The 133,753-nt window shown below is 32.5% G+C and overlaps 2 long non-coding RNA genes across 7 annotated transcripts; one reads left to right on the forward strand and one right to left on the reverse strand.

Annotated features, from left to right (window-relative positions):
- Positions 1–40,728: 40,728 nt before the first annotated feature.
- Positions 40,729–121,605, reverse strand: LOC127718372 (uncharacterized). 6 transcript variants are annotated; one of them, XR_007989795.1, is made up of 8 exons: positions 121,530–121,605; positions 80,783–80,893; positions 64,284–64,455; positions 63,199–63,405; positions 57,775–57,887; positions 49,752–51,579; positions 42,258–42,417; positions 40,729–41,392 (listed from the first exon to the last, which is right to left on the reverse strand). It is a non-coding gene; the product is annotated as an uncharacterized LOC127718372 (long non-coding RNA). The 6 variants fall into 6 exon arrangements; XR_007989799.1 differs by lacking the exon at positions 121,530–121,605 and adding an exon at positions 117,559–117,693 and having other exon boundaries at positions 49,752–51,406; positions 57,779–57,887; XR_007989797.1 differs by lacking the exon at positions 121,530–121,605 and adding an exon at positions 117,559–117,693 and having other exon boundaries at positions 57,779–57,887.
- On the forward strand, positions 86,575–90,784 carry LOC127718376 (uncharacterized). Its single transcript, XR_007989803.1, has 2 exons — positions 86,575–87,632; positions 90,666–90,784. It is a non-coding gene; the product is annotated as an uncharacterized LOC127718376 (long non-coding RNA).
- Positions 121,606–133,753: the final 12,148 nt, after the last annotated feature.

A 133,753-nucleotide genomic window follows, 5' to 3' on the forward strand; every position in this document is an offset into this window, starting at 1 on the left:
TGATTAATTGTGATTTATAAAATGAATTTATAAATGTGTTCATATTTTTAAAATTGGATTGTCTTTTAAAGTCAGTTGAAGTTGGATTGGATTAAAAAAATGAAATGGGGTAGTGAACATGCGATAAAAGAAATGCTATTGGATGGTATACATGAGATAAAAGAAATTGTAAGGGGTTGTGTACATGGTATAAAAGATATGCTATTGGATGGTGTACATGATATAGAAGGAATTGCAAAGAGTTGTGAACATGAAATAACAGAAATGCCATGGGATGGTATACATAAGATAGAAGAAATTGTAAGGAGTTGTGTACATGAGATACAAAAAATGCTATGGGATGGTGTACATGATATAGAAGAAATTGTAAGGGATTGTGTACATGAGATAAAAGAAATGCTATTGGATGGTGTACATGAGATAGAAGAAATTGCAGGGGGTTGTGTAAATGAGATAAGAGAATTGCTATTGGATGGTATACATGAGATAGAAGAAATTGTAAGGGGTTGAGTACATGAGATAAATGAAATGCTATGGGATAGTGTACATGAGATGGAAGAAATTGTAAGGGGTTGTGAACATGAGATAAAATTCTCGAATAATAATCAGTTTGTTTAAGGAACATAGGAACATGCGTTTATAATTGCTGGTTTTCATCTTGACAGTGTCTTAAAGACTTTTAACTTGATGAAAAGCTAACAAATCTAATAATTGTCGACGGCTCGCATTAAAATGTTACTACACAATGATTTATATCGAATTCACTAGTCTAGAACAATAGGCAAGGTTACTTAAACAAAGAAGAACAATGCGAATCTCCCATGAATAGAGGACTGAGGTTGAGTTATAAAAAAAAATTCAACGAAGGTACAATGTATGCAACTTAACTTTTTAACAAATGTTACAGTAAACAACTTTTAATTTTCATTATTCCCAGTTTGAACTGCCTAATATTCAAAATTGGCTTGCATCTTATAATATTGATGAACACATAAATGCATTCTATTAATAAGTACAGTTCCCGATATTAGAGTTTAAAATTCACGAGGGAATATTTAAATTGGGATAGCTTTCAGACCAAGCGATAATTGACTTTCTTTTATACGATATCATATGACACCAGTGTTGTTTTTCATGTTATTGAGTTTTTTCCTCTGCACTGCCAACATTTTTTTAATTATGACCTTTACTAATTTGCTTTTAAAGACACCGTTTGTTCCTCCAAGGATGAATATAATAACATAAATGTAGCTTAATTAGTACCGCTGAATAAAACATGAACTGGGAAAAACGTTATTATGATGATAGTCTAAGGTCGACCAACACCACCACTATGTCACAGACCAAGGTCAACAACGACATTGTATAACAACCCAAGGTCAACAAACGTTATTATGAGGAAGACAAAGGTCAACAACACCAATACTTTGTCACAATGAAAATAACAACATTGTCAGTAAATAAAACATTTGAACACTGCAGTATAAGGAACCAATCAAATCGTCAGAAAAGCACTCTTTCATGGTCGTAAATAATGAGGGGCCTGATGGGTTATTTTCGTTCTTCGTGATCGGCGCATTTTCGCTATCGTGATCCTTTTTTCTACAGATTTTTTTTTTTTATATTTTCGTGATCCGTGATCATGGAAATTTATTTTCTGTGAATCGTGATTGACCAAAAAATCAACTCGTGAATCGTGATGAGACCCCCCCCCCTCATCAGGCCCCTCAATAATAATTATAATTCTCAAAGCATAGTGTTAGAATAGCAAATACAGAGAGTTTTGAAGTAAGCTTGTAAAATATGTATTTTGAAGTTAATTCCTCAAAATAGAAAAAGAGAAAAATGTTGTAAACAAGTTTTCATCATTAGTTTTTTTTCTTGTAAATTAAGAACATGTGCATAGCCATTACGTATCGGCATTTGTAATTAGTCTTAATCAGGCTGCTTCATTAGAATGTTTTTGTATCATTCCGGTTCATTAACAAGCTCTAAAACATCGCACCCATAACATAGCTTAGATTATTAGAAAAGTATAAAATGTTACTTATGTCAAACGCGCTACACTACTACAAACAAAAATCCGTTTTACATTTTCCAAACTTGAGCACAACAAGAATTCATACAATAAGGAGTCTGTAATTAAGAGGCTGTCGTTAATCATATTTTGTTTTTTCGTTTTTTTTTTGTATAGTTTGTTCTTGAATAACTGTCCCGGTTTGGGGGAAGCGGGGGAGGGGGGAGGGGAAGCGCCCGCAAACACGTTTAACCCCGTCTGCGTCTGTGTCTGTCCCAAGTCAGGAACCAGCAATTCAGTTGTTGTCGTTTGTTGCTGTATATTATATTTGTTTTTTGTTTATTGTTTTGTACATAATTCAGGCCGTTAGTTTTCTCGTTTGAATTTATTTTTTCATTTGTCATTTCGGGTCCTTTTAAAGCTTACCATGCAGTATGGGTTTTCTCATTGTTGGATGCCGTACTATGCCCTATAGTTGTTAACTTCTATGTTATTTGGTCTCTGGTTGAGAGTTGTCTCATTGGCAATCATGCCACATCTTGTTATGTTTAAATAGCTATAATGTATCAGCTGATGAAACCTATCATGAAAACGCATGTTGAGTACAGTTGCACTAAAATTGCTATCATTGATTTCTTCTTTATCTGCAAATAACTTTGACTACTAGTAAACCATGTATACGTTTTTGAACATTTCAATTCCAGCATTTTCAATATTTACGTATGTATCACGTCTGACTGGTTCAAGTAAAAATAATCTTGAAGAAAAAACAAACAATGATAATTAATAAAAATGATGTTAAATCAATATTTTTTTTAATTTTGCCCTGTCTTTTACGTTCGCTGATGGGCTGATAAAGTTGAAAAAGAAGTCGATTTAAGTAAAATTAATAGTTTGATTAAGTCTACATATATTCATCTATCATTGACAAAACTTCGCTGTTTTGATTCAGAAAAACATAGGGAAAGATGTATTAAAAAGATTATAACCATACAACTTTTCATAGTATACATGTATACGGTGTGAGCCAAGGCTCCGTGTTGAAGACCGTATTTTGACCTATTATGGTTTACTTTTATAAATTTTGACTTGGATGGAGAGTTGTCTCATTGGCACTCATACCACATCTTCTTATATCTATGTAACAATGATTTGTTCATCCTATATCTTGTGAAGTTTCAATATTTTTTTATTATATCATATACGGTAGATTTATAACTGTTCTGTTTTGAAATGAATCGTATACACAGATATATAATACAAAGATAAGATAATTTATTAACCAATCATGGTGCCCACAATTTGAGCGATACAATCAAATGAATTACAAAATAAAGCACACTAAATGATTAGAATGATTTGAGTGATTAAAGTACATTTTAACAAAAACATATATACACATTTAAACAAAGTAACATATGAGCAATATCATTGACAAAACATTAAGTCGATATATGCAACACGTGTTATATGTAGATCTCCGCTGTACAATTGGAAAAATGGAATACATTTGTAATTATGCACATAGATCTTGGAAATTATGATTCAATATTGTTTTGCTGGAGGATATTAGACGGATTGTGTGTGGTAGTTTTGATTTTCAACATATAATTCACAGAAATTGCAGCCATAAAATATAATTTGATACGTCATTTTACCTGAGGTTACGTAATCAGGAAATGCACTGACATTCAAGGAGACATTATAAGTAATACCAGAGACATTATACAATTATAGCCTTTGTATGAGGTCGATACGAGGATATATTGAGAGACATTAAGGTGGATCATCGGTATATATGTCCCCAGATAGAATTTTCTCATACTTTGCCAAAATGTAGATTTCGCCATGCCATTTCAAAAATATAATAAAAAGTATGGGTGCTATTTTTCATGTTACTAATCATGCACATAGATTGTTCATCAGAATACGCTTTTATGTGAATAAAAAGAAATCTTTAAAGATAGAATTTTAAATAAGATATGAGAAGATAGATTTTATATTATGATTTAAGAAAATAAAAAGAAAAAAATGGTGTCTCCGAACTTGTTTATTGAAAACTGAAGAAAACGAAAATTTCATTAACATTCCAGTATAAAAAATTTACCATAAGAATCATCTCCCCTTATTATGCTACATGTATGTTGAAAAAATTAATCGAACAAAAACAAATATTTGGTATTTGTCATAACAGTCTAAATAATGAAATAAATCCTTTATTTCTATTTTTTAAATAAGCCGTATTACACATTTATTGCCAATCTGTCTCAAAATTTGCAGATTTAAGAACTAGACCGATTATGTACTGCTATTTCACAATCCAAGATGGCAGAACAAAGGTAATCTACCTTAAGTAATACCAGAGACATTATACAATTATGGTCTTTGTATGAGGTCGATACGAGGATTTATTAACCGTCCTTAGTCGATATACTTCTTTAGATCGATTTTCCTCACATCGACCTCATGTAAAGGCTGCAATTCGTATACTATTATTGTCAATACGCTGGAAATCGAGCTGAAATTCATTTGATTGGTTATTTCTTATGCATCACAAGTAAAATTGAGGTTTTTAGATATCTGATTTATATAGGAACAGGTGAGGATATTTATCGGAACGGTAGGCAAAAAAATGAAAACAACACGCCACAAACTTCACGCACCCAAAGCGCCCCTCCGGACCCACCCTCACCAGGAACGCCCAAAGCCGAATATCCGAAAGCCAAGGATGTACAATGACCAAAAACATTGAAGAGCTATAAACCAAATATTACCGAAAAAAAAAATTGCCAAATAAGAAGAGGGGCGTTAAATCCTGAATTTTTACCAGCCAAGAATTATCTTGACTTAAATACATGTACAAGTAAACATGTTGAACTGATCTGTAAACATGTAATTTAAGAGAACTAGGCCCTACCTTTTTGTTCCCGTGTTCCTAGGAACCCGCACCCGTGTTTGTTTTAATCGAAGAAATTGTTCCCGGCTTACCCTTTTACTTGGAGGACGGTGCAATCAGTACTGTATTTTATTACTCAATTCTTTTATTTTCGACAGCAATCCTTATTCTTTTGCATCCAATTTTTCTCTATTCTTTATATGCTTTGCTCATTTTATTCTATTCCTTTTTTTTTTTTGCCATTATTCTCTAATTTTGTAAACACCATTCAGACCCTAATTGGTGTGCTGAGTAAAATACAAAAAAAAATAGATTAATAGTTTTTAGACGATCCGTTATCTTAATATCTCAACTGTAGACCCTCGACTCTCAATTGTCAATTGTAAACAATTATCTAACATGTCTTATAGAGCGTAAGTTTTTGAATTATAATCAAAGAGAGATAAGTCACTTTGAAAAAAAAAAAATCAGAACTACAGTGTTGTAAATTAGTATATTGTTGAAACTCTGCATTTTTTTCTCATAACGAGAATATGGTACCTGACAAAAAAAGAGGCATCAGATACCAAAAAGCATCTTCACTAGCCAAGGGTTACGATCCAGTCCCCTCTTCTCCACGTGGAGATCGTAACCCTTGCCTAGCGAAGATGGCCTAAAAGTGACAGTCAAAATTGACAGGTCGAAGAGAAACTGACAACACCATGGCACGAAAAAAATGGAAAACGATTAAAAGACACAGAATAGTCTACATTACACTACATAGAAAACTACACAAAAAACTGGGAATGACATTCACCTGGTTGGCCTTGCTTAAATCAATCAATTACTTATTGAACCGAAACCACAGTTAACCCATTTGCGCCACAATATATATATACTATTGCGCAAATTTTTTGATATTTCTATTATGAAAACAATATGCTCTTCTTTTACCTTGTATGTTTTTAGCTTATCCTGTGCTTTACACCAGCGAAATGTTTAAGTTATTTAATAGCAAATTTAAATGGGTGCTTATAAATCATTTTTTGTTAGAGAATATATTACTTAGATTATAGATAGAAATTTGTGCTTAACACAAAACATGGTCTTTCCGTTTTTGTTCTCTTGTATGCATACTTTTTTTTTGCGACAAATGTTTCTTTAATTCTTTATGTCTAATTCTAACTGATGTTCTATTTGTACTCCGTTTGATAAATGTCTACTCGATTGTAGTAATTAGATATGAAAAGATGTGGTATGAGTGCCAATGAGACAACTGTCCATTCAAGTCAAAATTTATTAAAGTTAACCATTATAGGTCAACGTACGGTCTTCAACACGGAGCCTTGGCTCACACCGAACAGCAAGCTATAATGGGCCCCAAAAATTACTAGTGTAAAACCATTCAAACGGGAAAACCAACGGTCTAATCTATATAAAAAACGAGAAACGAGAAACACTTATGAACCACAACAACAAACGACAACTACTGAACATCAGATTCCTGACTTAGGACAGGTGCAAACAAATGCAGCGGGTTTAAACGTTTTAATGGTACCAAACCTTCACCCTTTTTCTGAAACAATAGTGTAACATGACAACATAGAAAGACACACTATAAAATATCAACTGAAATAGCTTAACTCAATCAAAGGACATATTAACACCAGTGAACATACACTGAACAAATAAATTTGACCTATGATACAATGTAAATACAAAATAAATAAACTAAGGGTGCACTGTTCATACCATGTTTTTTTATGAAACAATAGTCTCGTTTGTTCCATGAGTTGTTGTTTTAAGATATCATAAAATTGAGAATAGAAACGGGGAATGTGTCAAAGAGACAACAACCCGACCAAAGTGCAGAAAACAGCTCAAGGCCACCAATGGGTCTTCAACACAGCGAGAAAATCCCGCAACTGGAGACGGGCTTCAGCTGGCCCCTAAACAATAATGTATACTAGTTCAATGAAAATGAAAAATAAAAAAACATACTAGACTAACAAAGGCTAGAAGTTCCTCACTTGGAACAGGCACGAAAATGCAGCGGGGTTAAACATGTTTTGTGAGATCTCAACCCTCCCTTTTACTTAAGACTGAACGACCTATCAGGTAAACATAAAGATCGTTTAATAAATATGCACAAATGCAGGTATTTGGCGCAAATTAATTTCGTATTCTGGTGCAATTGATAGCCCATTTAATTATACTGCCGTTAAGCACACGCCCATCTAGTACATGTACATGTTAGTATATTACTGCATATTCAAAAGAAATAATAAACTGAAATTACTTCCTTTTTAATAATCCCAAAAAGAACAATTGAAAGAAGTCCAAAAGGGCTAATTCTGACAGCAAACCCCCCTTCTAAGATTTTCTAAATTATGGATTACATTGTAACAGGTTATAACAACTGACCTTTGACATATGGGTTGTATATTTCCAAACATGCAAGGTATTTATCTTTATTATGATTGTACCGGATATCGTCCGAATTGGCTATTTTGTTCTATAATGATGTTTTACATGAAGCGATAATGTTATCTGACCGTTACACATGTGCCGGACATTACAATAGGCGCCAGACGTACTGTTATTTTCACAGAAAACATAAAATTATGGTCACTTAAGTGGTCAGTCACGTAAACTGAACATAATCACATCATTAAAAGATTACAAGCTTTTAATTTTATTACCGTTTATCACAAGTAATTCTAAATCATTGTCTTTTTTTATTTTAAACACAAAACTGATTTATTTAATACTTATATTCAAATTATTTTCATGCTTCGGTTTGATAATGTTATCTCTTTTTTGACGGCAAAGAAGTCTGCACGTGCCTGACACCATTACTGGTAGTGAATATGTTTCTTTTCGCCGTTGTTCATAAATTGAATCTCCGCTTAGCAGTCAGCAATTCGAAGCAAGAGCAAAGACTTCGGATCACTGTTAAGATTTTGAATACCAAAAAAATGATACTTGTTACATTTAATAGAAATTTAGTTATTTTCAAGCAAAATTCCTACACGTTTTTCTTTTGTTTAGCGGCAGTATTTAACCAACAGCTACGTTTACTTAAGCTGCACGAACACATTTTAAGCTTGTTTTGATAATTATGCCTTTTATGTCCTCGATCAAGAATATGTAAAAACGGATTACAAAAATACCGAATTCCAAGGTAAATTCAAAAAGCGGCAATTCCATAAAAAACTGACAAAATCAAACGTTTGACTATATCAACCAACGGAACGAATGGAAAACAGCTGTCATATTCATGACTTGGTATTTGCATTTTCCGAAAAAAAATGGTCATTCTATTTAGGTTTTTGTACTCTGCAAGTTTTTTTCCCTTTTTGTTTTTTTTGCGACCGAATGTGTGAATGTAAGTAAAGGAAGATATTTTATTCGCGTAAAACTTGTTTAACTCCACCGCAATTAGTGTCCGCACTAAGTCAGATTATTTAGACCATATTACGTTCGTTGTTGTTTGTCTTTGTTACACTACGAGTTGGTAGTTGGTGTGATCTGTTGAGCTGTTTGATATTTTTGATAATTCATGATATATCCATTTCGTAGCTTTAATCCAATGCCAAAAAACCTGATACTGTTGCAAGATTGTCTGAATTCTCTCTTTACAAGGATGATAGATAGTAATTTTACTAAGAAATCTAAAAAATGTATACTTTTAAATGACTGAATTTCCCCAAACAAAAAATAAACGTTTATATACTGTATGTTATGTAACAAAAATTGAAAATTCTTAATAATGTTACTGACAATCCCATCCTTGTCATACGTCCGTAACACATTTCCCCATCTTCTCTAAATCGAATATAATTTGCTTATTCCAAGTCTTTTTACATTTCCTAAGTGTTGTCAAAGAGCTCCCTCAAGAAAATATAAGAGCTGCATCACCCAATTATATTTTACAATTAAACTTAATATTCTCTCAAAAGTACAATTTAAAGACTGTTTAACAACATTTATTAAGTATCAATTATGTTAAATTGCCGTAACGCATTTCCTCTCATCCTCGTATATCAAATGCATTTTGACGCAACAGAGTCGTCTGCACTTGATAACTGCTGCATGTATGAGGGTCTGGAAGGGGGGGAGGGGGTCCTTCATTTCTTTATTCTTAGATTTTAGATTATTTTTCTCTTTTCTTTATATTTTTGTCCATTATTATCTACATGTATTCCTTGTACTTTAGCAACCCATTATTCAATATTTTTTGTTTTATTGGTCCATTTTTCTCTATTTGGTATATGTTTGGCCCTTTATTCTGCACGTTTTGCCCATTATTCTCTATTCTGTAAACCCCATTCAGACCCTCATGTATGGACGAATTTTTGTACACACTTGAGAATTTGCAATTAAAATTTGTTCAAAAGTCATGTAAAATCTTTATCTTTTTTTAGTAATAACTTGATGCTTATTCTTAAACAACCCCTTCCCTGATTAGCGTCAGTGACTGCCTGCATACACCTGTGGGTTTATAGTACTAGTTTATCCTTTTGACAGGCCAAAATGGCGTAGAAGTTAGCAACTAGTTCTACATAGGCCTTCAACAATGAGAAACCCCGTACCGTATAACAAGCTTTAAACGGCCCCGACATGACGAAAGTAAAACAATTCAAACGAGAAATATAACGGCCTGATTAATGTACAAAAAATAAACGAAAAAACAAATATTGTATACAGCAACAAACGACAACAACTGAATTAAGGCTCTTTCCTAACTTGGGACAGGCACACTCAGACTGAATATGGCAGGGTTAAACAAGTTTGTTGGTGCCCAACCTCCCCCGACCCTGACAGTTGGTTAATAGCACAAAATAATTACAGACTATACAATATATTCTGATTGCTGAGTTTATCTTGGAATTCCCAACTTTGATAATCTTTATGTTATCATATTGAAATTATCGACTTCACTTTAATCGACTTTGATCTGAGATTTATCGACTTTAATCTCAGAATTATCGACTGTAATCTTAGAATTATCGACTTGACTTAAATTTCGGAACTATTGACATTAATCTCGGAATTGTCGAATTTAATCTTGATATTTTGTTTGCTTTAGAAAATACTTTTGTATTCATTTATTTTCGTGCTTACCAATGTAAATGGATTGAGGGAGAATCGTATTTTCGTGCATATTTGATTTCGTGGTTTTGCCTAAGTCGGCATGCAAGCCTATAGAAAATTTGTACTGCTTTGAAAATTTCAATTCTTGGTTCACCTGTATCAAAGCAATCCACTTAAACTAGTATCCCACGGATAAAACTGAGTCCAAGATAATGAAGTTGACAATTCCGAAATCTTAGTTTAAAATATCAAGTTTAAATTTGATAATTCCAAAATTTAGTTTATAATATCAAGTTTAAAGTTGATAATTGAAAGTTTTTGGTTTAGAACATCAAGTTTAAAGTTGATAATTCAAAATTTTTTTTTTTTAAATATCAAGTTTAAAGTTGATGATTCCGAAATTTTAGTTTAAAATATCAAGTTTAAAGATGATCATTCCGACATTTTAGTTTAAAATTGATAATTCCGAAATTTTAGTTTATAACATCAAGATTTAAGTTGGTGATATCAAGATTGAAGTTAGAACTTTCAAAATCAATGTCAACTTAAAAAAATCAAAATAATACCGTATCCGTTGTACACTTCATTATTTATATAAGAAACTTAGCAGCTACTACAAATTTTGATAATTTAACCATGCATAAAGATATTGCTATGTGCACTAAATTAACCTAAATGTTTGTATACGAAAACAAGGCGCCGGTACGCATGTCTAATTTTTAAGCTGAACAAGACAGGAAACTTTGGAATGCAATACACATTTTCTTTGTTGAATATGATTATTTAATGCAACATTAGATATGCATTGCCCTACAGACCTTGTTTTGTGAAATACATCCATTACAAACCTACATTTCGTACAATAAAAATCAATCAAAACTGAGGGGCTAAAAGATGTCATTTACAAATTATTTTTAACTTTTTTTCTTCGTTATGGTTTAACACTTAAGAGGCAAAATACATAACTGTCTTTTGAACTTATAATTTATTCATACCGATTCGATATCCAATTATGATTTGAGTCAAATATTAGTTTACAAATATCGATTTGAGTTCAAGAAATGTATGGCGTAGTTGACATGTTTGAAACTTATAATGTGAACTAAGACGAGATTTTAAAAATCCTATGCTGAATGCCCATTACAATAATAAAAACACCTCTTAGTGGGCCTCACACATTTTAGTATTTATTATGTTTATATATAAACAACCAAATATAGTGTTATTCCGATTATTAATTGTTTATTTGTCATAAGTTGTACTATAAGATATTTTTCCATTAAAAAAAATCCGACATGAGATTTCTATTTCAACTATACGGCCCAACTGAGTTAAAGATCTTTACAATGATCATACAGAACTAAGGGAGCTACCATTTGATTTTTATGGGGGGGGGGGGGGGGGGGGGGGGCTAGGATTAAATTTGAAAAAAAGGCAGGACAGGAGTTTTGCGTAAAAAAAAAGGCAGGATGCGCAACTTGGCAAAAAAAAAAAAGGCAGGATGACAATTTATGTAAAAAAAGTCAGGATAAACTAATAAAAAAAAATGCAGGACCGAATAGAGTGAAAAATAAGAAGGCAGGACAGAGATTACAACTAAAAATCAAATGGTAGCTCCCTAACGAAATGATAAAACAGAAGGATTTTTGTCATTTTTTTTTTATATTTAATTATAAGTTAAATAACATGTATCCTCAATGACCATTAACTCGCCTGTATATCTATTTCCGAGTGGATTACTTCGACATTTGCGAATGGATTATCCACGCTTGAGCGGGAAAAAATAATAGATTGAAAAAGAGAGGCGAAAGATACCAAAGGGTTATTCAAACTCACTAAAATCACCAAGTCGAAAACAAACTGACAGTGCCAGGGCAAACAACTATAAACGACGAAAAGATAAACATCAGTGCATAAAACGCAACACTGAGCAACACGAACCCTACTAAATCAAGGGTGATAGAAAGGAGAACTTTTACAATATTATCAACGAACTGTTCATTCGATTTACTAAAACTATGTCCCTTGTGGGTAAGATCATCGACAGGGTCAAATGATTGATTTAAAATCAGTGTTTGGTGCGTCTCTGATCAGTATGTGTTAGGAGTAAGAGTAAAAACTAACTTGTATTCTCTGCATCAGAATTAGTGTGTCCGCGCACGGGTAGGGTGACATATCCTTTTGTGGACTACTGGTATTACCCTGTAAACTAGCACGTGAAAATCAGACTCAGCTTGTAGGTCTTGTACAACGCACGTTCTTATTTAGATCAGATTAACCTATTCTCGTCCTGATATGCATGTAATATTTGTCACTGGACGATAAACACCAATCGCCATTATCATAATTTGTTTTTACTGAATTAACTGGTTTCAACATCACGGAAAATATTTCTCCGATTGGGATGATGTGACCGACATCTTTCGTACTTCTTTTTTTGTTTTGCGCCTGCCGTTGCCCTAACAGTAAACTGTCGCAATTATGCTGTATAACAAGCCTATTAACACTGCATGAGGTTGTGAGTTCGAACCCCGCACGGGGGCTGGTGCGTTCAACTTCAATATTAATTGACAAGATTATCAGTTTTTCTGCCGAATGCTGGTGGTTTTCTCCTGTCACTCCAGCTTCATCTGCCAATAAAAACTGACCGCCACGATATAGACAATAGTGCTGAAAGTGGCGTTCAACACCATCAATCAATCAATCAATCAATCAATCAAATACACTGCGTTATACATGTATGTAGTTTAAAATTTCATAGTTTTAAAGTAGAATCATAATATTAAATTTCAACCTTAATAATTGAGTATAAATATCAATAATAATTAGTTCAAATGTCATGTAATTTCATAACTTGTGGTTAAGCAATAAAGATGCTAACAACAATTCATTTCACGCGTTTGAAAATAAAGTTCAATGCACTTACATTATAATACAAACGTAATCAGCATGGCGGTTCAACGACACGTTCAGCTTACTTTAATAACTGTCAGATATTTATTGTGTTAATTAAATAGATTATAATAAATGTTATTTACACGCTTTGTTGATGTCAATCACGCAGTTTTAAGTGACAGCTCCTTAAACGCACGTGGTACTAGGGGTGCAAAATGAAATTACCGAAAATTTCAAAAGTACTATCTTAGACAACAACTAATTTCTTGACGCCAAATTCTACTGCAAAATGTTTTTCTATTTCACTCCACGCTATCAAAATTCATGACATATTTGCCACTGGACTGACGCCAAATTCTACTGCAAAAGGGTTTTCTATTTCACTCCACGTTATCAAAATGCATGACATATTTGCCACTGGACGTAAAGCAAACAACAAGCAATCAATCTATTATACACATCACAATCAATCAATCAATCTCTTTTAGCAATCAATCAATCTATTTTTAACAATCAATCAATCTATTATATACAGTTAATGTTAAATTGTTTTCAAATATCTTGTAATTATTAAGATAAGATATAGCCAATCAAATATTTGCATATTGCATGCTGAAATGCTTGTTTTAGTTGTAACCATATAATTATGTTTTATATGCGGATAAAAAGCTCACCAGAGCTTATGTTTGAAACGTTACCGAATATGCCAAATGCCAAAAAAATGTGGACTCTTACTTACTTATGCACTAACAAATGAAAACATACTATTTGTCGGTGGTTTTCTCCGAGCACTCCAGGTTTCTCCACCAATAAAATCTGACCGCCACGAAATAGCGAAAAGTGCTGAAAGTGGCGTTAAACACCAATCAATCAACCAACATTGTTTGTGCCCTTTGTTACCTGGCTTTGATCTTAGGTGTTTATTGTTTATTCAGGAAAAGCAAATTAAACCACTGAAATTAGTCATTACAGAAAGAAAAAAATCCCGAAAACTTAAGCAGATGGCAGTCACGACTCACAAAATATTTGATGACACACTTTCTGGCAATTAGGTAATAATTCATATATTTCATGTCACAAGGAAATATACCTGCACAATTGACAAATATGTACATGCTCCCAAAGGCAATTGTTTTATATTATATTTTCTTTCGCAGATGACATATCATTTGAGGTGCATATTGTGAAAGTGACCCATGGAAGTTCTCATCAAAGTTTTATAATATCACTAACAATTGATTATTTGATTGATTGATTGTTGATTAATGCCACTTTCAGCACACTTGTGGTATTTCGTGGCGGTCAGTTTTAATTGGTGGAGGGAGCCGGAGTGCCCGGAGAGAAGAGAACCACCGACCTTCGGTAGGAACACTGATAATCGTAGTCAATTCAGAATGGAGTCAAACGCATCTACCACGTACGGAATTCGAACTCACAACCTCGGTGTGACAGGCTAGTGATACAGTAGTTGGGCTACTTTTTTTCTTCTCTTGGACTACTTAGATCACTCGGCCACCGACACCCCTTGATAATTTGATAACATACATATATGATAAGATCTGATTTATGGTTTTCCCTTATGAATTCTTTTCTTTTCGTCATGCAGTGACCTATTAAGGACTACTATACTGTATGGGTTTTGCTCATTGTTGAAGGCTGTGCGGTCACCTATAGTTATTTACGTGCTTGTCCTACACATAATCATAGTTTTAATAAATGTACATTGTAGGAAAATACATAATTTATATGTACGAGCTTTTAAACAGGAATGCAAGCATGCTCGTTAAGCTGTTTCGTAGCGATTACAAATAACGCTTTATATATTTTTTTTTCATTTCAAATCCAAACCGTTGTCCTTGAGTTATATAGAAATCAAGGCTTTATAGAGGACCGCGAGGAGGATCCAAACATTAACTGTGACATTAACAGTAATTTAAACTTATAATCTACCGTGGTTCACTTATCATAAAAGTATTTTCCGTCCATGATATATTATACGTGATCTTGTGTCATTGTTTGATATTACGGCGTATGTTTTTTTGTGTCAAGTATTTGTTTGTATAAATGAAGGTCTGGGTTGGGTCCTTCATTTCTGTATTTTTTAATTTTTTTTACCAGTATTCTCTATTCTTTATATTTTAGCACCCCATTGTGCTCTATCCTTGTTTTTTTTTTGCCGATTTTCTCTTAGACTATTCTTTTTTTGGGGCCCTTTATTCTGTACTTTTGTCCATTATTATCGATTATGTAAACCCCATCCTGACCCTCCTATATGCGGACGGTTGTTGGAGCTCCTTAGAACTCAATTTACTCTATGTTATCAATAACATATGTTCCGACTCTAAACAAAATTTACTTACTAACTTACTTATAGTGTTATGTAATGAACTATTACAGTTTCTGCCCTGTTCATGTACTTTTAACATATATGTCCATCACTGTCAAATGATAATAAAAACATACACAACAGGTGGCGTGGGCTTTGTTCAACACAAAGTACATAACTTCACAATGCGTTCATACAGAGTTTACTTTATGATGCTTTTGAAAATAGCCGCATTCCTTATTAGTGCTAAAACTCTAACTTCTGGTTTTACAAACCAAACAAAATAATAACCCGTATGTTTCAGGTCCTATCAGTAATAGATCTCTTTAATCGCAAGTCCATCGTACAGGAAGTAGCGGTATATTGTAAAACGACTTAACTATCAAGGTTAACATGAGGACTGTACGTCATTATTTTAACGGTTATTCAAGCAGTCTTGTATACGAGATAGTTATCTGTTATCCATTGTTTGTTTAGGTTTTAACCCATTCATATTGTTTCAAACAGAAACCAGTTTCTAGGAATCGGAATAATAATAGGAAAAGAGAAATATAACACTACTTTCATTGTGTTTGCTAAGGACATATCTTGAGTTCGAGATAACGTTTTTAAGCATACATTAGCTGATCCAATTAAAGACAAGCAGATCCACAAACTAGATTAACAATACAAATAACGCTTTCCTCTTCAAATGCATTAAACACTCGACCATATAAATAGTTCTTCTAATAATAGATTTCCTATGATTGTGGCTTCTTAAACGAGGAATATAGTCGTTGAGATGCCTGTCGTGTCCGATACAACATTGTTATTTAGTTTTGAAAAGATTATCTTCCGGTTGCTATTAGCTATCTTTATAAATATAAGGCAATAAAGTGTACACGTCAATGATACAGCAATCCAGCAACAACAAAACATGATACTTCAGGATGTTCGCTACTCTGTTCCAAAATAACAAGCTTTTAAAACGACTGTTATAAATTGATCGTATATAAATAAAGGAACTTAGAAAGAAGAAAAAAATGGAGGATCCGTGTGCTTGTTTTCCAGATATAACCCATTGAAATTTGGCGGGAAATGATTCTCTCTATATTTTTCATACATTTAACATTGGCACCTTTTTTCTTTCAAAAACTATGAAAAAATAACAAAGATTTTATAAGATTTTCAAAGACTGCATTTCAAACTAAAAGTAGTCAAATTATGGAAAGGAAAGTGGGGGTTAGCGAGCAAAATTTTTAATGGCACTACATTGATAAAACCAGAGGATTCCAAATATCTGGCAAAAATTTAAAAACAAGAGGAGCGAACATCCTTAAAAATCACTAAACGGTGTTACTGTAAATCGCTTTGCTTCATACTTTCAACCTTCCGACATTTATAAGGAGAACATGCAAAGGTAGCCACAACTTATATCAGTCAATTATTATTTGAATATGAGCATTTTCCTCGTTTTGAGATCTTTCAATTGTTATTTGAATATGAGCATTTTCCTCGTTTTGAGATCTTTCAATTTTAACTTAAATATGATCATTTGCTTCTTTTGAGATCTTTCAATTTTAACTTAAATATGAGCATTTGCTTCTTTTGAGATCTTTCAATTTTAACTTAAATATGAGCATTTGCTTCTTTTGAGATCTTTCAATTTTAACTTAAATATGAGCATTTGCTTCTTTTGAGATCTTTCAATTTTAACTTAAATATGAGCATTTGCTTCTTTTGAGATCTTTCAAATATTACTTAAATATTAACATTTACCTCATTTTGAGATCCTTCATATATTACTTTAATATGGGAATTTGGTCGGTGTGCGCCAAGGCTCCGTGTTGAAGGCCGTACTTTACCTATTATTGTTAACTTTTTATACATTGTGACTTGGATGGAGGGCTGTCTCATTGGCACTCATACCACATCTTATCTATATTTGTCTCATTTTGAAATCTTTCAATTATTTAAATGGAAGTAACAGCTTTACCAAAGAGATATATTACCACAAGATGTCTCTTTGAAAATGTCAGATAACGATTTTTGAGTACGTCTGTTGATGATTTTTTAATGCCAAATTTGTTGGTCATCTTTTAAATTAAGACGTACGTCACAACGCCATCACAAATGAAATGTCAATACTAAAGTAACTTTCGTCGTATCTCCAATCCCAAGAGAAGAAACCAAAAAGCAAACTTGTCTTTTAAAAGATCGACGTTTTGTTATATCAATAATAACTGTGATTATCTTTTTTTTTTAAACATAAAAATAAAAAAAAATAAATAAAAAAACACACACACGTTTTAACACATTTTCAAAATCAAAATATTCCATAGCAGATGTTTTAGTGCTACTACTAACAAAACTTCAGTCTCTAAATCACGTTTTCAAATCTTAAGCATGTCGCAAAGATAAGTGAAGAACAGATAGTGGACATTAATGCATTAATGCAATGACGGGAATATTGGTATCTTTAGATATGAGTTTTCAATAAAATAAGCATGTGTTATTTGTTTCAACTGAATCAGGTAATATAGTCTGGATGTGGTTTACAGAATAGAAAATATAGGAACAACACTACAGAAAAATGGGCCGGAAGCATAAAAAAATGAGAGAAAAAGGCACAACAAAAATATAGAATAAAGAATAACGGGAAGCTAAAATGTAAAGATTAAGGAATAAAAAGAAAAAATATAAAGAGCAAAGAAATATTACCAAAAATTTAAATAATGCCGAAAAGGAAGACAACCCATCAAGATCCGCATTTATGCACTTATCTTAGGCTTTGAATTAAAACAAATGTTTATTTTTGTGTTCATTCATTCGCCTTTTCTTGGGATACTATTATAAATGGCTTTCCAAGTAAGGGAAAATGCAACAGCCCTACGTAAGGGTGTGGTAGATTGTTCCCGTCCTGAACTTGCATGGACTATTTGCCACTGGACGTTAAGTAAGCATCAATCAATCATAGATCTTTCCGTCAAAGTGTTTGGTTTTAGGTGAGGTTATTTGACGTCATTTGTGAGTTTGTTGGGAATAAAATCTACGTCAGTAGTACGTTGAGCTAAGGAATGAACATTCTGATGGGGACAATTTCCATATGACTGCTTTGATAACTGTTTTTAAAAGATAAAATTGATATATTTCTTTAGGCAGGGTTGGATTAAATACATACGAATAGAGACGGGTGTTTGAAAAATTTCAAGCAGTCACAATTACTTTATCAGGTCAAAGACACAAGGATCCAGTTAGTCCATAAAACGTTTAAATGACGTGAATAAAAGCGTATAGTAAAAGTATTTCTGGTAATGAAAATGATATGGATCAAACGTAAGGAAGTCGGAGCGCCCAGAGAGAACCACCGACCTTTGGCAGGAAATTGACAATTGCAGTCAATTAAGATTGGTGTCGAACGCACCTGCCACATGTTGACAGGCTAGCGATACAGTAGTTGGACTACTTTGGACCATTTAGACCACTCAGCCATCGACGCCACTTAACAATTTGTAGTCTTCATTTATATGTGTGTCATACAGACCAAAGATTGTGTATTCATCATTTATATGTGTGTCATACAGACCAAAGTTTGTGTATTCATTATTTACACGTGTGTCTTACAGACCAAAGTTTGTGTATTCATCATTCATATGTGTGTCATACAGACCAAAGATTGTTATTCACTATGTAACAAATTGCAATAATTATCAACGGGAAAATGTATGTAGGTCAAGATTCTGGGTCGTTTTATCCATAGATAATAGTTAAAACAGTATATGCAAGTTGTCTTGTCGTAATAAATGATTGAGCGAATTAAACATGGCCATAAAATATGAATGCATGTATACTTTATGTTTTTTATATGGTAATTTCGAATCAAAGGAATTTTTATCAGTAAAAAATGATAACATATTCACATAAGAATGTCTTTGTGTTTTATATATTTTATAAGTATATTTAGATATTGAATTTCTGCAATATTTCTATTTCGATATTATAAGAGTAAATGTCTCTACAAGGTTCTATAAGGTTTTTTTCATAAAATTTAAAAAATGGCTTGCCACCAATTACTATCTCTTAGTCCATTTTTTAAACGCTTATTGCGTGATTTTAAATGCCTGTATAAATTCACAAGATTGCACTACTTGGATAGTTTTACTGAATGGTCTTTACGGTTGAGTTCGGACTCAAGAATTAATTAAAGGAATCACTTCGCAGCCTCCATTTAAAAAAAACACAGAAACAACAAAAAACAAATTAAAAAACGAAACGAAACTAAATTAAAACAAAACTAAGTTTTTCAGTTGTCTAATTTGTCACCTAACGTGTTATATGTTGAAAGTGTTTAAAGAAATCTGCTCTTTTTGATGAATCTATTTTGTTTAGTAGTTGAGTGTTACTAATTTTGTCTTTACAGATGATGCAACTCTTTTACAATTGTCCCATAAGAATATCACTGGTCAAATCGTCGCAATAATTTAAAAAAACATATTTTACTGAACTGTTTTTCGTATCTAGTATAGAATAATTCAGAATTCTGGTACTTGAGTTGCTTGATTAAATTTCATAAATTAGTATTATTGTGCCAGTCTTTGTAAGAATCAGGCGATTAAGAAGAATTTCAAAACATGGCCGAAAAGAACTCACCGACCTAACCATCATATTTTGAAGTTACCCTCATCCTGAGTTAGAAATGGTAGGTCTTTCGTTTCTGTGTGTCTAGCAATTCTCTTACTAGATAACATTTGGTTAAAATGATAGCAAATCAAGGAGTTACCTCCCCTTAATTGTTAATTTTAAGTGCATTTCAACCAAATTTTATCTTGAAATATCAAAACAGGAAAAGGAAACGAATATTTTATTCGTGAACCATTATACATTTTGAACATACATTGAATGTAAAGTTGAGTGGGTTTTTGTTTGTCATGTTTTCACCACTGTCTTATTCTTAGACAGATTGGCGCTTAATGAAACTCGCAGTAAATGAAAGTCATAGCTTGTAAGGCTAAAAGGAGAAAATTTCTTTCGAAGAAGGAAATTTCTGCATCAAAGCCCAAGTTTCTGTCTCTATCTTTTCAAATCCTCAAAAGATTAAACTTTAATTTTATAGCTGACATAATAATTACATGTATATTAAATACAATAATCCTCTTCATGATTTTGCTCAGTTCCAATATCGGTACCTCGACAATGGCTTTGCATTTGAGGTTTGGTTGTATCGAATATTATTATAATTCATTATATAAAAATAACAAGATTTTGTATGATTGCCAATGAGACAACTTTTAACCATTTACAGACCAAAAAAGCGTAGAAGGTAAGCAACTACAGGACACCGTACGGTCTTCAACAATAAACAAAACCCACAGCGCATAGCAGACTAGAAATGGCCCCGACATGACAAATGTTAAACAATTCAAACGAGAAAAGTAACGGCCTGATTTATATACAAAACAATTAACGAAATATGAATAAGATAAACAGCAAAAAACGACAACCACTGAATTACAGGCTACTGACATGGGACAAGCACATGCAGCTAGTGGCGGGGTTAAACATATTTTCGAACGCCTAGCTCTCTCAATAACATGGGACAGTAGGGTAACTGCATATAATAAGAACAATTTTTTTTTTGCATATTTCTTAATTCGCCATCAGATTGGAACATCCTTCACTTTTTAAACATGCTGTAAGCTTAATGCTCGCCTATTGTTTGAAATTTTAATTTTTCCTCCAGATGTCTTGAGGTTTTTGTGTTGTTGGGTTGCTGTTGTATTCAGTATACTAGTATCCGTTCTAAACCATGTCATAAGTATGTATTTTAAATTTCAATTCTTTGACGCTCTGACGTTTCTACCTTCCAAGGCATTCATTCAATGGTTTTTACCTTCATAATTTCAAGAAAAGAGAAACTTTATTTCTTTTGGTGGCAATCCCGTTAGAACACAATCAGACGATAAGACAACATTTAAACACTGCATGGCAGCAAGACGATGTGAATAGTTTTTGGAAAGAACTAGAATCAAGACACATTTTTAACTATATATGACGACAACCTTCTGGGGCCCTTCGTACCCTTCTGTTAAAAGAGGATCTGGAAGGTGGGTCTTCATCTCTATTTTTAGGTCGTTTTATGTTTGTCCATTATACTGTAAACCAACTTTTTTTCGCGAGCGATTTTTTCGCGAGTAGAAAAATAACGCGAAGATAAATCGTCGCGAATATGTAATACTTAGATCGTTCCTTATTCAACTAGTTCCAGTAAATTTGAAAATCGCGAAATTAAATCGCCGCGAAAATGGACAGAAAGGGTTCAACGCAAAATAAAGTATCCGCGAAAATAAGTTGGTTTACAGTATCTTATTATTCTGTTAGTTCTGTTTTTTTTTATCCGTTCCCCCCACCCCCCCCCCCCCCCCATAAAAATCAAATGGTAGCTCCCTTATGTCTATGGTCTAACTATATTAGTTCGGGACTGTGTTATTAAGTTCCATCAATGTGTATTCTAATTATTATTAGTATTAAAAACAAGTGCGTGTTCAAAATGATCCAGACTGATGAGAACGGTCCCCAAATTATTTTATGATTACTTTAGACGCGTCCTAAAGTTATTCAACTTCATGTTAGCCAAGAAATAGTTTACATGGTTTAAAAAAAAAATAAATAAACGCACGTAATTAATTATACCTTAATGAAATGAATCATGGTAAAAATATAAGATTCAATGAGAATACAAAGAACTGATGCGATCTGGGTAGGCGATATGATTATGAATATTGACATTGAATAATAGGTAACTATTCTACGGAGCACCGTTGGTCTCCTACATATAAAGAGTTGGGGCTTTTCAAGTCAAGCGCTGGACTTCTGATCTACAGCACTGGGCTGTATATCTCCAGCGCTTGACTTTCTACTTAACATCTGAATCACTGGACTTTACATCTCCAGCGCAAGACTTGAAAAAAATCTACAGGGCTATACTTGACATGTGCAGCGCTTGACTTTATATTGACAGCGCTAGACTTTTAAATTACATCTTTAGATCTGTACTTAATATTTTCAGCGCTAGACATCAAATCTTCAGCGCTAGAGTATTCATTTTCAGCGCTAGACTTTTTTTTACATTTCTAGACTTTACATTTCTGGCGCTAGACTTTAAAAACCACAAATGCATATCTGTATAAGACCAACAGGACTCCGTACTATTTAAACTTTTTTATTCGCATGAATTGTATTAATCATTTATGATGCGTTTTTTTTTAAATATTTATTTGGAAATTTAATTAATGATTTGTTGCTTAAGTTCAACGAAAAATATTGCAGCTATACGTTCTTTCTGTAAAAGGTTGTTTAAAACTTAATTTTCCAGTTTAATTTTATTAAACAAGCTTAATATGTTACAAATGTACTTATATTTCGTATTGGTAAATAGCTTTATAATCATAAGCGTGTATGAAAAAACATTACATTAATAATAAATTTTAAAGTACATCAATCTCAGTCATATTAGTTTTTGTGCCGCGTCTGTAAGCCGAAGTAAATTAAAAAAAGATAAAAAAAAAATAACGTACCAGATTTTGGCATCCTCTGTTAATCCTTTAACTCTTTATCTTAATGAAAAAACAATGTAAAGAATGTTTTCCTTATCAATTGTTACGTCACAGTTTAAGAGACAATAATCCGCAAATCCCAAACAAGAGAAGTTACGAAAGATTACTAAAGTGTACTCCAAACGGACAAAAACCAATCAGCGTAACATTGGTAAAACAATAAGAGGACGGTGTGTTATTTATTACCGTTAATCACAGGTAAATGTAGTCATATTTTTATCCTATCATATTTCATGTATTTAGGCCAGACTGAACGAATTGTTGTTTTTTCTGTTAGCCTGTTCATTTTGATCCTGCTGCTCTCTATTACACCACACCGAGTTTTTATAGCCGATTTCCCGGTTTTTGGTGGGGTTCGTGTTGTTCAATCCTAGTTTTCTATGTTGTGTTTTGTAAACTGTTTGTCTCGTTTTACATGCAAAATGCATCCAATGACTAACAATTGTATATTTGTGTACATGTATAACATACCGAGTGGAAACTAAAATACTAAAACTAAACACAGAAACGTCGTTGTTAGACAAAGTGTATTTGCAATCTATTTATACATTTTTTTTGTTTGTTGTTGCCTTTTTTTTTGGAAACGGGGGAGGGGGCCGGGGGGGGGGGGGGGGGGGGTACTTTAAAATAACAACGTTGACATTATGTCATTTAGTGTAATTATCAAGATACAACGATGCTTCTATGGGAATAGATTATATAACCCCGCACTTGTGAAGTCATGCATGCAACAGTTGTTGATAGAGTTTATGAATTGTTTCTTTCAAATTTCCAAAACTTCATCAAATTTCTTATCCCTTCCAGAACACCTGAGGTAACACCAAGTTTCAAGTATAGTGTTCACGATGCTCAATCTTAGCTGTTTACAGTGTAGTATTTGTAGAGTGTTATTTGTTTTGTTTCCGTCCGTTTGCCATTTTTCTTTGCATTCTTCGATTTTCGTCCTCCTTGTCACCTTTTTACTCTCTGCTTCATTAAAAATTTGTAACGCCATCCCATTTTATTTTATTAAAATGTTTCCTGCTATATTTGTAAGAAAGTGAATGAGTGCGAGAAAGGAACGTACATAATGGGGTGGATAAGTTCTTTTTTGATAAATTATGAAATTACTAAAAAACTAAGGACCCAACTAACTCAGGCAACTGAAAGTTTACCTTAGAGGAATTTGGCTATTCTTTTTAGATTCCTTTTGTTCATAAATCTCCTTACGTTTCTACGCCTCTTTATATCTATATAACTTTCAAATATTTGGGTTCGGGCGTTCCTGATTAAAGAAAATCCAGAAAAACGATTCGTACGCACGGAATTTAATATATATTATTTTCATTTACTAAATGTAGCACTGGGTCGATTCCACTGCTAGTAAACTGTTAGTCCACGAGGGTATCATCAGCTAAGTAGTAACTGCTTTGCTACTGACATGATTCATACATGTAACATAAATTTCTAAAATTTACCGTTGATAAATTAAGAAATTACTAATAAACTAAGGTTCCAAGTCCGTCAGGCCAAGTTGACCTTAGCTGAATTTGACTATTCTTTTTAAGAGCTCCTAATGTTTCTACGTATTTATTCATCCCCGTCGTTCAAATATTTTGGTTTGAGCGCGTTCCATCATTTCTGTATCCTTAATTTTTTGAGCATTTTTCTTCAAAAGTATGTATTCTGTAAAAATCTCATGAAAATTATTTCACTTTTATATGTATCTGCAATGAAATAATTTCTTTTTTCTGTACAAGGCTCATATCTGTGATTATTGTTGTATTACCTAATTCTTTTATTGTCCACAGTTTGTCGTCATATTTTTGCACCCTATCATTCTTTATCCTTTATTTTTTTGCTCCTTTTCTCTATTCGATCTCCTATTACTAGTACACAGTTATTTTTTCATTTGTCTTAGACTCAAAAGAACATAAAGTATTCATTAACTTAACCCGAACCTGTTAGCGCATGAGTTTTCGTATGAAAACAACACATATATTAAGGAACAGCTCGCCAAGAGGTTTGCAAATTTATTTTGTTTTAATACAAATGACACCATTTTAATGTAAATAAATGTCCTTGAGCCGCTGCAATATCTATAGTCCATCAAAATATGGAAAATTAAAAAAATCATTACGAAAGAATCTTTATACTGACAGTGTTTAAAAAGTTTAACATTCTATTCCAAGTGGGTGGGAGATTGGGAAACCTTAATGAACTTTGCTGCACGACTGCAGATCTTCGAATAACTAATTTCAGAAATAACATTAAAAAAAATGTTTTCGCACGAATACAATTTCGTGCTATCAATATAATCATAATATATTATTTTCATTACACTGCAATGCAGACATAATTAATCTAATCAACGGGCAATTTATATCTCATATCATTTAGATTCTCCTTACTTCACCAGCCAATCAAAACACATTACCATACACACCTCCAAATATTGGTACATATAATTATTACTTGTTGTAAACAGAAACACGTGTTCGGATAACTTTAATTAACTCATATTTGAACTGAACCTGTCATTTTCATCTGAACCTATTTTTAAGTACCGAACAGAACTGATGTTTATTTGTAGTCAGTCTCTAGCCATATCTAATGCGGTAAATTCAGAGCTGGAGCCAGTGGCGGATTCAGAGGGGTTGGAGTTGAGGGAGGCGTAGAGGGCGCCTTTTTAATTGGAAAATATATCAATTTTTAGCATAAAAGCATCCAAAAAACATTGTTCCGTTTTATGGAATTACGCCCTTCCTTTCAAATATCCTGGATCCGCAGACACTTCGCCTTCAATCAATTACGATATGTTCAGTGTATGTGACACAACATATTTTCGAGTGTTCTTTATTGGGAACAGTATAAAGAGAAATGTACCAAAACATAAGTGTCATGAATTACTCTATTTTCCAGCATGTCGATCAATTCATTTGCATTTTGTTAAAGATTCACGAATAATTGTACAATACAAATATTATGCACTATTTTGGTGCTCATGTCATTTAATCTGCATGGCTAGGGTGTCAGCTTGGGTCATCCGGACCGTGCAGATTAAATGACATATAACCGGTTTGATTGGGCAATGACTGCTTTAACACATGACGCCCAATTTACATGAACGTTTTGAAAATATTTGAACGACATTGTTACAGTATTTCGAGAATTGTGTTTAAATGGCAGATCTTTGATTGTTTCTGTTGAAATTATTTCACAATATTTATATACATTCGTGACGATTAAATAAAATTAAATAAGTTTTCGTTTAAGTAGGCAAGATAAATAGCAATACAACATAAGCTATGGGTAAGCCTTTGAACCGACATAAATGATTTAGAACTTGACATATTGTTTAGACACCTGTCTTTTGATGAACACTATATGTGCCTTCTCGATGTGCCTATAAGGTGTATTTTTGTCGTTTGATTGATGTCTTATTGGCGTATAACGCACAACCTTTTAGTTCCGTTTGACGCATTTTTAAATCGGCGTATGACAAATCATAAATGAAAGGGTTATTGAGTATAGTTTGATTGTTTTTCTTTCCCTGAAGAATATGCCAGGGGAAGATATATCGAAGATATGTACTTAAATTCATAGTGCAAAGTAAACAAAACAATTTTTAACACACATTTTTCGATCGGCGTGAGAAAACTATTTCTCATCTCTAGAGAAAACTTTGTTCTCAGCAAATGATTGGTTGAAATTTGATTATGACGTCAATTTCTTAATTTCCTATTGTGACGTCATGAAAAAAGGCGACCATGCCTGATGACGGCACATATAAAGAATACAACTTTTTGCAAAACTTTGAAAAGAAGGATAAACTTTGTTTAGATATCGCCTAAAAATCACCTGAGAAACAGATTCAACCATTATAACTCGTGTATAACGATACTTCTCCACTCTCAACAATTAAATTTTAATTATAATTCAAAAATATTAAAATTTAACAGTCTCGAATGGAGAAATATGTAACACACTTGATGCTGTGGTGGGATCTATATATATACTTATATAATATCTGAATGTTATCGTTCTGATATGCCTGTCATATTTGCCACTGGACGTATTACACCAATCCATCATCCTCAAAATCACCATTTATAACATGATTTTGTTAAGCTTCGAATTGTCTCATCTTAAATTTGTAGCAGGACTTCGGTAAACTTCAGATATTCTCGACAAAATTAAATTTGAATATGAAATATGAAGATTTTTTAAAATGTGTATTCTGCTCTTTGGTCGGGTTGTTGTCTCTTTGACACATTCCCCGTTTCCATTCTCAATTTTATTCATCTAACCTGTCATTCTGTAGTGATGTCAGACACTACGGATGTATTCTTTTATATCATAATAATTTCCAATATGGTACGGACCCCTCAGGTCTAAAGCCAATTTCTTAAAAGTGTATTTTCAAGAACAGAAATACAGAAATAAAAGGATATGCAACACCATGACAAGATGATGACGATGGATGGCTGTTAAACTCCAGCGGTAAATTAAATGCATTCTCAGGATGGGAACATGTTAATGTTAATATGAATGTGAACCCTGTTTTGTACTAGACCGACACGCTGAGTCGAATTTTTAGCATGCTAGTTCACAATATAACAGTCCGCAGGAAGATATGTCACCCTAACTGGAATCATTATTCTGACTCCGAGCCGATCACTTTTTGTTCTTACTCATTAATGTCATGTGCTTAGCGGAGAAGCAACAAATACTAATTTTAAAGTCTTTAGCTGACCCGATCGGAGTTTGAACCAACGACCTCTCACAATCGAGGCGAACACGATACCATCGAGGCAGTATCACCACCAAGAAGAAACAAGACAAAACGACAGGCTTTAGTCAACAAACGATTACAAAATCAAAATTAAGAAAGAGCAACATAAACATGTCGCTCATGACAAAGAAGATTACGTTTTAAATCAAACATACAAAAAAAGACATAGGTATAAATCTACGATTGCAAAGCTCGCTTTTTGCACAATGGACTTTAGTTAACTAATCTAAACATTAAGAAATAATGATAAAAACTTTTAACTTTATTACGAAAAAAAAATAGATAAAAAAAGTATGCCATAATGACTTCAATTTATTTGATATACTAGTAAACCAATGTTAGTCAATATTGTATCTACATGCGATTAATTATAAAGAAAAGAAATAGTATAAGAAAAACAAACCAACACACACATAAAATATAACGAAAAACACTAAATCTAGAAATATAAGACAGGTGGAGTGGCTATTTATTTTTGAAAAGAATCATCCAGACTTAGATAGACAAATACATGTGTTATAATATACATTTTCTTCAATGAATCAATTAGTCTGTAGGAAGTGAACCCAAACGTAAATCTGAAATTAAGTCAATAATTCATTAAAATAGGACAGAATGACCTACTTATGGTGGAAAGTTTTAAAGATAAACAAGTGAGCAGTGTAGTAGAGTTTCTAACTGACAGCATCACATCAATTTGGTTGTAGACTTTTTCAACATGTAAGTAATGTTCATGCGTTAACACATTGCGCCCCTTTGTTGACAGGCATGCTTTTCTTTGGACTCTAATGAATTAAAATTTATTCAAACAGCTAGTTAAGAAAGAATAAAAACAAAGAACCTTAAGCATTTTATCTCGCATTAGATATATTGATACCGTCGCTATCAATACCTTTTACAACAAGCATTATAAAATGAAGACTTGTGATATTTAAATGAAACAACTTTCCACAAGAGTCCAAATAACATGGATTTAAGCAATTATAGGTCACCGTATGGCCTTCAACAAGAAGCAAACACCTGACCCGTATAGTCAGCTATCACAGGCAATCATTGAAGGCTAGTGCAAAGCCAATAACAACCACGAAACACAAAAGCATTTTAAATGGTATTTAAACAAAGTGTTTTGCAGTTAGCATATTAGATTGATATATTCATGAGTATCTGAAGTAATGTATCGAACACTTAAAATTGAGAATGGAAATGGGGAATATTATCGCGAAAGAGAGGAACTTAATATAACTTTATAGTATTTTCTGTGTTTTTACCGGTTATATTTATTGTTTTTTTTTTAATTTTTATTCGTATATGACTGAGTCTGTTTAGTTTTAGTTTCAATCCGGTTTAAACTTTCTCCCCTTTAAGAGAACCCACAAGTATAATACTTCATATTCACGGTGTATATTCGGAACGCTTGCTTTCCGATTCAATCTGCGGTAACGCTTGCTTTCCTGTACGCGTAACGCTTGCTTTCAGATTTTTGTTGATGAAGTAGCAGGAGACACGAAATGAGGACGGACGATACTTAAATCGGATGGTAAATGGTGTTCTCTCTTGTATGAGATATTTTTCTTGATAAAGATGTAATGCAAGTCATCATAAAAATTTGTAATCAGGTAGTAAACGGTCCCACAAATGCAAAACTGTAAACGATTGTTCTTTCGTATAAATGGTTTAAAACATTTAAAATTAACCCGGGTTTCAAATCCTCTATTGACTTTCTTTTCATAAATACTCTTCCGTTTCTTGAAATTCATTTAATCTAATCATATATGCCCTTTGAAAAATTATAGGAAACGCTGTCTTTTAGATTTTTACCTTCAGTCATTCTTAGAAACGATTTATTCCGATTTTCAGGAAGCGACTTCTTTCAGATGGAACTATGTGCTAATCATTGGATCACATGCAGACTATATTTATATAAAATGTAAAACGCCCTGAACATGCATGAAATATTTGCCACTAGACGTTAAGCAACCAACAATCAATCAATCAATCGATGCAAAATTTGAAAGAAAAAAAAACATGTAAAGCTTGCAATTTCGTTTCGAAATGCTCGCAAAGGCAACATGTAGTGCTGAATAACATGTTGATTTTATGGAAATATGTTAAACTGTTGAAAAAATATTTAAAATATATTATATAGACTATATGGATAAAAAGTTCCTTACATCTTGGGGAGGGGGAACTTACTATTATCGAGTGGTAGGGATGAGCCGTTGAAATTGGTTACTAATTCAAGCTTCCTGATATATATATATATATATATATATATATTCAGCCTTGTATCACCATCACTGCTGGTGATCCGATGGATACAATCTGTTGTAGAGTCGTCACTGGTTCAGACGTACTTATAATATAATTATTTCTGTGATTGCATCTTGCATTAATTTGTAGGATCCTTTACAATAGATAATTCAGCTGATCTGTAACAATTCCATCTTCATGCCTTATATATCATGTACTGTGTTACGACGCTAGATAAAAACTGACAGGGAAGGGTAACACCCAGCCACCTAAAGCTTTATTATATAGAGCCTAGGTGGTCGAGTGGTCTAGAGCGTCGGGCATAGTGCAAGGCGATTTGGTGCAACGATATCTCAGTAGCATGAGTTCGAATCCCGGCCAGGGAAGAACAAAAAATTTGCTTCCGCAAATTTACAGATCTAACATTGTTGGGCTGTTGTTTAGACGAATTATATATATACATATAAATAAAATTATTGATTGCCTAACAATTATATTATTATATATATATATGTTAAGGTCGAAAAATTTATATGAGAAATATGACATCCCTACCAAAAAGGATTTAAGCTCTCCCCCGCCTTAAATGTTACAGATATATATATGTCGGTAGTCTTGAAACATTACGTAATGAAAAGATTTTCTACAATGAAATATGTTTGAACATGCTGCTCTTTGGTCGGGTTGTTGTCTCTTTGACACATTCCCCATTTCCATTCTCAATTTTATTAATCACTAGTACCATATTTGACTTAACTTGCACCATTAAATATCTAAGTAAGCGTTTCTTGAATCTCAAAGTAAGAGTTACACATCGATTTACGGAAAAAAAATACAGCAAACAAACGCAATAACATCATTTGTGAATTTATAGTTTGTATCAAAATGATATATCAACCCTATTTTGATAAAACTGCGTTGAGAAAGTTTAGTAAATGTGGATGAGAGTTTTAAAATTTGAATATGTTTGGCTGTAAAGTTTATTTTACAAGACAACGCAGTTCAGTTGTAAACGAAATCGCATTCATTTATCTTTGTAAGAAACAATAAATTATAAAACTGAATACCTCTGTATTTGTTTTGTTCCGTCAACTTCAGTTTCATACAAGAAAATTGATATTTTATTATTTTTTTTAATATTGTAGCAACCTACCTTTCTACCCTCTCTGCATTTTTCTTGTACAACATCGAAAAGTAAGCGTTTCCGGCATCGTAAAGCAAGCGTTACCGTCGATTTAATCGGAAAGGAAGCGTTCTGAATATACACTGTGATAACGGAACATCGCGGGATGTCGCTTTTCATTAAAATGTTGAGACAATCGTACTAGTTCACACCGTCTGGCCTGATTTAGATAACTGCAGTTGGATTGAATATCTATATTGAACAATGTGTAGATCACAAAATAAAGTAAACTACAACAGGTGCATGTTTTGATTCTCATAAACGCAAATGTGTCACGTGTGACCGAATTACATATAATTTGATTCCCATATTTACAACTGGGGAATAGAAATATGGTCACTACTGGTCTTCTTCCGACCGGCAGTAGAACCCTTGCCGAAGTGGGGCGTCCGTTTGGCTGTGCGGGATGTACAAGTTCGAAGCCACGTCCGGTCAGAATGGGACGTTAAATTCGATGCCTCGTGTAGAGAGAGTGCCACGCTCTCTGCACGCTAAGAACCCTTGCAACAACTCTTCGAGGGGTCCGTAGGTGGTCTGTTGCAAGGCAAAAATTCTGTCACTATCCAATTTACCCTCATTTTCCAGTGACAGTCTAAATTTCCTCGACCTTCATCCCGGACAGCCTATATTACAGTACCTACCTATTGAATTTATTGTTAATTTGTTCTCGTCCTGAACATGCAATGAAATATTTGCCAAAGGAGTAGGGTCAATTTTCATTGTATTTGTTTCTCTCACAGAATCATATCTGAAAATCGTTTAAACCTTCTAAAATGTCAGTAACTGCGGGTTCTCTCAGATCTGTACCTGGTGTCTTTTTTGTTGTGGGGATGTATTAATACCCTGCCACGTCCGGTCTGTGTTTTTGTTAGATGTTTTCTTCTTTGTGTTGATCTGATTAGTTAAGCCCTCTCCAACTTGACTGTATAATAAGTGTTTTTAGATTATCATTATTTCATACTACTCAAAAGGCCTTTATCTATCATCCACTTGACTGTATAATAAGTGTTTTAGATTATATTTTTTCATACTAACCAGAAGGCCTTTATCTATCATCCACTTGACTGTATAATAATTGTTTTTAGATTATCGTTATTTCATACTACTCAAAAGGCCTTTATCTATCATCCACTTGACTGTATGATAAGTGATTTAGATTATCTTTTTTAATACTAGCCAGAAGGCCTTTATGTATCATCCACTTGCCTGTATAATAAGTGTTTTTAGATTATCGTTATTTCATACTACTCAAAAGGCCTTTATCTATCATCAATTGTTTATCAGAAACATATCAAATGAGAATAGTTTTATTAAAGTATTTAATGTACATTAAATAGTAACTTTCATCAACGATCATCGTTCTAAGCTCACTTAAGCGCGAAACCCGGACATATGAGCTATTGATATCAATTGGGGTTTGTTGTTGTCGTCTTCGACTTAAACTTAAAAAAATCTTTCTGTGAAACTATATGTTCAAAATACTACCAAGCAAATTTTTCCAAATAAAGTTAGGTAAAAGTAATTAATAATAAAAAAAAACCAATTGTCTCACATGTTGAAAAAAAAACTGTGTCAGAACATAACATGATATCTTGCACAGATTCCAAAAATATATAGTTGAAAAATGGAAAACGATAAGCTACTTCTGGTTTCAAAAAGTCACTTCCAGTGTTAACTGATACATGTATTGTGTATGTTACTTTACACTGATTACAAAAATAAATGATTTGTATGTATATCCCTTTCAAATAAATGAGATTCGAAAAAATATATGGTTTATATGTATTTCCCTTTGAAATAAGGGAGATAATTGGCTACTTACGAACTACAAAAAGCTAGTTTAGGTGTCAAACGAAAGCTTAGACCATAATATAAAAAGTGGTATAATTGCCAAGGAGACAACTCTCCACAACAGAACAAATGACACAGAAATTATCAACTATAGGTCACTGTACGGCCTTCAACAATGACCAAAGCCCATACCGCAAAGTCAGCTATAAAAGCTATATATTACACTGATTTGAAAAAAAATATATTGCTTATTAATACTTGTGCAATAAGGAAGATAATGTGCCACTTCCGGTTTATGTGATAGTTAACTTTATGCTGAATCTAAAAATACATGGTTTCTATGTACTTTGTCATGAAACTAGTGCAAAAATGGCTACTCTCGGTTCACATAAAATCACTTCCAAGTGCCTCTTTCAAGGTCATATGTCGTCCAACCTATTTCAAAACACTGTCTGGCTTTATCAATGTACAAGTATGAATTTAAAGCAAAGGTAAAAATTTAGAACGCCAAATTGACATGTGACATTGACCTCAATTTTAAGGTCAAAGATAAAGGATCTCAACCCAAAAGATCCCACGTCTGGTATATATACAACATTTCAAAAAGACCTCACATCAAAAGTATCGGGGTCGCTATGTCTTACGTTTTATAAAAGAGAGGCGAAAGATACCAAAGGGACATTCAAACTCACAAGTCGAAAACAAACTGACAACGCTATGGCCAAAAGAGAAAGAGACCAACAGACAAACAACAGCACACAAAACACAACATAGAAAAATAAAGACTGAGAAACACGAACCCCACCAAAAACTGGGGTGATCTCATGTGCTCCGGAAGGGTAAGCAGATCCTGCTTCATATGTGGCACCCGTCGTGTTGCTCATGTTAGTACAAACCCGGTAAAGAACACTTACATACCGTGTTTGTCAAACACAAAAAGGGAAATAATATAATAACACTCAACTGTATCGCTTTGATCAAAATTTAACAGATAATCCTGAGGAAATAATGAACACTTTGGAAAAGAAATATGAGCAACAACTTTTACGGTGTAGGTAACTGCCATATGGAAAAGTGGTCGGTTGAAGAGGGGGAGTTTCGAAAGCGCAATTACTGTTCGATATCATATACCAAATATCTTATTGATATGTTGCGAAGCAAGAGCGACTCATATGGCAAATGTATGAATATTTTGCTAATTTGCATAGTGGCCATATTGCCTTATCATGACGAATGCCATTTCAATAGGATTATACATGCCCCAAAACTAAATATACCAGTTCCTAAGTCCCATCAACAATTCGTCCGCATAGACGTGAATTTTTCATGATTTTTGCCTTTTGTTCATGTACAAATGAACAAAGTCTACTTTAAAACCCTCGGCATTTTAAGTATGAAAATTGGAAGCGTAACCGTAGTATAACTGCTTTATGAAATAACAAAAATTCTTTAAAAAGCAAGACTTAAAATAGAAATTAAGATACAAGGATAGATGAGGGTTTCTTATCGTCGAGTTGCGAGTTGAAAAGGCCGAGTTGCGAGTTACAAAAAACGAGTTGCGAGTTAAGAAAGTCGAGTTGCGAGTTAAGAAAGTCGAGTTGCGAGTTACAAAAGTCGAGTTGCGAATTACGAAAGTCGAGTTGCGAGTTACGTAGGTCGAGTTGCGAGTTACGAAGGTTGAGTTGCGAGTTACGAAGGTCGAGTTGCGAGTTACGAAAGTCGAGTTGCGAGTTACGAAGGTCGAGTTTCGAGTTACAAAAATATTATGTTTCTCTAATTTCTTAAGAATTATATATATAAACGGTCGTGTCGTCTGATTTTTGAAACCGAATTTTCAAGTTTACATCGCATTTAATAAACAAAGAATACATGTACACGAACTTAGTTATACACTGAATGAGGAAAGGTCCCGATATTTTGATTGCAGGATTTGAAAGAGTTATGTGATACTTATTTATAAGAGTGAAAATGGATGCAATGCTATGCTCCTAAACATATAGATGAACCAAAATTAAAAAATATACAAGACCAACAAAGGCTTGAGGTTCCTGACTTAGGACAGACGCAAAAATGCGGGGGGTTAAACAGGTTTTATGAGCGATCAACCTCCCCCCTTCACCTCTAGCCAATATAGACATATCTATAATACTAAAATAACGAGGTCTAATTTGTTAGCCGGCATGATGTAAAAACGACGAATCAAAGAATTCAACTTTATATATAACTAATATAGGACAATGATGTTGATTGAAAATTACACCATTCCAGGCCCTTTTGTTTTCCACATAATTAATATTAGCAATGATTAACAAGTTCCGGGTCGAATCCGATACCAATACCAATAGTATATGTCACATGTAGTTTCCGGTTGTAACTGTAACAATACTGTAAAACGAATCTTCCTCCAATGAAGGAGCACCTCATATGATAAGTAATCCTCCACCAAAATAAAAGTTAATTTATCCTAACGCTTAAGATGTTACATTTACAAGTGATGAGTAGTCCTCCACCAATAATAAAAGTTAATTTATTCTAACATTAAAAGTAATGTATATACATCAAAGTAAAACACTGACCAGCTTTACATCTTGAAATATAAAACACTTCTTCACTAATCACAGTTTATTAGTACGTTAATATACACCAAAAGAAATTATGATGTTGCAAGCTCAATGGTTTGACTTGGTAGGTTGACTATCATCTTCATAACACAGTATAATGTGGCAATATATCAACGCTCACTGTCACACAAGTTGAAAGTGGGTTATGTATTAAACGTCAGATTTAACAGCCAATTAGTATAGTGTGGTTGAAGTAAGAAAACCAGGCTGGGTTTAAACAGAAATATTTTGAAAGCAGAGGAAAACTGTGCACCTCATAATCAGCATGATTTTATCAGATGACAATACGAATACTAAAAATCCAGGCTAAAAATAAGGCGTAGGTACTTTCCCATTTGTTAGGCGGCATGACGTTAAAACGACAAATCAAAGAATTCAACTTTATATATAACTTGTATACGAAAATGGTGCTGATTAAAATTGCACCATTCCAGGCCCTTTAATTTGTTTTCCACATAATTAATATTACCAATAATTAGCCAGTTCCAGGTCGACGGGTTCAAACAAAGATTTTAAAAGCAGAGAAAACTGTGCACCTTATAATCAGCATGACTTTATCAGAAGACAATACGAATACTAAAAATCCAGGCTAAAAATAAGGCTTAGGTACTTTAATACAGTCACGGACACGCGATGTCGTGGGTGTGTTCTAGTATAACTTAAACGTCCACAATTTTGAGTGTCACTACCAAAGAATAAATTTTGGGGTCCCTAACAAATATTGCCTCTGCAGCTGCCCCAAAGAGCCCACTCTTCGAAATCTGCAGAAGGGGTCTTTTACATATATGTACTATAGTTTAGATGCTATCTCCCTTTACGTTTAATATGACGGTGCTAGCTATAAAATTTAATAATAATTAAACTACAAGCCATCCGCTGTATTTCAAAAGGCTATCTGTTTCTTCAGAAAATAGCCATACTTTGCGTAGTGATTATGTAAACAATCCATTCATTTTTTTTTTACACGAAACTCAGATGAAGTCCAAACAACAAAAAGAATCAACAATACTGTATACAATTCTATAATCAATCATCATTCAAAAATGTTATAGAGGTACACCAAAAAATTCAAATAGTTTTGCCCATTTTCACGTAACTCGACTTTTGTAACTCGCAACTCTACTTTTGTAACTCGCAACTCGTATTTCGTAACTCGCAATTCGACTTTCGTAACTCGAAACTCGACTTTCGTAACTTTTGTTACTCGCAACTCGATACTCGACAACAAGTGAATCTCAGGATAGATTCTGTTTGATTTGTCCGCATATAGGCTAGAACCTTGCAGGTCGATTTTTCAAGGTAAACTTTGATCTCACATTTTTACTTGAGTTTTCGGCCAAACTTTTTTAGAAACATGATGATTTCATCCTTGCCATTTCGTGAATAATCAAATTTTAAGCATTTTTCTTAGACTCACACAACAATTTTGTAAATATCTTCCAAAAGAAGTTTTCAAAGGCACGTTAGATTTAGATCCAAGACGAAAACAGACTTGATTATCCGCAAATTTGATATGAAATGTTACTTTTAATCTACAACTAAGAGAAGCAATTATAATCAAAAGGGTAGAAATCAGGTGGTGCAAATCCCACGAAAAAAGTACCTAGGATTAAGCCATATATAATTTTCAGAAACAAAGTGGCGGAAGAAAAAAAACTAATCGGAACCAATTCAAAACGTTTTTTCACGGAAAGGGGGAAAGCCCTAACTAGAGTAAACCAAGAAAAAAACGAGATCCAGGATACTAAAGCAAGATCTATTTCTTTTGCTTAAATGTTTTGTGTTAAAATATTGCTTGTATTTTGTACATATAAAATATTTTGTTTCCTGCATATTGTTAATTTTTTTATATGTTTCTGGGACCCCCATATTGGAAAACGTTTTCAGAGCTAAAATATACTTTATCAATATTGTTTAGAATCATCTGCATCAAATAATTTACTAAAAAAAAAAACCCAGAATATAAAACGTTTCTAAGCTAACCAACTTTCCCCACAACACCTCCCTTTTGCACAGACACATAATATATTTTATTTTGTTATATTAATAGAAAAAAATCAAAAAAATTGTCACAGAAACGATGTAAATACCTAGGCCCTACTTACTTTGTTATCTAAAACTTAGAGTGTTAAATAATTGTTTGTAATGTGTGCATCTGAAAACATATTCTCTGCATAGGGTAAGACATTTTTTTCAAATATGTACCGTTCCCTCCCTTTTAGCATCACGTTCTCAAGTATATTCATTACTTCCTTTTTTAAGCTCGTCATTTTTATGTTAAACCTTCTACATATTTAAAATTTTTAGATTCATTTATTATATCAATATAAGACAAACAGATCGAAGGATTTATATAAACTAGAGCCTTTAAGAAGCATGAGTCTCTCACCTAAGTCTATGTGCATCTTCAACAATAGAAACTGTCCAACATTGTGACTAGATTATAATTCATGATTTAAATCTAATTTTTGTTGATTTTGAATAGCTGGTAATTTTTTTTCTGTCTACGTTTTCTATCTTCTATAGTTTTTGCACACAACCAAAAAGAGGTGAAAATAAATCGTCATTTAATTGCAATAACTCTTGTAAGGTGTACACTGGAGACTTTACATTATTTAGTTTATTTGTAGATCTTGTCTTGCTGATCATTTTTTGCTTTAAATGTTTTTTGTTATAGTTTGTCAGAGAAAAGGCAAATAAGTAAAAAAACATTATTAAAGGACAATACTACAATAAGGAATCGACTTAGGATTTCGGTCACTTGCCTTATTTGTAGATCTTGTCTTGCTGATAATGATTGCGTTTTTAAATTTTGTATCCATCTATTATAGCTTTCAAGATAATAGGCAAAATCACAAAAAAAAAATGGTAACAATCGTCACTTAATAGTTGATACTGATAACAAAATGGTTATGAAGTTTGATATTGACGATTTTCATTTTTGCCGTTCATGAGTTATGGTCTTGATAAATAAGAAAACGGGCATAGAATGTGGCATGTGAAAACAGCCCGAAAGCAATTTTTGAAATAAAGAAAACCGAGTTTGCTGTCATCTTGACAGCTCGTTACTTGCTTTAATGTTTTAGTAATATGTCTACTTTGCTTACTAGACTTTCATTAGTTGCTGCATAATGATATTTTAATACTTTGCTGTGTTTTTTGCTTCATTGACTAATATTAATGATTACATGTAAATGTGTATTTTTGCATTAATTACAATATTTATTTTAACTAGAGTGCAAATGTAATTGTTTCATAGACACGACAGAGTTATCTTTCTTTGTACTAGTATTTATAGTATTTTATTAGTGTTTATTAGGGTCTTTATGTTTGTCTACGTTGGTATAGATGATTGTCATCTGAGACCCTTAACTGAAGAACCTATATTCAACCGAGGTCCAAGATATACTCATAATAATTGAATACAGAATAAGTTTTTTTGTCGTGTCTTTACTGTTACTCAGAATATTACGTCTCATATCGATTTATGTGTTGGATTTATTTTAAACCAGTCTTGTTAAGGAAGTCACAAAAATACGTGTAATATTACATGATTAATCATTTGAACTACAAGAGCTAATAAAACTATTTTCTTCATTCTTTTAAAGTTTTATTTTGCAGTGGAAACATAATTGTAATAAAAACAATGAAACAGTAAACGGTAATTCAAGAACCTTACAATTACAAGTCGTGGTATGTTAACATCAGTATCATGTTATATGAACATACTGGGACTTTTATATTGTACTATAAATTATCAAATATTCATAATAATATATTTTTATAAAAAATGTCACATTCCAAAACAGACTAGAAAGTGATATTTTGTGATGGTAAGTTAAAAATGAAGTCAATGTACAGAAATCATAAAGAATTCCAGTTAAAACAGCTAAACATTGAGGCAACAATAAACTGTACAATGAACCAACGTGCAAACAAAGTAAGCAATCTAATACAATATTTTCTTTCGTGTAATATGCACATCTTAGCACGACAGGTGCCACATGTGGAGCAGGATCTCCTCACCCTTCCGGAGCACCATTTTTTGATGGGGTTCGTGTTGTTTATTAGTCGTTAGTTTTCTATGTTGTGTTTTGTGTACTTTTGTTTGTCTGTTTGTCTATTTTTTTTAAGGATGTTTGCTACTCTGTTTCAAAATAACAAGCTTTTTAAAAGACTGTTATAAATTGATAGTATATAAATAACAGAACTAAAAAAGCATAAAAAAATTATAGGTCCGTGTCCTTGTTTTTGAGATATGAGCCATTGAAAATTTGGCGGGAAATGATTCTCTCTAGATTTTTCATACATTAAGCGTTGACATCTTTTTTCTTTCAAAAACTATGAAAAAATAACAAGGATTTTATAAGATTTTCAAATATGGCCTTTTGAACTATATGTTATAAAATTATGAAAAGAAAAGTAGAGGTTAGCGGGCATAATTTTTTAATTTCACTACATAGATAAAACCAGAGGAATCCGTATACCTGACAAAAATTCAAAAACAAGAGGAGCAAACATGCTTAAGCCATGGCGTTGTCAGTTTATTTTTGACTTATCAGTTTGAATGTCATTTTGGTATCTGCCGCCTTTAGATAAGACTTTTTAAGGTGGTAACTAACACTACAGGGAGATAACTCTGTAAAAATCAGCTAAACGTTTTAATCATATTGTATTGTTATGGAAATATTAAGCTTCTCAATGATCAAAATTAGTGTTTGTCAAACTGCTATATAACCAATGAAATTTTTCTGATAAAGTGTTTGGTTCAAATATTTTGAAATTTTTATATTTTTGTCAAAGGGTCAAAGTAAACATTTTGTCAAAATTTTATGAAAATTAAACGAGCCAAATTAATATTAGTCAAGGTGTTGGGTACCACCTTAAGAATAATATATAACAAAGGTCATTTTAAAAATAACATCAAACAAGCTTTGATTAGATAGGTCCTGCCAAATTTACGTGATGCCTATGACATTGATATTTCTACAATGTGATCATTGATATTTCTATTCCTATATAGTTACTGTTCTCAACAATGATGCATGTTTGAATATAGTTCAGATCAGTAAACAATCAAAGGAAACTGATCATTTACACAATTATGTTTAAATATCATGTTTGCACATGTATATATCATGTTTCACAAATTATGAATGCGTCTCATGTTAAGTTAATTTAATAACAATTTCGTTTAATTTTGTTATAATTTTCAATAGTTTTGTATGGAAAAGGATAAACTTTCTTCTCTTATTGTCATTAAAAACAGATAACTATAATAATTGCAAATGAAGACATAAATCCAACAACTGACTATATTTTTAATATCAACCGCAACACAGTACCTTGTCCATAATACAAAAATTGAATATTATTTTATACATTAATTGGTATCTTTTCTTATTTAAGTGTTTTATTTGCAGATCTCACCAATTTTGTACTTGACTTGGTATTTCAACTATCTAAAGCGGAAGTGTTTATGCTTCTGTTGACAAATTGCGCATTTACCGTTGTACAGTATGTGTGGTATCGTGGAAAAAGGTAAATGTTTTATTCCAAAATTTAAAGGATAATAGTTGTCATTGGCATACAAAATGAGTTGCTACCGCTAATTCGGCCATTTCTTATTCATACAACAGGACATCTAAAGATGCTAAAATTTTAGCATTCAAGTACGAGTTACGATATTTCTTCGGAGGAACCATATAGATTACATGGTGTACTTATTAAGTTCAAAGAGCTATTTTGTCGAAATCGTAATTAGAACCTGGTATGCAAATCTAAAAGATTTTGAAGACAAAAGATACATTTAAAAATACATAAAACATAGTTTGCCGTAGTTGACATCACTGGTGACTAAAACAACATTTGCACCAGGAGAATATCGTTAAAATTAAACAATTCTAATATCCAGCAGTTCGGTTAGTTCTTTTAAGATGTTTGATTTATGTTGTAGTTAGTAGTTTGTATTCTGAAAGAAAGATATTCGAATGATAAAAATACGCATGCTTTTTCCTTTGATAAAATTACTGATAGTGTTAACCATACAACTAAAACATTAGTTTCCTTCTGCATGTTTAACATTTTAAAATAGTAGACTAAATTCACAAATATTATCTGGGGAATTATCGACTGAACTATACAAACGTGTGAGGCAAACAGAAGTAACGAAAACGCTTTGCAGGCATTAGTGTCTTTAGTCTTTCGTATTTTAATTTCTGAATGTTTTTATTAGATCTGATGAGTCAAGCAGATTTTTACAGTTTGTTCTTATGCTGTGCTGTTATGCTAAGCCACTCTGCCATTTTACTAGAGGGTTGCGCGTTGGCAAACATTTCAAATCCCGCCATATTCTGTAAGTGCATGTCCCAAGTCAGAAGCATTTGGTCAGTGATTGTCGTTTGTTTCTGTCTGTTATATTTGATTTTCTGATATTGTTTTGTTTATAAATCAGACTCTGGATTTTCTTAATGGAATTGTTTTTCATTTTGTTATAGCTTGCTTTACGGTATGGGGTTTGCTCAGTGTTTTAGACCTTACGGTTATCTATAAGGGTTTACATTCACGACATTTAGTCTCTGGTGGATAGTTGTCTCATTGACAATCATACCGCATGTTTTTATTTTCATAAAGCTATAATATATACACATTATAATTTTAATGAACATAATCATTTAAATTATTAAGGAAATTAACATATTCAAAAGCAAAATTCACCATGATCAAAATGAATATAAGCATCAGTAGTTTACCGATTGTTCAGATCATATAATGAAAAATAATATAAAACAAATCATTTTTTATTTGAAATGTGTAACTTTCAATAGTTAACATACCTATACTCCTATGTTGTCGGTTTCTTTGTTATTACTGTTAATTCATTTCCGGCAAATGGGTACCAGTAGTCTGTATATCTGTTCGTTAGATAAATCTTTTCCAATTTGAAAGTATATCCCTTTAACAGTGCATGCAAGAATGATTAAGTTGTTTGGAACACTACATTGAAAAACAAACAAACACAACATAAATAATAGATAAAAATTATATCAATATACAAAATAGACTACCTGAATAATTTTTGCTTTAAACATTTATATTTTTATAATTATTTTATTCTGAAATTTATTTAACACACCATTTGTATTGCATATATTGTTTGCTGTAAATTCCAAGGTTACAATCATGTTGTGCTTAAGATTTCAAAAAACAAATGATTTCCAAAAATGCGACACAAGTAGCCTTTTTCGAGATACATACTTTAGAAAGTTGATTTTTTAGGACAGTATGTTTAAGTCCAAAAAATATAGGTTCCCGTGGCTTTTCTTAACGTAATTTGTACTTATCTGTCTTGCCTATCAATATGCACTTAAAACACATGTCTCATCACAGCGTAGACATTATTACTCAATTCCGTTAGGGCTAAAGGAAATATATTATTTTGCTTTTGGTATAATGATATAATTCAGAGTGCACCAAGTGTCTAGTAATACAAATACCGGCTGCACACATAGACCAATCAGAATTAGTCATTATCTTAATTCTGATTACTATGTTACCTTCATAAATGGCTGCGCCCATATTGTCTAATGGTTGATTGTAACCTATACCGGTATTTACAATTTTCTAAAATCTTGCAATTTATGGTGCATTAGATGCACAAACGCGTTACTGTTAAAAATAGTCAGAATATAATGTTTATTTACTGCAATGATTCTTTATAGGTCATCAAGTACTGATTATATTGATCCCAAAAACTGATCCATTATGTTACTGCTACGGTGAATTTTGAACAACAATTTTAAATGAAACCATTTTCGTATAAAAGTACATTTTTGAAACAGACTATAGCATTTTAAAATATCAAAAATGTGTAAATATTTGTACCCACTCCATTTTGGACTCTATTGGATAGTTTCCATGTGTGCAGTAAAAGATGTTTAAATAGCATGAAATTCGACTGAAGATATAAAAACAGGCATAGGGGAGGGTTGCGATCTCACAAAACATGTTTAACCCCGCCGCATGTTTGCGTCTGTCCAAAGCCAGGAACCTCTGGCCTTTGCTAGTCTTGTATGATTTTTTGAAAATTTTGGTTCATCTATATATTTTCGGAGTTTAATGTGACGTCCATTTTCGCTGAACTAGTATACATTATTGTTCAGTGGCCAGCTGAAGCCCGCCTCCGGATGTTGGATGTTCTCGCTGTGTTGAAGACCAATTGGTGGCCTTGTGCTGTTTTCTATTCCTTGGTCGGGTTGTTGTCTCTTTGACGCATTCCCCGTTTTTATTTTCAATTTTATTACGTAAAAGATGCACATGTCAAATGTCTTTAATTTGTTTGTATACCTAAAAGATATTTAAAATGTGATAAGAGGTTGGTATTTATAAATGTTATAACAAAATAACGTTCATGCAATGTAATTATCATTCCTATACATCAAGAACATGACATTTTACCAAAACAGTCGAAGGAAAAATATAATTTTGGAGCAAACCTACTAAATATGTAAGTGTAAGGGCAGATTGATAGCTTGGAGTTGCATTAAAAAAAGTATTTTATTAGATCATCTGAAGAACATCTCATTGCCTGTTTTTAAGGATTCTCTTCAGTCCAATAAAGATGACTGTATTGAATCAAATGATATTCTCAGCGGTTCATTCGTTAGGACAACACGTTTAAACGTTACATTTTGATTATTCGAATATTGAAACCTGGAAAAGACGAAGCAATACTCTTTCTTCTCGTTATGCTCGATTAATATAACATAAAATATGTGTATAATCTCGTTTAAAACTAGTCAGGAATATGACGGTTGTTTTCTATTCGTTTGGTGTGTTTGAGCTTTTGATTCTGCCATTTGTTAAGGGACTTTCCGTTTTTAATTTTCCTTGGAGTTCGGTATTTTTGTTATTTTACTTTTGATCAAATACTCAAATCATGTACCCATTATCGTTTCGTTGTACTTTATCGTGAGTTCAATTTCCCATCTAATGATTCGAAGGAAAATAAAATAGTAATTATTTTCAAACTGCCAGGATCACCTTTGCTCGTTAAGATGAAGTTTATGATTTTTTGCCTTATGCGTGTTACCTTTCCAGTTATTTGTCGGACAATACCTCTTTTCCGTCTTTTCAGAGGGTGTAGCTATCTTATATCTGAACGAAAATCCAAAATCTCTAGATATATGAAAAAAGGAGATGTGTGATTTCCGCTGAGAAAACTATCCAATAGAGTCCAAAATGGAGCGGATGTAAGTAACGTTATGTCCCAGTACGACCTTCAACAATGAGCAAAACCAATACCCTTTACTTAGCCATTAAAACTGCTACATGAAAGCGACAGTACTTTACAGATGTTAAAATCGTGTAAACTGAAAAAAAAAGAGAACAATCAATTTGAACGTAACGAACAAATGTAAATCACATGAACTCCAGAAGGCGCAAGTCAGGATGAGCCGACAGGGTTTAGATCTCCATCTATGTATGCATCACCTTGCCAATTCACACTCAGTCAATGAGAAGCGAAAGATGATATCAAAGGGACATTCAAAGAAAATCTAAAATAAACTGACAACGCCGTGAAAGAAAGCATGAGCCCGGAGGGCGAATGGTTTTTTTTTTTTTATGAATCAACGCTGATTCATTGTATCTCTAACTTAACTTAAACTTTTGTGTTAATGTTTTTTTTTCAAAATTAAAGCCTTTTCTTAATTAGAAGGTATTATAAGTGAGTTCAAATAACCATGTTATCATGTACAACGATGCATTAATAAATCTATGTTCACAATTTATTGATTAGAGAAATACAAATATAACATAACACGTCTGTCTTTAAATTATCAGGCATCTGAATATCATCCGTTATTTACAAAATAAGACATATTCTAACTTATTTCTATGTACATATAATAAGTATGCTACCGAAAATTCTATCAAGTAGCCTAATTCTAGACACATCACGGTTTACTCGCATAGGAATTTGCGGATAAACATTTGTAAAGATATGTAGTAAGTAAAACTGATGAAAGCATACTATATTTATAAAACAAAAATGGACACATTGAATGTAATCATTTTCTTTTCAATTATGTGAAATAGCCAATAATAATCAAAACATTATTACAAAAATATTCACAGTAGCATACAAAATAAGAAAAACGGGAAAAACTAAAGAATAGACACAACAAAGAGAATACAGGGATTCGAACCTAAACCGACAAGTCTCTTATTTCAACATGACTCTTTAACTCATTGATATTAACCATGTTAACCTTGCGGCTACCAACTTATACTATACGATTGTCTATTATGTATACATAAAGGTACAAGCCCTGTGCGTCCGTTGTACCAATGTCTAGCATATGTTCATTTATATATATATAAACTAGACATTAAAATTGCAACACATTAGTAGCCGAGAGGTTTCGTCGATGTGTTGATGTCAGTCACACACAACAGATTCCAAGGAGGGGTTCGATTCCCAGTGAAGACATATAAAAATTACAAAAATTAAAGGTAAGTTTTTAAATTAATTCCATTAGTGAACAGAAATCAGTAAATTGGCCAATTCAAACTTAATGAAATTAGGCACACAAAGGAAACAATTGAATATAATTTGGTGAGTCCATTTAAGCGACAGATTTAGGAAGCGTTGATTCTAGAAAAAGAATCCACGGTAAATGAATAGGCTGACGTCACGACGATGGTTTAAATATGAACAGTCAATATGTCACAATGGGAAATTGGAATCGGACACTATCAGTCAAATTATCAATCAGACGACTGATATCTGAATATCTGAGACTGCAAAACATGTCGGCACTGATTGAAAGTAAAATCACAATAATACCGAACTCAAAGGAAAAATCAAAACGGAAAGTCCCTAATCAAATGGCAAAATCAAAAGTTCAAACACATCAAACGAACGGATAACAACTGCTATATTCCTAATTTGGTTCAGGCATCTTCTTATGTAGGAAATGGTGGATTAAACTTGGTTTTATAGGTAATCTCTCACTTGTATGACAGTCGCATACAATTCCATTATATTGACAACGATGTGTGAACAGAACAAACAGACATAATAGGTAAACATGTCAAAATAGGGGTACAACAGTCAACATTGTGTTAAAATCTTAATCACTAAACAAACAAACAAATATGTAACAAAGAAACACAAAAAGATTGAAAGACAGACACATCATATCGGAGAAACAATACGTGTTGGTGACAGTACAACTTGTGTAGTGTCGATTTAAGTTGTTCTTTCTCATAACTCTGCTGAAGCCGTTTTTTGTTTTGTTTTAGGAGTACATCCTGTAAAGTCTGTTTAGTATGAACATGCACGAGCATAATGCATAAACTGAGATAGGTATTACACCATAAGATGGAGAAGATGTATGTTACTGTTGAAAAATATAAAGTTGATATGTGGAAGTATATCAGCTAAAAAGCGGATGTGTTTTGTGAAACCTCTATTTTTTTCTTATATTTGTTTTACAATAAAATATGAATGTTCTATCTAAATTGATTTTTATTTGTATAAAGCAAAAAATGTGCGTGGAAGAACCGGTAATATCGTTATTGGTCATCTCATCCCTCATAAATACGCCGATTCTATGTTCAAAAAGGCTATAAATTTAGAAAGACATGTATTCCTCAAAAAAGATATGGCTTTGATTTTACAAGGGATGTCAGTATTGTCATTTCACAAGCATGTTATAAATCTGCCAGTAACTATTACTGTCGATAAATTAATGCAAAATAACCCTCAAGATGTTTTCCAACTAGCATTGTAGGAATTATTTCCAAATAAGTTGATAATATAACTCTTAAACAAGCTTGTTATCATTAGATGTGTTATAAAGTTTGCATGCGTAAATGGTTTTAGTCGGATCCTTGACTATCATTCCGGAAATGCCAACCTCGTCCTCTATTAAGATATTGACATTTAGAAATGATATTTTTGATCTTCAGGCCTTTTATTATAGTTGAAATTTTTATGGTAACAAAATGCTCTGCAAAGTATTTGTTTCGTAAAGGGGATAACATAAGATATATTAATTACAGAAACATGAAATCAAATTGAACAATGTTTTTATGTACAATAAATTAACTAAACTATTAGAGTATAGTATGCCTTTACTTATTTTATAGACATATGCTAGTAGGTTACTTTGAGAATACAAGAAAAATGATGATGTCTACCTCTTATACAGTTTATAATTAAACCGTTTCAGACCAGGTGCATAATATCCATATTTATGATGTGTAACTGTACATGTATTTTCAAAATCCTAAAATGTCACTATTTAGACATATTCAAGTCGGACTAGTTGATTAAGGAACGTTCACATTTCAAATTGTTCATTTTTTATATTTTCCCTATTAACACAAAGGAATGTTGACATTTTTATGTTTACACAGTTATTTTTTAACAGTTTAAAAAATAAGAAGAGGTGGTATGAGTGGAAATCAGACAACTATCCCTCAAAGTTCAAATTAATTGGATGTAAGCAATTATAGGCAACCTTACGGCCTTCGACAACGAGAAATACCCATACGGTATAGTTGGCTAAAAAAGGCCCCGACTTAAAATATAAAACCATTCAATGTAGAAAACTAACGTCATAATCTATGACAAATTTACGAAAAACAAATATGACAGACACAAACCAACGACAACAACTGAACTACAGGCTCCTTACTTGGGACAGGTACATTAAGAATGTGGCGGGGTTCCTGTGCCTGTCGTTATCACATATAAATAAACAATATAAAAATAAGGAGATGTGGTATGATTGCCAATGAGATAACTATGAACCAAAGTTCAAATGAAGTGGATGTAAGCAACTATAGGCAACCGTATGGCCTTCAACAATGAGAAAAACCCATACTGTGTCATCGGCTATAAAAGGCCCTGACATGAAAAATATGAAACAATTCAATTGAGAAAACTAATGGCCTAATTTATAACAAAACAGTTTACGAAAAACAAAAAATGACAGACATGAACCAACGACAACCACTGAACTACAGGCTCCTGACTATGGTCAGGCACATAAAGAATGTGGCGGGGTTAAACATGTTTGTGAGTTCTCAACCCTCCCCTAACCTTGGACATTGGTGTAACAGTATAACATAAGAACAAACTATAAAAATCAGTTGAAAAAAGCTTAACTCATCAGATGGATACGAATAGAATTACATCTAACAAAAACACAAAATGGACGTGAACGGGTACTTGTACATCCCAAAAACAAATAGACACTAAGTACAGATCTGATTGTACTCACAGTTACTGACAGCTAGTTCAAAGCAAATACCGACTAATGAAAAAAATCATGTATCTAAGACTAAAATCTCAATCAGTACACATCCGACATCCAATGGATTTACTGTAAAGAAATCATTAACAGTCAGAGAAAAACATGACCTTTTGCAAGAGAGACGAAAGATACCAGAGGGATAAGTATCCACAGATTGTTGTACCCTGAAAGTACCTATGTGTAATATATAGTATGGTGTTAATTTACTGATAACAAAATCAATATTTACACCAATAAAAACAGTATTCAAAGATTTAATTAAAGTGTTGAATAGGTAACCCTTTAGAATAAGTTTATTTAAAGGATTGATAAGTTTACCCGGATCGTTTCTAAATTGTCGGGCTCGGTTTACAACATCACCTTAAAATTTAGGATGTGTTATTTCGTTTGAAATCAGTTTTTACAGGTACAGCCAAACTTGTAGACCAAATCTTTGTATCTATGAAAGAATTAAGTAAATGTTTTAAGTAATTTGTGGTAACGAAATCCCTGATTTAATAATAATTACTAGGGACAGAAAAATCATCCCTTTTGTCGTAAATTTGGTGTTTGAGTGGTAGGTTGTATGTTACATCATTTTCACCTAACATCGTACTTCTGGAGTATATGCTATTCCATATATAAGAATTTTACAAAGCTTTACTATGTTTAGATATTGAGTGTACATCTAAGAAAGTGTTTGTATAATACCCACAGAAGTTATCATTCTATTTTCGTAACCATTTTATAAAATCATTTTTTCGATAAAGATTCGAATGGATAGTGAGATAAACTGCTTCATTGGCTAATACATGTAACTGCAAAAGACATGCTGAAATAATGAACACAATTTTCAAATATATCAACCAGTTGATAGAGTCGATGTCCAAGTCAAAATTGAGGAAAAGGGTTTGCAAATTTAAAAAAAAAAATGCCTTTGTACGTCTAGTTCAAATCTTTAAAAAATACTTGAAATACTCGTACTATAAAACAAAAGTGGTTTGCCTAGATCATTATACTTACTATGCTCATTATTGTAATTTGATCGTCTCTTCCCTGTCTTCTAGTCGTAGATTTATTGACACCAAACAGAATTTCCCAACATATTTCTCTAAATTCGTTTTGCTCCATTTGCGGTTCAATATATGCAGTAAAATAAAAAAAATAAAGTATGTTAAAGCGAAAAATCGCTAAATTTTATATCAAATGGGCATGCTTCACATTTTAACATTAAACATAGAACAATGATCAACAAATTCCATACAGTTTTCTTACAAAAAAAAAATATATGTGTACGCAGGTTATGCGACGATTTTTAATGGATCACGGGTTTCGTACATATAAGTGTGGAGTTAATGTATTTATATCAAGTGATACTCATTTACAAATCTGAATAAAAAAGAATGCGAACGATAATAAAATCGTTTTACTTTATTTGATAACTAAAATGTTTTTTGTTGATAAAAACATGAAGAACATTTTACTCAATATATGACAGTGGTTGGACATGTCCATACATTTAATTTGGTGACACATGATGTAGTTGGGATGCTGTCTTTTTAATTTATATCAGTCATTTCAATATTACAAACCTTTGATTGTACGAATATGGTCGCTCATTTAATGCATGTACCCGGACATTCGTCATAAAACAAAATAAATAAAAACATATTTAAGATATATTGCAAACATTGTTCAGCTCTCAATAAAAAGTATATAAAATTATATAAGTACCACGTCTACAAGCGTGGGAAAATCAGAAACTTAAACGAATTTTCTTACTTATTGATTATAGCCTTTTTTTGTTTAATGTAACTGTGTACAATTTGACAAACACATTAAATTAACAGATGTAGTTGGTTGGCACAATCATGCATGTATTTATTTAGTCATTATATCAATTAATTCAAGAGGAATTGCAAACATGCAATCACTTGTATTTAGATCATTTGAAATCATTGGAAATGCATTTGTTGAAAATTAAAAAAAAACGTTCATAATTCATGACCATACATCGCTAGAATAAGTAAAGCATTCTAATACATATAAAGTTTGAAAGCGTCGGTTAGTACAAATTGTTATTAAAAAAATCATGTAAAATATCCAGTAATCAATATGATAAATAGATACACAAATCGATCGCTAAAACTTTTATATGTTCTTGAACTATTTATACAATTATATATCAATTTATGGTTTTCATGAACATTGTTAACATTTAAAAAATTAAGTATGCATTTCATCTTTTAACAACATCCATTGATGCTACTGCAATATCACTATTACAACAAATTCTGTTATTACATGATAATTGGACCGGTACCAATCTAAATGCATAATATTGAAACAGGAAAAACAGTTTAAGAAGGGCTATATTTCTACAATGTATAATTTGTCGGTGTCTGTATTTTCTCAATTTCGTGTTTATTTAACAGGCTGAGTTTGGTAAATTGTAAAGTTATGCCTCGGTCGATGATAATTATTTACTGTAAAACATTATTAATACATGTAATTTTAATTGTTTCAGGTAAATAATGTTATTCATTGAAATGAATAATAAAGTTTATTGGCTTGATTACTGATATATTCTTACCTTCTTGTTTATAAAATAAAAGTCCATATATCTTTATTGTTTCTGTATGAACAACAGCTGGGATTTGTCCTGAAGATTTGTGTACCTTTAAAATGTTATAAGAACTTGCGTAGAAGACGTAATCACCCCCAATATCAATTTCCCGGTTATAGTTTACATTTGTGCTAACCACTGTTTTAACATCAGACCCATTACACAAAGCAGATTTCAAGTCACCCGTTAGATATTCCATCCAATAAACTCGCTTGTCAACAAAATCTGAAATAACAACCAGATAACAAATATAAACGGTCTAAGAAGTAATCTACATTGAACACAATCACATTTACTTCATTCGAGCCAAATTGTACAATTATGTTAATATAAGGATGTGTCGCTATGATAAACGAATAACGGTTTGCTTGAAAGAGGATCTGAATAGTCTTTTACCTTTTCAACAGATCATTTTCAGTGACTATCATTGCATTCTTACTTTGTTATATATATATTTAAGATCTTTCCCAAACCTCCTGTCTTAGCTTTTCGGAGACCAGCAAGTCTAAAAGACGTATTTGTGAGAGCTGACGTCTCCTCTAATGAAAGCGGTTCAACTGCAGGATGGTGCAAATCGTGTGGTAACAGACGATGTCTAACTTGCCGATAAATACTGAATACTCAAACATTTACTTGCCACTCCACTGGGTCTGTGTACACTATATTTTGCAATGTAACTTGAAAAACCCAGAATGTTGTATACCTTCTTCAGTGTCGATGTGGCTTGCAGTACGTTGGCGAGACTGAGCAGCCATTCAACAAACGTATGAATGGCTATCGAAGTGACTACACCTGCAAACTCAAACTCCCCGTAAGTCGTCATTTGAGATCACCTGGGCTCGCCCAAGCTGATCTCAAAAACCTTACCATCACAATCATAGACCACAACGAGGGCTGGTCAAGGGCCGACAGACTTGCTCGGGAAAGGTTTTGGATAAGAAAGATAAGGACAGTTTCACCAGAGGGCATAAATGAAAAAAAATTAAATGAGTCACTCATTTTCCTACCATCACTTGTTTCCAGTAACTCAGGCTTCCGTACTTGACTCTTACCGTTTTAAGGAATTTTTTAATTATACCAGTTTAAATTACAGGGTTCTATTCATTTGGGAGGGATGTATAAGTACGCAGTCACGTTCAAATATTTAACCTTAGTCAAAATTTATTATTATTTTTTTAATCATTATCAAACTGTTATCTATTTGGGATGTTTAAATACACAGTCTCTGTTTTAATCACTCTACCGTTGTCAAATTTGAAATATTATACTAGCTTGGATCGGTCAGTGCTGTTTATTGGGAATGTATTTCCACGCAATCGTTGTTTTAACATCTTAACTGTCGTCACCTTTGAAATTTTAGAGTTGTACCAGTTCATATCTCACATTACTATTTTTATTTGAAGCATATCTTTGCAGTCTCTGTTGTAAATAGCTACATAACCTACGTTATGTTTAAAAATTTTAGAATTGTACAAGCGTTTCTATGATGTTCAGTCTTGACTGTTTTATTGTATAAATTTCAAGATTGTTATAGTTTTATAATCATACTAGATTGATATGATTCATTTTACATCGTGATCATACTGATGAAGGATATCTGTTTTCCGAAATGTTTAACATTTGTTCATTTTATTATTATTATTTTTTGGTGTTGTACCCTTTTAGACTTGTTATATATTATATTTTGTAATGTATTGTATCATATTCATATGATCCATCGCCCCGTAAGATTGATCGTTGGTTATTATTCAGTCATTTCATATATATAAATATATATATTAAAACATTATTTGGCCTTCCAAATACTGTTTCGATTCCTAACATCACTGAAGAGACATTAATTGTCGAAATCCGGATATGGTGTACTAATTTTTGCACCTTTTGTTTGCGGTATACAATCTTTTCCGCAAGTTAATTGTTTTCTGTTTGGTATAAATTAATATCTAAGATCCATTTTGTTACATCTGGTGATCCGTTTATTTGACAATCGCCAGTCAGCAGGGTTTAAGAACATCCGTTGTTCGACCTGCTAGTCAAATACGTTTTGTTAAAATATACTTTTTCACTTTTTTGGTCTTTTGGAAAATGTTGTTTGTGCTGTATTTGAACCCCTCTACCAAGATATTTGTTTTGCATGCAGACGTATTAAAATTGCGGTTTTTATCCAACGCAATCATAGGTTTGAACGTTGTATTCAATTTAGATTTGTTTATATTAAAAAATATACACTAAAAGGGTTTTAAAAGCAGCATTGTCTAGCGCTTTCATCCATCTTGGGACTTTTCAAGACTATAAACGTCGTTATGGGGAACACATTAATATTATGACGCAACGTCATTGTATATGTAACTGTTGTGCATTTAGCTTGGCGACAAACACTTTTATGAACTTTCTTTCTAGTTCTTTACGGTATTCCTCTGTTGGTATCGTACATTTGAAGAACGGGAAAAAATATAAAACAACGTTCAAACCTATGATTGCGTTAGATAAAAACCGCAGTTTTTATACGTGTGTATGCAAAACAAATTTCTTGGTTAGAGGGGTCTAAATACAGCGCAAACAACATTTTCCAAAAGACCAAAAAAGTAAAAAAGTATATTTTAACAAAACACATTTGACTAGCAGGTCGAACAACGGATGTTCTTAAACCCTGCTGACTGCCATTGGCGATTGCCAAATAAACGGATCAGCAGATGTAACAAAATGGATATTAACTATTAATTTAATACCAAACAGAAAACAATAAACTTGCGGAAAAGATCGTATACCGCAAACAAAAGGTGCAAAAATTAGTACACCATATCCGGATTTCGACAATTAATGTCTCTTCATTGATGTTAGGAATCGAAACGGTATTTGGAAGGCCATATAATTTACCTCAATTTAGGATAGACTCTTGAATAATTTTTAAGAATCGAAATCTGATGAACGGATCATATAAACCCAAAGGCAAATATAATACAAGCCCAAACGAAAAAATATAAACATGTCTAAATTAAAAACAATGCTCAACCCTATGATTGCGTTGGATAAAAACCGCAATTTTTATACGTGTGCATGCAAAACAGATTTCTTGGTAGAGGGCAGTAAATACAGCACAAACAACATTTTCCAAAAGACAAAAAAAGGGAAAAAGTATAGTTTAACAAAACGCATTTGACTAGCAGGTCGAACAACGGATGTTCTTAAACTCTGCTGGCTGCCATTGGCGATTGCCAAATAAACGGATCACCAGATGTAACAAAATGGATCTTAACTATTAATTTAATACCAAACAGAAAACAATAAACTTGCGGAAAAGATTGTATACCGCAAACAAAAGGTGCAAAAATTAGTACACCATATCCGGATTTCGACAATTAATGTCTCTTCATTGATGTTAGGAATCGAAACGGTATTTGGAAGGCCATATAATTTACCTCAATTTAGGATAGACTCTTGAATAATTTTTAAGAGTCGAAATCTGATGAACGGATCATATAAACCCAAAGGCAAATATAATACAAGTCCAAACGAAAAAATATAAACATGTCTAAATTAAAAACAATGCTCAACCCTATGATTGCGTTGGATAAAAACCGCAATTTTTATACGTGTGCATGCAAAACAGATTTCTTGGTAGAGGGCAGTAAATACAGCACAAACAACATTTTCCAAAAGACAAAAAAAGGGAAAAAGTATAGTTTAACAAAACGCATTTGACTAGCAGGTCGAACAACGGATGTTCTTAAACTCTGCTGGCTGCCATTGGCGATTGCCAAATAAACGGATCACCAGATGTAACAAAATGGATCTTAACTATTAATTTAATACCAAACAGAAAACAATAAACTTGCGGAAAAGATTGTATACCGCAAACAAAAGGTGCAAAAACTAGTACACCATATCCGGATTTCGACAATTAATGTCTGTTCAGTGATGTTAGGAATCGAAACGGTATTTGGAAGGCCATATAATTTACCTCAATTTAGGATAGACTCTTGAATTTTGAAGAGTCGAAATAAGATAAACAGATCATATAAACCCGAAGGCAAATATAATACAAGCCCAAACGAAAAAATATAAACAAGTCTAAATTGAAAACAACGTTCAAACCTATGATTGCGTTGGATGAAAATATATATATATATATATAACTTATAATTAATCTTCGATGGCTGTGAGCTGTATATATCTTCCATTATCCAACATAGTAAATAGTTATCAAATAAGGAACAGTTTAAACTTAACAAAACAAAATGACACATATCCATCGTGATATTACGGAAGACGGCTAGCGTCAGAGTGTAGTTTTATTTTTCAGGTCTTATAACGATTGAGCTGACTTGTTATAATGACCTAGCTTATCCTACTCGTTATACCACTTTAGCTTACTCTTTATACCGACTAAACTAACTCGTTATAACAACTTAGCTTACTAGTTATAATGGCTAAGCTAACTTGTGATAACGACTTAGCTAATTTAACTTGTTATAACGAATAAGTAACTCGTTATAATGACTTATATAACTCGTTACAACAACTTAGCTAACTCGTTATTACGACTTAGTAACTAGTTATAACGACTTAGTAACTCGTTATAACAACTTAGCTAACTTGTTATAAGATGTAAAACCACTAATCCATAGCCCCATTGCTTTATATGTTAAATTCTGCATTTTGAAGCATAAATGGCTACTTTGTCTTAAGTTCAAATAAAGTGTCAGTTATATCATGTCAAAACTATACCTTATCCTGACTTGTGCTGAAAAACTCAGCTTATATTTTTTTGCATATTAGAGCGTACTTGTTCCCAGAAGTTTGACAATACAAAAACAGGTACTTCTGATCCGAGCAACAGGGCAAATGTGCCTTCCTATTAAATTTTATATACTACTTTATTATTCAAAAGAAACTTTCAACACAAGGGTTCTACAGTGATCCTAAGTCCCAAAGCTTTCATTTGATACCAAAACTACCCAAATATTTCACCTATTGACAAAGACACAGCTATTCGTAGGAACTATTTTAAAGTATGTACTACTTTCTTGTATGTTCTTTCCGACCGGGCATAAATAAGTGGTTCTATACAATAACAACTTAATGACTTTCTTAATTCCAGCACTAAAATATACCCCTCTAATATCTTTGAATTATTTTCTATTGTCTTTTTATTTACACAGTTTTCTAAATTTCGACTTTGTGCGCATTAGTTAGAAACAGTTATAAGATGTACAATTGCCAAAATGAAATCATATGTCCTACATACATCGATAAGCGCAATCAGTAGTGGATCAATGAACTTTTAAAAAGTTGAGTGGTTAAATAATTAAAAGAGGAGGAGGAAGGAGCCAAATCTTATATCATACTATTTTTTTTAAGGATAAGGAGATAATCATTAATAGTCAACGGGTCAGCGAAAAAACACAAAAGATTAACATGCATAGGCATCTATTGACTATTTACGATACTGCATACTGAAAATTCAAAGACAAGTCTATCGGAACATTGTATGGTATGCTTAAATTCAGACATTGGAATATAGTGCTAAAATTGAGGGCATAGGAGCAAGGGCAAATTTAACAAACTTCTAGACTTTTTGCTTATCATTTTTTAAATTTGACTAAAGAAAAGGTTTTGCTTTGCTTTTCACTATCAGAAATTTCATCTTTAATTTCCCTTTTGCAACTGTACATCTTTCAACTTCTATTTCTAATTACTAGTAATTTGCACTTAGATGAAATCTATCAATAAGAAGACAATCGAAAATAAATTTAGACCAAGATATTCGGGGCATAGTTAAGTCCTGTGATTGAGAAAGTAGCTAAGTTGTTATAACAAGTTAGCTAAGTTGTTATAACGAGTTGGTTAAGTTGTCATAACAAGTTAGCTAAGTCGTTATAACGAGTTATAATTAGCTAAGTCGTTTAAACGAGTTAACTAAGCCGTTATAATGAGTAGGCAATGTTGTTATAACGAGTAAGCTATGTTGTTATAATGAGTAACTAAGTCGTTATAACGAGCTAGATAATCTTAGTCGTTAAACGAAATAGCTAGGTCGTTTTAACGAGTTGGCTAAGTCGTTATAACGAGTAAGATAAGCTTGGTTTTTATAACAAGTTAGCAAAGTCATTATAACGACTTAAAAATAAAACAACACCCTGACACTTACAAGTTTCCGTATAATATTCTTATTCTACTAGCATATACTATTTCTAACTAGTAGTCTAAATATGTGGCTAAACAATAGGAGTAACTGCCACACAGCAAATTCCTGGTAATTACTTTATGAATTGTTAAGTCATATTCACTGTATACTTTCAGTCGTTGTTTATTTCTAAATATAATTTGTTATGTTTTATAAAAATGCATTTCATTACACAGATACAATACGGTATCAATAATATTTCTACTTTATTAACCTATCTATGGATGACATACCTACTTTTATATATATCGTCAACTCTGTCAGGTAAAGTACTACGTGATTTTCTTTTCCGTCAAATGTCACCCTGTGCAATGGATTACTTTCGTGTGTACTATAGTATATCCATCTAATAATGTTGTAAAAAGAAAACATTGAAAATCTTGTAGATTTCCTCATATTCAATTTTGAAAAATGATGGAAAGCAAACATCACAAAAAAATGTATCATTCAACCAATAAAAAGATAGAAAAATAACATTAACGGTCATTTTGATCAAAACGTCATTTAAAAAATCAAGAACAAATTATAAAGGCATGTCTTTTAGTTTATTATTATGTTAATTCACTGCGCGAAATTTAGAACTGGTCAGACAATTTGCTTGCAATCAATTCAGTACTGTTCAGAAGCTCTTTAGACAATTCAGTAAATTCTTGATTTGCACAGGTAAATAAGAACTACTGAACAGTGAAAGCATAGAATAAACAGATCTTAATAAACTGTTAGCAAATTGTCTGAACAGACTGAGTTTACCGCGGTGAATTATAAAAATAAGAAAATGTGGTATGATTGCCAATGAGACAACTCTCCACAAAAGACGCAAAAAATTCTGATACAGAAATTAATAACTTAAGGTAACCGTACGGCTTTCAACAGTGAGCAAAGCCCTTACCGCATAGTCAGCTATAAAAGGCCCCGAAATGACAAATATGTAAAACAATTCAAACATGAAAACTAACGGCTTGATTTATGTACAAAGTAATAAACGAAAAACAAATATGTTACTCAGCAACATACGACAACCACTTAATTACAGGCTCCTGACTTTAAAAGTACTTGAATTTTGTTACTTATTCTAGAAATAGACGTATCATGAACTCTTTTCTTCATTTCTGAATAATGTTCAAAATGTAATTTTCGAATATCCACAACATTCATACTTTTATTCAAATAAGAATAAGATTTTTATTAGATTTTTCCCGTTTATTCGAATTTTTACAATAGGATGAAAGGGCGTCTTTTGTGACAACACGACACTGTTTACATTCTATTTTAGATGGAGGACGATATTTTGGTCCTTTTTCCAAAAGGTTTTGAACCTCTCGGTCTCGAACGATATTGAGGTCCCCCGTAATAACATGACCATAGGGATCAAAAATATAAGTTCATTAAAGCATTTGCACTTCCCCATTGATCGAACTGTTGCGCTAAATGCAAAAACATTGACATGTTGTTTTTTTTCGAGTGAAAAAATTGTCGGTCTGATTTGATTCAATGTTGTTTTGGTACTCACCCTTAACTTCTTGATAAAAACAAGTATCACGAGAAGAACGTTGAGATTGGCACAAGAATACTTTCAATTCGTATTTTATGTACAATATTTATAAACAATGGCTACTTTTTTGGTGAAAATTCACTTCGTTTGATACCTCAGCTTGGAGTGCTTCACAAAAAATGTGAGTTATGTAAGTTTCTTTCTCCTAAAATTTAAATCGGTCATAACTTAGAGTGTAAATATTTCTTTTTTTTGTAAGATCGCGTATGTCATATTCGTTAGCATATTTTACATTTGAAAATATTTTATCCTTTTCTTAAATTTGAATAACATGTACTGACGTTATACAATTTGTGCAAAATCAAATTCAAATTGGGCAAGCGGCACATATTAATCAGTTCACAATAGACTGTGTATAATTTAACTACAATATTTAAAGTTTTAAATCATTATTAAGTTTAAGTAGACAATTCCTTTGGGTATGCATCTTATTATGATTGAGCTCACATTTTCAAGCTGAAATAAAATAAGACCGAAAATACTGTTTGATTACATCTGAATTATTTCAAATGCTTCACAAACATTTGTTTTATTTTTTGAACGACAGATTGAAACAAAAATGCATGTTTGGTCTGCAGGTACAAATATATTTTACAAATAAGAAACCACAAACAAATTATATACATAAATATGTAAATAAAGATATACAATATTCGTTTAGTATAGGAACCTATAAATTTGTTTGACAAGCTTTAGAGACAGAGAGAAAAGCGATGGTCACCGAGCTTTTTTGCTGTTTTGTAGCGAGTACAAATACATTTTATATTTTCCTACACTGTATGAATATTGTTTTTATCCTGCAATTTAAACATTGAGATTATAGTTTTTTTCCATCAGAATCGGTGTTGAATGATATCGACATGACTTAAACGCGGAGTGCAACGAGGACCCCACATTGAACTGTTTCGTAAACAGTGACTTGAACATAAATGTTCGCTCGCAACAAAAGCAGGATACCAGGAAACTCACGTTTATCGGTTCATGGTACTTGCATAGTAGAAAGGTCGATCGCTGTATAAATATAAAACAAACATTGTTACATAAAATCAATCATGTACTACGGCATGGATGTTAAAGTGATTGCTTTTCACTATATCGTCTGTTTTTTCCAGTGTTGTAGTATGATGCAGGTACATCTGCCGTACAAAAAATGTTAACCACATATTATTGTGTTTGTTAACATACATCTCAACATATTTTTAGGAACGATAATTTTTCTATTTACCATTTGCAACATATGACTAAACCACTAAATATAAAGGAAATGTTATGGAGACTGATTGTTGAAATTTGTAATCAAGTTAGACATATCACGACAATCGGATAAAAAGTACTTTGAAATTATCATGAATAGATAGACGGTACTAGTATGGGCACAAAAATGGCCCCGTCATATGCCAACATATTTATGGGCCAACTTGAAAAACGCCTCTTGGCTAGTGCTCCATACCAGCCCTTATCATGGTTCCGATTCATTGACGATATTGATCTCAAATGGACAGATTCACAAGAACATCTTAATGAATTTCTAGGACACTGTAACTCTTTCCACCATTCAATAAAATTTACATATGAATCATCTATGGAGAAAATAAACTTCCTCGACACTACGAGTTACATCAAGAACGGAACCATTATAACGGACCTTCATACCAAACAAACGGACAAACATCAATTCCTTTCTCCTAAAAGTTGCCATCCTAAACACTGCTCCCGTGGCATCCCATTCAGCCAGGCATTGCGAATCAAGAGAATATGCTCTACTGAAAATACGCAAAATGCTAGACTTGGACAACTACATAAACATCTAGTTGTTCGAGGATACAATAACAACATCATTGATAGCGCTTTCGAAAGAGCAAACAAAACTAGTCGCCAAGAACTTCTAGAGTACAAAGATAAGAATAAAGCAGCTAACAGAACACCCCTTGTACTCACTTACCATCCTGATTTTAAAAATGTGTCTTCCATTGTTCAGAAGCATTGGAAAATTATAGAAAATGATTCAAATCTTAAAAAAGTATTTTCCTCACCACCAGTCATGGCCTTCAGAAGACCTAAAAACATCCGTGACAAATTAGTGACATCTGTATTAGCCAAGCAGCCTACTCCATCTCCCGGTTGCTACAAACAATGTGGTCGAAGGAACTGCTTATGTTGTAAAGCTGCCAATACAAGCAGTTCTTTCATCAGCTCCGTTACTAAACAAAATTATACCATCTACTCAAATTCCAACTGTAAAACGGAGAACTCAATTTATATATTAACATGTGACACATGTGGCATTCAGTATGTGGGAGAAACAATGGACAAATTTAATATTCGGCTCAATAACCATCGTTCATGATACAAAACCAACAAAAACTGTCCTCTCACAAGACATCTTCGTTCAACGAAACATTCTTTTGATAATGTTACCTTCCAAATCATAGAAGTCAACACCGAGTGGGACACTACGGCGAGAAGGAGAAGAGAAAATTTTTGGATCCACCAACTCCACACTTTAGAACCTGATGGTCTTAACGAAAAAGATGAGAAAAGATACAGGAAAGATAAAGAATAATTTAGTACACAGCATCGTCCTTTTTATCCTGTAATATTGGCCAATGGACGCTGCTAACTTCAACTACCAATTTTGTAAAAATCTTGAACTTCATCCAAATTATGTATTATTTTCAAGGCAGCTAAATTCAAGTGCAACATATACATTGAGCTGCAAAAGTTTCTTATCATCTACATCCGATTTCACCTGGATAGATGCACGCTTGATAAAGCTAGTTAGTCTAGCGAAATATTGCGTTTATTTTCATCATTTTGTAAATATTTTAAACATTCTTATATTTACATACTAAATAGTGTGTTAAAATTACATTGTTAGGCAATCTATAATTTTATTTGTGTAATTGAATTAATCTCTGTACTGATTAATCCACACTCCCATAGATTTGTATGTCATGTGCTGCTATTTATAGGCACTTATATATATAGATATATATATATATTAGTTAAACAATTTTTTTTATTAATTTTCGAAAATATCGTGCATAATCAAATTATCTTGTGTCAAAACATTTAAAAGTTAGGTTGTCTTATCGATTTTGGTCGTTTAAATATTTTATGTAATGCTGTAACGTCGTTTTCCGAAATTGAAGTCTTTTAACTAATTTCGAAATTTAGCTTCACCTCGGTGTGTTTGAATTGTTCTGATGATCGCTAATAGTGTCGTTAAAATCGGTAAACAAACGGCGAATTTTGAAAACGATCAAAATTTAACACGTAATTCAACACACCGTCTACGTCAAGATGAGAGGGAACGAGCCACTGGAATGTTGCAAAAATGAATGTTACAAACTGCATTTGCAAACCAATTTAATTCCTCCAGAATGACAATTAATAGACTTGTGTTTCGTCTGAGGGACACAGCCACACCAACTTATCACCCGCGTTCCGGAGGACCTCGAGCAACGACATAACGTCAAAATAAACAAATTCGTCTGATGCACCTACGCAATCGCAGCCAGGCGTATCCCAAGAGGAGCCAACAACAGAGTTGTAGACCAAACTGTGCGAAATAGCTAAATTGTCTACACATCAATTTTTACAAAATGGTCCTTAACTAAGTTTGAATCTGGCCAGATATAAAGTCAACTTCAGAAAGAGTCTGGTTTTAACATGTAGTAATGACAGTCTGTTTAAGAATTAGTACAAATTAATATTTGAATTTGATTATGCCTTGCAATGACTTATTTACCTCATTATATGCTATAACCTGATGGACATCACTTTAAGTTTTTAAAATGACATTGTAGGACAATTGGGGACACCGAACTTATTTTAACACCAAAAATATTAGTCAACTCTTACTTAATTTGATGTTTCATTTTGTAAGCTATGCTTAAAGTAAGGTTGAGGTAGGTACAAATTTTTAGTAAATGATCAAAATGGTTAATTTTTTAATCACCTTGTTATACAATGCCGATGGCAATGTTATGATACATACTATTTTTAGATAACATCAATGCATTGCAACTATCAATTCCTAACAACAGAAAATGGCAGTTAAATAACAAATATTCAAGAACATAGAGTAAATAACATAACAAACCTATTATGTGTGTCTAATGTTAGTGCAAGTGGATAAGGTACATTAACAATAGTGGTTAAATTGGATCCATCTGAATTACATCTCATAATATCTCTATTTCCTGTCCAGTATAGATGACTGTTTTCTGAGTCAAATGTTACGTAAAATGGGCTGTTTGTTGATATAACGAATTCAAAATTTACGGTTTGTTCATTTGGATAAGGGAATCTGAAATATGAGAAAATATGAATTAATATTGATCTTCGATCGTGTTACAGCATGGTTCATGTTCTTTATCAAGACAGGTTTCTTTATCTCCTCAATTGTATTTTGTTTTTAACTACATGTATTTCCATATGATAAGAATGTTGTACGTGTAGAAGAGTTATGTTGAGATATAAAAGAGATTAGTATTCCTCAGTATGTATTTTCTGTATAAAAAAAAAAGAGGAATACTTATTTTTACGAAATTGCCTGAAAAGACTATTAGCCGTCTGTTTACGGGTAATTTTTCGTACTTTCTGTTTCGTTTGAATTGACTCGTCTCCCGAAACTTCCGAATGATTGTTTATACTCCAACTGTGCCATTTGCGATGTCAAATCAGTATCACGTCAAAACAGAATATAGCTTCGCAAAACTTTACGTCGTCCGCTTCAAATTAAAAAAAATGATGTTTTACCCAAAACATTTCATTTGAAACAGTTGTCAGAGTTATAGTATGAAGAGAATAACTATACATTGTCTCTAAATATATATATACTAGATTCTTTCTGTATAGTTAAACACTTATTTGTTTGCTATTAGGACATTAGCAGCTTTATTGCCCCCTTGACAGCAAATTAAAACTTGCTATTTTCCTCATAGCCAGTAAATACGCGTGTATTGTTTTTTTTTCACAATTATCCCTTCACATCTTTATCTGCTTTTTCAGTTAATAAAACTATGCTATTGTTTACTTCTGTTTTTTTCTTTTATTTCGTATTGGTTAGTGAAACATGTAGCATGCATTTCTTGGTGGCAACATATGTTTTGTTCCATTTAATAACATATCAAGATATTGCCAGTCTAAAACAAATATTAATTACTAATTACAAATTAACAGTACCTATCGATGACATTTTCATGAAATCTTGGAACATACACATATCTTTCTTTCACATCGTAAGCTATGGAATATACGTTTGTACTAAGATTAGCTAGTTCTTCCACGACTCCTGTATCCAGATCTTTTTCTTTCATTTTATTTGAAGTGGTGAACAACAGTTTTTCTTGTATACCTGCAATGGCAAACTTTCAGGATGGCGTCATATAAAGAATAACCAGAAAATTGCAAGCAACTAAAGAAGATGTACGGGAGTCAGGAAAACCACACAGCCAGTAGATAGATATAAGAAGATGTGGTTTGAGTGCCAATGAGAAAACTCTCCATCCTAAGGTACACATTAGAAGAATGTTGACAAACAACATACTTTTACGTGTAAATGAAGTAAGCCAAATATCCGTTAGATCTTTTATTGTAATTACCAGATATACAAAAAAAAAAACAAACATATAGAACAGCAAAAATCTCAATTCGTAGAAGTTAGTAAAGACTGTAAAACATACGGCATCACTTAAGGTGGCTGGGGAGTCTTCCTCCATTTTGGATTTTGAAATAGCAGATAACGCTGGTCTAGATCTTTGATGAAATGTGCAAATTTTGAGAGTAAAATTGAGAATGGAAATGGGGAATGTGTCAAAGAGACAACAACCCGACCATAGAACAGACAACAGCAGAAGTAGTATGTAATTTATGTGTAAGACTTTTGATGTAAATATACAAAATTGTGGGTTTGATCATAATTACGGCTGTAATTTCTAAAAAAAAACACCTTATTTGTGTTTGATTAATTTTTTTTCAACTTTGCCAAATAAGGGGAAATAACTCAGATAAAGTAATTTTTATAATAGAAAGTGTTGTGAATTTACTTATTTTAATCTGTACCAAGAAAACAAGTTCGGTGACCCCATTTTTTTCTTTTTCTTATCTGTAAGCATGTTATAAGAGCTATTTTCTCGCATTTTATAATTCTATCATGTAGTTCTCTTTTTTTCACACACAATTTGATTTTCCATGCATAATCTATACAAAGTCTGACAATTTTGCACACCCTGTAGCGTGAAAAAAAGTCCGGTGACCCAGACTTTTTATTATATTTTTGAAAAAAGCATGATAAAAACTTCATTATGACAAATTATTAAAAAATTCTATAAGTTTTAATTAAGACGCCTCAGCCACCTTAAGGCCTATGCTACGCCCTTAAGCAGAAATTGCAAGTATATATAGGTTGAAAATGATTTCCGTTGAATAGATAATTTTTGTATAAAAAAGGATTGGTGAAAAAAACGAGTATTACCATGTGACATTTTCTACGTTATGGAAACTTTATTGTCACGTGCACTCTTGGTAGACATTTTGTATAACAACTGTAATTCTCCTCTAAGATAGCATTATTCGTTAAATTCACGTATTGCTAAACATGTGCTGTCCCCTCTCGAAATAATTCGAAGTTTGTTGAACACATCTATGTTATCGATCTTGAAATAAAGGAGACCCGATCACATACTATAGAGTTAATATAAAAAAGAATACGATGCGGTATGATTGCTAATGAGACAACTAGCCATTTGCAAGATCGTTTTACGACTGCAATGTTGACTGTTTAACATGTCGTCAGATGTCATGGTAGAGAGATTACCGCGATAAATGTATCCTAATACTAAAATGCCATAAAATTGACTGCAGAAAAACATTTTAAGACCAACAGTTTAAACCGCTTAAATTCCATAAAAAAAAAAAAACAGACTGTAATGAGTTAGATGAAGGCAAAATCAGAAGGGACAAAACAGATCTCAAACCATGTCAAACAGAACTGGTTGACGTTTCTGGCAATCATTTATGCGTTGGTAACAATTAGGTCTTGACTTCGACGGTAACACATCCATTGATAAGAAGAACATCATTGTTTCAAAGCATACCACGTGATTGGAACATTAAATGAGACGTAATTAATTCAATTTTCGAACTGCACACTTGATGTAGACAATAAAGTAATGAATGAAATTAATGTATATCTAAAATATTAAATGACTGAATAATAGCCAACGATAAATCTTACGGGGCGATGGATCATAAAATTATGATACAGTACACTACAAAATATAAAATATAACAAGTCTAAAAGGGTACAACATCACCAAAAAATAATTAAATCATGAACACATTTTTTGATATTTCGGATAACTAATATCCTTCATCAGTAAGATGTAAAATGAATCTTATCTTGTGGTAGTCAAACTGAAATAAAAATCTTGAATGCTATACAAATTATCGAAAACAATACGCTGGTAATTTTTTTTCAATATTGATGTTTGGTAGGAGGAATAAATTTCTTAAAACTGTAAGCCTGAATTACTGGAAATAAATGTGATGGTAGGGAAAATGAGTGACACATTCTATATTTTTTCATTTATGCCCTCTTGGGAAACTGTCCTAAGCTTTCTTATCCAAAACCTTTCCCGAGCAAGTCTGTCGGCTCTTGACCAACCCTCGTTGTGGTCTATGATAGTGGTGGTAAGGTTTTTGAGATCAGCTTGGGCGTGCCCAGGTGATCTCAAATGACGACTTACGGGGAGGTCGGGCTTGCAGGTGTAGTCACTTTGATGACCATTCATGCGTTTGTTGAATGGCTGTTCTGTCTCGCCAATATACTGCATGCCACATCGACACTGAAGAAGGTATACAACATTCTGGGTTTTGCAAGTTACATTGAAAAATATAGTGTACACAGACCCGGTGGAGTGGCAATTAAATGATTGAGTATTCAGTATTTGTTGGCAAGTCAGACATCGTCTGTTACCACACGACTTGCACCATCCTCCAGTGGAACAGCTTTTTTTAGAGGAGACATCAGCTCTCACAAATAAGTCTTTCAGACTTGCTGGTCTCAAAAAAAGCTAAGACAGGAGGTTTGGGAAAGATCTTGGACAATTTAGGGTGCTTGGCAATAGTTTGCCAATTGTTATGGATCAAACGTGAAAGGTTAGTAAAGGCGGGATTGTATGTTAAAACAAATGGAACTATTTTGCTGCGCCTCTTCTGTTTGTATTGTAATAGGTCATTGCGGCTGTTATTGTTAGCTCGTGCAAACCCCTTATCTATGTCCCATTTCTTATAACCTCGTTTGGTTAAAAATCCGCGAAGTTCCTGTAACCGTTTAATGACAGCCTCCTCAGAGGAGCAAATCTGCTTTACTCTGAGAGCTTGACTATAGGGGATACTTTTTGTACAGTGTTTGGGGTGAAAGCTTTGAGGAGAAAGGTACTGATGTTTATCTGCAGGTTTACAGTAGGGGTCTGTTGATATGACACCGTCCTTAATAGATGTAGTTGTGTCTAAGATATTTTAGAGTCGGAAATTTCATATGTAAATTTAATTGACTGGTGGGCGTTGTTTGCATGTCTGATGAAATCATCTGGTTTAAGTTGGGATTCAATCAATTTCATGTCAACATCATCGATGAAACGGAACCAAGACAGAGGTTTGGATAAAGATACCGAATGTTTAGTCCAGCTGCTTACTCTGGTTCTGAGTGCAACAATTTCACCTTTAATGGTGAACATTACCTTCAGATAAACGGGACAGTGATGGGGACGAAAATGGCACCGTCTTACGCCAATATTATCATGGGCAAATTAGAGAAACAAATCATTTCAACATCTTTATCAAAACCTCTGTCTTGGTTCCGTTTCATCGATGATGTTGACATGAAATTGATTGAATCCCAACTTAAACTAGATGATTTCATCAGACATGCAAACAACGCCCACCAGTCAATAAAATTTACATATGAAATTTCCGACTCTAAAATATCTTTCTTAGACACAACTACATCTTTTAAGGACGGTGTCATATCAACAGACCTCAACTGTAAACCAACAGATAAACATCAGTACCTTTCTCCCCAAAGCTGTCACCCCAAACACTGTACAAAATGTATCCCCTATAGTCAAACTCTCAGAGTAAAGCAGATTTGCTCCTCTGAGGAGGTTGTCACTAAACAGTTACAGGAACTTCGCGGATTTTTGACCAAACGAGGTTATAAGAAATGGGACGTAGATAAGGGATTTGCACGTGCTAATAATAACAGCCGCAATGACCTATTACAATACAAACAGAAGAGGCGCAGCAAAATAGTTCCATTTGTTTTAACATACAATCCCGCCTTTACTAACCTTTCACGTTTGATCCATAACAATTGGCAAACTATTGCCAAGCACCCTAAATTGTCCAAGATCTTTCCCAAACCTCCTGTCTTAGCTTTTTTTGAGACCAGCAAATCTGAAAGACTTATTTGTGAGAGCTGATGTCTCCTCTAAAAAAAGCTGTTCAACTGGAGAATGGTGCAAGTCGTGTGGTAACAGACGATGTCTGACTTGCCAACAAATACTGAATACTCAATCATTTAATTGCCACTCCACCGGGTCTGTGTACACTATATTTTTCAATGTAACTTGCAAAACCCAGAATGCTGTATACCTTCTTCAGTGTCGATGTGGCATGCAGTATATTGGCGAGACAGAACAGCCATTCAACAAACGCATGAATGGTCATCAAAGTGACTACACCTGCAAGCCCGACCTCCCCGTAAGTCGTCATTTGAGATCACCTGGGCACGCCTAAGCTGATCTCAAAAACCTTACCACCACTATCATAGACCACAACGAGGGTTGGTCAAGAGCCGACAGACTTGCTCGGGAAAGGTTTTGGATAAGAAAGCTTAGGACAGTTTCCCCAGAGGGCATAAATGAAAAAACATAGAATGTGTCACTCATTTTCCTACCATCACATTTGTTTCCAGGAACTCAGGCTTACAGTTTTAAGAAATTTATTCCTCCTCCCAAACATCAATATTGAAAAAATTACCAGCATATTGTTTATTGATAATTTGTATAGCATTTAAGATTTTTATTTCAGCTTGACTACCACATGTCAAGATAAGATTCATTTTACATCTTACTGATGAAGGATATTGGTTATCAGAAATATCTAAAATTTGTTCATGATTTAATTTTTTTTTGGTGATGTTGTACCCTTTTAGACTTGTTATATATATATAATATATATATATATATATATAACGTCTAGATAATATTCAACGATCTTTCTTACGAGGGCGCTGGATCGATACGAGTAACAATACATGTACACAATAAATATATTATATAAACGACTAAAAAGTGTACAAAACAACACCAATATTAAAAAAAGGAAACAATGAATAAATCTATAAATATTTCGGATAACAGATATCCTTCATCAGTATGATTATGATGTAAAATGAATCATGTCAATCTATTCTGATGTAACTATAACAACCTTGAAACTTATACAATTAAAACCGAACACAACAACGCTTGTACAATTCTAAAATTTGAAAAATGGCGAAGGTTATATAGGTATTTACAACAGAGACTGCATAGATATGCTTCTAATATAAGTAGTAATGTACGATTTGAACTGGTACATTTTTAAAATTTCCAAGGTGACGACAGTTAAGATATTACAACAAAGACTGCGTACAAATACTTTCCGAATGAACAGCACTGACCGATTTGAGCTGGTATGATATTTCAAATTTGACGACGATAAAGTTATTATAACAGAAGCTGCGTTTTTAAACATCCCAAATAAATAGCATTTTGATAATGATAAAAAAAAAAAATAATAATGATTATAAACCAATTGTTCAGAGAACAATTAAAGGTCTATCCACCGGAAACGATATATTTCATATGAAAATAATAAAATCCAGTTTATCATGTCATTTTCAGTGTCAAATGATAGATTAGTGTCTACTGATTCCAAAAATATCTGGTTTCTATACACTTTTGTTTGAAATAAGGGAATTAATTTGTTACTTCCGGTTTGAAAAATGTATTTCCGTTATTATTTGATAGTTTACTTGACACTGATTTCAAAAATATATGGTTCTATATACTTTTCTATTAAATAAGAAATAAATTAGCTACTTCCGGTTTACATAAGGTCACTTCCGGTTGACTTTTTCAAGGTCATATAGCTTGCAACTTAATGCAAAAAGTCCCACGGCTTTATCATGTATACATAGGAAGTAAAAGCAAAGGTCAAAATCTAGAACGTCAAATTTACCTATGACCTTGACATTAATCTCAAGGTCATTAACCAAGGACCTCAAATCAAAAGACACCAGTTCTTTATTATGTATGGTTAATGTTTTATATCACCATACGCATAATTTAAAATATAATAGGGGAGACAACAACCATTTGATGTCTACGTACCCTTTCAACCAAATTGTATATGTTACGACATGTCGCAACTAACAATTTAGTAAAAATATATTGTCGATATCTTATACGGTTTTTGAAAAGAAGTGAAAATTAGCCAAAATCAAAATTTTGAATATGACCTTGACCTTTGACCTTGACCTAATTTTCTTTTTTTTGACCATGGACATCAAATCAAAAGATCCTAGGTCTCTATCACTTATGGTTTAGCAATTACAAATGCATATCACTTTTATCAAATGCATAAGGAGAAATAACTCTCAAATGGAATCTCTATACCGCTTCTGTCAAAATAAAACAAAACATCCTCAGCATTTAACGAGCAATTTGGAAAATAAATCTATCGTTATCTTTTACGGTTGTGAAAGAGATGCACACACAAGAAAAACAGTGTACGGGGAGATTACTCTTACAATGAAAGTTGTTCGGCTTAGCAGGTTCAAATTTAAAAGCGCATAAACTACTCGATAACATATACCAAATATCTAAACGACATGTTGCGAAACAAAATGTACACGCAACAATTGAAGGTCTTTCCACTCGTAAAGATCTATTTTGATATGAAAATAATAAAATTCGTTTTAACATGTCATTTCCAGCGTCAAATGATAGCTTTTTGTACGCTGATTCCAAAAATATGAGGTTAATATACAAAAAAAAAAAAAAAATAAGGGAGATAATTTGTTTCTTCCGGTTTGAAAAAAATTACTTCCGGTATTATTTGAATGTTTACTTGACACTGATTCCGAAAATATATGGTTCTATATACTTTTTTATTAAACAAATACAAAAAATAGCTACTTCCGGTTTACATAAGATCACTTTCGAATGGCTTTCTAAGGTCAAATGGCTTGCAACCTAATACAAAAAGTCCCATGGCTTTATCATATATACATATGACAGCAAAGGTCATAATCTAGAACGTCATTTTAACATATGACCTTGAGCTTAATTTCAAGGTCATAAACCAAGGACCTCAAATCAAAAGACCCTAGTTCTTAATTATATATGGTAAATGAGTTATATCACCATAAGGGTATTTTCAAATACAAGAGGGGAGAAAACTCTTATTTAATGTTAGCGTACCCTTTAAACCAAAATGTATGTGTTACGACATGTCGCAACTAACAATTTAATAAAATATCTTGTCATTATATTATACGGTTTTTGAAAAGAAGTGAAAATAAGCCAAAATCTAAATTTATAATATGACCTTGACCTTTGACCTTGACCGATTTTTTTTTGTTTTTTGGACCAAGGACCTCAAATCAAAAGACCCTAGGTCTCTATCACTTATGGTTTACCAGTTTCACATGCATATCACTTATATCAAATGCATAAGGCGAAATAACTCTCATATGGAATCTCATTACGGCTTCGGTCAAAATTAATCAAAACATCCTGAGGATAAAACGAGCAATTTGGTTAAATAAATTTGTCGTAATCTTTTTACGGTTGCGAAGGAGTAGTATACACAAAAAAAAAAAAAAATCGGGGAGATAACTCTTACTAAATGAAGTTTTGTGTTTCCCGGTGTCAGCTTCAAAAGCGTATATAAACTTTACGATATCATATACTAAAAATCTAAGCGACATTTTTAAAACAACAATACAGCGGAGGAAAAACAATTAGGCAGAAAAAAAAAATAATCAAACAAAAGCAAAAGGTCTTTCCACGGAAAAGTGGAAAGATCTTATTAAAAACCAATTGTTTTGAGAACAATTGAAGGTATTTCTACTTTACACATTACATTTCTAGATAACAGATGAAAAGCTACTTTTGATATACTCAAATATATTATTGGCGTCCAATCATCGGTTTTTTTCATACTGATTCAAAAAATAAATAGTTTTTTCCAGTGTTTTCCAGACTCATAGGATAGCTTTGCTTCCGCTGATTCTAAAAATATGGTTTTATATACTTTTGTTTTAAATAAGAGAGATAACTTGCTACTTCCGGTTAAGAAAAAGTCATATTCGCTTTCACAAGATAAATTTTTTCTACTGATTCCGAAAATATATGGTTTCTTTATACTTTCCCTTCAAATAAAGGAGATAATAAGCTACTTCCGGTTTAAAGAATGCAACTTCCGGTGTCATTTAAAAGGATATTGTATGCTGATTTTAAAAATATATAGTTTAAAAGTATTTTTTCTTAAAAATGAATTCAAAAAAGCTACTTCCGGTTTGCACAAGGTCACTTCCGGTTGATATTTATCCAGGTTATTTGTCACCTAACCCTTTGCAAAAGACACCATGGCTTCATCATGTACCAGAATGAAGTAATATTCGATTTTCCTTAAATTTCAACATCTAAGGGGCAATAACTCCTATAAGGTATAATCAGATCTCTTCGGACTAAATGTTATTTTATATATAGCTTTTAAAGTATTAGATAAGATGTACACACAAGCAAAGGGCAAAATTTAGAAAATGACCTTGACCTTTGACCTTGACACCATTTTCATGTTGATGTACCAAGGACCTCAAATCAAGATACCCTGGATCTCTATCACTTACGGTTAATGGATTACATTCATACATTTCTTATGTCAAATACAAAAGGGGAAATAACTCTCATATGGAGTCTCAGTATCGCTTCGGTTAAAATTGACTGAAGCATCCTGAGGATTTAACAAGCAATTTAGAAAAATAAATTTGTCGATTTCTTTTACGGTTTTGAAGGAGAGGCACACACAAGAAAAACCGTGTTTGTGGAGATTACTCTTACAAAGAAAATTGTTCGGCTTAGCAGGGTCAAATTTAAAAGCGCATAAACGGTTCGATAACATATACCAAATATCTAAGCGACATGTTGCGAAACAAAGTTTACACGCAAGAAACAAATTTGACGGAAGAAAAAAAAATAAATATAAACCAATTGGTAAACATTAGTTAGCGGCGGTCTTTCCCCTCCGAAACATAATTGATTGATTGATTGATTGATTGGTTGGTTGATTGGTTGGTTGGCCAAAAAAAAACACATTGGGCCTAGACTGTAGGAACATGCAAAAAACAAAAGGAGATCCCTCATCCTGTATTAAACATATGGACCAGACACCTGCATGAGTGATTGATTGGTTGGTTGATTGGTTGGTTGGTTGGTAAGTTTGTTGGTTGATTGGTTGATTGATTTTGATGTGCACTTCCTTTGTGCGAGGCAGCGAAATTGCCGTCTATATTCTGACCGAACGTGACTGCGTATTTATACATCCTGCAAAGCCAAACGGACGCCTGAGATGTCCTCATAAAAATTGATCCTAGCATCCTTAGTTTATAAATTTTCTCTATTTTCTATGTTACCTCGGACTTTCATTTTTTCATCTATTTGTTGTGTATGCCTTTTGTTTGAATTTGTAGGAAAACTGAGTAAATTTTATCTTTGAAGTTTCACTTTCTTTATTTGGATATGTTTTATTCTAAATTCAGGTCCGCGCGCGCGATGGTGTTGTGAAGTCACGTGACCCTCGAATATATATGTCTCGAGTTAGAATATTAATTTCTTTTCAAGGGAGACCGTTGAACAGAGCACATGTATATTGATCAGAGTAACACGATAACTTTTGATTTTTTTTTTTACAGGTCATTGATGTCGGATCATGCATGCATTTTACGTACACATGTTTACTGGAGCACAGATTTGTATTTTAATGCCTGTTTAGAAATTTGATTGTAGGATTTCAGTAATATTTACGAACTTGGGAGCGATTTCTACGTCATGGATTTTAATTTCTCAATCAAGCGCACCGCACATGTATTTATAGCTAACGGGATTATATTTTCTTGATTCATTTTACAGGTAAACTGATTTCTAATCGCTGAAAATCGATTACTTTCAGAAATACATGAATTGGAGCAGATTTTTGCAGGGATGGATTTCTCTTTCAGAAGTTTGTACATAAGAATGTATACAAATTTTACAGTAAAATGTACGGGACTGAAGGCGATTTTCATTTTATAGAAATGAGGATTCCTTAAAAAAAATCAAAAAGAAGGGGTGGTAGGGTGGTGGGCCTTGGTTGATTAATTAAGATAAGATGCATGTATACATCATGCTAAGTTTGAAGCTATAATTTGTTAATTTGTTCATTTTACCATTTCAGTGGCATGGAAACCCCCCAAAAATGTCGCGTACCATTTTGACAAAATCTACAGTTATATCATGTCGCGACTAACATTTTGATCAAATTTTTTTTTCGATATCTTTAACTTTTTCTTAGTAGAAGCAGCATGAAGTGAATGTCAAAATTTAGAACATGACCGTGACCTTTGACCTTAACCATGACGTAGGTTATGTAGCTATTTACAACAGCTGACACAGGTAAAGGAATGGCAACAGAGACTGCGTAGTAATATGTAATATATCCCAAATGAAAAGCCATCCGCGAATAAGAACTACACCTTTTCATTGATCCCATTTGGTGCCACAGTTTTTTATTTTCTTATCAAAAATCTTCCCCGAGTGAGTCTTTCCTCCCTTGACCAAACATTGTTGTGGTCTAAACCTTTCTCAACTCTAAAATGCCAGAAGTATACCAGTTTTAATCGCAGGGTACTATTCATTTGGGAGTTATAAGTACGCAGCCACGTTCAATTACTTGACCTTTGTCAAAATTATTATTATTTTTTTTTTAATCATTATCAAAATGCTATTTATTTGGGATGTTTAAATACGCAGCCTCTGTTGTAATAACTTTACCGTTGTCAAATTTGAAATATTATACTAGCTTGGATCGGTCAGTGCTGTTCATTCGGAATGTTTCTGTACGCAGTCTTTGTAACATCTTAACTGTCGTCACCTTTGAAATTTTAGAGTTGTACCAGTTCATATCGCACATTACTATTTTTATTTGAAGCATATCTTTGCAGTCTCTGTTGTAAATAGCAACATAACCTACGTCATGGTTAAAAAAAATTAGAATTGTACAAGCGACTCTATAATGTTCAGTTTTGAATGTTTTATTGTATAAATTTCAAGATTGTTATAGTTTTATAATCAGGCTAGATTGATATGATTCATTTTACATCGTGATCATACTGATGAAGGATATCTGTTATCCGAAATATTTAACATTTGTTCATTTTATTATTATTTTTTGCTGATGTTGTACCCTTTGAGACTTGTTATATATATATAAATATAAGAAAATTAATAAGAGATAATAACGGTTTCAATTCATCACTTTTACTAGCGCTTTCACTGTTTTTACATATCTTGAGGTAATGTTACTTGTATATATAAGCGTTATACAAAACAATTGATTGACCTTAACAATAGTATGACGTTAACAAATACAAGGGAGACTACTGATGTAATTTAAAAAAATTGAGTAAAATCTTTAAAATGTTATTTAAGTAAAAATTAAAATATTATTTATCATTTAATTCCGGGTTTAGAATGTTTATGAATAATTCTTCTTTCTTCTTCCGGAGTAAATCATTTTTACGATTCACCATATACAATGGAAATATCTTAAATCGTCTATTAGAACAACGATGGAAATGGCCGTTAGACCGGATGATTGTTAAATCTTCATGGTTGATTTGCTGCCTATGAACAGCCATTCTAGTAAGCAGTTCATTTTTCTCTCCAATAAAGAATTCCTCACAATTTGAACATATGAGAGAATAAATGACGTTTGAACTTTTACAAGACATGTTTTGTTGAACTGTGAAATGCTTTCCATTTTTAAAATAAATTGAACTCTCTTCTATTAAATTTGGACATGTCATACATCGTTTATCGGTACATGTTTTTACAATAGGCAAAGTTTCATTAAAGTTGAATTTTGAAGATGTTAAATATCGTTTTAAAATTGAGAATGGAAATGGGGAATGTGTCAAAGAGACAACGACCCGACCATAGAGCAAACAACAGCCGAAGGCCACCAATGGGTCTTTTTTTTACTTTTTTAGACTTTTTGACTGTCTTTTACTGTTGATAATCTTTTTTTTTTTTAAAACTTTGTCCATTTTTTCACTTTTGTGTAAAATATTTTCAATTTGTCGCATGAAACTTAATATATCATAATCTCGTGGATTATATGTTGTTACACACGGGATAATTTTATCTAAATTTTTTGATGATTCTTCGGCTGATTCGGATCGCCGTGATTCTGTAATGATTGGTCCTTTTGTCAGTGCCTTTTGAATTCCGTAATTTATCACTTGTTCCGGATATTGCTGCTTTTTTAAATACACTTTTTATTCCTCCAAACTATTATTGCGTAATAGTTCTGTACTTGTAATGGTAATTATTCTTGACGCTAGATTAAAAGGTATATTTAATTTTACATGTTTTGGATGGTTTGAGTAAAAATTGAAATACATATGTGTATCGGTGTCTTTAGAGAAGTTATCTGTGACAATTTTATTATATATATAAATATTCAACAAGGATTGGCATTTTTGAAAATGAAAATAAAAAAGAATGATCTAGAGTCAAAGTCTGTCCATCTATAAATGATGTGTATGAAAGGGCTTACTTCGCTAGATAGATACAAAGCACAAAGAACCCCTAACAAAATCACAAAAGACACAAAGTAAAGGTATGAGAGTACTCGTTGTTACTAAAAATGAGTTCAAAGCCAATGAATAGTAAAAAAAACCCACCATGGATCGAAGACTAAAATATCATTCAGTACAACCCAACATCCAGTGGATTTAGTTAAAGACTTCATTAACAGTCAGAGCAAAACATGACCGTGGCAAACTATAAGTTTGTATCGACATGTTGTAGGAGTTAATGTACATATGTGTATAACAATAATATTTAGCATGGTTTTAATTTAATAATAACAAAATCAATATTTATCCCGATAAAAACAATGTACAATGATCTATTTACACTGCTGAATTGGTAACATTTTAGAATAAGTTTATTAAAAGGATTTATAAGCTTACTCGGATCGTCTGTTACCTATTTTGACTCAAATCTTTAAATTCAAGAGGAAGGATATATGAAAACAAGACTTTTCGACAAATGATATGATTTCATCTTTCCAATTGTCAATAACTTTCATATTCTATGTAGCAACCTGATATCCCTGTTAATAAATTATTTATCCCCCACGTGATAAAATATTCTAGAGCTTGTGTTTAATATTATGATTTCCTAATTGAGGAATACTGCGTACAGGGAAGCTATTCTACCAAGGGTTCCTATTGATAACTTTGAAGTCATCCGTTAGAAAGTTTTACGAGTTGGTTGACCGGTATAAAATATCTTTTTAACTGATGACCACGGAAATGTTCGAATTATCATAGCCTTAATCCCCGTCCATTTTCCACTAATTGTAACATCACCGAATAAGAATTTGTATCGAATCTGTTATTAACTGGAGCAGAATGACGGTAGCAATTAGTGAAGTAGAATCTTCATACCCTTCCGGAAAACTAGTGTTTGGTGGTGGTGTGTGTTGCTAAGCCTATAGTGTTTTGTAAAATGTTTGTTGGGACTTAATCGTCTTTTCGTCTTTTCTCGTTTGACAATTAAATACCAATAGTTTTTTGCTTTGTTACCAGTTGCCAGTTTTTAGTCCTCTCATGAGTTTCGAATGTCCCCTTTGTATCATTTGCTTCTTTTATAAATCCCTTTTTTTCTATACAAGAAACCCAAACCTTAAACACTTCTTAAAAGAAGACAATATTTGAATGGACAGGAAGCAAGTCAAACCGAATTAAGCGCCTCTTGTGTCTGATAAGGTTTGTGTACGATCACAGTCCTAAAACTAGTTTTGAAATAGGGACAGAACGACATCTAATTTGTATTGATTAGAAATTGTCACAAATTTTCATCCATGAATTATTTTGTAAAAGCTAGTCAGTAAGATCAAGTGTCTCATAACTCTGTAAGTGTTTTAAATTCAAACAATTTACAAGTAAATAGTTTGTCTGATTTAAACTTTCCAACTCAATTTACATATTTGTCAATATGCCTATATCTCTCGTCAGCACAGGCGTGATGACCAATGGGATGATGATACATTTGAGGGAGAAAAAAATCCATCGGCAATTATATCAATGTAGTGATTGAAATAAGTATAAAAGATACCAGACTGATAATTGTGTAAACCGAACACAAAATTAATGATGGGTTAAATAACATTAAAAACAAAAGAAATCTTTAAGATACGCTAATTCTGACCAAGTTTATCCATCTCTGCTGGAAGTAAAACCTTTATTTTCCGAAGGATTTTATACTTTTAAGGACAGTAAATTTAACAAAATAAATTATTCATGAGAAAAACTTGTACATTACTCAATATTCTAAAAAAAAAGAGACGAAAGATAACAAAGAGATATTCAACTTCATAAGTCGAACACATATACACTGGCAACGCAATGGCATAACTTATTATTTAATAGTTTGATGAACAGTGAATTAACACACAAAAAATATCGTCTTCGTGATATTTCAGTTCAGTACATAGTGCCGACTATACATGAACACGGCGCTGGTAATACCAGCAGTGTAATTGGCCTTTTGGTTGTTCACAACATATAAAATACAAGGCATATCATTGTGTACTCTAAAACGTACCTAAATGTAAAAACCCTTTAATTAATTGTAGACACTCGCAGCGGTGACGAAATATACCACCAAGTACATGCAATCTCACCGGCCATGGTTGTGAGAACTCATCAAAGATAACAGACTTATAATAGTGTACGCAAAACGATGGTCTTGTCTACAAGAGACGCATCAAACTCTCATCATAGTTGACAGGCTAATAATTAGTTGCCTGGTTACTAGGATGGTTATACCCTCGGAAAAGAAAAGTTAAAACAGGGGTTGTGAGAACTCATGACATATACGTGTATCTGACTTATAATTGTTTCGCCAGACGCGCATTGCGTCTTCATCGGACTTTTCAATGGCTCCTAAATCAAAACAGTTAAAAGGACAACCCAAATACGTAGTTGAAGAGCATAACCAGCCGAGAAGTTCCAAACGGTTGTGCAAAAATACGGCAAGGATAATACATGCCTTGTGGATAGAAACATCCAAGTTTTTCTAGTAATTCAACATCGTGTAAATAGTAAATTTATTTAAAAAGAACGTATCATTTGGATCTCATGTCAACACAAAAATGTATATGTATAGGAGCCGAAACAGTTGAAGAATATTTTGTTTACCAAAAAGGACATAAAATGATAGCCATATTCATCAATTTTGCCTGCTGGAGTTAAAACCTTAGTTTCTGTATCATTTCTTAATTTATAAACGGACACATTAAGTGAAGTTGATTTGATTATCCGTTAACAGATAAGAGGAAAATACTGTTAAAGAACAGAGTTCCAACTCCCTTGGACAAATATTATGTATAATGTTACCCGTGAATACAAGGGAAAATAAAGAACTGTGAAAACGAATGTTGTAGTTTATAAAGGACTTTCTGTTTTGAATTTCCCTCGGAGTTCAGTATTTTTGTTATTTTACTTTTTTAAAGCACTTTACTCCATTGCACCATTAAACTGAAACTATATGAAACGACAAAGAACTCAATTCCCTTATGGTCAGTATAAAACCAAGCATCGGGACACGATGTGATACAAAACAATAACCAGTTCGCACTGAAAGAAAATCAGTTAACAACAGTGATTTAAGTGTAAGATTTGATATCGCTCAGATTGTATATTGATAAAGCAAACATAATTTTACATTTAAGACCACAGGATTATTTTTTTTTTCTTTTCAGTTTTAAATGCCCGAATAAGTATTTTTTCTGTACAATATCATCTATATTGTACAGCAACATTATATGTTCTACAGAATATAACGGAAAGTTAGTGTGCACTAGTATATGCTATTGTGCTTAATTTTCGACGTCATCATTGACAAATTTGTTTGTGAAACAGTTGTTCAAGCTATGCATGAATATAAGTGAATATTTTCCCTTGTAGAATATAAATCGTACTTCCAAACTCGTGTAATATAAAATATACTCGGGACAATATTTAACAATATTCATGCAATAATCCTATATTAATCTAAAACATAGAAATTATGTCCGCTGAATTGACTTAACATCTAACGGCAATAAAACAAAGTTTAATCAATATGTGTTCAAACTTAAGGATTTTTATAATTTTCCTTCACCAATAATTTCATATGCATGTTAATCGAAATCATACTAAAGCAATTACGAACCCCCAGGAATAACATGACAAAAGGGAACACTCCCCATACAAAATTACAATTGTTTATTTTCTCATATATATGAATTATACTTACCATAAATACAACAGACTGTGTTAACTAATAATTGCATATATAGCCACTGGCGATTTGACCTCATATTGTTTCAATGTCAATGATGACTACGACTTTGATGAACACAAAATCCTTAAACAATATAAAATTTAGAAAAGAATAGACATTTGTATATAATTGTATGCGATTAATATTTCTGCACTTAAGCTAGTTCTCTCACTTCTCTTAATACTTCTTTTTTTTATTTCTGTAGTAAAGCATATGGAAATAATGGATTTAAGTATTTTTGAAGTGTCAAAAACTCTTTGGATGTTTTGGATAAATTGCGATCTTTTGATGATTTGTTCCATTCGGATGACATTTATGATTTTTGGACTATGTACAATACATCACCACACAATTGTATCAAGCAGAAATTCTCTTATTGAATAAGATGGTTCTTTGAAAAATCTGGTTGTAGATTTTTTTCTGCCAATCATTTAAAGCCTTTTTCTGTAATTATTCAAGATATTCTTACTGGAACTGTGATCAAATTATTAAAGCTGTAAATATTCTTCTTGACAATATCTATGTACGTTTCGGCAATAATTTTTATTAACAGGTAATGTGTATGGGCACCAATTGCGCCCCTTTAATAGCCGACTCGTTCCTATATTGTTGTGAATCACAGTTAATTGACAAACTCAGTAAAGGACCGTCCAAATTATGTTAAATTGAAAAATTCAAAATCAATTACCCTTACCTTGATGATATTATGGTAAGAATAATCAAGCATGTTCTAATTTTACCGCTGAAATTTAAAGAAAGGAACATACCTTAAAGAATCTAATACAGACAGCAATATGTGTCCTTTTCTAAGTTTGCATACGTAAATTTCACATGGGAAACTCTAAACTAAAATTTATGAAAAAAGAGACGATTTTTTGTTTCTGGTTATTTATTTTCCAAAACGGTGATATGCTTTTGACCCCTTCTACTGGTGTGTTTATTTTAAAAATTGTTCGCTATGCCCGTGTCTGTAGTTGCGTTTTAGATTTTGGTGAACGTAATTTTGATATATACCTGGTAAACTATTAAGTCAAGGATTTCTTAACCACAAATTAATTAAAACTTTGACCAAATTCATTTATAGATACAAAAATTCAGTAAGAACGTTTGGATGTAATTGTATAATTTTTTTTCTATAAAAACCGGATATCATTTCCTTATTTTTACGATGATGTTTTAAAGAAAGCTCGTTAATTTAGACACGATCAATGTAAAGCAATCGATTCTTTAGATAATTTTATTATTAAAGGCTATCAATTTAACACAGAAGTAAACTCTTTAAAAATTGTTTTATAGGTACAAACTTTGATTTTGTTTTTGATACATTTAAAAATAACTAACTACATATTGCTATATACATGTATGTACAGTTATGGGGACTCATGATCTTAAATCCTGTCGATACTTTTTGCTTATATTTTGCCATTGAACAAAGTCAGGCGTTTCTCAGACTGTTTATGACGTCTTTGAACTAAATCCGTTGGATGTATACTGATTGATACTTTTTGTCTTGGTAGAACATGATTTATTTATTAGTTAACTAGCGTACAGTAACTGCGAGTAATCTTATTTATGTGCTTTGTGTCTATTGTTTTTATGTTAGTGGTTTTTGTGCCTCATATCGATCTTTTAAGTTAAGCCATTTGCGATTGATTTTTACAATTTATTCTTATGTTGTGCTGTTGCACCGCTGTCCCAGGGTGAGGGACAGTTTGAGCCTTCACAAACATGTTTGAACTCGCCATTTTCTTTATTTGCCTGTCCCAAGTCATAAGCCTGTAGAACAGTGGTTGTGTTTGGTTCATGTATGTCATTTTTTAGTTTGTTGTTTAATTTTTTTTGTTATGAATTAATCCGTTTGAATTGTTTCCCATTTTCTATGTCGGGACATTTTATAGCCGATTAAACGGTATAGGTTTTCTCTTGTTAAAGCCCGTACGGTGGCTTATTATTGGTTTCTTCCATTTCATTTTAACTCTGGTGGATAGTTGTCTCATGGGCAATCATACCACATCTCATTATTATAACCAGATGAAATCGATTGCTGATGAGAAATTTGAGCAGCGTACAAAATAATTCTAATGCATTTTTTATGTAACAATTTTGTTCATTTGCTAAAAGTTACCGTCAAATCCACAGTTGACCAGGCGTAACTAAGGAGGGACCCTCCATTTTGAATTGATTGGATTAACAAATGTTCGATTACTACAATATTATCGAAAAAAAAACCAAACCTACATTGAATTTGCCGTTTTAATGTGATTTTATCCGAATTTGAATCGTACAAGTAACCTAATAATTTCCAGTTTGTAAGTATTCATTTGTATGACATCACGTTTAGCCATGACGTCTTTGCGCCAAAATTATTCATGAAGTTTCGCGGAATTTTTTGTATGTCAAATAAATAATTTTTTTAAAGCTCTAGCGTATTATTTATTTGTGTAATGCATTAGAATCGGAATAACAGTACTGTAGTTGAGGAGTTGCCACCGTCATATCAACAATTGACGGTGGCAACTCTTCAACTACAGTACTGTTATTCCTTAAATATATTTTAAACGAAATGTACGATCACCTGCAAAATTTCTCTAAGGATTTTCTACTCCAGGAATAAATTACCTTTAACTGTTTTTTGGCGAAATCTTTCGGAATTTCGCGTCCTCAATGCTCTTCGTAATTGATTTGATCTTTTTAACTTTTTTGATTCGAACGTCACTGATGAGTCTTTAAAGACGAAACGCGCGTCTGGCATACAAAGTTTAAATGATGTTATCTATGATGAGTTTATTCTCGGGACCATCCAATTTCACCTGGGTGGCTGCAAGCGATTGATGAACCTTACACAATTAAGAGATTTGGTATAATTGCCGATGAAACATGATGAAGCTACCTTGTCTGGCAAAATATGCGTGAATCTTGAAAATATAACAACTATTTTTAAAACACTAATTAGCGAGTTGAATCTATATTCTTAGGGATTTATATAATTTAATTAAGTAACTGCATTAGTTTATTTTGTAACTGCATCTGTTTATTTTCAAACTTATCAGCGCCAAATCACTCTGAATGTTGATTGTTGCATTTTTTAGACCATATATATGTATAACTTAGTAAGATAAACTAGCTTTACAACTTGATTTCTATATCTGAGAATGTACAAACGCGGTTTTATTTTGTAAACACCCTTGGATACGTTGTAGCTATCAAACAAGTCTAAAAAATCAAGAAAATGGTCTAGATTGCTAATGTTGTGTTCCTCACTTTCTTTCTTGTAGATGTTTTTTTTGAAAGGACATTTAAAGTGCGATCTTAGTGGTCTGTTCTTGAATGTTTTGATTTTAAGTATTTAGATTATTTTGTATATCTTTTATAAAGTCTATGCGATATATTATTTGTGCGGAAGATTATACAAAATACTTTGTTGACTTCTAGTGCTTTTGTGGGCTTTTATCTGGTGTTTGGATGGTATCCAGTTATCTAATCATTTGACCAAGAATTTATTTTACACATTTTACGGTACATTAGTCCATCGAGAATACAAAAATTGCTTTTATTTATCAAATGATAGTGCAAAACAAATGTGTGTTCAATCCTTTTGCAGCAGGATATCTCTTTAATATGTATATCAAGGAACATAAAACAGTGCACATCACTCTTTGTAATATCGTTACAAGTTTAGACATTGACAAGTTAATAAGGGTCACGAATGTGTACGTTCGTAGTATCATTGACGAAGAAGTACATCATAATGCAGATGTTTCATGAATGAAATGCTTCCATGAATATGCCTAGTTTACATAACTTAAGGTATTCTATCTGCCATTATTTTTTCTTAATCTGTGAAAAGTCAATTGAATCAATGTTAAGCACAAAATTTACGTCCGTATAAAATCTGTCATTACACATGTTAAATGTATCGTATCGCTAAGTTTTCAACGGGTGATAGTAAATCTCCATTTTATTGATATTTGGAATAATATAAATTGCGATTTTGCCTGATGCATCCTTGAACTTGTATATACAGTACAATATAAACGACCTTGTTTTCTAGTTATTTGTAACAAAAAACTGAAGTAATCCTTATTTTACCTTCAACTTTGATTTTTTCCGAAATAGTCCACTAATGATTCAATGACATTTATATGTAGCTATTTAAACAAACTTCTTTCAAATCTTTTTTAATGTTAACAATAGTCTTTCCTTTCATATTTTAAAGTGTAATGAATAAAAGGGAAATCTGAGATTGTGCATGTTTCGCCCAAGTTAGATTGCCAACAGAAATAATATTTCCAATCGCGTACCATGCCTGTAAAATTACTTACAGGACAGCTTAAGAATAACAAAAATGGCATTTGAAAATATGTCAAATCGTGTTCTGGATGTTAATAAGTTTTGTGAAACAGAAAATTAAACCATCAGTGATAAAATTATATTTTGAAACAAAATATGTTTTACAAACGACATAATTTAAAAAGATAAACCGGGCGTCAGATCTTTAAAAAAATGCTAAACTATTTAATTAATCAATTGTTCATCAGACAGGGGGATTCAAAGGGAAATAATTGCACGCCACATGGTGAAAACATATGTCTACATTTAGATACATCATATGTCGAAACGGCTTGTAATAGAACAAGGAAGACATTGTATACTATATTTGTAATTTAATCCACTACATACATGACGTAAATGATCTCTTCATACTTTATGAAATACAGATATAGTATTTGACAGTGAACATGTTAAAACTTATTATAAATTAAAGTAAATAATGTATACAAAGTTGAAATCTTCCTGTTTACAATTACACGGAAGAAAATCATAAGATTTTATTTTTGTCATATTAGTTTTTTTTTCGTTATTGCTAGTCATATCAATACATTTAACGATTAAACACTTTTATCTAGAGGTTATCGATGTGTTAACTGTGACGAGTAATACACACACAATCCACAGGACATTCATGTTCAGTGTGTGAGTCAGCGGTCGAATTAACATCAATAACTTCTAAAAAATATGAGTTTAATGCATATCATTTCTAAACGTAAGCAATTTATGATTTACAATTTTCAGCATAAACCGTCAAATCCACAGTGGACATGTCATTACTAAGAAGCGAGCCGCCATATTGACTTGTTGAAATCCATAAACAATCCATGCAAATAAATTGAAAATGAAACTATACCTTACTTTAAAACTCCATTGTAATGAGATATTGTCCAAATTTGAAGCGAATGTAACCTTTGGCGTGATTATTTTCATTGGTATGACGTGATTTGTTCCCATGACGTGAATGCGCCACAACAATTTATGTAATTTTGCGGCATGCTATCTTATTATCCTTTTATGTATTTTCTCAAGCTCTAATGCATTATTTTATGTATTAAAATATTGGAAACAAAGTTCTAAATTTTTGTTTTCAATTTCCATTTACTTCGAAGCAAAGTACCGCATGAATGTGTATCGTATCACGCATGAATATATCACAGTGAAACTCCACATAGAGTTTACATAAGTTACAAAAACAGTTTTAGCAACATGATTTATCGAAGTGTGAACAAAGAAATAAAGTTCTAACTGACCAGTTCTGGATATTGAAGTATTTGTAGATATGCAAACCATAAAAAGATTCATATATATGAATAAATATATAAACGATAAAGGAATGAAACAACGGGCACATTCTCTTTTCCGTATCAGCCAAGCCAGATCATTTCATTTTGCGGAAATAGGGATGTTCTACTTTGAAGCCGTCTCAGAGGGTACACTAGTAGCACGATTTCAGTCTGAAACGGTCATTTTGGTCTGACCATATCTTAATCGACTGGATTTACCGCTAGAGAAAAACGTCAAGACTTTTAAGAACTTTTCAGACGCCGTTTCGATCGATAGTCGCATCAGGTAAATCAGTCCGTTAAGGCATGTCAAGATAAACAAGACTCAATCTTCTAGCGAGCTGTTAAGATCCGTTACGACTGATTCAGTCGAAATCAGACCATGGATACAAAATTACGTCAAGATGTTGTCAGACTGTGTTCAGTCGTGTTCAGATTTTAATAATTTGGACACAAAACGAGTGAAACTTTCCCAGTGTGTATCAGGGGTTGCTCCCCTTCAAGAGTGAAATACAAATTAGAAAGAAGACGGTTTATGTTATTTTGATAGTTTACCAAGTCTACTTAATTAAAAAAAATAAAACAATTTCGATTCTTACTTTTTCGTATATAATTATTAAACATGTTTTATATTAAAAAAAATATATTGTTGTTGTTGTTTATTTAATCATTTTGCAATCGTGTTTGACTTGTGCATTCGACTTTCCTAAAGGTATCTTTTATTTTTTTATTCTGTCTATTTAGAGTCTTTTATAACTTGTTTTACATACCAGAAGCCTTCGTTTAAAAATAGAGTTTATATATTATTGGAGATGATGGTTTATGAATTCATAATTTCAAATTTATATTTGAAATATATTTGATAAATTATCATGATGATTATGCGGAAGTGAAAATGTTCCGTCGGTGTATGTGAAGTAAATTTAAAGAATATGACTTAGTTACATATATTATACAGCATAATAAAACTGGTTTAATTTGAATTACTATCCATTAGGGACATTTTCCGATAATAATTAATCAAATCTGTCAAGTTTTATTAAAAACGGAAAACAATTCTTCACCCGTAAACGATTTAACGTTACTGTACCCACTTTATTTTTGTTGCATTCTGTCGGCGGAAAAGCAGGTCGGCAAACTATATTTTACTTAAAATCGTAGAAGGGAAACTTACAGTACAATATAAGCTGCTCTGAATATTGCAATCGGTGAGTAGAAATGAACAATATTTTAAAGCATGTCCATCACTCACTGCATCAGAATTTGAGAATAATCATGGATCCAAGATTTTGAAGGAAAAATGTGCACATTTGTTCCTACAGGTATGCATCAACGTTCTATATCATCGCACTCGTGCATAGTGGCGTGTTCCAATGCAACGTTAGGATGTAGGATTGTAAAAAGTTTATGCATCGTTGAAATTCATGTATGACACCATTCCCCTCCCCTTTTAATATCATGTTTATGAAATTATGTCATTTAAACCCTTACGACTTATGTACTTCAAATACATCCCAAGGGTGACAAAGGAATAGAAAAAAGGTTACTCTTGGTCTTCATCCAGTGGCGGGGCTAGGGGTTCCTGGGATTGGACCCCCCTTTTTTGGAGGATCAATGCATTTGAAAGGGGACATATAGTTTGAACCCCCTTTATCCTGGGTCGGGACCCTCCCCCGTTTTAAAAATGGCTGGATCCACCCCTGTTCATCGTCTTACTGTTAAACCCTAACATGTGGTGCATTGGTTTGGTTGTGCAGGATGGCCTATTACAGGACCTATACATATTGTATGATAATCAGTCAGGGGTACTACTTAAACAAGTGATTTCAGAATCATTCCCTCAAGTGATTTTGGCTGTGAAATATTAAAAATTTTCACACAGACTTTTTAAAATCACTGAAACAAGTAATTTTAGAAGTTAAAATGTAATCACTTTAATAAGTGTTTATAACATTTTCTTGATATTTTTCCCACAAGCTTGATTTTTTTATTGGTAAAAAGACAACAATTCCATTGAAAAAACAACTATGTATATGCAGAAATTGTCTTTTGCTTGATAAGCCTGACACTTTTACAGTTTTTTTAAAATATGCAAAAACTGGAATAGTTTGTAGATCAGGTCATAACCTTGAAGTAGATCATTCTAACTCTAAAGAAAACCAATCAGGTTACCTAATATTGTTGATCTTTGTCTGATAGTAAGAGTAGTTAATGAATTTTTGATTACAGAAAAATTCCCAAGGGTACTTTTAAAAGCTTTAGCGCACTAACTTACTGCCCAAGCGCACTGGTGAAATTAATATACAAAGAAAAAGGGATAATTGATTTATGTAGGAAAATTATAGAAAAGATTGTGAAAATATGGAAAATCAATGAAATTAGCATTTGAAGATCAAAGAAAACACTAAAATCACTTAAATAGGTGATAACTGAATTTATCAAATCACTGAAATAAGTGATGATGAAATCACTTAAGTAGCACCCCTGACTGATAATGTTAATGTATTGATAACTGTCTAGTCCTAAATTTGCATGATTAATTTGTCGCTGGATTTTTTATTACCAACAACCAAAAAATCTTTACATGTCCATTTTCATATGATAACTTTGCTAACGCTGGTTTATAAGTATGTCCCTTGTTTTACTTAATTACCTTGTGCCCGTTGTGGGCGATGCCGATGTACAATAATTACTATTTATAAAATTATTTAATAGAATTTGAGATAATTCAAGTTGAATTTTACTACAAATCAAATATTTATATATAAAATGTTGTGAAAATTATTAATTTTATTGACTTATTTAGCAAAAATGCATGTTCAGTATATTTTTCAAATAATTCCTGAGTCATGGACAACGAAACATGAATAGATTTTATAATAATAATAAAGCATTGAAAGTGAATATCTATTAGATGGTTCAAAATAAAATTAATCATCAAAATTAAACAACTTCACAGTGTTATTAAATTAATATTCCTGAAACAATGCACAGAGTCATAACAGTTGCCATTTAAAAACAGTTGATAAAACAAAATGAGTTTATTGTTTCATCATGTACAGTACCCCCGGGCATGTACCTATAAGGATTCATATTGAACAAGTGTTGTGGAGGTTTCATCTTTTCTCAAAATGAATAATTACAATGAACATGATGAATAAAATATCTGTAAATATTTTATCATGTTATAGTGGAGGGATGACGCTCTGCACACGGCACACAGATTTGTCTTATATTATCATTCAATCCAAAGAACTATGAATCAAATTAGTGTGGCCTAAACTTTATATTTTCATGTGAACTTTGTCAGTTGTTACATAAATTTTGCCCTGTTAGCATGGTTAGTCGAAATTCATTGATGCCTTTTTACTTGTCTTGGTTTTGGGACTGCTGTCTCTTTGGAATATACCCAACATCTCCTTTTAGTCATGTTTTGGAATTGGCATGAATGGTCGTCCACATGAAAAACATATAAAATATACATGATGATGTTCAAGAAGATTAATACAGGGTTGAAGAGTGGTGCAAAAGGAATAACATGTTCATTAATGCAAATAAAACAAAATGTTTGGTTACTGGAACAAAGCAGAAACTATCAATTCAGACTTATCAACCAAACTTGATAATAAATTCAAAAGTATTACAAAATTCTTCATGTGAAAAATTATTAGGTGTTAAAATTGACAGCACACTTAACTGGAGAAATCAAATTGACCAAGTTTGTGCTAATATATCATCCAGATTCCAGAATATACCTTCTTTCTAAAATAAAGTAATTTTTAGATATAATGCATTTATTTCTGTTTTTATTAATCATTCTTTAAACTTATCTTTGTAGTAATTTTATAAAATGATCAAAAGAAATACCAGCTGTTGTGTTTTAGAGAGAAATAACTATGTCAAGACTTTAAAGAATTGATCAAAACAAATGTAAAGTGCTAGCCTCAATTAGACAGTAACCCTTCAATGAAGTACACACATAAGAAAACATTAATGTAGAAAGAGAGACAATATCTTTTTAAAAATAGAACCCCAAAGAAAGATTTTATTCTTCTTGTTATATGAGACTTATATATAAGTTCAATTGTATAAGTCATAAATACAGTCGTATTAGTCATAGAACTTTGTTATCAAGCAAATTAGACTCGCCGGTTTTTCTTCTAGATACTAAATACAAGTAAATATATACAATATTAGATTAGTTTCAGTACTTTATTCTTAATGTATATTTTTTTTTGTAGAATTCACATTAGTTTGAGCATGATTCCCAGCCAGATTATGAAGCCGGCATATACATGGTATAGGAAATATATATAGATGTCACTAAGTAACTCTCATAGCTGCTAATTGTGAAACAGTGGATTAATTCATAACTTTGTGTTTACTTATTGCTTTTGTAAATAACAAATAGGGCTTACAGCATTATGCCATGATGTTGAAGGGATGTTCGGATTAGATTGGACAAGAAGAAAATTGTGCATTGAACAAATAGCCATCTTACAATTTGTAAGAAAGACTACATTACTTGATGACAGTGAATACCTTTGATATATTATTCATTTGAAATAACAATTTGGAATAAAGAGAATTCATAGTTTTCTGGGAATATTAATAGTGCATCATATCTGAATTCCATGAATATCTTGGATAGTTATTCATTTAGAATAGCAAATTGGAATAATGAAAATTCATAGTTTCAGTGATTACTAATAGTCAAATCAAATCAAACTTGTATTGCCATATAAACCAACTTATACGATTTGTGACAAAAACAACATTAATAATTATATACATTAAATGACAAGAAAAAAGCATGTATAATCATGATAATCATATTAAACTGATGAAAATAGTTCAAAATTCAATTATGAGTCCCCTATCCTTAGTGCCAATGACTTTTTTATAAAGGAACCTATGCTTTCTATCTGTTTTTGTGTTGATGGGCAAAGAATGTTTATCATTTTTTTCATTTTCATTGAGGCTATTAAAATTTTCTATACTTTTAGCCTTTGTTAATTTTTCAATGAAAAAAGGGTCTAATGGTAGCATTTTTCCTGCAATAGAAAAGAAAAATTAATGTTTTTCATCCTCAATTGTATTGTAGGACTGACACAACCTGTTTTCCCTAGGGATTTTTAGGTGTCTTCATAGTGCATCATATCTGAATTCATGAATACCTTGGATTATTATTCATTTCAAATTTGGATAATGAGAATTTCTGGTTTCTGTGAAATTTATAGTACATCACATCTGAAGTTAATGCTGTCATTGCTATTGTGAGCTACATGTACCACCAGGGGGTGTTAAACAACCTTGACTACCCATGAGGGTCTGTCACAGCCCTCTCATGCTTGTTGGTTAGTGCTGTAGTGTCAAATGACTGCTTGATGTACTTATAAGAGTCTGAATGTACATACATGTATATTGATAATAGTCTAAATTATTGGTCATACTGAAACTTGCATTTTATACTTGTCAAGCATATTAAACAATACATGTACTTCAAAGTATCATTTTATTGTCTCACCTACGACAAAAGTTGGTGGTATGCAAGAAATAGGTATTACAATCTGGGGGTGGTGACGTAAACTATTTTTTAAGCTTTACATTTTAAAAGCTAAAAGATCTGGATGCTTCTTATCTTGTATTGATCAGATAGCTAATATGTTATGAAGTTTCAGTCTGTCATTATACTCATATGTTCATCATGTTCATTGCACCTGACCTCATTTTCATGGTTCAGTGACTGTATGAAAAAAATACTGTTTTTTTTAACAGTGAAATGCTCTCTTATATGAGTAATTGGATACATTTTTTGTATATGAGTATCTTGCAAGGTCTACTTGTCTATCAGGTTGGGTTGCCCAGACCTTGACTTTATTTCATGGATAAGTGACTAAGGTTATTTTATAGTCACATTGTTAAGTTTGTTTTGCAGATACTATATATATATATATATATATATAAGCAGTACTCCAGTCATGCCAGTAGATCAACTTCATGTTTATTTGATGTATGGAACAATTGTACAGTGTATTATGTCTGACTGGTAGGGTTCATCAGACATTGACCTGTCATGGGTTCATTGAACAATGTTTAGTTTTTGTGGTTTGATCTATTTTCCAATGTTTCTTTAGATGCTATAAGCTACATGTATAGGATCACTATTTTGGCATGATATGGAATGATTGTAAGGTGTACATGTTTGATTGGCCGGTTTCATCTGACTATGACCTCATTTTCAAGGTTCATTGGACAATGTAATTTTCATGCTTTGGATGTTTGGTCTTTTTCTCAGATACTATGTATATAAACCACTAAATTTTGGGTATGGAATGACTGTAAGGTTTACATCCTCTATCTGGCATGGTTAATTTTACCTGACTATTTTAATGTAGTTTTTAATAATGTAAAGTGTATGTGATTTGTAGGCTAGTAAAACCTTCATATTACAGAATTTCAACAACAATTCAATTATACTCATGTACATGTAGGTAAAGCTGAGACGTGACATTTCAGCATGTGTAATCTTATTTACATCACCATCATGACCAATGATCATGTTGATCATAGCTGCTTTTTTGTCTCGCCTTGACGGAGTCAAAAAGCGAGACATATAGGTATGCTGTTTCGGCGACGGTGGCGGTGACGTCAACAATGTATTAGTTTGTGATTAGGTCTAGTTCATGGTGAACCACTAGTGGTAGGTCAATGATATTTGGTATGCAGTTGTATTAGCATTGCCACATTTCATTACCATGGAGATTATTTGGATCCGCCCCCTCAGTCAAGGTCTATTGACTTTGAAACTTTTCATAGTTTACATGTATTAGTTTGTGATTAGGTCAATTTATAGGGAACCACTAGTGGTAGGTCAATGATATTTGGTATGCAGTTGTATAAGCATAGTTTGAATGGTTTTACACTAGTAATTTTTTGGGGCCCTTTATAGCTTGCTGTTCAGTGTGAGCCAATGCTCCGTGTTGAAGGCCGTACCTTGACCTATAATGGTTTACTTTTATAAATTGTAACTTGGATGGAGAGTTGTCTCATTGGCACTCATACCACATCTTCCTTTATCTATTGGCATATCTCATTTTCCATGGAGATAATTTGGCTCTGTCCCCTTAGTCATGGTCTATTGACTTTGAAAATTTTGCTAAGTTTACATGACTTTTTGTATAAGTTCGTGATTAGGTCAGTTCAAGGCCTTGAAGGGGAACCATTAGTAGTAGGCCAATGTTAATTGGTGTTCAGTTGTATAAGCATTAGCACATCTCATTTCCATGGAGAATATTTGGCCCCGCCCCCTCAGTCATGGTCTATTTACTTTTAACTTTTGCTTAGTTTACATGTATTAGTTTGTGATTAGATCAGTTTAAGATGAACTGCTAATGTTAAGTCAATGGTATTTGGTATGCAAATAAAAGCGTAAAAAAGATATCAACAACCACCCACATTCGAGGCTAGCACAACGTTCACTGAATTTATTTTTCCTACTGTACCAATACTTAGAACTAAAATCAATGATATAAGGCAATATATGATCGTCATGCAATCGATAGAAAACAAAACGTCAAAAATTGCATGCGTCCGAAGCGCTTTTCTGGATCTACCTTTATCAGGAACGCTCAAAGCCAAATATTTGAAGGACAACCATTTATAAATAACTGAAATAGTTGATTAAAAGGTTAAAGATGATCGTTCAAAATGTACAAGCAATGATTTCATCTGCCGACATGATTGCAAAAAGTAAGAAGTCATAGAGGAGAGGGCGGACAGGGTAAAGGGAGACAGGGAGAGAGGGGTGGGAGAAGGGAGAGAGGGGGCGGGAGAAAGGAGAGAGGGGGTGGGAGAAAGGAGAAAAGGGGTAGATAAGGGAGACAAAAATGTTTATAAAAAAATAATAGTAGTGAGCCGGAAATTGATTATTTTATTAAATTAGATAATACAAAGCTCGAGGAAAGTGCTAATAAATGTCATAGTAGGCTTAATGAAAACGACTCATAAATACGCCAAGCGTCGTCACTTATTCAATCATTACGATCTCTTATATATACGGAGAAAGACTAAAAACTAACAGAATATCAATGATTGTATTCTGAATCCGTGCATTTAAATTTTATAGAAACAAACATGTTACCATCCCTGTTTTTTAGATAAATTGCGTCAAAGTTGACCGATATTCAAAGAATTTGACAGAAAAGGGATGACGCTACTGCATATCAAATAACGTTATTTTTACGGAGAGGTATGAAAATATGTAACGGGATCTGAATGGTGTTTGTTATTTTGTTTTCATTTCCCCTGTCCGGTTACTTACATTTCGTCCTAACCGGGTGCATAATTAGCTTATAAAGAAATTCAAATCTTCAACTTAACCCTACTAGCCAAATTAGACAAGGGTGATGCCACCGCAACTTCCGTGTGTCAAATATTTCATGCATGTTTAGGACGATTCAATACAATTAGAAATAGTTGTGTTTAAAAGACACATTTAATGCAACCATCAAAAAAGGTTAAAATTTTGTTAGTTGTAAAAAATGATACATACAAACAATATCTTGATGAAATACATATTCTTAATCAAGTATACTGCATGGTGTAAACGTGTAATTTTTTTTAATGAGTTTGCTCATTTTAACATTTTGATAATATATTAAGGCACCTTACAAATTGTATTCAAAATTTCACTTGAAAAGACAAAGTTCAACATTCTGTCATTCGTGAAAAATTATACAATATAAAATTCTGAGAATATATATGCACCCTCTATATAACTAAAACACTCTGCACAATATAAAAGTTCAAGCTTGAAATTGTACATGTAGAAGTAGTAAGCAGGGCTATGTATTCTGCGTGCATTTATATATTAACAAAATGCCAAATTAAGCAACCTGACATTTAAAACAAAAAACAAACAAAAATCCTGACAATATGCGCACTTTTGGTATATATACTAACACCTGGTACATAATTTAAAGTTGAATCTTAAAAACTTAGCAATAAGAAATAAACTGAATAAACCCTCAGTTATATATACCAAGTCAGGGACGGGCTGTCATATGGAAACGGGTAAAACAGTATGCTTCCGGGACCAAAATATGTATTAAGCGTATCTGATGATGGTCTATTTTATAAGGCATTTTGTGACAAAACATAATTTTGTCTTTGATAGAAAGATGTCTCATAGGCACTACATCTCCTTATTTCATAATGGTTTGAGTTTTCTTCTGAAATACGAGTTGTTTAAAGACTAACAAATTTGTACCTTACGAGATTGATATATGTTTGTATTATAATTAATATGACTAATGTTTTGAAGGTGTGATGTTGTCATTTGATAGATTTTATACTTACCATAGTAAATATACTTATTAACTTTCAAATTCAAGGGACCAAATTATCTTTTCTAAATCTACAAATTAGCAGTATAAAAATTCTCGTCCATCCTGCATTTGTCCTGTGTTATCTAGATGTCTTTGGTTTTTGTGTGTCGTTAATTGGCCAGTTGCAGTCTTATTGAATCTCCCATATCTCCATTTACAACACTTTTATTTAACATACATACTTGTATATGTACTTGTTATAAAATCTCTTTTAAAGATCGTAAATATCCTCATGAGGTATACTTCCGAAATCATATCGAATTTCTTCTAAACAGTCCAATAACAGATATGTTTTTCTTCTTATTTAGCAGCATTTGGATTTCTACTTTAAAAAAAAAACCATCGGGAAACGACGTGCATCACACTCAGTTGCAAATTCAATGCAAACAGACAGCTTAACAGTCAGTGAAAATAATATTGAGGTTCTTGAGGCAGAAGAAACAACATTTCTATCTTGTGAAAGGACAAGACAGGGACTAGCTATTAAAACGAGATTTCTATACATTAGTTTTTCATGTTTGAGGTCGGGAGACAAGAGAAAGGGGGTGGGAGAAAGGAGAAAAGGGGCGGGAGAAAGGAGAAAGGGGGTGGGAGAAAGGAGAGAAGGGGCGGGAGAAGGAAGAAAGGTACCCCCCTGTCCGCCCCCTCATAGAGCAAAAATCAAATTTGAGATAACACAACGTGTTTTGAGCCATTTTATTGCTTAAAGTTCAGTAGAAAATATATAGACTAAAAAGTCATACTCAACCTAACCATACTATTTGACCTACTGCGAGTTGGTCAGTTTTCACTGTTACTCCTAAATGATGGGTGCTTGGTAAACCACATAGTTCTGAATTATTTATCTGAAACGCTATAAAGCTTATGTTAGAGATTTTCAAAACGTAAATCAACTTGTTTGATGCCGGTTGAAATAGGTTTACATTTTTTTTTTCAATAGATGCAAAACCTTAAAATTTTCAGGATACTGTTATCTCATGTGATGTCCAATTCGTTTAAAAAAACTTCTACTTTGGATTATTTATTTTGCACTTAAAATGATTTGCTATATTTCGACATATAATACAAGAGATTCGCAACTCGGCGAAATCCCGTAAAAACACGCGGCCACTAGTTAAACCTTAGGTAATAAAGTCTTTAATAAAAGTACTCGAAATAAAGACGAATGTTTAAAGGGAAAATTCGCGATTTTTTACTTTTCATCTTATTATGTTCATAATACCATAAAAAACATATTCACCAAGTTTTATCTGGATATGAACACTAATAAAGAAGAAAATTGGGAATTAATAATTTAATTTATTCGAACTTCCTGACTTATGTGACGTAGTTTAAGTCTTTTTGCATGCCGGGAGTGAATAAATCTCATTGTAAATCTTGTTCGTTAATCATCTAATAACGCGATTTAAAGCGCATCGACGACTTTTGGTGTAGCTATTAACCAACTAATAATTGAGAAAGTAAAGTGATCAGCCGTGCAACTTTCAAAATTAAAATGTACGATTTATATTTAAAGGATTTCTGATATGATTATAGTAATAAAAGTAAATCATACAATAGAATATATTTTTATGAATTTTTTTTCCGACGGATATTTTGAACAAACATATATAACTGATACTGTTTTAAAAATGCATGTTTGTATTCTCACCTGAAGGCTTTTACTTCAGTCTAGCAAACATTTTTCTCTAGTACTGTGTAAATACAATGTGTATTGTACTGTGACACTTAGTGACTACCTGTTGAATGCGTGGTTAAATTCAAGGTAATTAAAAGATTAGCATTCTGTAATTCTATTCTTTTGATCTTCACTCAGTGAATTTTAGCCAACACGGTTCATCGTTACAGGTGTGAACAACATTTCGTATGAATGATAAAAACATTAATTATTTGGGGAGGAATATGGTGGCAAATACCTGAATCGACGTTATATATATCTTTTATATTTTGCGTAAGCTTAATTTTATAATAGATAGGTGAGTATTTTGTTGTAACATCGAAATTCTGTATTACTTTCAATTAAATAATTTTATAAATAACAATGGCCCACGAAAACGAGCGTATAAACCAAACACTGTACTTACTTTTTTCAAATTATCATGGGTATTAACCTGGAATATTTCAATGTTTAGCGAACATTATCGTGGTTACATGATTAATATAGCTTGGTCCGTCCACAGCGATCTACATTTACATAATCGGGAATGCCCTTATTAAAATATTTAAAATCTCACAACGTATACATACTTTAGCTATTTGACCAACGATGTTTAAAAAAAATAACAGAATCAATATAACGTCAACTTTCCTTTTTTGAATGGAGACAGACCGGCGGAATCAATTTTCAATGTGCTTTATATCTTGTACCTTTGAAAGACTTATCATTCATTCATAAACCCACTCTATACCAGAGACATATATGTCAGTCTTAACTGACAAGAATACACCTCAAGCGGACAAGCAGTATATTCTTTAAATTTCTGTGATTTAGTACGAAGAAAGAAAAAAATCCCGAAATTAATTTGATACTTTGATACTCAATATTTTTCCTGGAAAATATTCACATCCTCGTTTGGTCTGAAAATAAGATAAGAATTTGGTATACAGAACATGCAGATGTGTGAATGTCATAAAACCTTATCAGAAACCAATGTGAACCTGTATACGTAAGACCTCATGGGACGTCACCTAACCACATACAGGTAATATACAAGTAGCTCTGTTATACCCGGAAATGTCAAGGTAAATCACTACCGATACAGAATGTACCAATGCAAAGAAAATTCTGATGATTGTGAAGCGTGACCATTCATGATTTTAGAGGAGTCTTAGGTGGAAATTGCCGGTACGATTTAAATTCTGACTAGATTTTTTTCTCTCAATTTAAATCACTGAACTAAAAAAAAAGAAACCAACGTCCAAGATCAGAATTATTCATGTAAATTCATAAATACAACGTTCTTATTTTGAAACTTTCAATATACTTTACCTCCAACCACCGCCCCACTCCCAACCTGGGAACAGTATATCTAACATTACAATGTTTGTGTACCTGCCCAAAAAAAAAAGAAGAAAAAAGAAAGAGATGAACGGTAAGTCACATCAGATTCAAATATTTATATGGTTGATTGTCGTTAACTAGAGATGTATAATTACATGTCTCTGCGTTAACTTATAAGAATGACAGGAAAGTATATACTTGAAATAGATTTATGATGAATAATATGCAACCCCTTTTTGTCAAAGTGTACATGCATGTATTTTAATGACTGTCCGTTATTTCGATTAAGAATGACAATTGTACGTGAAATTCTATAGTTGCCAGTGAGACTTTCTTTTACCAGATATGCGACTTTTCGTATTTATATTTTCTCTCATATTACTCTCATTTGATATTTTATGCATAAGTGCAATATTTGGGAATAGTTTATTCCCCCCAATAGCCAACTAAATAAATTAATCAACCATCTAGCTAATCAGACGTTAATACAAATACTATCAGTCTATCCGGAGTGAAGTTTCTTTATTTCTTCAAATAGATTTTTTGGGGATCATTAGTGTACGTCCAGTGGCATATATATTACATGCATGTCGGAACAGGAAAGTTAGCATAATGTACTTTTAGAACCATGTTCACATCATTATACATTATACTCATCAATTGTGGTGATGACGAATTTCTTTAACTGTTCGAGAACAATCTAAATGAAATATAAATCTGTGATTTTACTATGTCCATAACTTCGATGAACCAAAGCAAGTAAGATATCAACCTGTATTTAAATCAAATTGGTTCTGGATGTTTCTCTGTTATATTCAAAAACATGTATATATTTTTAATTGCGACTATCTATAATTCCGTAACTTTCTATCTAGGCGTATTAACCAATGATCGAGAAGTGCGTACATTTTTGTTAAATCAATATTTGTATGTTTCAAAATGTCCATCATTATTGACAACGAGTAGATACTTACATTTCCACAATTTACCCTTGGAAAAATTTTATCAAATCTTTTTTTGGAATTATTTAGATTTTCATAAATATCATTCTTTACACCAGAAATGTTATTTATAAACAAGCGTATGTGTTTAGTAATGACTAGTATATCACTATCGGACACGCAAGACATGCAAGACAAAGATGTATATTACACCTGATAGTTTCAAAATGGAAAGTTACAAGTTATCGGCCGTGTACACTGATCAATACCCTTAGAAATGAAGGGATGCATGAACTTGCTTTATGTATTTGTGTAATAAGAGTTTTTAAGCCTGACAGGAAATCGCATGAATACCTGGACGTGTCACCTCACAATACCTCTGGGAATAATTCCTTTAGCCACGCTGGTGATCAGATAAGGGAAGGTCTGAATTTATTTAAATAATTAGATATAAGAAAATGTGGTATGAGTGCTAATGAGACAACTCTCCATCCAAGTCACAAATTATCAATTTATAAAAGTAAACCATTATAGGTCAAAGTACGGTCTTCAACACGGAGCCTTGGTTTATAACATAAAAGTTTATTACATAAAAGAATTATGAACAAATTAGATTTTCGAAAACAATTATACACGGGACACTTATTTATGACTTTGAGCTTTGACTTTTTAACTAATTCCCATATAAATTTCTTGTTTCAAAACTTAGTAAAAACAAGGATTTGTATAGTAACAAATACAAATCCTTGGTAAAAAAAACAGTTTAAATACGACAGACCATAGTTATTTAAAAAAAATAATTACATTTTCCGTATCATGTTAGTTAGGAAAGGTTGCACAACCATGTCTATTATAATCATTTTTGTTACCCGGGAAACTGTTTATGCTTTTCTTGTCGGATAAAACAACTGTACGCTTGACAAGATATCGACACGCAATTACGACTACGTTAGGTTACTGCTGGTTTTGGTCCTTTGTGGTTTATAGATATATCGTGGTTTCTAAACCGAGAAGAGGTCAAAATGGCCGCATGCAGAGATTGATACTCTAAATTTAAAATCGATGGTGATCTCTTATATAGCAGAATAAAACTTTAATATTTATGAATTTGTGCTTTTTTTATACAGAATGAACATAATATCAATTTTTCATTTTTTTGCGAAGTTTCCCTTTAAGCATAATATAAACTGTTTCAGTGTTAAATTTATCATAATTAATTAAATAATTTGAGTTCATATATAATTATTTATTTTAATGTAATTTTGATTTTAGATTTGTATTATTGAAAAAGAGACATAATTTGATATTGTATTAAAAAAAAAACTGATATTAAATAATTGATACTAAAACATAAATTGTATCAGAGCTCATTTTATTTGATAGTTTCATAATGGGTTTCTATTGAATATACACCTGTCTCGGAGACATAATTTCACAGTGTGACATGTATATTAGGTTTGGATTATTCGATGACCAGGTAAATCACGAACATGTTATCAAGTTTTAATTGACACCTTGTAAACAAGAAGTTGTTACACCACAGGTGTCCACACTCTGCCCAACAATAGATCTACAATTCACAAAAAGTAAAACTAATTTATGTGTTAAAAAAACTTAATTTATATGTTAATTAATTGTTAATCGTGATAGGCTTTGTTTTTTATTCTTGATATTTATAGATTATTACAAGCTTATGTTTAATTTATTTGAAAATGGAAATAATTCTTTTAAGTGGATTAATTATGTAAAATCTATTTTTGATGAAACTGGTAACAGTGAAATCTGGCATGTACAAGGAAACGTTAATTTGAATTTAAAAAAAAATTAAAGTTAAACAAAGACTCCATGACCAGTTCATACAAAAATGGTTTTCGGATATCGATAACTCATCAAGGGGGAAGTTCTATTCAAAATTTAAGACTGACTTCTGTATGGAACCCTATCTAATTAGACTTAGAAAATTTAGTAGACTCTATATTTGCAAACTTCGCACTTGCAATATCAAATTTCCTATCGAAACGGGGAGATGGAATAGAATTCCAGAAATTGAAAGAAAATGTAAGCTTTGTAAGACTGGTCTTGGAGATGAGTATCATTACATAGCGCTTTGTAACAATGCTGATGTTATTGAAGTAAGAAATGCATATATTCCTAATTACTACAGAATCAACCCAAATATCAACAAACTTTATGGAATGTTGAAATATTGCAACTGAAATGTATTTACTAACCTTTCTATTTTCATTCAAAAGGTTGAAAAACTACTGCTTTCTCTGTAAATCACCACATATGAATATTTATATATGTTACACTTTTTGTTACTATCCATTATCATTTTATTGTGTTCACGTGATCACGTGGTTATTTAAACTTTACAGATTGCACGGACTTTTTGCGATCTGGTCAATAGATGTAGTATACATTTAGTTTTGTAAAAAAAAAATATTTATATTGTTTTATTTTATGTATTCTACTCATTTCGCTTCTATGTTATTTGTAAATTTATGTGTATTTGTCGCTCCTGTTACGCAGGAAATCTGCGTCTGAGTGTATTTTGAATAAACAGTGAAACAGTGAAACATTAAAATTTTATTTATTTTTATATTCATCATTAATTGGGCTTGCATTGAGTTTTTTCTGTAGGATTGTCGGTAAATGTTTGATTTCTAAGTGTTGTTTGACAGTTTCATCATAGGCTTGCATTGAGTTGTTTTTTAAATGATTGTCGGTAAATTTATGGTTTCTTCATTTTCGAAGTGTGTATTGAGAATTAATATTTAAGAAAATTACAATTAATTTCTCATTTGAATAAAGCGTCATTCATGTGCACGCAATATGGAAAATTCCGATTTTATTTTGTGGGATGACAATCTTAATAGTTACGACTTAGATATACTCCTAGTTGAATAAACTGATAACGAACTCTTTGTTGGTAGTGAAAGTGACGAAGACATAAGCGAGAGACCCAACAACAAAAACAATTGACAACACTGCATACAAAGATGGATATGTGTGTCCGCGAAGCAACAAAAAATCTATAAAAAAAAACTCACAACATTGAAGTGGGCGCCGAGGTCATACATTAAAGCAACATGGAAGACACTATTTAAAAGTATTTTATAACCTTATTTCCACGAGACAATCATTTGTAGTGGTTTTTGTCTTTTAATCATTTGTAGTGGTTTTTGTCTTTTTATTCTGGGGTAAAGAGATGGCGGTTTAAAAGTAAGATTGTTTATGTGTATACATATACACACCCTTGGTGTAAATAAAATTATTTCATTGGCTTTTATATAGACTCTACTAGAGTTGCGAATCTCTTGTATTATATGTCTCTGATTTCGTGCTTTCTTTTCTAAGGTAAGAATCATCATAGTCAGAGCCGTGCGTCTTGTTTTAAAATGAATTCTCTTTTTTTATGAAATATTTATTTTGTTATCTAATTTTTAACCGCTTTCAACTGTCTGCCTCTGGTTTCATTTATACATTAACTTTTAAGTAACAGTAACGTTTCATTTAATTTTGTTCTGCTTTGTTCCGTTTTTATTTCGTTTCGCAGTTTACAGGTATACTTCGTGCTTTTTATTCCTAACTAAGAATGATCATAATCATAGCCGTGTTTACAGGTACCCCTCTTTCGCCCATTTTCTATTGTTGATATCTTAATCAAAAATTGAAAAAATCAAACTTTCTAAAAGCGAAATAATAAAAACTGCACGTTAAGTTTAAAGTTTGATCAAATATCTAAACTATCAAATTTTAAAAACGATATTTAGAATTTTAAAATTTTAATTATTTGGTCAAAATTTCAAAATTTCAAAACTTTTAGATAATTTGGAATTTTGATATTTTAAAACTTTGATCAAAATTCCAAAAATCTAAAATTTGAAAACTTTTTAAAACTTTGAATTGATAAGTGTTACACGGACCTCTGTGATAACAGTTTATGTTAACAATAGTCCGACAACTATTAACAATAAGTAACATTCGTTTGATAATATTGTAGTCTTGTATAATGTAAAATAACTGGAATAAGGAGATGTGGTATGAATTTCGTTGAGACAGTCATCAACCATAGACCAAGTGATGTAATTGTTAGTAACTATATAATAGGTCACTGCACACCCTTCGACAATGACCAAAACTAATACTTCATAATGAGCAACCTATGCATCTAACACAATGTAATAAATTCTAACGAGAAACCCAACAGTGATGACAGTTTGATTTATATACAAAAGCTACAAACAAACAAATATGATAAACAGCAACCAACAAAACACACTTCAGACATTAAAAATTAACCAGTATCAGGGTGGTCCAACCTACCATTTATAGCATAACAGAAAAATACTAGATATCATTGAGATGGGAGCCATCTCTGTGGGCTCCGCTGTGAATAATGTGTGGTAAAAAAATTGTATCTTTATCATTGGACATGGAGTTGTCAACTGAAACCAAAGTTTTTAACCTAAGAAAGTGTACATAAATTATGACACACCCTCTGGTATTGGTTTATATACATATCAAGTATAAACTTTGAAATCATAACAGTTCTCAATATATAGAGCGGACACGATCTTGTATATACCATAGGACATGGGGTTGTAAACTAAAACCAAAGTTTGTTTTTGACCTTGACCTTTGACCTAGGAGGTTGAACATACATTATGACACACCCTCTGGTGTTGGTTTATATACATATCAAGTATAAACTTTGAAATCATAACGGTTCTCAAGATATAGAGCGGACACGATCTTTACCATAGGACATGGGGTTGTCAACTAAAACCAAAGTCTTTGACCTTGACCTTTGACTTAGGAAGTTGAACATACATTATGACACACCCTCTGGTGTTGGTTAATATACATGTCAAGTATAAACTTTGAAATCATAACGGTTCTCTAGATATAGAGCGGACACAACTGACTGATCACTATAGGGCGTCCGCCATTCGGCGGGGCCCTAATTAATAAAAACTGATATATGCACCAAAAAAAATTGAGAACCAAAATACCATACATGACTACCAACATTTTTAGGTCAATATAACTAGTAACCATATATATAAATACAAAGAATCCTGAAATAGTGTAAAAACCAAACCACAGCTTTCAAGACAATTTTGTAATGTTAAACCATAGATATAATAGCCATAGATAAAGTACTGGACCCACATCAAAAGCAGATGATATTTGCCGAAATTTTATCACCCTCTTATTATATACATGTCACGCTTGGTGTTAATTAGCCTTCATTGGCAATTGCCGTCGATCGATATCTAATAAATTGTGAATCGGGAGACTTTTAAACACACGAATGTGCTACGTAATGACTTTTAATCATAATAAAAAAACGACTTTTTTTTTTAACTCTGCCAGGTCCAAAGCTCGGATAAACTAGGAGGGAAGTCATGAGAAGTAAATATTGTAAAAGCGCAAATGTCCTATATAAAAAGCGCAAATGTCCATTTAAAAAAGCACAAACGTCCTATGTAAAAGCGCAAACGTCCCGCGCCGGATGGGATATATAGCTGTATTTATAGTACGAATCACACCTCTAACACAATTGTAAGAAGGAAGAGGAAAAAACCATGAATGACACAGGACAAAACTCCTATATTTTCATTTTATCAAAGCCATTATAACGCTTAATCTATATATTGTTTACTTAAAAAATGAAATCGACAATCAGATTATACCACTATCTATTTAATAGGAAAACAAGCACAAAAATGGTAAAGACGTTGCGCACGATGTTGGTACTACTTAGCGTTTCACGACGTTCCTCAAACTAAGGCGATTTAGACGATTTCAAAGAAAGTTTCAGGCGTTCAAGCATATTATTGATGATGTCAATTTACTGTTGTGAATTTGGTAACCGATTTCGGTTTGTCTGAAAAAAATGCATAAATTTACAAATAAAACTCAAAGTGGTCGTATAGATATTTTTTTAAATTAGGAATTGTCAGTCTTTCCAGGCCATAATTGATAATTTTCCTTTCGGCAGCAGTTCGCATTAATGAATCCGATACAATAATGTCCAAATTTACACAGATTTATTTTTAATGTAAATTAGATTTTGAATTCATATTCTCCTATTTTTTGCATATTTATTCCTTTTGTTGCATTTCTTCCCGTTTCCGTTTCCTTTCTATATTTTATCATTTCCCGATGTTTTCTTTGTCGCAAAATATTAAGGAAGTTAAACATTCGGGACTCATGTTTTAAATTTTCTCATTTCCGTATTTTTGTGGCATATCCTTTGTTTGTTATAATTGCCAGCAATGGATTTTCTCTATTTTATTTTATTAACAAAAAAATATACATGTTACTTTTGACGATTTAAAACTTGCAGATAGACAATGTTCCTTATATAAAACAAATACGCTATAAAAAAAAACCCTAAGATCCCGATATTTTTTTTATATCGATCTCATTTGGTCAACATTTGAATTTAAACTTAAACTATTCCTTTCTCATACATTGGTTGTATTGTAATTTATACATGCATTTTTATTTTCATTCGAATTAAACTGGAAACAAATAATTACGATTTAAAATTAAAAACCAGAGCATGACATCAAATACGTTTTGCGAACGTTGGGACAAAACGGCTATACTTTTTGAAACGATCTAAAAACCTTGTTGCCTAACGAAAAAATATTAAACACTATATTGTTTAAGAAGAAAAACAGAAAAACCTTTACCGCCAAGTTTTATTTATTATGATCTAACTATGCTTATTTGACAGACAGCTGGTTAAAACCACAATTTTAAAGAAAATACAGCGTTTAATTCGTTGGGACAAGATGGCTATACTTTTTGAAGTCATTGCAATATAAACTATACGCATGGTTTCCGGCAAAAAAATATCATGAACCAGGAGAAAAGTAAAAAAACTTTCAAAATATAATGAATATTTTTTCTCTCAGCTTTTTCAATTTCACGGTATAAATGCGCAAACCCGAAATATACTTACTTTGCATACCGTTGGACATTTTTCAGATCGTTTACAAAAATAACATTTTCCGGATTACGGTTTCAGTGATATTGATTTTGCTTTAACACGCGAATAATTATAACAATAGCAATATTATTCTTAAGTTTTACGATGATCAGAGAAAAAATTCCGTAGGAGAGAAACGGAACTCTGGTCTTTTGCACACAAAATGAAACGTTGGACATTACGTTTTTGCGTAAAAATGGGATACTTAAGTGTTATAATTCCTGGTATTTTAAATTTCGGTTCCTTTTTTTCTTTAATTTCAAGTCAAATGGAACGAATTCAATCAGAAATCACTATATTTTTATCGAACTGACCCGTCTACGTTTTTATTTAATGCTAATCTATAGCAAAATGGAATTGGTACCAACATCGTGCGCAACGTCATACGGAAAGATATATAGAAGAAACAAATTCAGAGACATGATTGTGCTATTTCCCAATTATTTAATGTATTCAGTGTGTCCACTACATACGATTTCTTCACCAAACGGCGTTTAATAAGTTTATAATGTATTCCTTTTTTTCTCTTTATTTTCTAAAACTTCGTGTTACGACAGAAAGTTTCAACACTTGTAAAAATCTTTTTAATTTTCTAAAAAATAATAATTTCTTCTTTCTGGCATAAAATATGATTACACTATTTAGAATCTCGATAAAAAAGAAATGTCTTTAACTCGCCATAGAAAAATTCGACCAGGTTCGACCTCTTAACCACGTATACCATCAGTAAACGATATGTCTCCTCTTGTCAATCATACAGGTCTTATTTTCCGAGTGCAACCGATGCAAGTGCTATGACAATTTAATTTCACATGCCTGTTAAGTCCATTTTCCATGATTTCTCTATTTTATTATTTCAACAACAGCATAACCTTTTCATTTGTTGACCGATTTTCTCCAAATAAATTACAATCCGAACAACTTTTACAACCAGACGCTTTATATTGCTTCCGCGTCACGGCATATTATTACTTGAGACAGGTAACGCATATTAATTATCGGTTGATAAGACGAGTGCCCGATAAATTAGTCTATTGGGAGGATGTCGGCAAATATCATCTACATCATAGGCCACTACGCGCAGTGCCCTGCTTTTGATATTTCAAAGGAAACTACATGGGGCTCAGTGTGACAAATTCTGAGTACTTTATCTATGGCTATTATATCTATGGTTAAACGATCTTCTTGGGTAATAATAATGTCCTGAACTGTAAATTTCTGTATACTTCAATGTATTAGTCCGAGAAAAAGGCATTATATATATTTTTTGGCTACGTCACTGTTTGTCTTCAGGTCTTCATTTCTATATCTTTTAATTAATTTTGGGTCCATTTCTTTCTACTCTTTTATTTGCTGCATAATGTCCTCTATTCTTTATAGTTCAACACCCTTAATCTGTTTTCTATATTTTTTGGGCCCATTTTTTTTCTAGTCTTTACTTTTTGACCATTACTAGTATTCTCTAATCTGTAAACCCCATTCATACCCTCATTCACGGTAAACCATTCATACCCTCATTCACGGTAACCTATTCATACCCTCATTCACGGTAACCTATTCGTACCCTCATACACGGTAATTGAAACAAGAAAAAATATACAAATATTACTGTACTATAAGTAGGTTTTCAAAAATACAATATCATTTTATTGATGATTATATATCAGGCACAGACCATTCATGTTTTGTGGAAAGGGATGTTTTTTTTAAAGACAAATCGATGGTTTCCATAAAAAAAATGAGGAAAAGAAACACGACATTTGAGTCTAAATAAAAATGCTGTATGCATTGAAAAAATTGTTTGTTGTTTAATAAAGTTCGAAAAAGACTGTTCTGAGAAAGACACATTCCACAGAAACCGTATACAATGTGAGTGTTTGGTAATAAAGACGTATATCTCATATCGATACTAACCTTCTTGACACTTAAACATCTATTTTTACATATTCTTTTAAGACCGATTTTAGTTGGTAATTTCTTTCCTGATAAGAAGATTTCACTTGTTAATCGATATTGATCCTGTTAATATATTCGTATTAATTCCAACCAGCATGTACATGTACATGTAGTTAACATAAATGCTTTTGGATATAGACATTACACAAAGGTGTCAATATTTACACACCCATCAATAACTTGTCATAAATCACGCATGTTGAAGCTGGAGTTAATTAATGACCAGTTTAGGAAGTCAAATCAAGCTGTGTCTTGATTTTCTATCTAGATATCTAGATAAGCAGATACAGTAGCAATAAAACTATGTGAGAAAATTTTTTTGGTGACCTCGACTTGGGGGGCACGTGCCCCCTGTGCCCCCCCCTGGTAAATCCGCCACTGATATTATACAGCATAAACTCTGTAGAGCTTTTATCCGACAGTCCTGTGACTTTCTGTCTGTTTACCTAATTCTAAAGACTATGAGGGTGTTGATGGCGCACAAGCTATATATTTAGAAGTATATGTCGACAGCTAGGAGCTTATCTTATTCTCAATGTTTTGAATCTGAGCTATTAAAGCTATTATAATTCTTATTTTAATTTTAAATACTTTATGAATGCTCCGCAAAGATAAAGCAAAATTTGCATTTAATACGAAATTTGAAAGCATGTTGCATTTGAAGTGACATGACTACCTACGGGATATCATGAATTCTATACAAGCGTTTCTACGTGGTAACTTTTCCCCGGGTTAATGCACGGAATTGTGAATTTTTTTTTACAATTGATTTTTTTTTTTCATTTACCTATGTATCAAGATAGCTTTCTATTAACAGTTTTATGGCATTATGACACCGCTGGGCATCCAATTAAAATTTAAACGGAAAGTTATAATATTTATTTTATTAAGCGTTGTCATCCGTATCAATGAATTGTTAATCCAAATTTGAAGTGAGTATTAATAACGTCTAGGATATTAAGTGTGAGATTTATCTGTTGATGTTAATACACAAAATTTAGCTAAATTTGTATTATCTAAATTAATGAAAAGGCCAGCTAGTGTGTGTTTAAAATGATATAGTTGGAATGGATTTATAGTATGAAAATTGTTTGTGACAGATTTTCCGTTTGACTTGGACTGCGAATTTGAAAATAATATATTTGTCAATTCACATTCTACAAGATGCATATTTTGTAAGTACTTTAACCTTTTATTATAACTATAATATCTGTGAGATGACCTGTTACTTACAACTGTCACGTGTTCAAGGCTCGTGCCGCTGAAATAGGTTACCTTTCAAGTTTGAAAATATGTGAATAGGTCGGGAAAACTATCAGAAATATATACGAATGAAATCAGTTAAGTTCCCATAACTTCTTTGGTAACCTTTCTTGGTGTTCCCGGGTGTGTTTTAATCGAAAAATATTCTCTCTTATGACACTTTGGTATTCCACTCTTACATTGCACACCACATAAAACCCAAACAATCCAAGTGCACTTGTAAATGACGAAAAATTTAATTGCGTCCTACCTATATAGTGTAGATTTGATTTGACAATCTTCGTTTAGAGACCTTTGTGATTTATGCAATTTCATTTATAGATTACTAGCATAAAGAATTACATGTACTTTATATATAAATGTCATATATTCTACATTAAAAGCCTATTCCAAAAACATAACAAGGATTTGTATGTGTATAACTTTAAAAATCCTCGAAAAAAACTTTATAATTGAAAGTTTCTTTATATATTCTACACGTATCCCGAAACTAAGTTTGTTCATACCAATTGTGTTCGCTTAAAACTGAACCCGCGTAACCTTAAAAATTAAGACAATAAACGATCAAAACATTAAAATTATGTTTATTACAGATATTTAATAATATCCACGGTTGAATACACAATGCGCCTATCCCAGAGAACCATATTTATTACGATTATTACCTAAGGACAGATATTATATATCTAAACTTCGATGTTCGAATTTGAAGTTACCTCTTGAGGGGGGGGGGGGGGGGGGGGGGGGGGTCGCGAATGAGTTTCATATATGGTTTATCTGTAAAAATGCTGATGTTTCTGCTCTTAGATCAAAGTTTATACTTAATCATTATGTAATGAATCCATGCAAGAACAAATTTACTGGTTTGCTGTCTATATGTAACGTACACGTTCAAAAGAAGTTATCAATTTTCGTGAAAAAAATTATAAGATACTTAAACTAATTATACCAATTGTCTTTTATAATATACTGTGTATTTGTGTTTCGTCTGTCATGTCTCGCTATGTATTATCTTATGTTTGTAATTAAATTGTCCTCTTGTACACCTGTATGTGTCTGAGGTTATGAATAAAATCTTGAATCTTGATACCCAACCAGCTGTACTCTACTGTTAGAGGAGAGACGACAGCCTAGATGTCGTGTACAAAAATAATAATCACTTGGTACGATTTCAGCTTGCGTTTTGCAATTTTGAATAGTATAGATCGATTTGTATGTGTTTGAAATCAAATATACTCTACTGCATTCCTGGAAAATATAGCAAGTTTTCACATAGAAAACCTTTATTGATGATCGAAAATCACATTGATATAAAAGAAATTAATGTATTTGTTACTATTTTTTGGTAAATTGTATCTTTGAAGATCATATTCCGTAATGACCGGAATTTTATTCGATGTCTATAAAAATACAAGGCAAAACTTTTGGTTAATATTTCGTTAGATCGCCAGTAGAAATTATTGAAATTTATAACAATTAAAGAATATTGTTCATACAACCTAACACACAAACGGCCTCACTATGTCTGCATCCGTTGCTGCATACTTACGACGCTATAAACGACGATTTTCAAGTAAAATGATCAAATGTATATGTCAAATACGTGAGAGAATACGTAACCCTAGGACATAAAAACATCTTTTTTTATGTATTTTGATTAAACTCAAGATAAAATAAAACCCCGAACAAGCATGCTTGTAATAAAAAAGCATATTTAAAATGTGTATTTGTGTATTGGTCGACTTCGTTCTCTAGTTCTCGTTTGTGTTTTTTTTTTTTTTGTACAGATAAATGATTGATTGATTGTTGGTTGCTTAACGTCCAGTGGCAAATATTTCATGCATATTCAGGACGAGAACAAGTTCACAATAAATACAATAAGGTAGGTTTTGTAATAGATTAAGGGATTAAGGTCCGAGAATTTTAGACTGCCACGGGTCACCTAAGGACCCCTCAAAGAGTTGTTGAAAGGGTTATTAACGTGCAAAGAGCGTAGCACTCTCTTTACACGAGGCATCGGATTTAACGTCCCTATTCTGACCGGACGTGGCTGCAAATTTGTACATCCCGCACATCCAAACGGACGCCCCACTTTGGCAAGGGTTTTACTGCCGGTCGGAGGAAGACCAATGGTGACCATACTTCTATTCCCCAGTTACCCTTGGGGGTTACAGATAAATGAAGAATGCGTATAATATATCTGATTTTGTAACAAAAACAGTTTGGTCCAAAATAAAAGCTTAAAACCAATCTGGCGTTTTACGTTTCCGGAAATTGGCATTACTTTTCCAGGGAAAAAAGATGACGTTTCCGGGGAAAAAAAGTTCTCGTTTCCGGAAAGAAATACCTTACTTTTGCGGGAAAATAGTTACGATTCCTGAAAAAAAATTATTATTACTTTTCCGGGAAAATAATTAAGGAATACCTATTGAACGAAAGCAAAGTCATAATAAAATTGTAGCCAACACGTCGTACAAAGTCCACAGTAGTACACCATTTAAAAGTTTTGTGTTTTTTTTCAACAAGGAAGTCCTTCTTCTCCTTTTCATATTTTCGAACAGGTGCTTTAATAGATATAGTTCTCATCTTTACAATGATGTTGATGTTTGCAGTTTTGATAGCACATCGACAAAGACTGAAAGGTTAGGATCGCTAGCGTAAAACTGCTCGAATAAGTGGAAATTAAAATACTCGGAACCATTGGTTGTTGGAAATCTCGAATTGCCATCTATATAAAATTCCAATATGTAATCTGCAAACTTCATGCATCTATCGTCAGATGGAGCGTCTGCTATTTATTCTACAAATCATTCTTCAATATTATTGTTTGGCAAGTAAGCCAAACCAAAGAAATGTGTCAGCCATTTTTTTCCAAAATCCGAATCTTTGTCCTTGTAGTCGTAGTCAACTGGTAATATCTTATATATTGTAGATTTAATATCAGAAACATTTTTGTATAAACGTGTAAAATAAAAAAATTATCTAACATATATTCAAATATTTATGATTTAATTCCAGGTAAATTTCCGGAAAAGTAATAAATACAAATTCTGGAAACGTATACTTTAAGTTTTCGGAAACTTAGTATTGGAACTTCGAAAAATTAGCAGAAACGCAATACGCCCAACCAAGCAAGCGAATTCTAGTAATCTCCATGCCGTATGAAATTAGCCCTTGGGGGAAAAGCAGTTTAATATGGGGATAAGTATGACAAGTATGTGTATTCCAGACAAATAATGACAATTACTTGTATATAACCATTACGTCTGTTTATAACTATAATTCACCTTTTGTATTTATTGACACGTGCGTTGTGAGGTTAATTCAAATAATCAAATAAATAGAAAAAGTTTGACGAATACGTGACAAATAATTGTACACAATGTATTTTTTGGTAAGATTAGAATTTAGGCTCTTTCTGTCAGTAAATGAGTCAGGGTAAACAAAAGACAGATAATACAAAACTGCCTGTATGACATTTATGAGTAATGACATGGGCTCCGGTTGTAAAAACTGTGTGTTAGTGGTCTTAGTTCGTAACATAAGTCCACGTTGGTACATGTAGTCAGGGACTGTTTTACACCGGGAACGATGAAATCGATGACATCAAAAACCTGAGATTTTAAAAACTTGGATCAAATTTATGAATTAGCCCTGCAATTAGCCAATTATTGTACAACTAAATAGTTTTGACTTTTTTTTTTTCACCTATAATGGTTTACTTTTACAAATTGTGACTTGGATGGAGAGTTGTCTTATTGGCTCTCATACCACATCATCATATATCTATCTATACTGTTACTTCGCTTCCATATTGAGAGAACAGCAGTGTGAATATTATGTGTGTGTATGTGTGTGTGACAAATGATTCGATGGCATACTTATCAGCCTTTGGTAGTTGTTAGTGTATAATGCTGGTTATATAATCTTCCAAATTTCTTTCTTTATATTTTATGCATCAAATAAAAAGTAGTACATGTTTGAAAATTTAGATGATGAATTTTAAGGTAAAGTAGTGATTTAGTCCAAATAAAAAGGGTAAAACACTTGTATGACTGAAGCTTTCAAACTAAACTGCAGACCCCAACCCGCAACATAGAATGGTTCACATTTTGAGTTCGAGCTGTTATACTGCTCTATAATTTGATATAATTTGTCTGAAAAGTAGTACACTGCACTGTGAGCATTTTTTTAAGATAGAGCACGTGCTATTTTATTATTTAAAAGAAATGCAATACGAAATAACTCAGATCAGTTCATTTTGTACTCGCTACACAAAAGGAGAAAAGATTGGTGCGCCTCTCTTTTTGTCCAGTTACCGAAGTTCGTTAAATAAAAATTATATTTTCCGACAATGTACATATAGTGTATATTTATGTTATTCCAACACTTATATTTTTCGTATTCTTTTAATTGTGTGGCTCTTAAATGACCATCTTTATATAAAGCCTGGATTTGCATCCTTCATTCTTAAGTACGTTTGAATTTCTACATAGATCACACTAAATAAAAGTTGTGTGTTAAACGTCAATGACAAAGCAACAAATCCACAAAAAAAAACATCTAGAGGACACATATAGATCTTTCGTCTGGCAGCACGTATACACTACAGTTACCGTAAATTATATAAAAGTACAAAATAAATCGAAATATAAAAACAAAATAAACATTAAAAAATTTAAAAACAGAGAAAAGAACTGATAGGTCCGGGGGATCCATGCGTCTAGCTCCCGTTATGTTTCGATTTACTAGTATTCAAAATTCATATTAATTACATTTAAGTTACTTATAAATATTATACTACATGAAAACTACACTGGTGGGTTCCATGTCAAAGAGTGCATTTCTTTCTAGCACAAACGATGCAAACGACTAAGCGCGCACATGTTTTGATCATTTGTTTCAAACATACGTTTGTAAAGTTTACATAAACTTTGACAAACTATGCACTCGCTAAAAATGCGTCTGCAGTTTGTCGTTTGTTAGTACAAACGCTACATTTGTTTCTAACTTCAACCTTTAATATATTAAAATTAATCGGGTCCAGGACCAATCCAGTATATCTTATTATAATCCTTCGCAATTCATCCATTTTCTATGTGCATATATTTAGAGTAATTTAGAGCTGATATAACTCTGTGAATGATACATATTTTTTCTTGTGGAATACATTTTTCATAACTCATACTTGCATGCTTGTAGTATGAGACTTATGTGTGTATTTTAAGAATATAAATTCATATCTGGTATGTGTTTTTATTACCAGTATTACAAAGAGATGTTTCGGTTATGGTCATGTAGACCTAGGCCTATCCTCATCAAGTATCCCTATATTTTACCTTTCTTGTAATATTTTAGAATGGTTCGAATTTGATTTCACTTATGGGCCGGGATACATCTGTTTACCAACAACACGTGCATGCATTATTGAATGTTCAAAACAGGGTCAGAAAACACGGATTAAACGATGCATTTGTTTCTTCTTTTGTAGCGTTTAGCAAACGATAACAAACGCCACACAACGTTTACAAAATTTTGGTTAGAAAGAAATGCACTCATAGTATAATGACAATACCTTACTTTCATTTAAAAAAATGAACTCATCCCGTAAACCCACAATACACAACTTATAGTATATATATGAATAATTATGAAATACAAAATGTATATATAGTGATACAATTTGGCTAAGTAAATAGAATACAAATACACACCACTTTACATAACTGACACAATCTAAAGGAATACTCTCAGAACTCTATAAGTAAAGAAGCGAAAAGTTTCTGTTGACTACTAATTTAAAACAAACTTCCGAACTGTACATGTTTTTTTTTAAATGGTTTTCGATGCAGCGCTCACATATTTTTTATTATCTTTTGATATAGTGTTTAGAAAGAAGCCACTATATATAATATTGTAAGAATCTTAAACTACATGTACATACTAAGCTATAATAGATTCAGATTCATTATTTTATTGAATATATAACATAGCATATATTAAGAATGACGGTCAAACATCAACAGCTTAAATACTAATACGTATACATAAATTCATTAATTCTTTATTAACCTTTAGCCTTACGGCACCTTTGAGTGTAATATTGTAAAATAGTCATGTACTTTCATACGTTATGGATCATTGATTTTGTTACCTGTTGACCCGGTTGATTACTAGCACGTGCCATTGAACTCAATCATTATAACTAAAACGGAAAATTTCAAATGTATGCCATAACTACTATATATGCATATGTAGGAAAATAATTAGTAGGATACATTTTCTTAATCAAAATCTTTATATGGTGGTAATTTATATATAGTTTTAACACTGTCTCGACACAGACTGAATACAGTATCAGGAGCTTCATGTACTATGGCGACCTTGGTGGTGTTTAGACGCACCACTGTGTAAAGTAAATCATTGTTTAATAATACCAAGGAATTGTATATTTAAATATACTATTCTTTGATAATATATTGTACTACAAAGATATGGTAATAGAAGCTTTTCAAAGTTTAATAGAGTAACTCGCATGGAAATAAAAATAAAATCAGCAACAACGGTAATAGTAAACTAGCACATATCAACAGAAAACGAATTAAAGCATCTGACATAAAAATAATACGCAAGTGTTAATTTGCCTCTGCTTCGTTTCAGTGGATTGTCTCATTGGCAATTATACCACTTCTCCTTGTTTTTTTTAGGTTACGTTTAAGATTTGCCGTTACTGATTTTCAAATACGAAAAACATTTTCACACCGGGTTCACAACATTTTAAGGTTAAATGTATAGCAAACATTTATGTGAGTATACAAATAACATACGTCCTTGCATTTAAGTATATAAATAAATAAACTAAACTAACATTTATTAAAAAAATAAGCAACATATGTAGACGAATAATTTATTACTTTAGTTCCTCAACAAAACAACAACAGAAATAAAGAATCAACAGAGAATTTAATCTTTAATTATTTTTTTTTTATTTATTCGAGAGATACATTTTAAATTCTAATACATATATATATTAATCTAAAATGCATTATCAAGCAGAAGGGGCGTAACTCGTAGTATCATACCAACATACTAAACGGATCTTAACATGGTCTGACAATTTTGAACGTTAATTTTGAGATCTGGTCTGATTTCGACTGAATCAGTCGTAACGGATCTTAACAGCTCGCTAGAAGATTCAGTCTTGTTTATCTTGACATGCCTTAACGGACTGATTTACCTGATGCGACTATCGATCGGAACGGCGTCTGAAAAGTTCTTAAAAGTCTTGACGTTTTTCTCTAGCGGTAAATCCAGTCGATTAAGATATGATCAGACCAAAATGACCGTTTCAGACTGAAATCGTGCTACTAGTGGTACTTAGGGTTTGACAAATTGAGTGATATTGAAACACAAAGGGCACTCCATACATTAACTAAAATATGTGAAAAAACAACGCCTTGAAATTGCGCATATTGACCAAATTCAGACAGGGGATATACTAGCGAGAAAACATATTGAACATGTTGAAGCTAAATGGTAAAAAACACATAGTATAAAGTTGTATCTTAAACTTACCAAATGTCCGTATAAAGAAATTCTCTCCTTCAGTGATGCTTTTTTTATAACAAATATTTCACTCCATAAAGCATACTTTTCTCTACTAAAAGTTTAAATGACTACTAATGAAACACTCAACACATTGTATAATAGTCATGGATTCACTTCAATAGTTTCAAAAGAAATTCAGTTTATAGTATGCGGTATGTGATAGGCGGGACTAACGAAACGGATTTGCGTAGAGGCATTCATAAATAACTTCAAGTATTTTCGTTACCTGTGCATAACTGATCAAAGGGCAAAATAGATCTATGTCTTTCAAAATATCACAAATGATTTTCTCATTAAAAGAACCGTGGTCAAATCTTGTTTTAAAAAGATTATTATATTCATTGATGATTTGTTATTGAGTAATATGGTGCACAAACAAGCGCTGGATTGAATAAATAGACATCGATATCGAACATCTGTCCCAGGTTAGGGGGAGGGTTTGGTGCCAACAAACTAGTTTAACCTCGCCACATTCTATATATGCCTGTCCTAAGTCAGGAGCCTGTAATTTAGTGATTGTCGTTTTTTGCTGTTTTTCATATTTGTTTTTCGTTTATTGTTTTGCATAGTTTGTTCTTATGTTGTGCTGTTACACCACTGTCCCAGTTTAGGGTAGGGGCCAACAAACTAGTTTAACCCCACCACATTCTGTGTGTGCTTGTCCCAAGTCAGAAGCATGTAATTCAGTGGTTGTCGTCTGTTGCTGTGTTACATATTTGTTTTTTCGTTCATTATTTGGTACATAACATCGGTCGTTAGTTTTCTCGTTTGAATTGTTGTACATTTGTCATTTCTGGGCCTTTTATAGCTGACTATGCGGTATGGGCTTTGCATATTGTTGAAGGCCGTACGGTGACCTATAATTGTTAATTTCTGTGTCATTTGGTCTCTTGTGGAGAGTTGTCTCATTGGCAATCATACCACATTTTCTTATTTTTATATATATTGGTCAATGCTTGTACAATGTTATAATACAAGTAACATTTTAAAGGTCAGTTGAAATCTAATATTCAAAAATGCGCATGCCTTTTTTATACATAAAAGAATAAACCAAAAACAAATATTATATACAGCAACAAACGACAACCACTGCATAACATGCTCCTGACTTGGGCCATACAGAATGTGGGGACAGTGGTGTAATAGCACAAGATAAGAACAACCTTTAAAAGATCGGGCGAAAAGGGCTTTACCTATCACATCAATACAAAGCACAAAAAAAATCTAGCAAAAACACAAAAAAAACACAATGTAAAGAAAGCAAGTTCAAAGCCAAATCCAAACATTATAGGTAAATAAGGATCACCAGTGTTTACGTTTAACCTAGTAATGTAGACAAAAAAGTATATATAAAAGTCTTGTGAATAAAATACATCCATGAACATGCTTTTTTCATACATTTAAAGTACTCAATCTGTCATATGTTTCCTAATCTGTGTTATATATCTAATGTTAAGCACAAATTTTGCGTTCGTTTAACGTCTGTCATTACGCATGTAAAATGTTCTTTTTGTCTTAGTTGCCCATGGGTTATAGTAAGGGTCCATTTAATAGATATTTGGAACAACGTAAATTGGGATTTTGCTTGTGCACACTTGAACTCACGTGTGAAGTACAATATAAACGACCTAGTTACTTGAACAAAAAACTTAGGTAATCCTGTGTTCCCTTCTATTTTGAATTTTTCCAAAATGGCCGACCAATAATCGAATACATTTATATTTCACCTACTCAAATCACACTCTTTTCACACCTTTTTTTTTACAATAGTTTTTCCTTTCATATTTTTAAAGTAATGCATAAAAGAAAAATCTAAGATAGTACAGGTTTCGCTTATATGTTCGTTATCAAACGAAAATAATATTCAAATTGCGTACCACGACTGTAAAATTCCTTAAAAGGACAGTTTAAAAAAAAAAGAAAAAAAAGGCATTTGAAAATATCTCAAATCATATTCTACATGTTAATAGGATTGTGAAACAGATAATTTAATATTTCGTGATTAAATTATATTTTTTAAATATTTCATCATCTTCAAGGTTGTGTCTTAACTGACCATATCCTGAAAGTTGCATCTCTAGTAAAATTGTTGACAGCTCTATTTTTTTACATGCATAAACATAGTTATCTATTTGATATATTATGAAATTTTTTTGAATTATATTTATCTTTATTTTCCCGCTGTTGCAAAACGGGCAGCCTTCAAGTAGGAACATGTTAATTTTGTTTCTGTCAGTAGGCGTCTAGGGGCAAGCTCCGAGTATACTGCGAGCTACCTGCAATAATATTTTTGGAAGATATGTTCGGATATGCAAGTTCTATGGTCCTAACATTACAGACTTTCGTTTAAAATTAACAAAATCGTCATGTATGTAATTTAAATTTTGAAAGAAATAGTTAAAAAGATATGGTAAAAAAGGAAATCGGCGAGTTATCAGGCTTAACATTACCATCCAGTAATTTGTATTTAATTTCCAGTCCAAACATAAGAACGCCAGAAGTTCCATTGACTATTAAAGGGATTATATACTGCAATAGAACATATCGACGTCAAATCCTTAGTATGTCCTAAACTATTTGACCTAATAATGCATAAGATTGTTGGTAAGTTTTATCAGTTCAATAACTAAATATACACTACCTCGATTCTGAATTAGTTTCTTATTAAATACTAACGTGTTTCCGTTTTCTTATATTCATTTACTTTATAAATACATTAGTATAAGACCGGCATTATAGTTACTCATGATTTCTTTGTAGTCGTAAAATCCGTGTATCTGGCTCGTTTGTTTGTTCATTTAACAACAAAACACAAAATTCAATTCAATAATGTTAAAGTGTCATTTTAACACGTCTCTTCATACTTTATAAAATACAGATTTGAAAGTGAATACTTTAAAACTTATTATAAATTATAGCAGATATTGTAAACAAAGTCGAAGTCTTCCTCTTTACAATTACACCGAAGAAAATCATCAGATTTCATTTTTGTCATATTTGTTTGGTTTTTTTTTTTCATTTATTGCTAGCCATTGTTGAAAATAGTGAAATTATTAAATCAGTGTTTTATATGCTACTCTCAGAAATACATAATACGATTTGACACTTTTTTCTAGAGGTAATCGATGTATTAACAGGGGGCGATTAACACAAAAACAGTCCACAGGACTTTCATGTTCAATGTGCTAGTCAGCGGTCCAATGTACATCAATAATCTCTAGAAAATATGAGTTTAATCTATATAATTTCTTAACATATTGACTTGTTGAAATTCATAAATATTCTATTAATGCAAACAAATTGAAAATGAAAATTAGTTTACTTTAAAACTCCATTGTAATGAGATATGGTCCGAATTTGAAGTGTATTTAACCTTCGTTGTAGGATTTGTTGAGAAATTGTATGAAATGCTTAAATCAAATAAAAAGCTATTGTAAACAGGACAATCCATATTGCTATGCTCAACAAAGGCATGTAAAATTAATATAAAAATATATCCATGGGCAATGAAAAACGATGAAATTATGAAAGGCATGCATAGCAATGAATCTATAACGAAAATATTACCTAGTTAACTGACTGTTCATTGGTAGCGGCATTACAATTGAGATAATAATAATATAGCATGTCACGTGTTGTAATACCAATATTTGGCACAAAAGGTGTTAGTATGTCTGAATTATCATCCCATTCTCAATTCGTGGCCGATAGAAGGGGTTTATTTCATAATTATGTCAAAGTTTTTAAATACAAATGCTTAGGAATAATATTAGTCTATAATATTAAAGGCAGGGCACTTCGTATATTTATCATAATATATTTATAAAAAGTCTTGAATTTCGCATATTGACCTAGTTGAGACAGGGAATATACTAGCGAGAAAACATATTCAAGCTAAATGTTAAAAAAAATTGTATTATTTTGTATTTTAAACTTACCCAATTTCCCTTTAAAGAACTTTTATCCTTCAGTGATGGTTTTTTACAACAAATATTTCACTTCATAAAACATACTTCCCTCTACTTAAAGTTTAAATGACTACTAATGATACACTTCAAACTTTATATAAGGGTCATTGATGCATTTCAATAGCTTTAAATAAAAAAGCTTCTAGCAGCCGGTATATTAAAGGAGGGACTTACGAAACATAGATGTATTCATAAATTACTTTAAGTATGTTTGTTACCTGTGCTTAAATAATTATTTGTTTTTTTAGGATGTACTCAGGTCAGGTTTAGGAATTTTTGTCAAAAGTTAGGATTCCTTGGTTTTTTTTCCTACGATACAGGGTAAAATATTTTGCCCCAGATCACCCACTTTTCTTTTCATAGAGGACTTCAATGGGTCATAAAAAGGTAATAACAACGATTTAAGCAGATTCTATTTATTTTCTCTTACGATTTGAGACCCATATAATGCCAATGCTAAATTTAAGGTAAAAGTCTGAGTCAGGCTTTTCCCGCCATTTTTTAAAATCAAATATCTCAAAAAAGAGCTCCATAACCTTTCAATACTTTTAGCTTATTTTGTTTCTTAAGTAATGTTCTATTGACTTCTAGTATCAATTTTAAATTCTAGATTGTTTTAATTTCATCTAACTACATCCTGAAGGGAAAAACAGAAGAATGTGTTTCTAAATGACACAGATGAGGTCATCCTGGAAACGAGTGTTTGGTAAAGAAATCAAAATAAATGACTCTTACAAAAAGTTTAACACAAATTCCATTATTATCTAAAATGAAGTTGAAGACGATCAGATATTCTATCAATTTCATTTTAAACAATATTTATTCCGATAAATCATCACATAACGATATGATACAATTGAAATAATTATTTAGGTGTAGTGACAGTTATAATTAGTATAAACAAATACATCCCCTATTAATTCTAAACTGTTATACTGATAATTGACACTGTGACAACTCTATATATATCTATCATTTCGACCACACAGCAGTTAATCATCTGCACACGATCTAATAAGATTTTGTTAGGATTATAATCATTCTGTAACTGAAGTTCGATCGTTTGAGTTGTATAATAAATATTAGTTATTACTTCGAGTCTGCTTTCATATATGTAGCATAAGATGCCACATAAATTGGCGACGAGGATTTTAAACTTTTAAACTTTTTCCGATTAAGTGAATACATACTGAAAATTAACTATGGGAGATGAAGCTGCACCTATAATTATTCCAACAAATTATTGACGTATTGACGAATTTGATGACAATTCAGAAGATTGGATACAATACACCGAAAGACTTAACCATTGTTTTAATGCAAATAATATTGAAAGTATGGAAAAGATCGAGCAATTCTTTTAAATGCCTGTGGCAAAAAGACATATTAAGGTTCCACTAAAGTCAAAATATAGGACACTTCATAAACATCTAAACTTTGCCTGTATTTTTCAACCTATAATGAGTAAAGTCCTAAACTATGAGAACATATGTTCATTTAAACATACTTAACATATACACACTGTGTAAATTGTAAATAAACTTGAAATTGTTATGCTGTGGCCAAACCGGTTCTTGGGGTGAACACTAAATTTTCAAAAAAATCTGGAGGCCTGCGAGACGACTTAATTTGCTTAAAATTGGTATGGACGAATACTGTTACATGTAATGCAGGGCAAGCTCATGTTGATTTGTCACATACATATGTTTTAATGGCATATTTGTCCAATTTCTGTATTGTGCCTTCGATATTTGTTCACCTAGATACATGAAATTAACTGAAACTCGAAAATCAATACATTTTCTGAAAAATCAAAATGAGCTTGCCCTGCATTAGATATAACACTATTCGTCCATACCAATTTTAAACAAATTGAGGCGTCTCGCAGGCCTCCAGATTTTTTTGAAAATTTAGTGTTCACCCCAAGAACCGGTTTGGCCACAACATAACAATTTCAAGTTTATTTACAATTTACACAGTGTGTATATGTTAAGTATGTTTAAATGAACATATGTTCTCATAGTTTAGGACTTTACTCATTATAGGTTGAAAAATACAGGCAAAGTTTAGATGTTTATGAAGTGTCCTATATTTTGACTTGAGTGGAACCTTAACTTATGAAGAATTTAAGTGCTCCGCAAAAGCCAGGTGAAAAGGCATATGATGACATTGTTAAGTTAGTTACGGATCATCAAAATCAAAACCGTCATCTATTGTACAGAGGTGCAAGTTTAACAGTAGATCGAGACAAATATCCGAACATTGTTATTATAAAGCTACTCTTGATGATATGTTGAGAGATAGACTTGTCTGCGGAATAAAGGAAGTCAGAATTCAGAGACGTTTGTTAGCTGAACCGGGATTAACATTCAAAAAGGCAATGGAAGCTAGGAACGCACAATATCTGCAAGTTCAGGAACCTCAGCCAGTGCACAAAGTTACAGTCCGTAATGAGGAGTGTTACAGATGCGGAGGACCTCATAATGCACGTGATTGTAAATGGAAAGACGCCAAGTTTTATGTTTGCGATAAAAGGGACATTTAGCAAAAAAGTGTCGAAATAGAGGGAAGCAAAATGCTAAAGAAAAACCGAAATTTAAGCAATCAACACAGCATGGAAAAGGTTACTCTAAGCAGCGTCCGACAAAGACACATTTTGTCGAAGCGGATGATGAACATATGGAGGATACCTATACAATGTATCAATTGGAAGGCACAAAAAGGAAACCGTACTTAGTGTCCGTCAGACTCAATGATACAGAAATTCAGATGGAAATTGAAACAGGTGCATCAGTGTCAGTGATAAGTCAGGAGACATGTATACATGTATTTGGTAGTGTCAATTCTTTAGAAAAATCGCCGTGTAGTTTGCATACATACACTGGAGAGAAAATTGACGTGTTGGGAAAACGTAATATTACTGTTATGTACAACAGTCAAAGAGTGGATTTACCGATCACCGTAGTTAAGGGGACAGGACCGAGTTTAATGGGGCGTGATTGGCTTCATAAACTACAACTAAATTGGAATTCAATATTCCAAATTGAACAATTGTCACAAAAACAGGAAACGAAAAAGGATAAGGAGTTACAAGACTTGTTACGTAAGTACCCTCGAGTATTTAAAGAAGGACTAGGTACATTAAAAGGGACCAAAGCAAGGATTTATGTAGATAAAGACGCTACACCTGAATATTTCAAAGCAAGGCCAGTGCCGTATGCACTCAAAAGAGAAAATTGAACGAGAGCTTGATAGGATAGAGAACGGGGGAATATCGAGAAAGTTGAATTCTCAGAATGGGCTGCACCCAAAGTACCGATTATCAAACCAGATAAATCAGTGAGAATTTGTGGTGATTATAAAGTTACAATCAACCAAGTGTCTGAACTTGATAATTATCCAATCCCTAAAACCGATGACCTCTATGCAACATTAAGTGGGGGACAAGCTTTTTCCAAGCTAGATCTGAGTCAGGCATATCAACAAATTGTACTCGACGAGGAGTCACGTAAATACGTAACAATTAACACACATAAAGGATTGTATCAGTATAATCGTTTGCCGTTTGGAGTTTCGTCCGCACCAGGAATATTTCAAAGAACAATTGAAAATTTATTGCAAGGAATCGAAAGAGTTGTAGTGCGAGTAGACGGCATTCTTGTCACTGGAAGTTCAAAGAGCGAACATTTAGACAATTTAGAAACTGTATTGAGCATGTTACAGGAGTCAGGTATGAGACTCAACAAAGACAAATGCTTTTTTCTAGCACCCGAAGTAGTGTATTTAGGTCACATAATTGATCAACATGGAATATATCCTGTTGAAAGCAAAGTCAAAGCGATCACAGAGGCACCAGAACCTTAAAATGTTACCGAGTTAAAATCTTATTTAGGAATGCTGAATTACTACAATAGATTTCTGCAAGATTTATCTTCAAAACTAGCACCGTTGCATGAATTGTTGCAAAAACAAAAAGAATGGAAATGGGACAAACCACAACAAGAGGCATTCGAACTATCAACAACTTTACCAGTCTTCAAAAGTGTTGGTACATTATGACCCGAACAAGGTAATTATTCTGTCGTGCGATGCTTCGCCGTATGGAATAGGGGCTGTTCTGTTGTACAGAATGGAAGATGATTGTGACAGACCTGTTGGATATATCTCGCGCACGCTAGCACCCGCCGAGAGGAATTATAGTGTTCTTGAGAAGGAGGAATTAGCCATTATATTCGCACTAAAGAAATTTCATCAATACTTGTTTGATAGAACGTTCACCATTTATACAGATCATAAGCCATTGATATGATTATTTAACGAAAACAAGTCTATTCCACCAATGGCAGCAGCTCGTTTGCAACGTTAGGCATTGACATTGTCAGCGTATAAATATTCAATTGTGTATAAAGAGTGAAAAACAATGCTTATGCAGATGCATTAAGTAGACTTCTGTTAACCGGTAAAACATAAGAAACAGAAACGGAAGTGCCAGGAGAAATGATCCTGTTAACGGAACACATGGATCTTAAACCAGTGACGTCACGACAAATTAAATCGTGGACTCATAAAGATCCAATATTGAGCCGTGTTATGAACTATGTACTACAAGGTTGGCCAGCATCAAATGCAAACGATGATCTAAGACCATACTTTACACAGAAATTAGAGTTAAGCTTACATGACGGATGCTTACTGTGGGGAAATCGTGTGGTGGTTCCTACACCGGGACAAGAAACTATCATGCAGGAGTTACATGAAGGACATCCGGGAGTCACATGCATAAAAATGCTAGCTCGCACTTACATTTGATGGCCTTATATGGATTCGGAATTAGAAAACAAGGTCAAAACTTGTCATGAATGTCAGGTGAACCGTCATGTTCCAGCTGAAGCTCCGTTACACCCATGGGAATGGCCAGAAAAACCATGGTCTCGTGTTCATATCGACTATGCTGGTCCGTTGCATGGTAAGATGTTTCTGGTATGTGTCGATGCACATTCAAAGTACATGGAAGTACAAGTTGTGAATTCAGCAACATCAGCAACAACAATTGAGAAATTGCGCACGATCTTTGCTACACATGGAATTCCAGATACAATTGTTAGTGACAATGGGACTCCGTTCACCAGTGAGGAATTCGAGAGTTTCATTAAGAGAAATGGAATACGCCATATAAGAGTCTCACCGTATCAACCAAGTTCTAATGGTTTAGCAGAACGTGCTGTACAAACGTTCAAGGAGGGTTTAAAGAAAATGAGGGAAGGAAGTATCGATACAAAAATAGCAAGATTTTCATTTGAATATCGAATAACACCGCATACAACTACTGGATTACCACCGTCAGTAGTGTTAATGGGACGACGACCGCAATCTCTATTGGATTTAACATATCCAGACCTACAACAACGTGTCAGACAGAAACAGTTAGTTCAAAAACAATGTTATGATAAAAGTACGAAGAAACGTGAGTTTGACATTGGAGATAAGTATATATTTAGAGTCACAATCGTGAAGCTAAATGGGTTACAGGAACTATAATTAAAAGAACGGGGCAAGTTTCGTTTGTCATTGAATTAAACGATGGAAGAACTGTTAAACGACATCAGAATCAGATCGGACACAAATATGATCAGTATAGTGACAATAAACTGCCAGATATATCTGAGATTCCAGATATCCAGATTCCATCCGTATCGAACAATCAAACAGATGTAGAAGCCGTATCTGATTCTAATGCTGATTCTAGTGACACCAATGACAATTCAAAGTCAGTTATGAAACATAGTGTTGCGACTCCGAGACCAACAAGAACAAGTAAACCGCCAAATAGACATGGAGATTTGTGTATAATTAAATCTGAACGAACTTTGGTTAAGGCAATGGTTAAAATGTAAAGGGCAGAATAATCCCTAATAACCATTTTATACAATGAAATAAGGCAGTCTACCTATTCTTTGTTTTGCATGCAACATTGATTTATTAAGTTTGTAAATTGCTTATTTTCAATTCTAGTAGGATTAGGAAACAAACTATAATTGTAAAAGTTTATTCAGTTCAAATTCTATAAATAAGTACATGTGCAGAATTTCATTGATAAAATTAAAGTAAAACAGCTGATTTCGTTTTCATTCATTTAGTGATAAATGAACTGTAAAAATGTTATGTTCAATCTAAGGATGGAGGTGTGTAGTGACAGTTATAATTAGTATAAACAAATACATCCGCTATTAATTCTAAACTGTTATACTGATAAATGACACTGTGACAACTTTCTATGTATCTATCATTTCGACCACACAGCAGTTAATTATCTGCACATAATTTAATAAGGTTTTGTTAGGATTATAATCATTCTGTAACTGAAGTTCGATCGTTTGAGTTGTATAATAAATGTTAGTTATTACTTCGAGTTTGCTTTCATATATGTAGCATAAGATGCCACACTAGGATTCAGAAACAAGCAATTCTGCTTTTACAAATATGCCTCCTAGTTAACAAATAATACACATATTACACAATACATGTATATTAATACTGGCATTCTCTTCAATAAATATATGAATATGAAATAGTGGAAAAATACAATAGATAAAACAAAAATAGAATAAATATGATGTTTTGTAATGTATACAGCGTGAAATGCTTGGGTTCTTATTGAATGATGAAGCAATAACATCAAGGGTTAAAACGTTTGCGTTTGATAGTGTATTTCTGCACCAAACTAAATAAATGACTATATGCTCATTTGAGAGTACCGTTGAGCCAATGTTACAATTTTAATATATGAACGATCTAAATTGTAATCTAAAGTTTGTTCACGTAGCACTTTGTGTTTAGACAAAGGGACAAAGAAGACATACATAGATAGTGGATACAAAACAATGTGAAAATATTTTTTGTTAATATCAAATGCAACTCAAATGTATTTGATATTTAATATACATGTATTTGATTTCAAGACTTTTCTAAATAAAAGAACCGTAGTTTAATCTTTGTGTTTCAAAAAGATCATTATTTTGACGAGAGAGAGGATTTGTCAATGAGTGTTCTGGTTGGATTGAACAAATTTCTGTTGATATCGAACATCATGAACATCTGGAAGTCTTATTCAATGTTTGTGCATTGTTATATATTTTTAACCCGTGTCATCATGACCATCTGGAAGTCTTATTCAATGTTTGTGCATTGTTATATATTTTAAACCCGTGTCATCATGACACAAACATAATTCATTTTTATTAATTTTCCTTTTTTTCAAAATAAAACAAGTTCAAAGAGTAACGCACAAGTATCCGGCGTCAAAAATATTGAAAAATCATTGGATACGCAATCTATCGATTAAATGTTCTTCGCGACTTTTATTCTTCATTATGAGATTTTAGAATAAATCTGATGTTGATATATATTTAAAAAAAGAGGCAAAAGATACCAGACGGACATTCAAAGTCATAAGTCGAAAATAAACTGACAACGCCATGTCTAAAGAAGAAAAAGACAAACAGACAAACAATAGTACACAAAACACAACATAGAAAACTACAGACTGAGCAACACGAACCCCTCCAGAAACTGGGGGTGATCGTAGGTGCTCTGGAAGGGTAAGCAGATCTTGCTCCACATGTGGTGCACGTCGTGTTGCTCATGTTAGTACAAACCCGGTAATAAGTCTAATTCGGTAGGTTACATTCTGGAAAAGGGAACGGGTTTGTAGTTACGACATTAGGAACATATCCGCTGTCATCTGTGAAACGGATATTCCATAACGGTCAACCAACTCGTGATGGCGTCCGTAAAATTTACGAACGGATGATTTCAACTTCACTACTTGGAACTCTTGGTTTAATAACTTCAATGTGAGCAGCTACCCTCTATCAAGGAAATCATGATAGGAAATACAAGCCCTGGAATATCGTATTAACTGGGAAATATATACTCCGTATGCAGGCGCTGCTGGAATGTTGCTACATCGAAATTAAAAGTGCACAATTAGGAAGCTGAAATCATCACTTTTGTCGTAAAGTTTTGTTTTCAACCGACACTCATTGTCAATTTCTAGATGTAAGTCAAGATATGAGGCAGACTTAACTGTATCTGTTGTAACCGTTGATAATATTACTAATACTGAGTCGTTATATTTGCTAGTGGAGTGTAAGTGCCCGATGGTATCAACAAAGCAGTATCTAGTAATTCGGTTCTGGCATTATCATACAGTAATAATGTTTTATTGAAATTTATTGTTATAGATTTGTTGGGAATCATTTTAAATTAAGGAAAAATTTCCAACATGCAAGGCTCTGATTCCTTGAACTTGTTAGGCTTTGATGTTTGTTGTTTTTATTTTGTATATTTGCAATTTTTGTTTTGCTATTGATTATTATATTTTTATTGTACTGTATTGTGTTTTAAACTGTAACTGTTATCAAAAAGTGAATAGTTTCATTCAGAAAACGAAAAAAAAAATAAATTCATGGCTGCAGTTTTTCATAAATTTTGTTTTGAATTCTATTCTTGTAACATGATTGCAGGCGAACGTTTTTATTTGTAGCGTTTGGATCTGCGATAATCATGTTTAATACAAAAATCCCAAATATGTGATTTATCAGGATTGTATGCAATCTTTGATCTCAATCTTTTAAAACGATATCAGTGAATGCATTTTTCTAAGAGACAAAAAGAAACTGCGTCTTGCAGACGTCTTAAATATTTCACTTTCCGATATGTCATGATGTCGTGTCACTTAATAACCCACTTTTAAATGAGTGCTTACATGTCATCTATCCTAGTAAACTTGATTTAAAGGATGCTACCTACATTAATGAAGTAATGAAAAGATAACAGTTGTATAACAATACTTACAATAACTATGCACTGCTTATGCAAGGACTATACATTTACTTATATTACATGGTCGAACTAAAGATTAAATCTATTCAGTTTGTTTTTTTGCACAACAAAATATTAAATATGAAAGTACTTTTAATGATTTAAGGTAAACAATCTCAATAATAGTTTTGTAAATGAACAAGTTTCAGAAATTGTAATACATATTTGTCTTAACGAAAGACAATACTGTGAATTTATTAATATTCGTGGGATACACATTTTCGTGAATTTTGTGGATACAGGTGAACCACGAATTTAAATGTTCAACAAAGTACCAATTTTCTACAGGCTTGTATGTAGACGTTGGCAATACCACGAAATCAAATATCCACGAAAGAACAATTTTTCCTCAATCAACGAAAATTGGTACCCACGAAAATAAATGAATCCACAATATTTCTTGACTTAGCAAAACCATTGTCAGGAGAATTGTTCAATGTTGTATGTTTCCTCTTGGTATTCATCAGGAGCATAACTGAGACGTGACAACTTATTTTGCGTTTTAACAGAGCGGAGTGTCACACTTCAAATTATATTCAGTAAACAATAAAGCCCGATTGTAGTTTTTTTAAATTTATTTAAAAAAATCGTTTTGTCAATACTTTTTACATTAAAGAAATACAACACAACTGAAATCAGTCAATATTTAACTATTTTACTATGCTGTATGCAGATGCATAATTAAATTCAAGTTCTTTGTATTTATTTCGACATTGTATACAAGTAATTCGTATATATTTCATCGTTTTTTTGTAGTTAACCATAGAGGAATATCATACTTCAGATTGCTGTCTCTTACATTTTGTACATAATACATTTTGGGTCAAAAGTGTTAGATTTTAAACAAATTGAAAACATGGTTAAAGAGTATAAAGTTTCTCAAGAAATCATTCGGCTGCGGGATGTTCACGCACATTTTTTCCCATATCTATATCCCAGGAAGATAAAGTGTGAATGAGACGTTTAAATATGTCACTTTATAATGTTATTTACGAAGAATCTTTGGGCATGTATGTCAAATGTTCGAAAAACTGTAAATAACTTATATGAATCTATAATAAAGCAAACTTAAGTAAAGATTGAAGGGAAAAAAATGGTTCATGTGTGAAATATGGAAAACATACCTTATCTCTTTTCTAATTGTCAGGAAACGAAGTAACAAAGTAACAATTACAAAAAAATACAAATAAAACTACGCATAAATTATAAATGATCTTCTTTGGGTTTGGGCGTTCCTGACGAAGTCAAATCCAGAAAAGCGCTTTGGGCGCACGAAATCTATTGTGTGTTATTTTAATTTATAATATCAATAGGTCTCTTTATCGATCATATCATTGATACATGAATATCAATATTTCACAGTCCATGATCTTATGTGGGTTTTACTTGTCCTCTTGGATGTCTTTATGGGTGCTGCTGTGATATATATCGTCTGCAGATGTAGTTTACGAGAAAATGGGCGCTGCCATTATTACTCTAGAGTATCATTTGATTGAAGTTGAATAAATAATTACTTGACAACGAAGCATTAGGAATTACGGGATAAAATGAAAGCTGCATACATACTGTAATTGGCATAAGAAGTGCTGCAGTTGAGGTTGTTATCATACCCTGAGATTATTAGGTATGACGGCATCATATCATAAATAGTTTTCTAGTTTTCTGGTGTGGGATAAATGTTGTGTGGAACTGCTGGTCTTGGTACGGCACATTGCTAGTATAGAATGAAATTGAGAATAGAAACGGGGAATGCGTCAAAGAGACAACAACCAGACCAAAGAGCAGAAAACAGCCCAAGGCCACTAATGAGTCCTTCAACACAGCAAGAAAATCCCTCACCCGGCGGCGGGCTTCAGTTGACCCCTCAAAAACATTATCCGCCCAGTAGCATGATCTGTTTGAATTTACGAAGATCCAACAGAAGACTGGCTTGGTCGTCACCCAGTATAAAAGGTCCGAAACAGACGTCACCATGGACACAGTGTAGTCTGATATGACAGGTATCCCCTCATCACCAGACATGACAAATATCCCTAACATGACACATTCAGATCAACATACTAATGACAACAGCAATAATTTAGGTAGGCAGCCGTCTTTAAGTCTTCAAGATATTTTGGATTTCAATGACTCTGAACAACAATGTCTCATTTTAAAATGTAAAACCAAAAACTGCAAAACCTGTAATATTTTGATAACAGATGCTCAAGTCACTAGTAATTTAACTAAAACGGCTTATTTTAACAAAAGTAGCGCTACGTTGATCTGATTTGTAAATCAACAAATGTCGTCTACGGATTAGAGTGCAACCTTTGTGGATTGGTATACTTCGGTGAAACGTAAGGAAGGCTAAATAAACGTATGTGCGGCCATAGATCAGACATCAACAACAATGCAAGCGACATTGTTTACCAGCATTTTAACCGTCCTGATCATTTAATCCTTTCTATGCAAGTTGGCATCATCGAAAAAATATACCACAGGACTAAAAAATCCTTATCTTGCAACACCTCTCCGTAGACAAAAAGAAGACCACTGGATTCGACAATTGGGAACTGCGATACTATATGGTTGCAATGACAAAACTGATCGTATAGGTATTATATCTAGTCCTTCCTGTAGCTTGGTGAATGTGATTAACATTTTCAACTCTACTCCTCGACGTAGACGCAGTCATTGTCATCGTCATTATTCATCACCTACTCTTCATTATGTCTCTATTAATGACCTGCTGCCATTTTTCCAAAACCTTTAGGTATTCATCACACTTTCAAAACTAGAATCTCTGCACAGCTTATGTTTGGAAACAACTGTTATAAACCCTCATTCAAACCAATACAAACTTACAGCTATCATTTCGGATATTGCAAGTCACAGACTTTTCAAATCAGTTCTTATTGGATAAGATGAAAAGAAGAAAAAAATCCTTTCTTAAACTTTATTCTGCCAACAAAGGTCTCGATGCCATCAACTCTAAATTATTAACATCAATTTAATCAGCAATCAAAGCCGGGCTTTAAAGTTATTGTGAAACTATCTATTCAAGAGGTTGTATGAATCTGATTTGGATACTAAAAAAATTCAAAGATCTTTTAGAGTACATACAATCTAAGACTCTTTCATCTTGCAATAATATTATAAAATTTGACTTTTCTACACTTTACTTAAGTATTCCCCTTTCCAAACTAAAAGAGAAATTGAAAGAGTTGGTCTTGCTTTGTTTCATAAAAAAGAATGGAATCGTAGATACAAGTCTAAGGGAGGGAGAAATTGTACTTAAAAAACAAAACTTTACGACAAAAGAGATGATT

Source organism: Mytilus californianus, unplaced genomic scaffold (genome assembly GCF_021869535.1).
Source record: "Mytilus californianus isolate M0D057914Y unplaced genomic scaffold, xbMytCali1.0.p SCAF_10, whole genome shotgun sequence".
Taxonomy (NCBI): domain Eukaryota; kingdom Metazoa; phylum Mollusca; class Bivalvia; order Mytilida; family Mytilidae; genus Mytilus; species Mytilus californianus.